Source organism: Corvus hawaiiensis, chromosome 1, assembly GCF_020740725.1.
Source record: "Corvus hawaiiensis isolate bCorHaw1 chromosome 1, bCorHaw1.pri.cur, whole genome shotgun sequence".
Lineage (NCBI taxonomy): Eukaryota > Metazoa > Chordata > Aves > Passeriformes > Corvidae > Corvus > Corvus hawaiiensis.
This window is the reverse complement of record NC_063213.1, coordinates 50,588,605-50,732,783: the sequence shown is the minus strand read 5'-3', so window position 1 is coordinate 50,732,783 and position 144,179 is coordinate 50,588,605. Positions and strand designations below refer to the sequence as shown.

Here is a 144,179-nt window from a genome sequence, read left to right as displayed (position 1 = left end):
TCATCTTGAATAAGTAGCTGGATAACAATTTAAGAATAGATAGATGTTTGGCATTTGGGAAAAATTCTTCTGTCATGAAATGATTGAACGAGACTATAATGTCTGTTAAAATAAAAAAATAATAAATCTGTGAGTCTGCTGGACTGATATGCCTAGAAGCAATGTAATTTCAGTTCTCTCCCTGCTAACTCCTTTATTTATCATCTCTCCTTTTATGCTTAAAAGAAGCACCTTTAAGATCAGAGAATTTAAGTATAAATGGTCTCTGGTCTCATCATTTTAATATTTTCACAGTCACAAAACTGAATTTGAAACAACTAGGTCATTAATGCAATGGGGTTTTTTAACTGTGCTATCATGTGGATCACTTAAAATTTAATTTAAAAGTATATATCTCTTTTACATATGGCAAATTTTAAAGTGAATTCTTGCAAGTAACTTTGAGGAAAAATCATTGCATTTTGTCGATAAAATTTAGGATTCAGTAAGTCAAGTCAGGCAGCAGCAGTGATTTTCAAACAGTTCTTAATGACCAAGAACTCTGCCAAGAACTTCATGATGAATCTTTTGGAATTAAAATGCAAAATAGGATGAGATAAAAATAAAGTCAAAGAGAGCTTGTGTGAGACCTTATCAGGCAAGATTTTTCATTACTCTCCTCTTCTGTAATTTTTACTTTGGTTGCAAATGGATTGTAAAAGTTAATGATTTAAGAACAGCAGAATCCCATGGTGGAATCTTGCCCAGTGTTTAAATATAGCTTGAAAGATTAAGAACAGGTGATTCATGGCACTATGTGTTGAAAGGTAGACTAATTACTAATTTTCTGATACATTCTATAAGAATTTGTGGATAAATGTGCCAGACTCTATTGGTTCTGTGGAAAAAATGAAACCATATGTAATTTATACCATTATTCTGACTTGATCATCACTAATGAAAAGAAAAAAAATGGTGATGTCTCACTAGCTTGTAAAACTTCTCAAACATACACTTCTTCTGAAATGTAGAGCTTGAGAATTGTTAAATAAGAACCTGGCTTGGACCAATAAGCACCATCTGTTAAACGGTCATATAAGATTTTTATATCCAGAAAGATTGTTTCAATGTTAAATTTCATGGATAGACTTTTTAAAACCAAATAATCTCCCTTTTTTTAAGTATTGTGACTGGTTAAAATGTGTGCATTTTCATAGAGAGCCAGACAATACAGTTTTTTAGCAGTGTTTATTTTTTGTAAAAAAAAAAAAAGAAACCAATGAATTTGAAAGGAAGTCATATTTGTCTTTTGATTGCACACTTTTTAAACAAAAATAATACAGGGTGAAGAATGAAAAATACAGTTTTTATGCTGCTATGTCAAAATAACACCTAAGTCTATGACTGTTCAAAATTAAAATATATATACCAAGAATGCTAAAATGTCTATTTTACATTATCTACAAAATGTATGTTCTAATCCAGCCCCAAATCATAGGAAAATACTTTGATACATATGAAAAGCTATAAACATAAGGAAATTTTGAAGGGATATAACACACATAAAAGCTCATTAAATAATTACAACAACAAATAAATAGTTTGTTCAGCTTTACTTTTTGATTGCTGCCATGCATATTTTAATTTTTGGTATACTGAGATAAGAGAAAGGTGAGCATGCAAAGCACTTTTTTTTAGAATTAATCTGAAAGCAGATACAAGGTGGTGTATTTTTAAGCTGTTGTCAGAAGATCATAAAACATGATATAAAAGGCAATAGATGTGATAACTGTTCTCAGGAAAACACACAACAAAGCATCATTTTACAAAATTGACTTCAGTGAATACTCTTGGCAAATTTTCTTTTCTTCCATGGCTGGAGAAAATGTAAAAGTTTATAGTGTGGTTTTAGAAGGCTTGTATTATTCCCCATCTTGAGCATTTGGAAAATCACCCAAAAGGTCCATATGCTGAGAATGCCCCTTTTGATTTTGGTCAAAGCAGTAAGCATGGAGTGTCAACTGAGAACACAGCAATGGCAGACTTGTCTTTAAGCAGTCAGAATGGTAAAGCAAATGGTTACAGGTGAGTTCAATTTTGGCACAAGGAGAGAGAGATGAGAGAGCAGAGAATGTCTGACTTCTAACTTGTACTATGCTTGCTGGATTTACTGGCTCTTTTCCTTTCTTTGTGGTGCTGGATGGGTTTTGCTTGAGAGGTTCCCTCGAAGTTGTGGCTGGACTCATTGTGCTGCCTGGTGTATCGCTTGCACTTGCAGGCCGTGACCACAGTTATTTTGTAGGTTCTTATACTTCCATCCTGGCACTGAAGCTGGATCCTCTGAGTGCGAGTTTTGTCATTGACACACCTCCACTCTTGCGAGCTCCGCCTGCTCCAGTACTTGGTTCCGTAACCTCCTCCAATCCAGTTGGGGAGCAGTGGCAAAGGGAGGCATTCACCAGCACACACCAGTTCCTTCAGGGGATTAATGCTGGTGCACTGGCCATCTGAGATGTACTTGGTAGATCTCAGTTCTCGACAACCAACTTGAACACGATCTGCAGAATGCACAGAACAAGAAACATTGATATTCAGAATGGAGTGATTTCCTTAACCAGTCATTTTCACATTAATCAGGTATGTTTTGCAGAAGTTAAAGTAGGCTGTAATCTTTACAGGGCATCTCTACTGTTGTGTCCCCCATCACAAGGGCCTCAAGTGCTGATGGTATCTCTGGATAATACCACAGCATAAAAAAATCCTAATGACATGCACTTCAGCAGTTGTGGTAGAAGAGGCAATTTTATTCTCTATCCTTCTTCTCAGGGACATACCTTTTAGAAGAGGAAAAAATGCCCCAAGGGAAGAAATGTTTCCTGCTTGTTCTTAGTCTAGGGAATCTGCTCTGTGATATTTATAACAATCATGTTGGATCATTAGCAAGGGGGAAAACAGTGCTTTGGAAACAGTTGAAGTGTTTTAAAATGAATTTCAAATAGTGTGTTTCTTCTCATTCCATGGTTACAGTGGACTGAGTCTCCCATGAACTCTGCAGCTCCAAGCAGACACTGCAGAAGTGGTAACAGCTGAAGTTACCACAGAATAGGGTTCTGTCTATGAATGATTAGCAGTAACAATTTCAGAGGGGTCGTTTTGCCCTCAAGAGAACACCATCTTTGTAACTGTAGTAGTGTGTATATTATATGTAACATAGAGGATCCTGCAAATTCTCTCTGGCAGCTGACAGACTCAACATGCAGAGCTTCTCATACAGGCATGTTTGTACCCGTCTATATGTGCAGCTCTGCACCCTGCAATAAACACAAGTGTTTATTTCAGTAATTACACTTTGAAATAAACGCCCACAGTGTGCTTAATTTTAATAAGCAATCTTTACTGGCTGTGCTCTCCCTCTTTCCGAAGGACAATTACGGCACAGATTCTACACACAATGCAATTAACTAACGCTTTTAAAATAGAAGTAATTACTAGAAACATTTCAGAGTGAATCATAAAAGGCTTTGAAGGTACATCTACATATCACAGCTACGGGCTGCTTCTGTTTCTACTTGGATTTTTGGAAGCAAGTTCTGAACTGAGGCACTGCGTTAAGATTGCTTCACCCTGTCCTCTGTGTCTCAGGGTGGGCAGGCAGAGGGACTGTAAATCTGCAGGCTGATCCTAGGGACTATTGACAGGGCTGCTCTAATGCCTGCTTTGCAGAAAAGATTGAAACCTGCCTTCTGGCAGCTGCACTCAGGAATGCACCTGGAAGCAGCTGGTCACAGCTCTAAGTTTGTCTTTCCTTCTGTTTTTCTGTCTTCCCTGGCTCAGCTTTTCACCAGTGACAGCTCAGTGACAATGAATACCTACTGGGCTGTTCCAGTAATCTCATAATGATGAGATGTTTCCTGTGCATTTAAACCCTTAGCATTCATAGAAGCTGACACACCTGGCTTAGCTGAAAGGTACCGGTGTCACTTGTTACCTTCACTTTCTAGGGATGACTCTATTTTTATCAAGTTGCTGTGGGTTGATGTGCGTGTGTTTCTCTATTTGGATTTCTTTCATTTTAAGAAGGGGCAGGGAGGGAACAGATAAAGTCAGCAGGTTTCCAGATCTGCACGTATCTGACATATATACATAAAACTCAGAAGGGAAAGACTGGATATAAAAAAGGCAAGTTAGAGCAGAGATCATAGGTAAATTACGAGCTGATTTGTTTACTTTTGCTGGAGGTGTTAAGCGGGTAAGTGCTAAAGCAGGAAGTAAAACTAAACAGCGGGAACAAAATTCAGAGTTTTTTATTGCACTTGAAAAGTAGCCCAGACACCTCCCCTGCCCGCAGTTGGAGGTGAGTTAAAAAAGAGAGCGCTCTGGAAATGCCTCTCTCTCCTTTTCCTTTATCTCGCTTCCCTGCCGGATAACCCATAAACCCTGCATTCCTGGATGAACCTCCCTCAGGAAGTAACCTGCCCGAGAGAGCCGGTCCTACAGGACTTCCCAGCACGGGGGTGGGAGGGCGGCTGGCTCGGGGGCCGCCCGGCGAGGCAGATCCCGGCCGGGAACCAGCAGCATCTCCCCGTGGCCCGGCTTCCCCCAGGCGCCGGTTCTCTGGAGCGCCGCGCTCGGGCAGGGGGGTGGGGGGGCCGGGGCGCTGCCACGGGATGCGCAGCTCCGAGGGGCTCCGCTCCCGCTCCCGGGGCCGGGCCAGGCGGGGCTGACGCCCAGGGCTGCGGTGGAAGTGCCGCCGGTGGGATACTCACTGTTACGGTCGGATCCAGTGCTGGTGTAGTGCCTGCCTCCGTTCCTAGCTTGATTCAATGTACTGTTGCTGCTTGGGCTCGCCGCAGCGGGTTTAACAACGTGGGAATAAAGTATCTCTGTGGCATCGTTCTTGAAAGCCAAGGAGCTTCTCGTGAAGATGCAAGCCAGGAGAAAGCCATAGAAGTGAATGGCAGGGAGAAGCATGGCTGGTTCAGTCTCTGTCTGACAGAGCTGGATGAAATCTTTTCCTTCTGCTTCTTCTGTGTAACTGAAATTGCTCTTGAAGCTTTCCTTTATATATTCAGAGAGGTTTGGCATTCATTCAGGTGTAAAGTTGTGGATAGCTTCAGAATGAGAACCCACAAAAGGGGTGGGGTCCCTACATGAGCTGCGAAGACCTTTCACCAATAGGAGAGAAGCCTGCAGTAAAGGAGGAGTTAGATGCACTAATTGCAGGATTCCTATTTGGGGCTTTAGAGGGTATCAGAAAACTCTTAGGCACCAGCACGCAGCAGCATTCGGGCTGAGACCTAGAGACTGCCGGCTCTACCCTACCATTCCCTATGGTCCTGCGTGCCTGGCACTTTCGCGTGATGTGACTAACACGGCGTCAGAACGAGTCTCTCCTGCCCCTTCTATGCAAAGTTAGGTACCCTCTTCTCAAACTGAGCTGATAGGATGCATCTATAAGGATGCAAAAATTTATAGAACTTACAGAAGACTGCTAGTTACACAAATACTGTCTGCAATATGCCAAGATAATTTAAAAATATATTGTGAATAATTTAAATCTGCCTCTAGATGCTTTAAATTATGCAGCTTTGATCAACAGGGAGTACTGCAAGAGAAAGTACTTGATTTAGGGGAATATTCTCTCCCTGGTGTGCAGAGTTATAAGTATGTATTTCTGTATCACCACACATAAAAAGTATCTCCTCTAGGCTCCTTAGTACAAACATATCCATATTCGTAGCCTCTCACCATGTTCATTCACCAAAGTAGCCTTTTTTAGTTTTGTACATTGCCTAGAGCATTCTTATATTTTAATGTATTATTTCATGTGATAAAGGAAACAAAGAGAACACATGCAAATCTTTTTTCAAAATTTCAGGAAAATAATCCTTACTTTGACATACTATTTTATTGTGTCACACACTTACTTGATTTTACATAAAATTACATGGCCCAGATACACACACCAGTGTAAACTGGGATTTACCACTAGGCCAATGCTTGTCTGCATCATGGTGAATGCTCTATAGATTTTCAATATAAATAAAACAGCGATCAACACTGAAGACTCTAGTGTTCTAACTAGAAACTAACCTTTTTCCTGAGAAAAATTACAGCCTTGCAGAAGGCCATACTATGTAAAGGTTAGACTCTAATCTCACATTCTCTGTAACTGAGTTGATATCTAAAGTCACACTGGATTTTATTGCTGTAATAAAATCAGAAGTGGAACACAGGTTAGTTACATCTACTGCCAGGATCAAAATCTCATTCATTCAGGGAAGACACCTTTGTTTCACCCTAGTCACAAGCAGACATTTGTCTATATCAGCAACACTTTCCTCTTGGATCACTAAGAAAGTTATCCTGGATTTCAGCAGGAGTAAGGACAGATCCACAGTGAGTGCCACACTGATAGCTTTTGCTTAAAAGACGCAGGAAAAACAGGAGTGTTGCAAGGTGAAGTGAGTTTTACTGGCAGAGCTGTGTGTGGGGAAGTTGAGTTGATTGCCTGCATCTATTATGACTAGCCCAACCCAGTTCTGGAATAACAAGAATGTTGCAAGGCAGAGTGAGATCTTTCAGAGGAGTAATGTATGGAGGAGTGGGATCGCTGCTAGCCCCTTACAAAGCTCCAAGTTCCACTCTCATGGAACATCTAATCTAACCACAGAAGCAAAGACAGGCATTTTACCTTCCCTTAAAAAAAAAAAAAAAAAATTCTTAAGCAAATGATCAAAAAAGATATGTACATTACAGGTCATTAATATTTGAGCTTTTTTTTTTTCAACAGCAGTGAACCTTGTTGATGTTCAAGTCCTACTTCATTTTTTCTCATATTCACAGATCATACAGATCTTTACACATCTCACCTTCCCTGCAGGATAGTCTCTGTGCTGAACTGAGCCACTGTAATTAAAAGCATGGAACCAATTTTTCAGTTATCCACAGTACCTGTGTATACCAGTCAGGAGACCTCTTCCTAGTAGAGAGATTTCCCCACATTAGACAAGACTTAAGAAAGTCAGAAGTTTCCTTGTGAGCTATTTTCTTTGAAATAAGGCATATAATCTTCTCACAGGGAAAATGAATGGGACTTTGGAGTCGTTATAGGGCTGGGTCTACAAGGAGCTTGCTAGGCCTCAACCTTTTCAGGTTTCAATGAAAGTTAATGATCATCCTTTCAAATTTAGTCTACACGAAACCATTAAGTTTGTCACGTACATCTCTTGGTCTTGTCACTTGGAGAAGGAAGACCTCAAGAAAAGCTCCTTACAGCCTTTGTAAAGGAAAAGGTTGGCCCTGAATTTGCCGTAGGAAAGATAATACAGATTACCTCATTTGTTTTTTTCTGAGCACTAGACACAGAGTAGACATTATTTTATTTTCACTTTTATTTTCCACTTGTTACAAATATTATATGAAAATATTGTGATTTCAGTTTCTTGGTCAGTACTGTCAGCCTCCCTGCTTTGACAGGTAAGCAGGCTTCTGAGGAGTTTGTCAGTTAATTTGATTTATACTTTCTTTATCAAACCTAGAGATTGCAGTCTTTCACTTTTTCTGAGTCTCCCTGAGAGAGATTGGAAGTTGCTTGAAGGAATTCTGATCAGACAAATTTGGTTATTCTTTCTCAGTGAACTTCAGAATCAAAAGGTGTTTCTTGCTTAGCTCAGAATGAGTTCCCAGACTTAAAATATATTTTGCTATCATTAGTTAGATGTTGTGATAAGTTCTCAAAGGTGAAGGCTCTAATCCTTGTAGCCTCCAAAATAGACTTATACAATGTATAGTCTGTTCTCATTCTAGTCAAATTCGATGTCTTGTGTAGAACATTGCTCTGCTTAATCTGTAATATTGGCCATAAGGAATACATTACACAAGGTCTTTGAAGTCTGTACTGGCTTCCTTTTTGCCTCCGGGCATAACTCAGGATGTTCTTATTGATCTATAAAACTCTATGTGCTTTGAGTCCTAGGCAATAAATTCTCTCTCCTTTATCTTCCATTATGATGCTTAAGATCAGCCAGGGCATACTGACTATACCTGAGTGTCTGGAGAGGTTGAATGCTCAGTATGAAGGGTCCAGGAGTCTGGATTTCTCTACTCCCAAGGATACACGAGAGCTTTGTTCTGCTTCTTGGCATGGTGTAAAGGCCCTTGTTTAGTCAGATGCTTGAAAAGTGACTGTGGAGAAGGCACAGGGCAGAAACCCATTAACTAGATTAATTTAAATATTTGTACATGTACCCAGGAATAAAGTGCTACATATAACTGCATGCTTTTTTCAACTTAACTGCTCCTCCTATCTTAACAGCCTTGCTTCTGAGTGAACCTTAAACACAGTGGTAAAGCCATCCATCACTCTTCAGAGAGAATGGCATCCAGAGTTATCTGCACCTTAAATCTTGCATTTTCCATTTTCTGTGATGGAAAAACCACACTCTCTCAATGGATGTGGAATAATATAAGGCACACGTTCCGTAAAGATCCCAAAAGAGAATTCCCTTCTTTGTGGTCATTTATAAGTCTGTCAGGATCCCATTCTCCATGTTTCTTAGACACTCTAATGATGTCCAAAGGGCAAAGTTTTGTGCAGAGTGCACACACCTGTCTAGCAGCACAAAACAGCCACAGGGAATAGAAGAGTATGCACTGACAAGTACAAATGACTTCCAGAGAGCCTTGCGAACCACATGATCACTGAACATGCACAAAAAAAAGAAGGAATTCTCAAGTTTTCATAAAACATAGGCCTGCTCTGTTTTAATAATGACAGAAAAAGGCCACAAGTAGAATGAAGGCATCATGGAAAGAAAGGTTCAAAATTTGGGTTTGTATTTTTATTGTTAGTTCCAAGAAGAAGACCATTAGAGCACTGCACTTCTATCTTGTTCCAAAGCCAGATACTTTGAGAGTAAGCACAGGCTCAGATAAATGACTGCAAAAAATAAATTGACATTTATTACTTTGCACCTTAAAACAGAAATGACTGTCAGGCTATTTTCTGTTAAGCAATAAGTATATTAGTAATGTACTTCAAAGGTGCATAAAACGTGATTTGGAGCTTGATAAGAGAACTTGTCTGAAAGTGAGGTAAAATGGTAATAAACGCAACTGTTGAGAACTTGTAAGCTGTTGTGCAACAAGTTAGCATAGTTTTAAAGCTCATACAGAAAACTTGTTCAAGAACCAAGATACCCTCCCATGCTGCAAATTCTAAAACCAAAGATTTTTTGAATACTGAGGTTTTTATGTACTGGCACTTTTTCATTTTTTAGCAAATTACACTTGAGAGATTCAATGGAAAACATAACATATATTCTCATTAATAAGAATGACTAATTAGTTCTGATTTCGGTCTTCTTCATCTCCCGTAGATGCCATATTACAGTTTTATTTTTTTCTACTCGCTCTTATACATAACACAGACGGAATAATTTAGGTCAAACTGTGGCTTCAAAGGAGGTAATTTATCACTTTTATCAAAAAAGACATTAAATAGACTGAAAAGGGAGAAATATCTTTTTTTGTTTTTTTAAGTTCTAGGAAAATTTACAGTAGAGTGAAGAACTCTTCTTGAACATTTGCAGTAAGATTTTAAGACAAATTTGAAGACAATGTGGCTTATCATCCAAAATGTATTTTATGATTTCTGCATGCGTTGAAGAAGAAAGAGTAACAAAACATTTTACAAATGAAAAAAAAAAAAAAAGAATAACAGCCTGTCCATTTGTGATAACATTTTCAGAAACTCTTAGATGACACTGAAATGTTACACTTCTATTTTAAGGAAATTTAGGGCAGGAAAGATGGATTTTTTTTTTTAACTACACATAGACACTGAAGTCAACTGGACTTTGGTATCTACATACTTTGTAAAGTGTTGCCCTAAGGAGTGAAAGTCCTATTGATTTTCAGTGAGCAAGTCACTTAAATGCTTTTGAAAATTTTACCCTCAGGTTAAAATTCTGAAACTCCTACTCAAATAGGCAAAGTCCCATCAGCAGTCCCCAGTTGCAAATAAAACAGAAACTGAGTAAAGGTTTTGAAGTCTGACTTGTTTCTTTATGTGTAATTAACTGAACTCTTAATATATCACTATGTTTCAGTAAACTGCTTTGTGTTTCTAATTATGTGGTCTGAACTGATTACAGTGTATTTAAAAAATGCACACTACTACAAACCAGCTAAGAAAATCTGGCACCATGTCAGGATTTCCTAGGCAAACACTTGCCAAACCTGTTGTTAGATCCAAAGTCATAATTTAAAAGCAAGCCTACAAGGTATCTGGAAGAAGATCCCTCTTTCCTTCCTTCTGCTCCATCTCCCACTCCCTTTACAAGGAAATCACTTTACGTTATCAAAACAGAACAGTTACTGACATTTGTCTCCTGGTAGGAAACTTATCCCTGCTAGTTCAGATTTTTGATTTGACTAGTGCACATTCTTTCTAAAGAAAAAAGTTGCCTTCACCAAGAATGATAGTGTCCAAATTCTTCAATCAGATAAACATGCACAACTCCCTGCTGAAATTAAGGAAGTTCCTGAGGGCAAAACCTGGCCCCAAATTAGAATTTTAATAACTGTAATACTGTGTAATCCTTTCCCTGCCAAGAGACAGAAATGGCCCATCCTGCACAACAAATTCACAGATTTACCACACACTCAGTATCAGGGCTTCACTTTTAACCCATGAACCACAATGTAATTGATCAACGTGTATAGAGCTTATTTTGTTAAAATTAATCCGTCCAATATTATGATGCATGTGTACAGTTCTGAGAAGTTCTTATTTGCACATGTGGGATCTCCTATAATCCAGCAAATGTTTTCACATTATCACCCCAGACACAGTTTTAAACAAATCTGTCTCTGTCTCAAAGGATCTATCTTGATGTGTTGGTTTTTACTCTCGGCTATGGAGAGTATTTCCTTCCTACCAGAAGTTAGTTTCAGTCATCTAATTCTCTTTTAAGTCCCAAACTGTTTCATGCAATAAAGGAATGAATCAGTCTAAATGAAATTAAGACACAGAACCAAGTATCATCTGACTACACAGACACTACAGCCCATTCCAGACTTCCTTTCCAGCAATTTTAATTACCTTGAATTCACATGTAAAAAGAAAACATAACAGGAAGAGCTGATTGTGAGCTCAGTGGAATGCTCTAGAATTTCTTTTAGAATTACATTTTTACTGAACTAAAGCTTAGTAAAACTTACTCTGACTACAATACAACCTTAACTAATAGGGTGGCAAAATCCACACAGAGAGTCAAGTTTCCAAAATTCTAAGGCTAAGTGCCTAATAGTTTTTAGGCATTTTTACAGTGAGAACATTTTGTTGTTGCAGTTGAGTCATGTCACTCACAAATATAGTACAGAGAAACACATGCGCAGTCTGTTTGGTGAAGAGTGTGAAAAATGTTATTGACATGAAGTTGAGAGGTGGGAATGAATATTCAGTACATTCCACCCATTCCCCAGGTTCTATGTAAAATTTAATATCAAAACACTTCAGGGAAGAACAAGAACAGCAATTCTTTGCAGCCATAAATGTCAAGATTTCAAAATCTTTTCTTCAATCCAAGTCAGAAAAAAATCTTCACATTCTGAAACTCCTTACAGAAGAAACTTCAGAGAAAGAAAAAAATCTAACCAGATGTTACTATTTTCATTTTTCCTTTGATTAATCTTGACTTTTAATAGTGGCAGTTCAACAGCAGTAGGATAATCCCTGCCTTAGGTTTTAAAGGATTATTTATCTCATTTTATCTAAGCTTAGAAGTTACTTAGTATGCCTTCATGGTAATAAGTAATTATTAGCTGTATTTGCTTAATCACAGAATTTTAAGCAAAACAATCTTCTAGCCTGAAGTGCAGTGGGATTTCAGTTTTCATCTAATGCTCTATATATCTATATGATCACAACAGATTAGCACTTTGAATTAAAATGTAGTTAAAGTTATATGGTTACAAAACAACGAGGCTGCTGTCAGCAGAGATAATCAGCAATGATTATTTTAAAATTACTACTTCTCTGAAGACTAAACTTTGTCCATACTGCTCAAAACTGGCCATAACAGTACCTCTTGTCACTGTTGCACCTCACATCGCTGTCCAGGAACTAAATAGGCTCAGCAACAAATGCATGTTACCCAATACTCAAAACCTTGCCACTGTTTATGCCTGTAACCTTCAGGCAATGAAGACATTCTTTTTCCAATGCAAAGCATGGTTGTTGTGAGCGACATTTATTTTGGGACTTCAGTCTTTAGTCTTTGGAATGACAAACTGGTTTAGATGACTTATAAACAGTATTCAAGAGAGGAAATGAAAGAACATTCTGTTTGTTCACTTGGCCTTTCTGCAATTCTTCAAAGCTTTTCAAAGAGTTGCTTTTCTAAAATGTATCCTAGCATGGAAACGTTAGACAAATAAAGCTTTCATAACTGTCAACATCTGAGTTTGTTTTTCAGGAGGAATATTTCCAATAAATTTTCACTCTGAAGAAAACCAGAGTAGTGTCCTTCCTTCTTGGAGTTTTCATCTAAAATGTAGCTCTCATCTCACATATTCATGCCTGCCTGATTAGAACAACGAAACAATTTTTACTGTAAATGGAAAATCCTGCAGGTGAAAATCCCTGGCCTGATTCTTCCGTGATGGTAACCAGACTGGCCTCCTGAAAGTCTTGGAGATGTCTATTTCCTTTGTAGAGCTGGATATATCAAGCCACCTCGGTATGAACAGCCAGTAAGAGACGGTATTTTGTTTAATTTTTGTTTTTCTCATTACATGCTACCTTTGCTACCTCTTAGGAGGGTAGGATGATGAAATCTTGTCTTCCAGCCTCCCTTCAGAGTTTTGCATCACAGATGCTCATTTCCATCCACCTCTTGCACAGCTGAATGGAATTAGCGCCCCATGCCGACTCCCTCCTTTTCTTTTTCTATTGCAAACTCTGGCAAGCTGTTGGATCATGAGAGGTGTGATAACAACAATTCCCGTGTCTGCCCCCCTGGCTCCTCTGTGCGGGAAGCACATTTAGCAACCAAGAGAGGAGACAGAGGACTGGGAGCGTATCTCTCCAGAGATTTTTTTGCACTATTGAATTTTCAAGGAAGGAAAAGCATTTGAAGTACCTATAAAAGCTGCATACTTGCACAATGTCAAGAAAGAGCCAGTAGATCAGGAAGGTCCAGGAGGCAATCTGGGGACAAATGTTATAAATTTGGAATTCTGAGGAGATTCTCTTAACTAGTAGGTGGCAATGCATTTTGCACCCATTTATACAAAATAATTTGTGAAAAAGAATTTTACAAATTTCTAGGATTCATGAAAGTACCTTTTGCTGTAGAGCTCCTCACAACAGTGAAGCACCATATCTATGATAGCTTTCTTACTTTACGCAAATCATATAAAGGAAAACTAGTTAAAAATTGCTTCTATATGTTTAAGAAGTTATAGCATAATTTTTTTATTTTATAGGTGTAGAGGATGTCAGTAAATGTTATAGCTCAAATGCCTACCTGAAATGTGAAGTTTTGCCCACTCTAGCTGATACAAAGTTTCACATCTGCTTCTTACTTGAACTGTTCCACATTTACAAATGTAGCCTCTTATAAATTGTGCATAGAATAGATCTCTTTTGTTCCTTCTAACAAATAATATAGAGAACAGAAAAGAGGATCTCTTACGCAGAATAAAGTGTTTTGTTCTGGTCAACCCAATCCATAATTCTTGTCAACATAGTATCAGTATAAGGTCTATTAAAAAAAGAAACCCTAAAACTGAAGTGCTGGAGCCAATTCATTCATTAATGACTTTCTCTGTTTTAAAGTGAGGAAAGTTGATGTTTTATTACTATTAATTCAGTCAACAAGTATAAACAAAAATGAAAGGATATGATGGTTACTAAGGACAGAGGAATGTATGGCAATGAATTTTATTGTACATTCTAGAAAACACCTTCAAAAATAAACTGTTTAAGTTAGGTAATTTGTTTTCTAAACTGTCACAAGGAAGAGCCACGCATGCTTTTTGCTTCAGCATTAGGGATCCAATCTGAACCTTGCTGAAGTCAATGGAAATCCTTCAATCATCTCACAGGGAGTTGTGTTTAGAGCCTCCATGCAGTAAAACACTCACCAAGAGAGGAGCTGGCCAAGTTCTGATAATCTGTGTTCCGAGCGTGCACTTTAAAATAACCCAAAACATCTTTCCAGTAGGTGGCACATGAGATTTCAGAGTCTACAATGTAAATACAGCAATGGCATGTCACCACCAGCCCAGAAAGCTCTTACATAACCAGTTTGAACTCAAAGGCCAATATGAATTTTAACTGTCTATAGGCAGCAATCAGTATGGTCTTTTTACTGGCTTTTGCTTAGTTAGCATTAGATTCACATTTCCATGTTAAAAAGAAACATCATATTTATGAATGGCATGGTTATAAAAATTTTGATTTATCCAGCTTGTTAAAATAGTTTACATCTTTTCAGTGTTTCCATTACTTAATGTTTATTACTAGTGTCAGCGCACTTGTGCTAATTATGTGATGGCAGTCCTTCCCAAGCACTCATTCCAAACATCTGAGGGAGGATTTTTTTCATTCTTCCTGATAGAAGTGTAGTCTGCTTTGAGGCCATTAGTGAATGTATCATATCCTTCCCCCCAATCTGCATTTCTTCCTATGGACATTCAACACTGAGGCTCCAATTTGAACCTCATGCCACATGCAGTAATGCCACTATAAAAAATCTGGGACTGTCCTTGAAAGAGAGGCTTGGGAATCCTCCCATTCCCATTTGGGTCCTTTTTGTATTACTAACTGTTCCTTATTTTGATACAATAGGTAATGTAGCAGTGACTTAATACCACGTCACCATTTAAGACTTATCACACTTTGTGAGACTACAATACCTGAAAGAACTTGAAAATATCTTAATTATCCCACACAGAAAGATTAAAGGAAGAAGACAGGCCCAGGAATACAGAGGGTGCTTAATATAATCATACTTCAGGATTACTCTTGGTTATTAAGGTCCTTTTTGGCTAGAGGTGTTGCAGAGGATTGAAGTCATTCATTGTTTGCCTTATTACCTTCAGCAAAACATCCGAGGAGCAGGAACACTGAGTTTGCTCTCCAAATCTAACCTTCAGCTTTGTGGCACACATAATCTTTGCATGGTAAAAGTTCAGACTGTATCTTGAACCTTAATTGGTTTGGGCTCCAGCATCAAAAGATGGCGGTGTACTTGAAAATATCTCATTAATCTAATCACATTATTTTGGGACCATTACAATGCTTTTTATGTCCAGGATTTGCATCTCTACTGTCAGGCATGTGTGGATCTTGAGAAATATTCTCAAGACCTAACTCTCCCATAATTCACACCACAGAACCTTAAACTAATACCGAGGCGTTATTTAGACGAGTGCCAGGAGGTGAAAAAACTCTCACTACACTCAGAAACACTGATTATACTCAGTGGCTTTGTGTGGGCCAGGCTTTTGTTCAGGCAGCCTGCCTGGCCTGCGCCCAGGCAAAATCAATCATAGTAATGGTTCATCAGCTAGTACTGGGGAGGTTGGTTTTCTTTGTAACAGTGTAAATTATTTAAAACCAAGCTGTGAGTGGGCTATGTACGAAAGTAGAGATGGAAAAATTGTGGGACGTGTGGCTTAGGGTGCCCATATGTGCAGTCAAACCCACTTTTCAGTTTGTAGTCTAGACATGGCCTTATGGCTCGGATTTGGCAATACTGAACCTCACGGAGATGAAAGTAGGGTTTAATACCCTAAGGCAGATAGATTGGAATGTGGAGAAAACCTAATAATGCAGGTTACTTTAATGTCTGCAGTATGACTGTGGTCAATCCCTCTCTTTTAAATGGGGAGGGGGAATTTCATGTCATCAAAATTTGGCAGGTACAATTCAAGACAAATAGTTTGAATCTCTAGCGAGTGTGGTTTGGAAATAAAATTAAAGTTTCTAATAAATTCCTGTAAATTTTCTTTCCGAATGTTCAGCTAAACACAGCTTCTCTCTTGGAAGCAGCTGTAATAATAAAATATTTTACATTTATAAAGTGCTTTTCATCCCAAAAAGTCCCAACAGACTTTGCAAACTGCATTCAATCAAAATCACCTAAATATGACTGAAGCGCATGGCGAGCAACAACTAGACATGGAGGCACAACGCATACCTTGGACCACAGGAGCTTCAGCCATGAACACTAGACTAAAATTCCACCACCATTGAAAGAATAATACAGTTTTTATTTACATGAAATGGCCAGGACCCTGGATTTTTCAAAATACTCAGTTGATTGTAAACTTTACCAGTCCACTAAGTACCTGGGAAGGTAGAAGCAGTGAAATTATTTGGTTGGGATTTGGATACTACAAGTCTGTGTGTCTTAAAACTAATGCTTAGAGTGTTAGGCTTTCCTTGACAGATATATCTGGATATAAATGTTTTGCATGCAGATGAGACAGTTGTCAGGTACAAAGCCTTAGTGAGGCTGCAGACAAGCAAAAGCCCTTTCTTACAGGAGACTGAACTGAACGTTGCTAGTATTCATTTGCCAGATTGGTATGCTCTGCTAGAAATAAAAAATACTAGACATAGCAGAAACTTAGAAAGAAAAGAAGTACTTCATGCAAGCAACTGATATAGGAAGTAATACTGGGTGAATGTATATATTAGAATCAGGAGCTTTTTCGTGAGAGTGGAATTAAAATGAAGGATATAGTGAGTGCTCTTTTTGTTCACTTACAGATGTGGCATTGTATTTTGGCATCAAGCATGTTGGAAGATGGAAAAATGCTTGACACAAGTCAGGACTGAAAGGTCTGCTTCTTTAGAAGCAGGAACTCTCACACAGTTCAACTGCAATTGTGCATAAGCAAGGCAGGATCTAGCTTGCTGAAGAGTAGCTTGAAATGCTGAAATGCATTAGTTAAGACTAGAAAAGTAAAGGATTTAGTAAATGGCATTAGAAATACTAAATTAAATTGAAACTTCTCTTTTGCGTATTGAGGCAAAAGTCTCAAGAAACTAAAAATGTATTTCACCCAAAGAAACAGATTTTTGGTTTATATGCTCCATGCTACTTACTCCTGCGAAAGGGCCAGTCCTTATCCAAGCACTTTATGTAAATTATCAATAGAACACTTATGGACAAAACACAACGCATATGGTACAGATGATAAACACGTATATAAAACATTTTAAAACGTACATTTTCTTCTTCCCTTTCAAATTGTAAACTATAATCTACATACTTTCTTTTTTCTTTCTTTCTTTTTGTTTTTTTTTTTAATGAGATTTTGGAAGAATGTTCTTAAAATTGGACCAACTTCATTTTAAAAGAAAGTCATGATTACAATTGATGTTGCTTTTTGGGACCTATTATTCATTGAAACTTTTTTTAGCTTTCCACACATGGTGTACTGGCCAAGCTGTGTATGTTGTTCTGTGCCACAAACTGTAAAGTCTTTAACAGTATAGCTTTTCTTTCAGGGATAACTCTTTAGAAAAACAGAAGAAAAGTACTCTTTTTTAAAGTGTATGGAATGCAAACTTTTCTTGTTTCTGAGTTTGTGTTTGTAGGAGAAACATAAAAAAAGGAAAATTGATGTTGGATTAGGTCTTTAAAAGAGCCAAAGGAAATCAGCTGTCCACTTTAATTTGTTCTCAAGGATGGTTTCTTTTCTATCAGCTGGACATTTATCTGAAAAAGACAGTCACTAAAGTAAAGCACTATTTTTCATTAGAGTACAAGAATATGAGACTATGAAAGCCACAAAAATATATGTAAATTATTAATTCTAAAGGCTACAGATATGGCAAAATACTTGGCCTACACATGAAAAGTATTCAAATGTTATTTGTTACTCTTTTTAAAATGGAAGTGTAAACAGAGCATAGATCCAATTTTACTTCATTTCTCAAGGCTTTTTTAAGATTGGAGGGCCAGGGGAGATTGCCAGGTGATTTTATAAAATACATCCCAGTTCTTCTGTACCAAACTTCATTACCTGTATTTGACTAAAGCATGTGTTTCAGAAAGACACTGAAATGTGAAGGAAGACCCCTTCAGAGATGTGTAGTCCATCCCTTCTGCTAATTTGAATGTTCTCCCTTGTTATTAAGAATATATATCTTATCTGTAGCCTGAAGGTTTGGGATTTCATTTTTTGGCCACGAAGAATTCCTGGCTATATTACCTAGAACTTCCCCTTGTAAAGGTACAGGCAGTGCCTTTACAGTGATCTCAGCGATCTCTAAGTCTTCTTTTATTTCTCTCATTTATCACTGTTCAGTCTCTCAAACAATGCCAAGCTACTCAGCTGAACACAAAGGAGTTATTTTTGTCTCTAAGAATATGGTATGAGGCCTGCTATACACAGAGTACAAAACATCAAGGCATTCATGACAAAAACCTAATATAAGAACAGTGCCATCAAATTCTGAGCAGTGTTAGAGTGAAGAATACCTTGATAAAAACAGTTACATCTGTCTCTACGTTTTATAAGCTTTGCTTCATTATGCAAATAGGTACCTCTAGAAAATGAATTAGTTGAGGTGGACCCCCCTTGCCTCTCTTTGGGTTCTTTAAAAGATCATATAACAAGAACTCGGCCTGTTTCAGGCTGGTTGCTAATTTTTCACTGGGTGCTGGTAATTTGTACCTCTGCACAGTCCAGTTATGCATTCTTTCTAGAATCATCTTGCAGTAGAAATTCCAGATTCATTAGACTGAAATGTACTAGTTTATGAATTAGTTATACAGACATTATCTTCGATTCTAAAGCTGTGCACAAATTGGGAAGTTGGTGCTTTCGTGGACATAAAACAAACGTGTTCCTAGAACTTGTGGGATGAAGGTTGGTGTCATTTGATGTGAATTGGGAGGAAGGTTACATGTTCAGGCGAGTACTGTGGTTTCAGACCAAAATTTCCATCCCCTAGAGGTATTTCTTCTGTATTTCATCAGGCAAACTCATGAATCTGCAGAAGGCCTTAGCAATTATACTGATGCCCCACATACCAGCGGAGTGCGACAGTCCAGGTGCACACCAAGGAATAAAGGCAGTGAATGCTGACATTTTAAACCATGTAAGGGTACATATAATTGCTCCTCATGTTTCATAAGTGCTATAGAAGTCACTGAGAAGTAAAAAAACCCCTTCTACTAATAAACAAGGATCTAACACAAAGATAGGAAACTAATTAGAAAATCAGAGACAGAATATAGTGAATAAAAGGATGGAGCATACTATTAAATAGGGTGCCAAGTAGCTGCACATCAACACTAATCACTTTATACCAAATTAGGAGCTCTACCTCAACCATTTCATAGAAATCTTATGACTTAAATCCAAAAGAAGTGTGAGTTCTTGGGCCTTTCTTCTTTTTTTTTTCTTTCTTTCTTTTCATGTAACTATTATTTATTTGTCATTCTGGGCCAGTTCTCTACATAGGAGGTCACGCCCCACAAATCATGCTGCTTGAGAAATGGCTAAAAGATGGACGAGGCCAAGGCATAGAGCTGTGCTGGGGGAATGTCTGTTGGGAAAACTGCACAGGGCAGGAGCAGAGGGAGGCCATGAAACAGTGAATCCACCTCCTGAGCCATGATAACTCCAGAACCTACCTCCCTCCTCATCCAAAGCAGAAGCTGGAGAGTACACCAGGAAAAGAAACACTGATGCTCTTCAAAGTTAACTAAATCAATCACAACTGTGAGTGTGGGATCTACATGGTATGGAGTCAACCTTTTTTTTAATCATGACTATGTATCTACTTGTCCAACAGAGAAATTGCCTTTGGCAAAAGTTTAGTTTAGTGTCATATACATAATGAACCACACACTACAAGAACCATAGATTCTATTTTTATTTTCTATTTGGTTTTTCCTGACTTACTGTTTTGCTAGTAGGGAATTTAAAGTGATATGGTATTCTTTCATAAACACAACCAGATTGCACTCAAATATACACCTACATCCCCATTCAGCACAAAACCTTAAATTCTCATCTTGTGGTTTTCTGTGAAATCTTTTCAGTCTGTCACATTTCCTTTCCCTATTGTTACTACAGGCTCCATGGGGTACCACAAGTGAAGATTCACCAGAATACTCTATTGTAAGATCTTTCTTTTGTGCTGGCTTTTGTCCTGGCAGGAGATAAACCATCTCCTTCACTCTGTCTGGGACACAGATGGGTATGGGCAACATTCTTCCACTATTGAGTCATTAATCAAAAGGATCTATTTTTCCCCTTTTTAGTGGCCTTCCTTTTTCAAAATTTTGTCATTGAGTAGACTGTTAAATATTTTATATTTATATAAGCCTGATCTTTTCCTAAACCAGCTTGAATTGATTAACTTAGTGTCAATATTCTCTAAACCATGCAGAATTTCTTCAGTTCTAATAAAATATGGACACTTGAGATCTTCCTGACTCCACTGCTTGTTGAAAGATGAAAATGGGCAAAATGTAATGCAGCAATAAAGAGCACTGTTTACCATGGGTTTTTTTCCAGATGTGGCAGTGTGATAAACTGTAAAATTTGTCCTTGAGCATTCAAGTATCAAAAAATGTTTGTGATTTTCAAGAATCTGCTGTTGGTATTTGTGAAATAGGCACACAACTGTTCCTTATTCCTTCAGGTGGGTCCTAAGGGCTATGCTGTGGGCCATCCATAAGGCCCACACGTACTTAAAACAAATGTTTATATTTGCAAGAAAATACAGGATCTTGTACTATAAAATTTGGTTTTGCTCAGATATCTTACAGTTTCATAGCCATATTTAGTCTCATGCTAAAGGTAAGAAGCAGTATTCTGATGAAAATCCTTCACAAGTATGTCCTCTAAGTACCTCAGACTATCAAAGACTTTTGTGCTTAAAGTATTGAAATGTAACTAATTGCAAATGTTTATGATACCCACGACAGCATTTAACCACTGACATTTTGGCCTGTGCTTCTGCAATATTTATCATGCTTTTATCCACATCATAAAACAATCTCAAAGCATAGAAACCAGGTAGCTTCTAGACAAGATTGATCTAGAAGATATGCTCCAAAAGCACACCTAATGTTCTCCAGCCACACGTCCAGGCTATCTATCTATCTATCTATCCATCTATCTATCTATCTACCTATCTATCTATCTATCTAACTATCCCAGAAACACCTTCCCAAATCCTGTGTGATGTGGCTGTTAAGTTCTCAGAACTGACTCATGCCATAAATGCTTTCCCATTAGCCTGCACTACTTACTAAAGTAGACATCATTCACGTGGCTCACCTCAACCTATCTGCAGAGCAGAGATTACCTAGATGGGCTTTGTGAATCTGACTGGAAATTTAAGCCCATCCAGCAAAGTGAACTGCAAAATGGAAACACAACTGGGGCAGGCTCTTCTATGCTCGAGGATTCATTGCATGTACCTGAGGTATGTAATGTAGTAGCTAAATAAAAAGCCCTGGATCAAAACTTTTCTCCTTAGTCAGAGTCCAGAACAATTAATTTCTAGAATATGCTTTTTTTTTGCCCCCATGGTGTAATAGGATGAATGTTTTGAGATATTTCCTTAGAAGCAGGGTATTCTACTGAATTTCCCAGCAGCAAAAAAAAAAACTTTGAAGAAGAATTTTGAAGACAGCATTATTGACAATGTATGTTATACATTTGCCTGAAAAATGCATTTTGTCTGTTATGTTTGTATTTCTCATGAAGCATGCAAAGAGAGAGATAGGGTGTCTTTTTTGATACAAGAAAAAAATGGAGACAGAATCTCATCTGTGTATAATTATAGCTGATGTGCTGAAAATTTGCAGATCTATTGTGAGCTCATCCTCAGCAAAACCTCACACAATCCCCCCCTTTTTGTGCCAACAAATGAGTTAAATAGCTTGGACTTTTCCACATTGCAGCAGTGTTGGGAAACATTACCAACACCACTATGTTTCTAAAGAGGTGTAATACATTTCTGTATGCTGGTTTTTAGGTTAAGTTTGGCTGTAAATTTGTAAGCACATGCAACCATGTAGTACTTTCCCATTATATGATACAATAAAGAATCTTAAAATACACAAGCTATATATTTAAAACAAAGTAACCACAAATTCTTACAATTCAGAAAGCAGCAGTATTCCTGTAAAGGGAGGACATAATTTACTGAATTTATTTTTACTAGGCAAGCCCAATTTTTACTTTTATGAGGTCAAGATAAGTAACATGGATGTCCTAAGTTATTTTAACAACAAACTGCACTATTCAAGCTTTACATTCACTTTTAGGATTAGTAATGCCTATCAGATTGTTCCTTGCATTTACCTAAAGCTCTCAATTTAATTTTAAGAATGTAAGAAAGGTTTTATTGGTTCAGACCAATGGTCTATCCAGCCAACTTTTCTGTCTTCAGAAGTAGCAATAGGAAAAGCTATTCAGTGATTAACAACCCCAGCTCTTCTCAGAGGCCCATTCCTCTTTCTTTTGCCATGATACACCACTGTTGCGTCAGGGTAGCCAGAGGTACATCCTCACCCTATTGTGGTATTTTCCATCCATTTGTCTAATTCCTTTTGGAACCTCTCGATGCCCTGAAATCCCCCGTGATGGCAAGTGCCAGAAGTACACTACTCTGTGTCTAAATAAATGCATTTTTTAGATTTGGTTCAGGCTGATATTCTACAATTTTCAAGTTGTCAAATTATAGGATAGAATGAACAGAAATTTTACTTCTACCTTATCCAGAATTCTCATTATGTCATCACTTCTCTTCCCCGCCTTTTCCTTTCACTGCTGAAGACTCCCAATCTTTTTAGTCTCTCCACATAAGGTAGCTGCTGAATTCCATATTCATTTAAGTTCCCCTTAGAACACATGTTTGATACAAAATGCCAAGACATTTTTTAATTTTTTTAGAGCTTCTCATCAACTTTGAGATTCAACTGCTATACTGGTTAAAAGAAAACTGAAGCTTTTCATATTATCAATCTGATAGTCACTTTTCTAGTAAGACAGGTAACTTTTTCCTATTGTTTATGCAGAGAGGCCCAAAAATTACTTCTGGAGAATACACTTTGAATTTCCTCCTTATTAATTTCCAACAACTATTTTGTATGTAATGCTTTTCATTAACTTAAAAGCTAATATTTAAACAGTACCTAATTTTTGCTATTGCAGGCTATTTAGCTGTGCTTCAGCTAAATACTTACACTTTCCTCCAGTGTGCTATTTGCTTAGTCCTTTAGTGCATTTATCTATATCTACTGCTCTTTTAATTATGTTAGGCTCTCCTGGAATGTCTTTAAAGTGTTGCTCAAAGACTGAATCATGTATATTCGTTGCCTTCTCTGACACTCAGTATTTCTTCTGCTCTAGTAACTTCAACTGAATACTTTTCACTTTCATTTGAGGGGTGTTTTTTCCACCTCATCTGCTAGAAATTTAATTTTGCATTAGTAACAGGTATTATGTACAAGCACAGAAGCTTATGGCCACAGGTAGTTATCTTTTTTTCCTCCCAGGAGTAAAATACAAGCATTGTGCTTGCTGTTAGTGATTTATAGAACACAAAGGCCTCATTCATTCTCATTTCAAGGTCATCGCTGTGTGATCTTCTTTGAACAACTTGCAGATAAGCATCAAGAAGTCCTCATGAATAACAATGACTAAACTGTCAAGGCAGTAATAGTGTGATTGAAGAGAGCATCCTCTAAATGCAACATATAGTAAGGAATGTGGAGAAAACTTCCATGCCTTACAGTTGTGATAAAATGGCAAGTCCCATTTTTAATATAATGGTGAACTGGAATACTGATTGTAATCAAGTCTTAAACAAATGGGTTATTAGCCAAGAAGAGAGGGGGGTTGCATTTTGGATAAAGCAGAGGGATGTGCGGGAAGCTTGGAGAAAAGAGTATCTTTCTCTGGCTCCTTTGTTCCTCTGTGGGAGGCCACTTTATAGCATTCAAGGAAATGCCCTGATGGTGCTGCTGAGCTTCATATGAGCACATTGACAGGATGCACAGTTTGGCACAATTGCCTATTTCTGATCTGAATTACAAATAGCAGTGGTGGCAAAGATCCAAACTGACCTATACTGGTGGAATAATTCAAGTAATTATTCAGGAAACTGTAGTGCAAACACATTTAGTTCTTTACTTTCCTGTGGGGTTCAAAATGCTGCAAAAATCTCATGGTATGCTACACAATCGTGAGTTCCATGCTGCACATGTAGATTAATAATGTGGTGAGGTATTTCATGAGACTGAGACAAGAAGAGACACACAACAAGGTTCTAAGGAGTGATAAACTGGGTTTATTTAATTCCTGGATAAGTTTCATAGAAGTAGGACACGTGTGAAAATTGGATGGTAAAGATTCCCATGCCCAGATCAACTAGGAATGTCATGTATACTAATTAAGCAAACAGAAACAAGAAAATAGTTTCTATGTATTTTTGAGGTGCATACAATTCACAATAAGACAGGTTTCCAGTCTCAGTGCCAGATAAGCATAGTCAAAAAAGATAATTGATTGGTTTTATGCACCATTGCACAGTGTCTAAAGGCATTCATAATCTATGGCTGATTGCATTTTGAATATTGCCAAAATGAATACAATCCCCTCACTGTTGGACAAGATCACAATATTTGACAATTGAGAACTTTGAATAATACATGGTCCCATCACGTCTTTTCTATAAAATTAAGACTCTTTTATGTCTGAAATCAAAACCAGTCCAAATAGTTAGGATTTTGACAGCATTTTTCAATTAAAATTGCTTATTTGTATAAGTTGTGCCTTTGTCATATAAATATACATTCTCACAGTATGAACTTGGATACTATTCAACTTTCAGTTTTTCTTAAATGTTCTTATAGTAAGCTGTCTGCCCTCTCAAAATGAGGTATAAAGGGAGTTCTCAGTTTGCGAGACTGAGAGAACAAAACAATGTTCCCATTTTAAAATTCTGTCTCAAAAGTTAGTGTCAAGTGTGGAGACATATTTCAAGAAGAGTGACCACATTCACTTTGCCATAGCACAAGCTGGGGAAAGGGTATGTTCTCTCTCTGAAAAACATCCTGCTTCTCAGTCAAAATTTGGAATACAAAGCTATTTTATTCCAGGTATTTAAACATTTCTGAGGGAACATGTGAACAATCACTATAACCTGTGAGTGTCCCAGTCAAGCAAGAATGCTGAATTGCTTTTAACATACCAACTTTCAGGCACTTCAAATAATTATTCTCAGGTTCAAACTTCACTGCATGCATTCAAGTATTTCTAAAGTTTTAAAAATAATTTTATTAAAATATCCTTCAATCCACTTCCTTCCCCCTCTCCCCCCCCTCCCCCCCTTCTAATTGCAGAGAGCTCTGCTATTTGGGCATCAAGTTGAGAGTCAGTAGTTCTTAATTTTGTTTTCATCACTACTATTTTGTGCTTTGAATTTTGCACTGATAAAAATAAATTCTTTAGTATAAAGCTTTGGGATTTATTGATGAAAATATTGATTCACAGAAACCAATGAGATTAATTTTGGTTGCTGGCTCCCAAAAAAAGCTCTAAGTTATCTAGATAGCCTGGAAGAAACTTGAGACCTAAAACCACACCAAAACCCTAAGTGGAGTAGGTTTGGAATAAGTTCACCATTGCAGTATATCCAGTGAACAAGCAGCTACATTTTGCTCATGGAAGTCTTGAACTGGAATTCCTGCCACAAGTCTGAGAGAGGAGCAATCTGAGGTGCTCTATACACATTGGACTTGGGGCATAAATGACCTTCTTGGAAGAAAGTACAGACAGAAGGACTGATGGACCTGGCATGTTGTGCTGATGCTGGAGAGCCTCTGGGGAGTCCCTTTGGATACTGATGCCTCTGCCCAAAACTTACCTCTGAATGTTCTCCTCATTCTTTACAGGCAGAGGAAGAGGGAACTGGGGTGCTTTGGGCACCTAGCAGATGTCAGAGCTGCAAGTTGCATTTTCTGTTGGCTAGCTTAGCATACAATCTGCACAGCAAACTGATTTCAATTAATTCCCTTCTAGACAGCTAATTTTTCCAGCATGGCAAGTTCACTCAAAATTATGAATTTCTGTAAGTTAGAGGGTTTTCAGGAGTCAGGCACAGTAATACTAAGTTTTATAACTCATATGTTTCCCTTCTATGTAAGTCTTCTGCTTGTGAGTATTGCGTAAAATTTTCAAAAGATTACATTTCATAATGGGATTATTAAGACAGGGACACTAATTTCTGGTATGTTTGATCTTATCTTTTATCTCTATTACTTAATTTTTTTCTTTCTTCTTGTCTACCATTTCTCCAATACCCTTGTGATACAAAACGGCATGGGCTATACAACATAAGTGATAATAGATTGCTGATGAAAATGCATTGCTGAGAGTCAGGGTATAATGAGAAGCTGCACAATTAGGAACTTTAAAGCCCAACAGTGAAGTTCTGAAGGCCACCAGAGCACTGAAGATAGAGGTGTCACACCATGGTGCTGTCAGGAAGGCTGCAAAAGCACTTGTCCACGCTGGCTGTTCTGCGAGGGCCGTGAGGTCTGACTGCCTCGATGAGGTGGACAAGGATGCTTTGAGGTTATGGAACACCATTTTGGAATTTTACTGTGGAAAGTCTCAGGTGCCAGTTCCAAATATTAATTTATATCACTTTTCAAGTTCTGTGAGAATTCTGCAGAACTGCTTTCTACCTTTGTTGACACTGTTTCCAAAACATTAATTGGGACTCCTTTGGTTCTTTTAGGCAGTATGGGAGAAGATCAGAGAAAATTGTTCAGGATGTACTGTCTAATTTTAGCACACACATTGTATGCTAGAGTTGTTTATGTATGTGGTTAGGTTAGCACAGCAATAGAGAAGGGGGGAAAAAAAGCCCAAACCAACAAAAAACCCAAAACCAGAAAGTCAGTTGCAATGAATGGCAGTTCAGCTTGTTCTTATTTGTGGTGGAATTTTTTGCTGGTAATTATTTTGGAAAAAACCCAGTCTTTAACTATAATCCCAAGTAGTCTGGAGTTAAATACTCAGCACTGCTTACTAGTGACCTAACATTAGCACTAAAAAGCCTAAGTGTTACTGGCAGTTATTAATGTTCTAATAGTATATGGTTTAGTCTGTTCTGAGAGTTAAGATGATACTGTATAGAAAGCTTGCAGATATATATCCAACTCAAATTCCCAACAATGCACTGACAGACACAGGTAATCTTGTAGAAAACTGTCACAGTGCAGACTTTGCAATATTTTATTCCTGCCCTTGTTAAAGAAAGTATTTTAAAAATGTGAAATGCTTTTTTTTCAAAGGAGCATTTTTGAAATCTGGAAGTTCTTCTATTACAATTCTCCTTTCCATTCTGAAGTTACATGTTTCCTGGATCTCTAGGGCTTTCTAAAAATGTTCAGTTTTAACAAAACAGTATATTTGGTTAGCTTTTTTAAGGTAAAAATCTTATCACTTGAATGAGCTAAAGTAACAAAAGCCAGTGCTGTGTCTGTGTCTTTGTGTGTGTGTGTGTGTGACTAGAATTTTTTTTTATTGCATGAGACATATACTTTTTCATGGAAAATTATTCCTAATCCTCAATCCACACAAAACAAGGAGCTCCCTTGTATCAATAACCTTTAACTAACAGCAAATCTTCTGTTCCCTCAAGGCAATCAGGTAGCTCTGACACTTGCAGCTACTGTAAACAGTCACCTAAGAAGAAATCAAACTAGAGGGAGCCTGGGGAAATATAAATACAGTAAATGGATTAAAAATACTTCAGCTGGTGCTTAGAGATTGCATAATCATGAAGTACTACATTTTCTAATAAAACAAACCACTAGGGCTCACTAAAAGTTAGCCTGCCGTGGGGTTGGAGCAATTACCAGATACACTTAGAAGAGGAGGTGTAGTATGGATTAAAGCCATGTTCATACACCAAAATATTTGAAAGTATAACAGTTGTCTAAGATGACAATTCCTTTTAAGGTCTGCTGGCATACTTTACAGAACACATCTCGCACATTTTTTAAAAAAACGTAGATCTTTCTGTAGAAGTGGAAATGGGCTCTAGCCATATGTGATTTTATAACTTGTGCTGGTCTTTTTAAAAAGAAATCACATTCATGCTGACAGACAAAAAGTAAAATTCTCAAAAGTACCAGTGTACTTAGAATTCCAATTGTCTAAATGTTCTTTATAATTCATGTTTTTTCAGCAATTCCTTTATGTTTAACAAATTTCTAAAGAGTGCATATTGGATTCAAATTGTGTTCTGCTACAAAGACTGTTACTTGCTCAAGTTCCTTACCACTTTTACAGAAATACTCTCAAGTATTTTTCTCCCCAGTACAGTTTTGTGAACTTGAACATGTATCTTTGTTAGTCATGGGCCTAAATAATGCCAATACATATCAGTATACATACCATACCCCTACATATCATTGAACAAAATCACTGTGAAAAATGAGAATATGGGCAAAAGAAAATTTTAATCTAAATTAATTAAACTGTTCCTCTGTGACAGGGAAATTATCACGCCTACTAGCTGTAGAAAAACCTCTGAATGAGTAACAATTATGTAGTTTGTGAAAATCTTGAAGTTCATGAAGCTGCTCTTCAAGCATCTCCTCCAGTGTTTCACCACTCAATGTTACCTGCTCCCTTCTTCTCCAACATGAAGTCAAGAAAGAAGAAACAAAATCAGAAACAGTTGTGAAACATAATTATGGTATTTTCATTCTGCTGCTAATTGACAAAAATATAACAAATTTATGAATGTGATTACATGAACGTAAGCGGAAAACAGTGGACTTGATCTAGAAGATCTGTTCCAAGTCTAGATCCTATTTTCTGTGCAGGACAGTACTGCAATGGTGACTTTTGCCATGTACAAAAATTTAAGAGACAACTGAGAATTAATCCATTAATTGCCTTTGATGCACTGCTATGGTTTCCAGATGTCATTTGACCCTAACTCTTTTACTAGGTTTAGCTAATTTTTAGTACCTTTAGCCTAGGTACAAGTATATGCAAGAATTGTAGAATGAGAACAGTAGTAGTAACATAGTGTGTAAGTAATTCATTCACACAGTTTAGGTCAGTAGAGCTTTGAGAGACTAAACAACAGTTACAGGATCTCAAAATATCAAATCAGTGAGACAGATGAGTCAGAGTTTTTCCCAAGGCAGAAGGCGTGAAGAAACAATTTCAGTGCCAGGTAGCCAAGAGACATAATGTAACTCATATTTAGATTAAGATGCATGATCAGTATTATATAAATAAAGACTTTTTTAATAATTCGGATAATAATTACAGGAGTTCTGGTATTAAGATTGCACTCCTTTTCCCCTGAATGAATGTACATGCAAGTTCTTACATGGACAAATTCAAACTCTTCTTCAGACTTTAGTTTTATTTTGTATTGCATATAATCATTTCCATCTATTTAATATTACAGTATGAATTCAGCACAGGGCATGTATTTTCCATGTTAAATCTTCAGGGCATTAACTGACCAATTAAGTTATTACACTTCTTGTTATTGGGAATGCCTATGCTCTCTGAACACATTCTCTGAACCCTCCTGGCTCCACAGAGAGTGCTTAGGGGTCAGCAATGGACACAGACCCTTCAATACCCAAGGAAATTCATTTAGAACTGCTTTTGTGCATCTCTGTGTGGCACAGTCTTGCACCATATAAACACGGTCTCATTGCCAACATTTTAAGAAGACAGAATACTGGAAGTTTACATTGAAAATTACATTGGCAGAGGTCACTATTAAATATTATTTGAAAATTAAAAGTTAAGGGCTTTTTTTCCATGCCTGCAGGTTACAAAACAGCTCACTGACAAAGAATTCTCTGAACTAACAGGGGCACTGCTATCAGTCATCAGTAAGAAGAGTATTGACTTCTCCTTGTAGAGAGCTTTGCAGAGATTCTTCTAGAAAACAGTTATTTCTTAAAGGTGAAGGTAGTCAACTTTGTTAGGAAGCAATATTTAAAGTTTTAAATGTGCATAATATGTTCTTATGAAAAACACCAATGTTAGTATATATATATATTTTAGAATAGCTATAAACCATTTTGGAAGTGCACATACAACATTTTGAAAGATTAGGATGAAATTTCTGAGACTAGAGTAACAGGATCATTTGCCATAAGGATGTTGTTTACAGAATGTTGTTTACATACCCATAAAAGAGCTGCAACAGACAGTAATTTCTTTTCTGGCTGTTGATCAGACTTGGAAGCCAAACTGCAGGAACATTCCAGCATGCAAAATGGCCAGGGAACAAAGTTAAGAGGGTATGTTGAAATGAAAGATACATCCAAATTGTGCTGATAGAAAAATAAGACAGAGTATTAATAAATATGTTGGACCTCCTCTCCAGCAGACCTGTCACATTAGTGGTGGTGGTCTTTATTCTCCAGGGTAGTATTCAGTTACCAAGTCAGAGTGAAGCTGGATTCAAACGAGGTGGTTGATCCACACGATGCAGTCTGCTGGGACAATTTCGCCATAGGTTGCATCTGGACTGTTTTATCTTCTTTCCTTATTGTGTATAATATATTAATTTATATTACACATAATACTAGAAAAATTAAATAATGTTTTTCAGGCAGCAGCCTAACCATTCCAGTTAATCACTACCTTCAAACTGAAAACAGTCTGACCTGTTTAGATATAGGCTCAAGTTTTTATTATTTATTGGAAAAAAAAAAACCCTCCCAAAATTCTGCTCCTGAACCTGCTAAAGGGTCACTGGGATGTCATTGGTGCCATCAGCAAGATTAATAGCATGAGTGAGAGAAGTGATTCAAATTCCTGAATGCTTTAGACAGTGCTGAGTATTTGAAACATCTGCACAGGGCTTGCAGCTACTGGACCTACGAGAGAACTGTACTTCTCTGGAGCAATAGCTGGAATGCAGGTGGGATATCCCACTGATCTTTCCTCAGGCTTCTGGCTTTCACCAGATAAACACTGATAACATATTTCCGGTTGCAAGAAGAAAAAAAGGAAATATGCATTTATCTACAATATTTTGCATTTCACTTTCCAGGTGAAATGTACTTAATAACCTCGAAAACAAGTTAATTATACTAATTTTTATGTATCATTAGTATAAAACAGGCAATTTAAAATTTGTCCCAGATAATACTTTTGTTCTTTGATGGATGTTCTGTAAGCAGCAGAACTGCACAAAGATGTGAGATGGAAAATAATTCTGTAGTTAGATCTACTTTCTTGGGGGGTTGGACTAGATGACCTCCAGAAATCCCTTCCAACATAAATTAGTTGAGTCTATAACATGTTTTTAAAAATACCCTTGTGGAAAAGCCTTTGATGAGAAGTATTTAATCATAGAAGATAGTAAAGAACTGTGCGGTCACCATACTGATATGGTGTATATAATATCAATTTCTCAAAAAAAAGGGGGATGAGTGCCATCTTACTGCTTTGTTTTTCACAGTTACATATTTTTTCTTTTTACACTGAATAAATGTGCTCTAAAAATGCAGGTCTTCTCAGGGAGAGGCATTGAAACACTCAACATTAAATTGAGGTCAATAAGATACAAAGGTGAGAATAATATGCAAGTAAGTTTAAGCTGTTGGTATGAAAATAGATCATACTTAAAATATCTGGGACATTGCATTAAAAAAAGATTACTTATATAATATATTAGAAAATGCAGACCTTCAAAATGATAATTTTAGAAATTATAGGGGACTTGAAAACCAGAAATTGACTAAAAACCCTGAAAAATAAAGAACAGTTCTACTATCATAGGCAAAGAATAACTGAATTCTGAAGATTATATAAACTTTGGTGATTAAAAATATCACATACTAGGCATTGGTTTTAGTATATTTCATCTTTCCAATGGCTTTCCATTCAGCCATTGAACAACAGGTTAAGTTACAAAGAGCTGTTGTTCTATTGGTTTTTCAATAAAGCCCTGTCAAAATCACTGGGAAGTAAAAAGTAGCAGAATGATTTAGCACATCAAGTCCAAGTGTCAGTTGCTAGACTGTGATAAAACTTTTCCACAGAAGAGTTTTTCTCAGAGAGGGTGAAGAATGTGGGCAACTGAACAAGAGAGAATCCAACAGAGACAGATTACATTTTAAATCAGGTTTAATCTGAATTTTATTGTCCCTAGCAAATCCATGTTTCTATATGTGGTCTCTAAAGTAATACAATGATAATCTCCTATACCCTTGGTATGTGGCTGAAGCATGGACATACCAGGAGGCCTCTGAAGTAGGGAAGAAAAGATGTCACTTCCCAAGGCATCTCTAGCCTGATGATTTACAAAATTAGTAACCTCCTGTTCTGCCCTATCACCTTTGTCAGTAAAAGTAGGTCTGTCTGTGCTTTCCCCTATTTCTATGTTCTGTTATCACATACTATAAGGTCATGTCTTGTTGCAACTGCTTATCCATGCATAACCACATTAAGCATTTTTACTACATAAATATGAGAAGTTTTTGAAAAAATATGTGTAGCAAGTCAGTCATTATTCTGAGTAAACCAAAGGACAAATGATCATTCATTCACTTATGGACAGCAATCCAGGAATAGTAACAAATAGGTGATAGGCTATGTATTTTGGAAAAAACCCAATATGAACCCAGTGTAAAATTTGGTGACAGTTCAGTCTGAATAAAAAAGTACTCATTTTCTGCCCAAGTTTCTTTAAACTTAGTGGGATGTTAAGAGTCAACTTGCAAATGCATAAAAAAATAGATATTAACTTTGCTGAATTTTAGACAGTCTCTATTTAGTCATCCGGATTAAGTCTGTAGCTACCAGTTGTTGATAGATACAAGCACCTCAAAACCCCAAAACATATCAAAAAAACCCCTCATCCCACATACATCACACCTCTGTGAAGAAATACAACAAAATACCCTCCAGAGGCTCGCTCTCTCTCTCTCACTCTTTTCCCATACTTTATTACTGGATTTTCCTATCCTATCATGTTAATTAGACTAGTTGATAAGTCACTTTTATTATTAAAGGTGACTTTAATAACCACCTTGCCTTTCATAATTCTAAACTGGTAGCTCTATTTTCTTGATTGAAAACACTGAACTTGAATATAGAATGAAAAATGTACAGATCTCTGTACCAGTTTCTTCTCCATTACAGTTCATCTTTTCATGATTTTAAATACCCTAGAGATATTTTTAGAAGTTAAATAAGGGATTAAAGGAATGTCTCTTGTCAGTTTCATACCTTTAAGATGTCTAGTTTTCTTATTTGAGGTTTCTATTTGTTTAAAAGCTACCTAGCTGAAATGGAAGCCACCCACATAATTTTTTCCAAGAAAATTAGATATTTGCAATATAATACTTTGTACTGTAGCTCCATTCCTCCATCATACACACTACATCTAGCTTCAGTGGTCTGAACAAGCAAAGGCATGCACATAATTAATTCCATGAGGGACAGCTTATTCATATATTTGCACACACAACTCTTGTTCTTTGTATATCAGTTACACATAATTTACAACGACTATTTCTGCTAACTTGAGTACTCTGCATAAATTAAATTCTAAATAAAGCTCCAAGTTTTCAGACGTATTTTTGTTGTAGCTTGATCAAACATTTTCTATTGTTCTACTTGCACATGAGTGCGTGCACACACACACACTGGAAATGGCTTTTTCTATTCTTTAGCTTGTGCTATGCAGTAAAATGGTTATAAAAATAGCAACATGGCAACAGTTGCTTGCACATGTGGATGTCATAAACATTTTGTGTTCCTTTACAGCCCAACTCAATCCAAGGCACTGTCGCAGCAGTGGGCCCACTCCAGGAGCCGGCACGGGAGAGGGGCTCTCAGGCACCAAGGTGATTTGCAAGTTGCAAGGGAGTAATACATACGGTGTGAATTAGCTGTAAATTAAACGCACAAGTGTTTTCTTTATAAATGACATATATTTCAGAGGAATTTCTTTTCAGAAAGGGTGATTAGACATTGGAATGGACTGCCTAGGGGAAGTGGTGGAGTCTCAGTCTCTGAAGGTTTTTAAGGAAAGACAGGGTGCGGCACTTAGTGCCGTGGTCTAGTGGGCATGGTGAGTTTTGGTCATACATTGGACTCAGTGATCTCAGAAATCTCTTCCAACCTAATTAATTCGGTGATTCTGTGATACACATACGTGGACATAGGATCTGTGCTTAAAAATAAAGAAACCATAGGAATATAGTTTTTTTAAAAAAAGCAAGCAAGCACACTTCTTCTGTGTTGAGAACGAATATGATCCAGGAGACATCCCAGAGACATCAGAGGTCTCTCCCAGCTCCCCTTAGCCACTGCCCACCGGGGTCTCCTGCTGACCCACCCAGCACCCCTCCCTGAGTCCTGGCTCCCAGTGTGGGCACCCCTCGCTCGCCATCAAACTCCGTCCCCAGCATGAAGCCCTGTCTCGATTCACACCCAGGCTGGGGCTCCCATTTCAGTGTTACTCCATTTCTACTGCACCCGGGTCCGGGACCCTCAGTTCAGGAAGGACATTGAGGTGCTGGAGCATGTCCGCAGAAGGGCAAGTGTGATGGCGAAGGGTCTGGAGCCCAAGTCCTGTAATGAGTGGCTGAGCGAGCGGCGGGTGTTTAGCCTGGAGTAAAGGAGGCTCAGGGGTGACCTTACTGCTCCCTACACTGCCTGACAGGAGGGCGTACCAGGTGAGTCTCTTCTCCCACGCAACCAGCAACAGCACCAGAGGACATAGTGTCAAGCTGTGCCACAGGAAGAAATAGTTTCTTCACAAAAAGGGTGTTTAGACGTTGGAATGGCCTGCCCGGGGAAGCGGTGGAGTCACTGCCCCTGGAAATGTTTAAGGAAACACTAGATGTGGCACTCAGTGGCATGGTCTAGTTGAGGTGGTGGTGATCAGTCATAGGTTGGACTTGACGATCTCAGAGGTATTTTCCCAAACTGATTCCCTGATTCTAGAGGCACGCTGGAGGTCCTGGCCCAACAGCCCGGCCCGCGCCTCGCGACCGTCCCCCGCGGCCGCCCACAGCGGGTCTCTAAGATGGCGGCGGCCGCCACCGCCGGCGGGCAGGTGAGCGCGCGGGCCTCGCCCCCCGGCCCGCCCCGGCCGCGCCGCTCCCCGCTCGGAGCGGCGGCACCCCCCGCCAGGGCTCCTCGTACCCGGACGGCCCCAGCGCCCTCGGCCTCGCCCTCTCGCTGTGCTGTGCTGTGCTAGGGAGGGCTCGGCAGCGCCACCGCACCCCGAGGCGCGGCGCGCTCTGTCCTCCCGCGGCGGCGGAAGGCGCTCGGCTCCTCCACACGGCCCCGGGGCGGCAGCGAGCGGCTTGGATCCTCCGAGAGAGCCGGGGCAGCCTTTCCTAGGCAGCGGCTGAGCACACGTGGGCCCCGCTGGGGCCGCGCGGTGCGGCGGCGGAGAGCCGGGGCTGACAGGGAAGGGGGGCTCCAGGGTGGGGAGAGCATGAGATCCCGCATAATGGAGGGTGCGAAATACAAGTATTTGAGCACAGCCTTCCTGAGTGTGGAACGCGACACCCGGGATTGGTGCTCTCTGCAGTAGGTGTGTGCTCCCCGTTGTCACATCCGCACTCCCCATTGGTGTGTCCCGCAGTGCCGGAGACTTACAGCGGCACGCTTGGGGTGTCTCACAGCTGCTTTTCTCCAGAGACCACTTGGTGTTCCATGGGCAGATTTTGCACGCGTAGAAAGACAACTATGGCCGTTTGTCCCAAATCTTTCCCCTACAGCTGCACTTGACAGCTGGCCATACCGAGTTCTGGGCAAATGGCAGCGTCCCACAGCCGCTGTGTGGAACAAGCAGCCCTGTGAGTGCCTGGCTGCCTCTGGTCAGAGTGACACAGGTCCCACACATTTGCAAGTTATTTTGTGTATGTTTAGTACACCCAGAACACGCTGGAGTGGTTGTGCAGCCAATACAGGCCACTCTTGACATGCCTGTCCGTGCTTCCAAGCCATTTTGTACGTGTAAAGTTGTATCAATTTTGTGTTTTAAACAATAGTGATCATAATGATAGCTCATCTGTTAAACCCATTTTTTCTGACACACATTTTAGTTTTTATCAGCCACTAGTAAGAGAGATCCATAATTCTTATGTTGGTGGATTTTGTTGGTCTTGCAAGTTATGACACATCGCTAATATACTCTGAAAATAAAAATTGTCTGCATTTTTCAATGTTAAATGTACAAGCAGAGTTTTCTAGATGCGTAGCTTTAAAATGTCATGTGCACAGTTTTAAAGTAAAACTGCATAAAATAAAGTCGCAACTGTAATGCAAACTAAGCAGTTGCCTTGTTCATCACGAGTACTGGGTTAGCTGACCTGAGTGAGAAGCCCATTGTCCAGTTAATGTACATTAATTTCTCATTTCATGTCTACCAACCATGATTCTCCACAGGAAAAAAAAAATAGTGTAAGTGTAGCCTAATCACTGGAGTATTTTTGTCAATATTAAATAGAGACTGGCATTTTTTACCTCTTTATCTCTCTTAGACTATGCTAACAGTTTGCAAGGTGCTGTGATACATATATTAATTTTGGTGTGCACATTAAACTCTAAGTTCACCTATGTTACATTGTAATGAATCCATAGTGGTGTAGTACATTATACTGACAAACGTCCTGTATACTGTCAGGCAATAGAAAACCAGCTGAAGATCTGTGGCTATAAGAGAAACATGGATGTCGTAGCACTGTATCTGGCTAGACAGTAAGTAAAATGTTTCTTGTTTTGACTTTTACTAAAGTTGAGCACACAGTAAATAGTAACCTTTCATAGTGCTTTCTGTATCAGGACCTCTCTGAACATTATGTATATGTGAAATGCTAGTAAATCATAGTCTTACGTAGTCCATACACATTGTGAATGAAGAAATGGTGAGGATACACCGACACATAGCAGAACTGTGCTCACAGCTAACAGCCTCATCCTTAGATACACAGTCTGTCTCCAGCAACCCAGAGTTGCTTGAGGGTCTGTGAGTTCACAGAGTTATACATGAATTTCTGCCATGGGGAGCAGAGGAGTGAGCCTTGATGGGCCGATCTCTGCCTGTTCTAACAGGCTTGTAAGGCTGGGTGGAAGGAGTATCAAGAAGGCAAACAAAAAAACACAGGACCTGCCCAGTCTAAGAACTGCCAAATTTCTGACCTCCCTGAAGAAATCTGTTACTGCAATGGCAAAACTCAGTGGTACCACCTTTGAAATGACCTGCATCTCTACTGCTAAGAACTGAAGGGAGGGCAGGGCAATATGAAGTGAATATAAGCACAAGAACGGTTATTTTGGGCTGATGAGAGAGCTGATCTCCTCTGAGAGTTTTATGAAACAGCTTGAGATGTGGGGCAGATGAGGAGAAGAAGATGTGCTAAGTGAAGGAAGGCAAAGCTTTCATGAACCTGTGGGTGATCTAGGTTGATAGAGGTGTATGCTGTAGTATGAACATGCTGAGAGGCTGCCATAGAGGGATGGATACATGACAGGACATACTTCAAAGTTTTGGGAAAGCGTGCTTTGAATTTCTGGCCAGGGCACAATTCCAAGTGTTGCATACCTGTCTGCAGCCTCACAACTGCATCCACTGCTCACATGGTTGATAGCATACAGAAAGAACTAATGTAGTTTAATAATTCAGGGACAAGGTTTTCAAGGTCTCTTGGTCCAAATGAGTGAAAAAAAAGAAAGGTGTTAAGGGATTTCAGTGTTGTCTAGTCTGTTTTTGATGGAAACCATATGGTCTTGAAAATCTAAATGTGCTCACTAGTATGTTTGAATTTCTTATCCCATCTCCTGATTTACACCAAGAAAGTATTTGATAATTTGTGATGTAAAACATATAGTTACTGTCAAATTTTTTAAGATATGCATTTTAGAAAGAAGAAAATGTGTAAAATTTAAGTTGAAATAATGAGATAATTAAAAGGTGCATATATACATACTTTCTAAACAATACAATTATTATACTGCATATGTAAAGAATTAAGTCTGTGTATACAGTCTTAATTGGCATATTTTCTGTTCTTAAATGCTTGAATGTGTGCCCTCACTGGCTTTGAAATATTTTTTTTGCTATAGAATAAAAAGAAATGTTCACATGGTAGATACAGAAGTGATCTGTCTGCCCATGAAACCATTTTGATAAAGATGATGCAAGATGGATTCTCTGATGATTGGATAGAAGTGAACTCCTTTTATTCTGTATCAGTTTATATAAACTTGAACCTCATCCAAGCTCAGTATCAGATCATGCCTCCTTTACTGTTGGTTTGACATATTTTTCTGCTAGCTGAAATAAGAAAATGGAAACAAATAATTATAGTCAATCATATGAGAGAGAATGAGTTACTATTAAAGGGACATGAAACAATGTATTTTGGACACTGAAAGCTGTCCTCCCAGGGAAACTGATTAACTTAGCAGTAGGTAGAAAGAGAGTGCTGCGGGCCAAAAAGGATCAGTTTATAAAAGACATACAAAGTCTGGAAGGCATCTAGAAAAGGACAGGCTCTTTTAAAATGTTGGAGGAATTAAGCTCTACCTGGGGCAAATTAGATGCCTTAATATAAAAAAAGCGCCACAAACAACAAACCAGATTGAGGCTTGGAGATAGTGAAGATGAGGCTGTTACTAGACAGGGAGTAAAGCCAATTAAATATAAATCTGTAAACTAGTTGTAGAGTGGCAGTGACCAAGAATGTCAGAAATTTTGTCTTTGCTACCTGAAATGTAGTTCAGGGGTGCACAGGAGAATCAGATAGGAGCTCTGTGTGTCCTGTCAACAGCCATCTGCTTGTCCCTGCTACTTGCAGTGGTGTCTTTTTCTGTTAGTTGTGATAATAGACACATTAAGTTAGTTTTTATGGCTTATCTGAGAAAGCCAAATAAACAATTTAACAAAGTAACAACATGAGAGATAATCTGATTTTCAGTAATACAAGGGACTAAAAGTATAGCACCTCAACTTTGTAGGGTTTGCTCTTGACTGACTTTCATTTCCAAATGCAAGATGAGAAAAGGCATCCACCCACCCTCCCTTTGTCTGTACCTGGAGGGTGTGTTGGGAAAAAAAACCCCAACAAATAAAATGACAACATGGAAAGATAGAGACCAGGTTTCAAAGTTGGAAAACAAACATGACTTTAGCCTGATGATATGAGGTTAGTTTTTTTCAGTCCTGTTACTGTCTGAAACACTGGCCTTAGTCTTGCAACACATTAAAATCCACAAGGAAATTTTTATTATGGCAATTAAAAATTGTCAAGTAAAGGTAATCTATAATTTTTCTAGGGGAAATTAAGAACAGTTATTTAAAGCAATGAAAAATAAAGAAGAGCAATTAGTTAAAATTCCTTGGCACCTCACTAATATTTTGTGGTCAGTAGGTAATTTTTTATTTATAGTACACTAGCAAACTCAAAGTGCTAGATACACAATTAAAAAAATAAAACCGTACTAGCACATGGGAGATCATTTCAGCCTCAGTGGATGCAGTGGATGTGCTAAGTTTCTATGAGAACAGGACAGGAGTGGAAAAAGGGCAAAATATTTCACAATATGCACTAATATAAAAAATAATAAAAAATGCACATTGACATGTTTGATGTCTGTCTTCTGTTGGCTTCTCTGGCACTCTGGCTGGACAATCCCCACTGCACCTTCAAAGCAGTTTTCCTTTTAGCTTCATGTCCCCAGGGTGCCAAACTTCTCCTCCTGTGTTCTGAGCAGGATTTCTACAAACTGCAAAGTACATGTGACTCAGACTCATAACTTATGCTGTTATGGAAAAGCAATTAATGTATCACTTATTTTGTTCCTGTTTCTTTACCACCTGCTGCCTCGTTATGCTTGCAGGTGTGCAGAGTGCTTACACTGTCTCTGCCATCTTGTTCTTTTTGTCTTTATCTGCTATAAATTCTAGGGAAGTGTGCCTTTCTAGTTCTTGTATAATATTATTTATGAAAAATTAAAATATTTATAAAATTACTAAGCACTACTGATGTTAAATTTGTTACTCTTTTTTTTTTTCCACCAGAGGACTAAGGAGTATCCCAAGTCTATCAGAGTTTCCCAGATTAAGGTATTTGTGGATTAACAACAATAAGGTAATAAAATATTTCTTTAAAGAGCAGAACAATGCATCTATACTCTCTGACTTTTTTTTTTTTCTAACACAGTATTATGTAATTGTCAAACTCATCAATTACTTTTAATTTCCAGGATAATTTAACTGTCAAATATAACAGATTTGAAGAAACCTTGTTTTTTTTAAATTACAGAGTATAAGCTAATGTATTTTCCTTTAGATTCACATCAGATTTATCAGTTCTGTGTATTTAAGAAGCAGAGGTTCTGTGCTAATTCCTCAGTTCCCAGTGTAGCTAGAGTGGGCAGTTCTTGGAACAGACCGAGGGGTGATGTGACTGTAGGACAGGAGTGGATTGCAGGAAATGCATGGCTCTTCTTTGCCCTTGCAGACATGCACAGTTTATTTCCTGGCAGGCTGATGGTCGAGGTGAGGTTGCTTTTTGATGTCATGCACACAAGAGTGACATAAAACTCTGTGAAATGAGCTTCTCCCTGTGCACAGGAAGCAGCAGTGCAGTTCTAGGGATGATGGGGTATCTGCTGCCCTTACACATTGTGTCACCTAAACTCGGTGTATTTAAGAGATTTCCAGACAAATGGGTAGAGTGTGACATTGGGCCACATTAATTTCTCTTGTTTCCCATGCAGTGTAAGGTCCTAAATCAGTTACACAAACCACGTGCCTCACTTTCTCCATCTGTGCAAATCTGGATCCTAGTGTTTTTCATATCCTCTATGGGTTTTAAGACAGTGCTCTGTCAAAATGTCCAGACAATACAGTTTCCAGTCAATTGTAAGCACATTTTGTCTGACACAAAATCATGTACTAGACAGTAGAATTGTCTGATTTAGAAATCTACATATTCATAGCCAACCATTACTAAATGGTTGAACTGAATCCAAACCCTCACCATTAGTCAATGGTAATAAAAAGCAAGAAAACTAATAAAACCCCATAAATATTTTTTACTGTACAGTAGTTTACATGACTTTCACAGTGAACCCAAATTCTTAAATCACCAGAATTGCTTGCTCAGGTAAGTAAGTAGATCTGTGAGCAGCAGAAAAAATAAATTTACATTCCATGTCACTTCAGAGCACATGTATATCTGCTGCCCCAGGCTAGCATCAGTTATATGGCATCTTATGTCCAATTCATCAAAAGATCTCTATCCAACTATTTTCAAAAAAAGCAAAAGTATAGATATATTAAAATATTGAACTAAAATCACAGGTATAATAAGGCTTTTCCTTGTATAGATAAAGGACATTAAAGAAAAAGAAGAAATGGCCTGATGACTAAGCAGAACTGATCTTGCTGATCAAAAAGGTTAAATAAATTGGATTTTTGATCACTTTCCTACCTAAGCAGTAACAAAGAACATTCTTTTGTTGTTCTGTGTAACTTGTGTGGAGAAGTCACTCAGTGGCTTTTCATAGGAAAACCTTACTTAAATGCCTCAATAGGAGGAGCATATTTTTCTGTACTCAGTAATTTTATCAAAAAAAAAAAAAAAAGAGCAAACTTCAGATGATCCTGAAAACAAAACTTGCCAAAGATAGGGAAAACCACTGTACCAGGGAGTGGGAAAATTTCTGTCTTAATGCTCTTCCTTCCAGCTTTCAGATACTGTTAATGCATAGAGCAAAGCACATTTATTTTGGAGTCAGTGGCAAAATTCAAGGACTGAAATAATTCCTTCCCTAACAAATTACTTCCCATGACAGAATTCAAAGAGTCAGGAATATCATTCTGTTTGTTGCTCTTGCATTTAAACCGTGGGATAAAAACTTCCGCACCGTTAGTGGTCCCAGTTCTCCGCAATTATAAAGGTCAGCTTGTTATCCCACTGCAGACGCTTTACCTTGCACTGGAGTCAAGCAGTACTGGAATTGAGCTTCTCCAAGCAAGAAGGTGTGATTCCATAGGGACTGAAGATAGCTCTTTATTGGGAATACACCTCTACACATACTTACTTTTTTTTCTGTAACTCTAATTGATTCTCTAAATATGATTAGATGACATTTCTGAAAAATTAGGACAAATTTGTGCTCTTTAAGCCTGCTAGTGAAAAAATAATTCAAAAGCAAGAGGCTTGGTTTATTCCAATTATATATTTTAGGAATATTTTTAAACCAACATAGAATTATTGTGCTCTACAAGGGTCTTCTCACAATAAAAATTATTTCAAATGTGGATAGAAGGAAAAGAGAATGTGGAGACCAGGGAATTTCAGAGAAATGTCCTTCCAAATACAAATGTTAAATCTGTATTTCAAAAAATTAGATAAGGCTGTACTGCTTGTATTTGATGTGTAATTAGTATTTCTAATGAAGGTTGAACTGTCAAGAGAATCCTTAAACCAAGAGTCTTAAACAGAAATATAAGAAACTACTTGCGGTTAAACAGTTTTCAAGAGGCCACATTTATAATTCTCTGACACTGTATTTAGACTGACATATAACACTTTGCCTAACTCTGATTTCAGATCCAAGATTTAACCTTCTTGGTCAAAAACTATTGCTTGACTGAACTCTATCTCAACAATAATGAGCTGACAGATATAGCAGGTACCAATCTTCCATTTTTAGATTGTTGAGCAGAGGCCTATACTTTCTTTTCTCTGTATTGGCATTCAAATTCATAAAACTGGATGACAGGCCAGTAACTTATTGGTTGAAAGCTCCCATGTATGCATAATTAGAGTGTGTTAATTATTAGATATTTAATTTTTCCAGCATACTTGAGTGGCAATAAGGTGATATGTTTATTCTGGTATAAGGGATGAAATGTCATTTACTTTATGTCAGGCAATTGTGAAAAAATTTTTGATCTTACATGACCATGTTTAATATTGAGAATTCATAACCAGAAGTATTTTGCAAAGTTACTGCCAAACTTGGTTCATTGTAAAAATGCATCTGTCTTATACTTCTGTTTCAGTTTTGCTTACCCTTGTAGATTGAAATGGCTTTACCAGACTTGTGAATTTGTGAATGAACAGACCAAAGCATAATAGATTTCTAAATATTTTAGACATTTTAAATGGTAACATTTTATTTTTCTCTGTCTCTGTAAAATGCTGGGATGAGAAATGATCTTGATTAGTTTCTGTGAAATTTTGAGCTAACTTTATCTTTGAAAGACATAAGCATGGATACAAGAGACAATACAGATGATAAAATATGGGTAAAGAGAAGGGTATCATTAGTAGAGAAATGTGGATAAAATACTGTATATAATTTGGAAAATGAGATGTCTAATCCTGATGTGTGATGATGTGAACATATAGTCTGGGTCGCAACAATATTTTGTAATGGCTTTTTAATACATCAGTAATTACTTGGAACTGAACTATTTTCTAAGGAATTCACTATTTATTATTTGTGAGGCAAAGGCGGTATTAGGGATATACTATTGTTTGTGAGGAAGAGGTAATATTAGGTCAAAGGTAAAAGGAAGTGAATTAATCAAATATTATAGGGATATAGGAGGAAGGAAGGGAGGCAGAAGAGAGGTTGCAGTTGCGGCTGATTTGTTGATGCAAGGGTGATGTGGACAAATGGAAAGAATTGAAATGAAAAAAAAGTTAGGCATGTGTTTAAAGGATGTGACTAGAAAGGTGAAAAGAACATTGAAATCTCTAATTTATTGTTTTAATTAATATCTCATGCAATGTGTTACCAAAAGACAGGCATAGATAGATAACTAAAATATCAAATTTGGTGTACAGCATAGCAAAATAATGTTCTAGTAAAGGCAGAGGTGGTGAGAATCATTAATTATTTTTCATTTTATTTCAGGTGCTCTGAAACACTTACGTTCATTGCAGATTCTGTTTCTTCACAACAACAAGTTAAAAAAACTTGGCAAAACAGTGAAGGAATTGAAAGGAATGATAAGCTTGCAGACTCTAAGTAATATCTTCCTTTTATTTTGCAGAACAGCAAGTAGTAGCTTTCTAGTTTCTTATCAGGATATTTCTTGTCTGTTTCCGCTCATTTGCTAATAGCTTTTGAGGCTAATTATCAATTTAAACCAAATTTGACAGAATAAAGAGATGTCTAAGACATGAAAATTCCACAAAGAGTACCTCAACTGAGGAAAAACTGCTAAGTGAGTTCAGAAGTGAACTTTTTGGCTGCTGGCTAGCCAGTATCTTGGATGAGTAGCTTGGAGGGTGTCTAAGCAGTTTACAGCTGCCTCTTTGTAATGGAATACAGGAGTACAGTGAGATTATCGTAGAGGTGAAAGGAGTTGAAAAATGGGTGTTATTGCTGTGGGGAGTGTGAGTGATAGGTTATAGAACCCAAATTCCTGCCTCATTAATTCTCTTGCTTATAGAACTTCCTATCTGCATCTTTTTGGCAGACTGTATTTCTAGAGCCTAAGAATAAATACACTTTAGGTATTATTCATAACAATGTCTGTTAAGGAGCATACACTAGCTGGAAATGGAAATTTCAAATGAAGTTATACAAGACACTGTTGGCACCACTAAGTTGCAATGTAAGAAGTAGCCTCCAGGGAAGGTAGGATATATGCTATTAAGATATTGAAAGTGAAAGTATAAGCAGTCTTTTTCCATGATTCCTAAAGGAATGTCAACATATGCCATGCCAGATGCTTGCAAAGAAGAAGACAGGAAACAAGTTTTGTGCCTTAGTGACATGGTTAAGGAGGTGAATGTCAGAATGTCACCAGGCCATAACACCTCCTTAAGCATTCAGAAAACTGAATGTCTGATTGTGGGAAAGGAAAATATGAATGGAAAAGCAAACTTTTAATTGAGCTTGACTTTGGGCCAAAACTAAAAAAACAAATCAAGTGTTTAGGAAGACAACATGCCAGCCAAACTACTGATATTTTTTTCATTATATGCAAGATAGAAAAATTAGTCCATATAAGAATTCAGTCGTTTGAAGTGATTAGGCAGAGTATGGAAAGACATCCTATGTATGAATGGTGCAGTCACTTGATTTTAATGTTAGCTCTACAAATTAATAAGGAGCTTCAAGAAACACAGGAAGTTTGTTGTACTTGTTGCAACCATCTGTGGGAAATACCTAGCAGATAGTTAAAGTGCTGCTGAGTTATTATGAATGGCAGTTACAAAGGCACGGTGAAAATTGGATGCAAATTGGACTGGCCACCACCATAGAAAAGGAAATGTTTGAAAGAGCAATCAAACAATATATATAATATACTGATCTACCCTAATTAAAAAAAAAAAATGTTGTTTAGTTCAAAGATTTGTACAATACTATAGTAACCAGTGGAAGAAGCTTAACAACCTTAATAACCATAATTTTAAAGTCATTCTTTCTTGACCTTTGCAGTCATGAAAAAAATTGTCAGTGTGTTTGCTCCAAGGGGATTTCATAATAATGAGTTCTCGAATTAACAGGTCTCTATTGGTTTAATAAAATGCCCTGTCATATTTGAACTAAATTAAATCAGTAAATGACCAAAATAAATGTTAAAAGTCATATCCTATACATCATATTACTATATAATTTATCTGCCTTCTTGCAATATTAATAAATAATAAATGGGTGCAGAATTTGCACTGTGTAGCTTTGAAAAGGGCTGTGCACATAACTCACTTTTATAAAACAAAACCAGTGAGACTTCTCACTGTTATGAGGTAGATCTTTTTTATTGCCAAACAATCTGATTTTAAAAAAACCCCGCTTGCTAACCTTCAACAGAGCTCCTGGATGCTTAACAGCATTTTATTGTTTTGTAGCTCTTGGGGACAATAGAACTATTAAAACACACTATTATTGTTCACTTCAGGAGTAGCATCCAGCTGCCAAAATGTTGCCAAAATTTCTCTTCCTGAAGGCTCTCTCATGATTTTAGCCACTGCCCTGCACTGGATGTGTAGCATAACAACCATCCTTCATCAGGTGTCTAGGGAAGACACTCAGCTTCAAAAGATTTACTGCACATGCTGCTCACAACTGCAGCCTTTTGGGAGATTCAGAGTGTTTCTTTATGGGCTCACCTTGTGCTCACATCTCCCTTTTGGAATCCAAGATTTTTGTTACGTACTCTGTAAATTGCCTCAACTGATTTATTGTCCACAGCTGATAACATCCTGCTGCTATACCTCAGAAAACTCTCTTGTTCACTCTGTTTCTGCCCCATGTGGCAGAGGCACACTGTTTTCCTACACTCCAGATAGAGAAAACAGACAAAACTGCGGAGGAAGAAAGCATTATCCTAATTTGTAGAACTAAAATTGCATGACCTTGACAAGAAAGTAGATAGCTCAGCCAGGAATTGATCCCAGATGTTTTGTAAAACAAAACCATCTTGATCTGTACAATGGTTGAATTTATTGTAAAAATAAGTAGTAGAAAAATTCACGTTCTCTAAAACAAACCTACAAATCAGTGTTGTTGAGCAGGGACGTAGTCCAAGCAGCATCTAGATTCACAAGTGTTTAATATCAGACCTGGTTTGTGCCTTGGAAAAATCTCTCTTGAATCATTATTCTATTCCACTACCAAACATAGCTGCTCTTAGAGATCTTTCTGAAACATTTTTCTCTTTGGAATGCTGTAGTATATTTTCTTGACTCAAAACAGACTTATCAGATACATACGTAATATTCTTTCTGATTAACACTTTCTAGGAAAAAATAGATATATATTCCTTTGTTCAGTAAAAATAGAACTTTTGCTGCCACCATGTGGGTTTCTTACTAATTTTAAGTACATTGATTTAAAAAAAATTATTAAAGAATTAAAATTAAAAGTTTTCCTCTGCATACATGGGACAGGTGTTTTCTATGTAGGAAAATACATAGACAGGTTTATTCCAGCCCTGTTACTTCTCCAAAATATCTGCTAAATCCCATCAAGCACTGAGCTCTCTCAGCAGCCATACTTGTCCTGAACAACATGAAATTGCATCCTGTAGTTTACAAATCTGTGTGGAGTGTTTTCAGGCTTTTTTCTTCTACTGTCTCTTATTCAGTAATACCATCTTCCTCTGCCTAACTGCTAAAATGATATTATAACAGAATTTTTTTACCCTAGAGCAAGTCCTAGCCACAGGCTCTCCCCAGAAAAACAGATTACTGTTGACTGTAGCAGAAGTTGTAAAAATTATTAATTTTTTTTTTCCCCCACTCTGATCTCAAGGTGACAGCCTCCTGATTTTTTTTACTGTCTTAGAAGAACAGTATTTGTATAAGGACATAAATAGCATTATTATATTTTTTATTTAGAAAAGAAGACCCACCCCACAACACTTGTTTGTTTATTAGCTGATCTGTGAATGAACCAGTTTCTATTTTAATCAGCCTCAGATATCACTGTCACTGAACCAACTGATTTGGCATGTGAGCTAGGCTAATGTTCCACACCTGGCAAAGCAGCAGCACAGGACTGATACCTGTCTCTGTGTTGCAAAGGTTTGGTTATACAGGTAATGTGAACCTGAACATGAACATTTTAGCCAAGTTGCTAATGGGCTTTTGAAGCTCGATATCTCAAGCCTCAAGGAAAGCTAGTGGGACACAGGGTGTCCGGAATTTAGGCCCTATGAAACATTTTTCTCTTAAGTTTCGTGAGTTCTCAAACTCATCATCTGTCAAAACATCAGAAGGCTTTGTATTTACATTTTATATTGTGTCTGTGGGATACAGCCTTTTATCAGCTCTGATAAAGTCTTAGGTGTCCTAAAGCTCATCTGATATTAATAACTCCATCCTCCTACAAATGTTGTGTCTTACGTTTAAGCTGTCACACCTAAAAGATCATTGTTATTTAAAATAGGTACTACCTAACAATATGTGAGAAAATCAAAGGGAAACCCTTCAGTGTTTTTTCTGTAGATCTTAAAAAATCAAAAAATACTTCAAAGGTTTGGAGTGCATGATGGCACCTTTACTCAGTTCTTGCCTGTGGTATTTTCCATACTCTGCAGTAAGTCAGTTCCTGCAGTCCATGTTTAGGTGAGTAATGAGACTGCTTTGTTTACCCAGAGTAAGAACAATTTGAATTTTATGTTTCGTACAAAATCTTTTGCTCCTAGTGACCTTTAATTTTCCTGCCTTGCAAAGTGCTTCTTTCACTGGGTTTGGTTTTTTGTGACATTGTTTTTTTCTGCATACATTTTGCAGACTTATTCCAAAACCCTCTGGCATATGATCCAGACTACCGGCTTTATGTGATATACTTCCTTCCTTCAGTTCAGCTCCTTGACAGGAAATGTAAGGGTTGCTTTCCTCTCTCACAAAGCATTGGCCGTTGCTTTTGATTTTAACCAGTTTGAAAAAATAGGTGAAATTATCTTAGCGGTTCTTTTACATGCATTTGTTGATAGAGAAAAATGACTAATGAACAAGATACTCGTATTTTGCAAGATTTGTCAAGCAAAAAGAGTTTGCATAGCATAAACACTTTGTTAAATGCTTTTGATTTCTTTTTCTTTTTAAATTGTTTAGGTTTTTCTTGTATCTTGGTCTATTTGGGCAAAGATAAAAGCCTGTGCTTAGAAACATGTACCTACCTCTGTGCATTCAGACTAGTATATATTAACATGGGTTATAAGCGTGCTTATTTAGGTATGGATAATATCCTGAGCTATCTATGTGTTTCTGTACATTTAAATATGTATATGAGCGTTTCTTGGTAAGGTAAATGCAGACTAAGCTTTCAAGTATAATAAATATTCACAAGTCATCAAGAGATCTTTCACAGCTTGTCTGCAGATTGTAAATTCTACAGAAAAGAAAATTTTCTTAAGAATAGCCAGATTTTAAATCAGTGAAGCCATAAACATGCCACAATGTACTCAGAAAATCAGCTTTGGTGATTTTTGTCTCTGGTGTTTGGAGAACTGTGTGACTGGCACGACTGAAAATTACTGGAGAGCACTGAGAAAATAGCTGATTCCTACTCAGCTCTAGCTTATAAGAGAGTAGCAAGGAAAAATCAGTGCCTTCTTGAAAAGGGACTGAGCAAGGCAGATGCAGGATATCTGCAGGTGCTGGGACTCTGTGCAGCTGTCGTGAAGGAAAGCTGATGGATGGGCCCCAGCAGGTGCCAGGGCTTGATGAGGAGTTGCTGGATCTCACCAGGTGCCCATTTGCTCACACAGTCATTTTGCACTGGTACCTCCACTCTCCTGAGTATTTGCTCTTGTGTTAAGAGTTGTGCTTAACACAGCTGTCAGGCTGTGTTACTGAATATCACTTTTTGACTGGGAAATGATGACTGAAGCTTAATATGCTGAAAAATACGTGTTGCATTTACATGTCTAGAAACACTTCCATAAAACTTCCTGGACTTCATCTCCTAAATACAGTTCTACTGTAGTCAGTCCTGGATTAAGACTTGAAGCAGTAATTTGTGTCAAGCTGTATCCTGGACTTTCTATTTAGTGAACTATTTCTCTAAAACATTACAAAGCTTCTTCACCATCTGTAGAACATTACCAGAACATAGTCCTGGCTGTCTCCTTTACACAAGACATGTGCTCATGTTCTCTTACCTTCAGGCATGACTACTGCAGTTCCTTCCTAATTGGTCCCCTAGACACCATGACTCCAAAACTTCCCTGAACTGAAAATGCTTCTGCCAGTTACTTGTTCTAAAAGTTTAGCTCACTTCTGTTCCATAGCTGAAGTACTAGATTAGTATAGAGTTCATATATTTGAACCAACCATCCCCAATTTGATTTAACAGCCTCAAACTATTTGTTTAAAAATTAAAATTATTTCTTTTAAAGTGCGGAACAGGAAGAATTTAAGCTTTTCTTTTGATTGCACTCCTAGGGTTTTCTCTGTAATTGACCAATGGGAATTGAACTGGCCTTAAACCAGGACTTGTATTTACTATTCATAATCTCAGCATAATCAAAATCTTTACTGACTTCTGCAGTAGGTCTCATTTAAGCAACACGAAAAGTCTTGCTTTCTAGCAAGAAACTGCGCTCAGAAGAAAATATTTTATTGTACAGGGCTTCACTCTAAAGCCTTAGAAAATACCACTCCATGTTCCCATTTTGAATTGCTCTGAAATTGTGTCATTAACATCACTATTGTTAAAAAACTACGCAGAAAATACATGAATAACCTTTTGTATGCAGCCTTTTCAATTGATAAAAGAAAATTAAATTTTTTATATCCCTTTTAACAGCAGTTACACAAAGAGAAAGGGAGTCAGCACTTCATCTCTATAACCCCAAAAGGGCTTGGGTCATGCAGTCAATAGCTTTTGGGAAGAGAGTAGATACATCCCTGGTGACTACGGTGAGATCTAGCAGATGCACTCAACCAGCCAGAAGACCAATAATGCCCTCAGGTATTTACAATACTGGAAGGAAAAGAATACATTTTTAGGTGATTTGAATTAGAAACATTTTTTTCATTCATCTGATAAAATGTTATTGGTTTTAGTAATAAAATATAAATGCATCAAGAACTCAGCTAGTTTGCTTCATGAAGTAAGTAGTTGTAGCAGCAGCAGGCAACAAATGAATCCTTCCACTTGAGAGCATTGTGGCAGATAATTTCTAATCAAACACTGTAGTTACATTATTGTCTTTAAAGACAGCTAAACAAAATTTTTTGTCAGTATGAGTCTTGTGTTTAGTTTTACCTTTATTTAAAACATCTCAATAACTTCTGACTCTCAGCATCGTAGAGTTTTGATGCCCTCTAGTGCTTTTACAAGATAATCTCTTGAAAATATTTTCTTCTAGTGTTTTACATGTTACGTATCTTGCCTGGTTTTGTAAGCAGATTCCTCTTTATACTTTCCAAGCTGAGAATATTTTAATGATGTCTTATAATGGCATATAAAGCAGTTTTTAGAGTTCTTAAAACATTCAGATCTGGAAGCAAGAAAGCAGGTGAATACCACCTGGAACCACGAGACTTGTATCACAATCTAGAACAAACTTTGAAATTCCACCAATCTTGTCATCATTTTTTATGTTTTAAAGATAAGAAAACCACCATTGTGCATAGATGACTGAAATAGTAGTATTTTAAATAGTGTAGAGGGAAGTTTGGAAAGTAATCAAATACCTGCCAGTTTTTTTAAATGTATATATCACAATAGTAAAACTGAAAGCACTGTATTTAACAATGATTTTGAAGAGGTTGGGAAAAGGAGGATAGTTTAAGCATATTTAATAATTTTTTTTGCTGATGATGATCAAAGTGGGCTGACAGCTGTCTTTAGCTCTGCCCTGCAATCATGCACATATACAGTGGCATCATTATCTGTGAAAGAAAACATGGCTGTGTATGTCTACAGGAAATAAAACACAAGAAACTTAAAAACACTTAATGAAAATAAAATACAAGAAACTTAAGACTACATACACTTAAAACTCAACAAATACTTGCTTCCACAGTAATTTAATATTATCTTAAATATTTCAAATCATGTGCTAGTTTTCAATTAATTTGAACAAGCAATTTAAGATCAGGATAGTAATCAATCCTCAGCTATTCAAATTGGTGTACAGCCATTAACGTCGTAATTTGAACTTTCTGTTATAGGTTGTGAATTTGGAAATAACACAAATAAGTAAGTACTGTTTTGGCTTTCTTCTTCCTTTTACATCTCTGAAGCATTTAATCTCCTCTTGCCATGCTTAAAAAATACCCTAACTAGAGAAAATGTCCAGTAAAAATGAGCTTTTGAAATAGTTTCAGGTCTTTGTATTTAATATAGCTGCAACTCTACACTAGGTTTGATGTCTAAAATTTAGTATTGAAAGGTATTCCACATTTGGAAATTGGTACATAAAAATGCCATTTATTTGTAAGATCAAATACTGATCACTAGAAAAAGCATGCTCAAAGTATTAAGAGCATCAGAATAGCTGTTCTGTATTATGTCCCAGAAAACATTCTCCTGACTGGCTGTTCAAAAATACACTCTCTGGAAAATATTATGACTTGTAGAATGAAACGTTTTTAGTCTGTACATGATGTTATTTTTATTCTGTTCAGTTTCAAAATCATAGAAATAAATGTAAAACTTTTATTTCTGTGTCTAGATTGAGACAGAAGAAAGGTTGCATTTTAATGTGACATTTTAGATGCACACTTTTTAATAAATCTACAAACTTTAGGTATCAGGCTTGCTTTATTTTCTAGCTTTACACATGAAAAGATTTGAAAAATGCATTAAAGGAAATAATAAAACCCTACATGTGATATCCTTTAACAGTACTCGGAACACAGGTCTTTAAAATCAAGCTAATTTCTGTTGAAAAATTAATTCTTACCTGCCTTCAGTGGAGTTACCTGTCCTCATTGATAGAATGGATGTGCAGCTGCCTCGAGTCTTACTTACGGAAATGCTGAGGCTTTGCAAGGTGCCTTTTCGTGACAAAGAGCATTATACTCAGTGGAGATAGTCCTGTGGCTTATATGAGGTGTGTCACTACAGGGACGTCTTTAAGAAAGGAGTTCTTACAAGATAGTTTTAATATTGTATCTGAGTTGGAAGGTTTTGGTTCCTTGTCAATCCTGCTTTGACACTGTGAGTCTTGCTTTTCTCTCCCAGACTGCAGCTGTGGCAGGATACATGAACACAAGCTCACAGGGATCTGGATTCAGAGCTTGGAGAATGGATATTTGCCTGAGGGCTAGTTAAGAGATCCACAGTGAAATAAATGTGCATTTAAATTAATGGGTATAAAATCACTTGAATCATGTCCATTGAATTAGAGCATTAAAAGTATACAATTATAACTTTTGTGGGGGAAAACACTGAAAACAAAAACATTTATAAGTCTACTATAAATGTATTTAAAATAATTTATAGCATGATTTTTTCAAATAGAATCCTATGACTCTGACCTATTCTCATTTTGTTTTGCTGTCTTAAATTTGGTAGAAGAAAACCTTCTGTAAATTTAAAATTTTTAAGTCCTCCCTCTTAGCGTCATCGTGACTGCTACTTTCACTTTCTACACAGTGTGTGTTGTAAATTAGTCCTGAAGTGGTTTGGAAATGTTCAGGTAATGGACTTGCTTTGTTCTTTTTGCAGAGTACCATTTGAGGACCCCAAAGATGCGGTTTTAGCACGGGCAACTACAAGATCTCTAATGGAATTTTCAGCTGTGGATTGGAACAAAGTAGCCACCTGTCAAGAAAGACGGCTTAAAAACAAAGCAGAAGAGCCCCTTGAGAAGCTGACAGTCCAGTTTAGATGAGAAAAAACCAATTTCTCTCACTAGTGTTAACCCCGTAAGTAGGTTAACATCTCAATAAAACAAGTACACAACAACTGCCTCTAATTAAGTGAATTTCCAGAAAAAAATTGTTATTTTTTATACTACATATGTAGTATAGAGAGTGAAGAAATTAAGATAACAAATGATAAATAGTAGCAATGTTATAAAAAAAGTTGCTTGAAATGCAATTTACTGTAATTTTGTTATCAGAAAGTACTAAACTGCACACTGATTTTTAAGAAACTAAGGATAAATACTTTTATTTCTTATAATACATTTCCTCACGTATTTCTCCTTCCATTCCATCAAAGGCCTAAAGTCAATGATGCTTTCTAAACATATCAAAGGCCTTCTTTCAGGTTGTAGCTTGTCTTCTGAGTTCCTTCCTTCTCTCCTAAGTTAGCACAGAGCCACAGGACAGTCTACCTTGGCAGGGATCTCTGGAGCTTGTACAGTCCAACCTTCCTGTTGAAAGCAGGTTGGAGATGAGGTTGTCTGGTGGCCTGTCAGGGAACCAGATTTCCAGTGAGCAAGGTACCACCACTGGGAGGATGAAAGAAGGATTTGTGCTGGGGATTTTAGCACTCTTCCAAAACCCTGACTCTTTTGCCCTGAAGGGCTGGCATTTTCAGAGAACCCTTGAAGAGCAACACATCCCTGTGAGCCCCAAATGCTATGTGTGGAACAGGGAAGCAGCAGCACTTCTGCATTCCCAGAGCTCAGAGTGGAGGGTGACTACAGCATCTGAGTTCCAAGCAGGCAACTCGCTTGCCAGCTGTCATGAAGTTAAACTTGTATACTCAAGCTACAGGAGGCCCCTGCATGTCACATGAGAATGTCACCATGTTTCAGACACAGGAAACAGAATTGCCACATAGCTCCTTTCTTTTAAAAAATTTCCCTTTATTCTTCACAATCTACTAATCCTTGAAATTAAAACACAGGTACATTCCCTGCACAGGTGCATTTATGTATTCTCACTCTTACAGTTTTCAGAATATTAAACAAAAACCTTCAACATATTAAACAGTAAAAAAATTAATAGCATTTTCCCTCTGTTTTGAGGATGGTCCTTGCTCCTCTAATCAGAAGAACACTGCCATGTTTAAAATACCAGTGATTCAGCCAACAATAAGACAGTCTCCAATTTTGCCATCCTTATGCAGCAAGTGATAGTGTCAGTTGTGGCATTCCCACTGATTTCATGAGACACAGAAATAAATCTGAGTGAAAAGCAAAGTTGAGGGAAGCTGTTTTCTAGATCTGGTATTTAGTTGAAAGCTGAAGTGAAATCCCTGTTGTATCAATGCACACATGAATTTTCTCATCTAATTCACTGTGACCAGTTCAGCATGAAAAATATTAAGCATTTTTATGTTTATGAAATAATTCATAAGCAACATCCCAGTGTGCTCTAAGGCATCTTTACCTGAAAAATGATTTAGAATGCATTATTCTTGTCAGTCAAAATATTTTGAGTGATTCTGGTCTTCCCTTCATTAGACTTTGGAATATTTCTGACCAAACCAATAGTGAAATACACATTTCACCATCAGCTTGAGACACCTGAAACAGCAGTTTCGTTTACTAAAATTAGACACTATTGTTGTGCTCTCACTAGTGAAAAATATTTACAGTAATGTCATGAAAAGTTGAGAGTTCAGATGAGTATCTTCAGAAACTTAATTGCTACTGAATTCCTTCAGATAAAGCTTCATAAAGTGCTGGAAAAAAAAGCAATTTAACAGCTGGCCTTCCAGTGCTTTTAACTACAGGTCTATATATTTGCAGAAAAAAGTATTTAAATTACAATTAAAACAAGTTTTAAGTTAGGAAAACATGAATAATCCAAACCAATGCTCTTCATTTTTCACTAAGTGGTTCATTAACCACAGATACTCAGAGTTTCACTAGGCTTATTGTTGGTATACATACAGATGGATCTATGCCACTCTAGTTTTTAGCAGATAATAAATACCTATCTTGACAATTTACAACAAACGTGGAGTATTTATAGACAAAGTAGCCAATATTCTATCTCTTGATGAACAGAGACATTCTGTCTTCTAAAGAAAGTCTTGCATAAGCCATGCTTTAGAACTCAGACATGGTCAGCATAAAAAATTCTTTAGTACCCTTGAGAACTCTCAGTCCCTTCCTACCCTCTTCTTACTCCTCAGAATCTTGAATTTTTTGAAGATCAACGTCATCTAAGGCAGTCTCACTTTCCAGTGGACTTTCAGGTTGCAGGGCTAGTGCCTCCATCTCTTTGGTAAATTCAGGTTCTTCTGTTCCATCGGTAGGATGATTTGGATCCACTTCTTTTGTAGGATCTGGACCAGGATCTGACTGTTGTTCACTTGTAGAACTACCCTCTACTAGTTGCATTTCATCTAAACAAAAGAAAAATCACACAATTAATAAACACTGAACTCATTTGGAAGCAAACATTTTTATTACTAAAGAACAATAAACACTAGGATACTTTGCATCAATTACAGAAGTGATTAATGCAGAGAATCTTCATTGAAAAAACCCAAGACACTAAAGCTTTGTTTAAGTTGGTATAAAGTTACTGTGGAGCTAACCCTATACAAAGCTCTCATTAATACATCTTCCATTTTGCCAGACTTCTTTATAATAAAGAGAGGAGCAAAGTAGGACACAACAGTTATTTTAATGTTCAATTCAAATACGCTTTATTGACACCGTTCTTATCATCAGCTTTTCAGAGAATGGCTGCAGGTCAGTTAAACACAGAGTACAGGTGGGGTTTGTTTTCAATCAAAAAGCCATGTACACAACTACATAGGAAGCATTTCTGCATAAAACAGACTGAAGAAATTATATGCTTAAAAACAATGAACTTTGGTTGAAGTGAGTCACCCTAAAATTTATAACTTGACTGCTTGGAATAGAATCAGCTATTGCACCTTTACTCTTCAAGCAATGTTTTCTGAGAAAAAAAAAGTTATTTAACAACTTTTTTACCCTGATTCTACTAAGTAGGGCTTGCATGCTAGCAATTCTGAAAAGAAGGAGAGGAAAGCCTAATTGGGAGCAAAAGTAGTTAAATCTTGGTTTCTTTTTCTCTGTTGTGATTGACAGTCAGCCAAAAATTGTCACAGCTAGCCACAACTGCCAAAGCCCTGCCAAGGTCCTACTTGGCTGTGAGCTAACAGCCTTCAGCAAAGGCTGAAGTGTGGACTTCCTTGACACTCACCCTTGCACAGTGGAAACGCTTAAACTTTTGGGTTTGCATGTAGTTGCAGCTGTTGCATTTATTTTTTTTTAATCATTAATTTCCTGAGGTACAGGATTTGCAGGGGGTATTACTAACTTTCTGAAACAAAACTGCTGTTGATATGAAATGCTCGGATACAACACCATTCACAAGGTGATCTGAAGCTCAGGTGACTTCAGTGTCTTGCTAACAGTGCATAATCTTACAAGGTCTAGAGGGTGCTGGCCATGTACCTGAAAAAGTCAATGAAGATGAACATGTAGATAGTGGAGTAGAAATGTAACAAAAAATGTTAGCTTCCCTTTTTAGATAAGGAGGGAAAAGAGTCATCTACCAGGATTCTGCCTCTCCCTCTGAAAAGCACAGCACCTGGCCACTGACTCCTTCAGTAAATATCAGCCTGCAAGGGTGTGTGTTTGGCATCAGTGTGAGGCATCACTGCTCACAGCTCCTTTAGTTTTGTTGTACTGGTATGCAATACCAGGGATTTCTAATATCTTTGCCTTCAACTTCCACACTCATCCTAATCCCATGCAACAGCAGCTCTTGTAACAGGATCAACATAGGAAACTGTTTAAAAATTCAATTATTACTAATGTATTACTGATTTATATCCTGTTATTTTGAGTACAGCTCTAGCGAACAACATTACCCTTGTAAGGCAACCATGATTTGTGCAGTGCACTTCTACAATCCTTAAAACAAAGGAAGGGAAATCCAGTAAGTTGTGAAAGAGAAAAAGTGATTTCATCCCCAACTTTCCCATTATTTCACTTGGAGAAACAGTGCATTAGAGTAAGTTAAGGGAAGGGGTGATACAGTGTTTTTTCTGTTACTACATTTTAATTACTTGTTTCTTGAAGGGAGAAAACCACCATGAGCAGTTTAAAGACTACTGCTTGCTTTCCTCACATTCGAAGCACACAACACAATTAACTTGATACTCTGATTATGAAGAGGAAGTATTATGGGACACTTAACATCTACATTAACCTTTACAACTACAAGGAGCAGGCTGCTTGCTTATTATCCAACTTGTCCTAACACCTCCAACAAAATGTAGAGCAGCATGAAACTTCTGCATGAACTTGATTAAAGGTCTGAATTTTGAAACAGTGCAGTGTAAATCAGAATGCTTTCATTGTAGAAACATGCGTAACTGCAGCATTAAAAACCATGTTTGGAAAATGTGTGGCATTTTTAAATTGAAAGGCCAGAATCCCAACAAACTCAGCTTTGCTGTTACATTTCATCAAAGATTTTTCTCCCAACCTCAGCTGTTACAGTTTTAAGACCTTTTAAATTGCTCCTTGTGATGAAGTTAACACAGCATTAGTTTCAGCAAGGGAAAAACAGATCCTAACCTTTCTTTTGCTTCTTTTCTTGTTTCCTTTTCTCTTTGGCAGCTTCTAGTTCTTGTTTCTCATGAATTTCCTTCAGGGTCTTGCAGACTTTCTTGTGGGTAAACCAGTGTATTTTCTGGCAGTTCTGGTCACAGTACATCACCTGAAAGTTAGCAGAGTTATCAATTCATTTTCATGTACTAAAAAAATAGAACATTTCCTCGCATTTCTTAATGCACCAAGTTAAATGTCTATGTATAGTATTTAATGGTACTTTTAAGCAATTTGCAAGGTCATATGGAGTGATTCTATATAAGAATCTGTAAAGAGCAGTTTTTTATTAATTCTAAACATACAGAAATTTTACTCCTTCTCCATTCTTAAGCATACACACTTGGATTTCCCAGTACTCCTACTTGTGAATTTCAGGCATCTTTCCCAGAAGTAGACAGCTTAAATGTTTTCAGGGCAGGCATGCATGCCATTCCTCCTAAGTCTACACAGTAAACAGGGAAGCATTCAAAATCCTCAGAACCTCAGTGGCAATATTTTTCTGATTCTTACCATCTTACATACTGAACATCTTTTGTCTGCTCCCTTTCCCCCACAAGTTGTACAGAATTCAGCATCCACAAAACCCACTTGGCCAGTAATAGCTTGTGTAAGTACAGAAAAAGCTGTGGGGTCAGAGCCCTGAAAGACAAGAGGTGGTAATGAGATTAAAACCCAGCACTGTGGCAGAGAGGGACACACAAGGGAAGACCAGAAGTAATTAACACAAGCGTCAGCCTCACTGAAGCTGTTGTAGCAGCAAGAACATAAAACCAAATCACAGAACTTCAACTAACGTGCACAACTTAACATTTAAATCTTTAGATAAACTTTCGTTTAAGAAGTTAAGTCCTAAGCTTCTGTAGAATTTCTTCTGTAAGTTATTACTAAACTCCATGTTCTTTACATCTGTAGATCCTATGCAGCAGATTTTTGCAGCTCAGTCTCTGTGCTGGCATACACAAAAACGTTTCATTTGTCACTGTTGTGCTCAGTGCATGCAGATGCTACAGACCAGATCATCACAACTTGAAATTTTCAATTATTTGCATATTACTATTTAGATGTTATTTGCAGCATTATTCCCATGCAATGCAAGCAGTAAGGTTTAGGTAACCATACATTAAAACTATTCTTTTGGGCAATGATGTAAAAGAAAAAAATGCCAAGCTGTTCTGGATGTAAGTAATTCCTTAAACTGTTAGACTACCATGGAATATATACAATCATAACTACTACGACAACACTGAGATGCCCAGACTGAATCCAAATAATTGTGCAATGACAAAGGTCAAAGGCTTCCAGATCAATAAAAATCATAGCATCTCCTCCTTTCTAGTTCTGCACAATGGACAGAATCCAATGGAATAACTGTCACTTCTTTAAAGGCAGGAAAGACTGCAAGCTCTCCTAAGAAAAAAGCAACAGGAAGGAAAATGTTTACTCTAAAGCAAATTGTAATGCATCACAACGGCTTGTTTTCACACTGTGTTTATCTTCCTGGCTTAGACAAACAGTAGAGGCTGCACTAAGCCTCAGGGCATTTTAGCAGACCTGGAGCCACTTAAGACAGAGGCTATTTTTAATTGACTCAGAATAATCCAAACACGTCACAAGATTGTTCCACTTCCCCAGTGTTTGCGCGTACAACATCTCACTCTAAGAGACCAGAGAGAACATGCTTAAAAAAGAATAGCAACTCTCGTGAAAAATTTATTATGAAGCAATAAACAGTCCTAAAATGAAGAGTGTGTTAGCAAAGACATAAGAGGATAACTGAGGTTAGATTTGTAACCTGTAATTTTGGTTTCCTAATTTAGGTATACATTTTGCTGCACACTGCATCATCTTGCCTCTCTCTCTCTGTGATAAAAGGAACCTCATAGAATGTTTTTCCTTTTTCTACCATCATGTATCACCAACTTTTTGTGTACAATAGAACAAATGAATGCATTAAATCTAGGAAATTATTCAGTCTTAAACTGAATTTAGACATTGTGAAAACAGTGCAAATTAAGCTTCATTTTTGTCTGAATCTACCATTTCAAAAAGTGAACTGGCATAGAAAAACTGAACAGACATCCCAGAGGAGGAAAGGAAAGCTCAGAGACAAGAAAAAAACTGCTTCAGTTTTCTTTAAAAGCTGAGGTGTTTAAGCATTTGTTATGAGCACATGAAAAAAATACTAGTTGAAGTATTTTAGAGCATTTTCCTGCAGTATGTAAAATCTAGCTCCAGTTAGCCAGAGTTCAGGGACATCAAAAACCTTTGCTTAATGTAATATGCTGCAGAAGCTGAGGACAGAAAGATGGCTCAATCTGAATTTATTATGCAAGTTACTTAGAAAGGATTTTCTTGACAGGAAAAACTTACTATTTCAACGGGAGCAATACTTCTCACAAGCTGCTGGAGCAATGTAGCTTCACAGTAAGGAAACTTCCGGATACTTTCTCTAATTAGCTTCTCTTGATACACAGGGAAACCATCTTTATCTCTCCCTTTCAAGAGACTAAATTTTTTAAAACACATGTAAAATAAGAAATCACATAGTAAATATTAAAGAACAAACACATACAGCATGCTGTACTCTGTCTTCTTTCAGACTATAGAGAAGAATTCATAATAATTTGGCAACTTTGTATGTCAAGGTATGTTTAAGATGCAAATGAAAGCATTTTTATTCTAATGCACAACCATTATGAAATACACAATAAATAAATGTATGCTCTGAAACCATGACTTACTAATTCTACCACAGAGAAAAATAATCATCCATAGGTGGACTATCCACTGTCTACATCTGACTAAAATATCAAAATGCTTTGTGCTGTTTAAAAATTATCACTGTAACAATAAACACTGATAAATGAACAATACCTTAATATACAAATTCCACTTTATTATGTTTAATAACATGTTATAGTCCTTATACTCTTTGGCTGCTATTTTTTTATATGGATCACTGACGAACTATTTGATTTCACTATGTGAAAGCCGACTTCATAATTTATTTTCAGTCTCACAGAAGATTTCAGTAAAAATCCACAGGCCTACAGGGAATGTGATCCTTCTAAAAGCCAGGTACTTACTTTGATATTTAAGATCAGGCAGCTGGGTTTGTTACTCAGTAGATTCTGAATACCTGTCTAAGAGATTTAAGAGTCTAAGTCTCACCCAGAGTCTGTGGGATTTGCAGTTCTCACTTGCTTAAGTGTTTTTGAAAAAAAATCTCAACCTGTATGACTGCTGGAGAGCAAAATGGCACAAGAAGTGTTCCCATATGAACCATTTTGACATGGAGAAATTCTTTTTTCAAGCCTATCACTCCCCTTTTTTTCCATCACACACTGCTGTCTGCTGCTTCATAGGGTATATGTGAATGCCAAGTTCTAACCAGTTCCAGCAGAGAGCTGAAATTCTAGGAGTGTTTCCTTTGTGCCCAGGAAAGGACAGTGTCACTTCAGGCACAGAGAAAAGGGAGTCAGTGCCACCCTGAAGTAAATGCAGCTAGGGTTATTTAGCAATTTATTTGTCATGGCCTTTATCCAAGGCAATCCAATTTATTCCTGCAGTTGTCTTTTCCCTGGTACCTGTAACAGTAGGGCATACGTGTGCTTTCAGACCTCTCTGTAGAAATACACACCTTTTGATAAACCCATCTAGTTTATCCTCTCGCTCTTTTAAAAATGTAATGCATTTCTGGAAGATGCAACTGATATAGTGCATTTTCATAGCAAGAACTTCATTCATGTCTTTCTGCTTCATGCATTTCTCACAAATGAGATCCAGAACCCTGTAACATTTCTGCAGTGCTTCTACTTCGGCCAACAGAGGGTTCTCTTTCACCAGCAACACGATCTAGGAGAAAGATTGAAGAAAATGTAATCCAGTTAAGACTTCTGCATAAGCATTAAAGCTTATATAGCTCATTGTAGCTAAATTTCAGTGGAGTTTCTAATATTCTTCTACTTCCTTCTTATGTAGTCTTCCCTTTCTTTTTCTAGTCATTATTTAGCATTATTATTCAGTATACTGGAATTCACAGTTCCCATACAAGAAAATATTTTAAATTAAGACTGGTATTGAAAATAGTAAGTTTGTTTGGTTGGGTTTTTTTTAGAATAAGAACCTGAAGAATCAAAACCACTTCTAAAGAAAATTATAGAAACTACCATACACTATCCTAAAATCTCTTTCCTTTTGAACACCTAAAATAAACTGGACTTGTATGATTTAAGCAGTTTCACAGAACACATCAACCTCACATAATCCTGGAGTACTTTGTGAAATGAAATGTTCTAAGAGGAAACTCTATGTTCTACTCACTCAATTAGCCACTGGTGCACTACTGTCTGTGTACACTGCAGATACCTGGCTGGAAACTGTTGACAAATTCTGGACTTTGACTGGCAAGCCCAAGGAGTGTGTATTTGAATTTAGGTGTATTCATTTCTCTGAACTACACTGGAGGAGCAAACCATAAAAGACATTATTGTCAGCAATATCTTGGGAAGTAAAAATAAACATTCTCTTGCACATACTTTCAGAAACAGCAGCAGTGATAGATGTTACTGTGGCAAACCAGTGATGAAGGTAGGAAGATACATGCTGAGAAAAGCATTGAGAGAACAATGAGATTTTGTTAAGATAGGAAATTGTTCTGTGTTCCCACTTCAAGAGGGGCTGGGAAATAAAGCCAAAAAGACAGCTATTTATGGTTACTGATATAAGAAGTAAGAATCTCTCCACTTAAAGGTGTTAGCTCAAGATTCTGGTGTATACAAACACTGAAATAACTTAATTTTTTAATCACATCTAAATGTTGAGCCTGATTCTTCCTCATTTTTAGAAGTAGCTGAATTAGTAAATAATGCTTTTGATTTTTGGTTGAACTTGCAGAAGAGCTGAATGCTTCTTGACACAAAGAAACAGCTCCCATGCCAACAAACACATACAATTTACATACTACTCCACCTTAACAGGATGCATGTTGGTAGTAGTAATAATTTTATGCAGAGGCCCAGCTAATTTGACTGGCAGTTTTGGTTCTTTGTCTAAGCCTTGTGGTTTAGTATAGTAGTCCAGCCTTTCACGTGGAAAGAAGTTGTTGATGACAGTCACACAGTCATGTTGACCTAAAGGCACAGAAGAAAAAAATCACCAGTGAAATAATAACCAAAAAAAACCTAAACCCAAATCTAATATAGGCAATACAAGTGAGAATTACCCACATGCAAAGGAGCTTTGCATGATATACTTTGCACTGCAAACAGGCAACTCTTGTCATTCTCTTGTGTGTAGCTTTAATCTTTAGTAAGTGTTATTAACTTACTGACTCCCAGCAGGGAATGCCCTCATGAAAACTCATTTTGAATATTCTGTCCCCTTCCTGCATCCTCTTTCCCTGGTAAGCCACAACTAAGAGAATAACTATTTCTCCCCCAAGTTATACTATACTAGTAGTCTCCTACTGGTGTTACAATTTTTCAAGATGAGATTTTTCCACTTTGTACTTCTAAAATTAATGACATTTGCATTGAGACTCTGAATTTTCAGACTTGAAGCAGATATTAGTATATTGACCTAAGGTGGGAGAAGTTAGAAGAACAGAACATGCTTAAAGTTTACCAAAAATAAAAGGGCTATGATGAAAGTAACAAGATGAGAAAAGTTACACCCTCTTCTTGTTTTCCATATCTGACAATATAATGGATTACTTGACTAAAGGGAAAGTAAAACTTATCTTCTCTAGTTCAGGACCACATTCTTTAAATTGATTGATTTGTCTTGGCACTAATCCTATAATCAGAAGAAGACACAGCCAACCAAATTCCAGCATTTAAAATCCTCCACTGTTTTAGAAGAGACAGTTCTGAGCTAATAGAGCACAGTGTAAGACAAATGACAGGGGAAGAAGTATCCTCACTTCCCACACACAGGCAGATGAATTAATGTTGATTGGATGAAGAATAAAAAAAGAACAGGAATAGATTCTAATGTTCAAACTTTTACAGAGTAGTGTATCTCAGTATGCCTGAAAATATTTATGCTACCTTGGTGATGTGATGAGATTTTAAACAAGAATTCTCAAAAATTATGTTGGAGATAATATTCCCCATTCACTTAACTCCATACAGCATCACATTGAAAAAGACTCTCCAAATCCAAAGGATAATTATTAGGAATAGACTTCTCTGATACATTAAGTCAATAGTTAAGGTTTTGCTGCTCAAACCTCAAGTGAGCAATGTCAACCTTTTCTTCTATAAAACAGCAGAATGAGATAAAATGGAAATTGAAACTTAGCACTAAATCACTATTCAAGGAAGTAAATCTAAATGGCAAGGTAGGCTTGAATCCAGACCACCTAAAGGACTTCAAAGGGAGTTCTCAGGCATTTAAACACCATGAGAGAGTTGTGTTTGAAAGGAACTACAGGTCCACATTTTCGGTTTTTGGGAAGCAATAGCTGTGCCACTGAAAATGACTCCACTTAACCTCGTAATGTTTTATCAATTCTCCTTGCTAGAAATAGAGAAAAAGTGGAATATTAATCCAGGAACCTAGTACTGCCAAGGTGGGCAAAAAATTTAAAAAGGGCTTATTAAAACAAACAAAAAAAGACAAGAAAAAGAAACACAACAACAGCAAAAAAGCCTGTTGCATGTTTTGCCAGGGATAACTCCACATGCTGGAATGACAAATCTCTATCTTACTCTAGTGAAGTTCAGGTCAGTAAGTAGTGACTACCTCAGAACAGGTTCCAAGACTTCTCCCTCTCCCAAAAGCAGGGGGGAAGGGTGGGTGGTGGCTCACTGCCAGCACACAGCTGCAAAGCTCAGCTGAGTTCCTGCCTCCTGGCACTACAGTTGTTCTTTCCCACAAAGGAAGCTCCAATCAGCACTTGGTGCTGCACTTCGGACACCTCCAATGTAACCAACTTCCTCTATTTTCAAAGTGGTGACATTGCAAAAACTTACACACTTCAACAGCAGCACCTGTTCTCACAGGTAAGATCATCTGTGGTTTTAGGAAATCAAACATGGGAATAGAACACAAATTGACACTTACATGAGGAGATGTGGAAAACAAAGCTTAGCAATGTGTCAGTTCAGAACAAGTCATTAAATAATGTTTCTCCAACAAAAAGCATCAGAATCTAAAACTTTACTTCTTTAGGAGTTTAGGAAATGAAATAATTTTCGTCTTACCCACAAAAGCAGCCATCTGAGCTGCTGTCCTTCCCACAGAGTTGACAACATCAGTTTCTGCTCCAGCCTCTAACATCATCCAGGTGATTTCTTTATTTCCTGAATTTGCAGGAAAGATATGGGGAATGAGCAAGGACAAATCAGAACTTGTAATTCTCTATGTTTCAGAAAAAGATGTACTGAATTTCTCAAAAACCAGGAACAACACTGAGGAAAATCAATGTTCTTAATGTTGTTATTTTAAGAATGGATTAAGAGAAAGGCACATGTTTATTTTGAGTTCCAGAGGATGTAACTCTGCTCTCTGTAATGCACATTCAGCTTCCCATGGAGATTATGGGAGTCATACTCATGTAGCTACACTAGAGCCTGGTCCCTCTGGACAGCAGTATAGAAGGAAATTCTACTCATCTAGTTTGACAGTTCAACTATATTTGCTATTCTAAGAAAAACACGTTCAGGACTATGATGTAGCAGGAACACAGTGAACAGAACAGATTGTTCCTTTCTCCACAGTGGGAACTGGGTGTTCAGACTGGGCTACATACCAAGTAAAATGAAGCTAAAATTTGACGGGAAGATTAGATGACTTAATTGGTGCCCTTCAGAGACTAAAAAAGGACACTTGTCACCACTCCTGCTGGTTCTGCTTTCAAAGGTATTATTACTTTATCAGTTTTTGTGCAGATGCTAAGTACAGAAAAGTGAATACAAAAAGGGGATGGTGGATGAAAATTAATGTTTAAAAACAAAGTCACTGCATCAGTAGTGCTCATGTACCTTTTGTGCTCACAGATAAGACACTAAAGTCAACATTCAGAAGCATTCACACCCAGGATGACAGGTTAAAAGCTCAGCTGTGAGAAAATGGTAAAAATCCAGCATTTTCCATAAAGCAGCAGTCATTTAAAAGCCTCTAAGAGTTTGTTATCATCTATCTGCTGCAGCTGTGATATTGCTCAATACCACAGAATACTGAAATTTCCCTAATCTTTTTACCTAAGTTTTACCTGAAAAACAATCTGATGCTCTAGTTGAGGTTCATATACACACATAAGCCTTTTTTTATATACTTATGATGAAAGAAGACAGTTTAAACTCTACCTTCTAAGAAACCTGACTTCCCTAGAATCTCATTTTTTGGGAAGACATAAGTGGCCTAATAAAGAAGATACTTAAAATAACCTAATATTCCCAAATATAATCTTTTCCCCAGAAGGAACAATTATTTTAATGTAGTGTCTTTTTTTCACTCAAGGAAATTACTGCTCCTGCCATCAGGGAAAAAGAATGGCAAGAGGAAAGCTGCAAACCACCACTTGAGACAGGAGAAGATATATACAGCTATAAGCACTCTGATTAAGAGTGAAAATTAATGTAGGAAAACATGTTTTTAACACTTACTAAATACATTTTTTAAAGTCCACAAGATAGTTGGGAAAATAGTGTAGGAGAAAGACAAAATTTGGAAAGTACTGGATTGAGAAGTCTCAAATATTACTAAAAGCTACTGATTTGCAGTACTAAAAAGGCAGTCTGGTGCAGCATAATTTTCAGTGTAACACAGTCTGAGTACATAGAATGTACCCCACTGCACAAGAAAACATTCCCAGGAAAGTGAATGTCGAGATCTCTAACAAACAGGATGAAGAAGGTACAGGACAAGTAGACTGTATGCCTGAAAATGCTGAACAAAATCAATTTTTGTATGAGCCTGAACAGTAGCTCTCCTCTTCCACTGCCCACAGGATTCTACTGGTCATGATGTAGTTGCATGGTTCATATAAATACCAGCAAACCTGAATAATAAAAGCATGTCAATACTTCCTTTTACATTATTAATTTATGGCAAATTGTACCCATTGATGTCATAAAAATCAATGATCTGAATTTAGTAGGAAGTTACCTGAAAGTCCAGCAAACATCAAGGCAGTGTATCCATGCTCATGTTCATTGCAGTTTACATCAGCTCCATGTCTCAAGAACAACCTGCACATGTCCACCTTCCCCTTGTAAGCTGCGTGCATCAGAGGGGTCATGCCATGCTACCAGAAGAAAGGAGAAGCAAGTAGAATGTTACATCTCTTGATCTTCATACCACTGATCATTTTTACTTGGCCATACACATTCAATGTAACTACCAAAGCCTCAGGTAATATCTTATTTACAAAACACCTCACAGAATCCTTGTGAAAAAATATGGTTACTAACATGCAGCAGATTCCTGTTTCCAAGTCACTTTTCTGATTATGCTGTGCTATCGATTTGAAAACAGAGCAATGTATGAAAAACATTCACAGCCAATTTATCATTGTCCTTTTCCATAAGACATTAGTGTTAAAGACAACTAATGTTTCTGCTAGTTGGAAAAGCTTCATTTTGAAAACTTCTTAGCTTCCTACGTTATTCTTTTCTCCCCTGCTGTAGCTTATATGATAAGAAGCAACAAAATTAGAAATAGGCTGTTGTTTTAAACATTACAAAGATTTGCAGTCTCTGAAACCCATCTTGCTCATTTTTAGTCATGATTACTGGTAACTTTGCCATCCGCCTCTCTCCCACTTCTCCACTCTTTTGGCATTGGGTCCATGATCAGCCAGAGCTCTGAAAGCCCTTGTAAAGACACACAGCTCTCGTTAGACTTTAACAGTCACAGCCTCAAGCCCTGCTGGTTTGATCAACTGCCCCAGCACAAAAAGGATTCGCTTCAGCATGGGAGGACTGAGGTGTAGCTATAAATGTAAAGCTGGGCAAACCCCAGAGGAAATTTTCAGAACTAGGGTGAACTGTCAGTGCAGGCTCTCTCCCTCTTCAAGGGCAGGGAGAAGCATGTTGCTGTTTGAGAAAACTGCATGACACTCCAATTTTAGAATTTAGTATGCTTCTTCCAATATGCTGTTTATTTTCACTTAACATCAGGTCAGGATTCATGTTATCAGCCAAGACACTTTAACTGCCCAAGAACACCCTCCAACACTGCATACCAGGGAGTGTGCTTTAGTTTGTCCCTGAAGGAAATGAAAATGGCATTCTGTTCCTTTCTTTGCCAGTCAAGGCTGTGTGCCTGAGTACACTCATGTACACCATTACTGCAGCTCTGTAGATGCCTGGTAATGCGATACCCAGAAATAATGTAATTGTCAGTTTGAGCCCTAATATATTTCTTGTTTCAATTTATGACAGAGTGAAACCCAAGTAAGTTTAATTTACCAGCATAATTTAGAAAAAAATTCTAAAGGTGAGGGAAATGGAAAAAGTTAAAATTAGAATAATTTTAAGGCATTATATTGTCATCATTTTCCATCCTAACTGAAAATAATAAAAAGTGCTTACTTGATGCATTATATTTTAGTAACCCACATATTTTGGTAAACTGCATTACAAACTGCCATTAAAGAAACAAAATACCCAAAGAGATCACTTCATGAATATGAAACAGACTGGTTTTGCTAGGTTTCATTTGGGGTGCCACTAATGTGAAATAAAGACTTTCTTTCCTACTATATAAAATGTGCGTTATTGTATTACATTTCATTATGTTACGTCAAAAGCAATTTTACAGGCCAATTCCAGTCTGGAGTCACAGTAGGGATTTGTCTTCTTTAGCAGCACAGAAAGGTACTGCAGTAAGAGAATACAAACACAGCACGGTTTTCCATGGGAGAAAGAATTTTTAGAAAACAATGACTTTTAAGTTTGGTTATATCTTGAAAGCCAGTTGTTTCAAATAAGATCTGAAGGTTATATGACAAAGGAAAGAATTGGGTTTGTTTTATCCTCTCCTCCCAGAAAACTGTTTTTAAAATCCTTTGATTAAATTTTGGAAGTGTCAGGCTGTGGTGTGAATCAAAAAAACATATCAGGCAGAAAAATACGTGGACAGTTGCTATAAAATTGGATTTAAAGTCACATTAATATCAGTTTCTCACATTCACACCAAACAAAAGAGGGTTTCACACAAGTTTATCTGGAAATGCTTGGTATCCTGTATTATGTCCCTACACTGAAACTGGCTTGACTGCAAATACTTTTCTCAGCTTGAATGTCGAAGACAGGTCCAGCAACAGTCTGTTTCCTCACAGATGACATTTGAATTGTCAATACAACATACTTAAAAGACGAAACTTGCAGATGGTTTATTAAGCATACAGATGAAACAAATTTTTGTTCCAATATGAAAAATCAGATGAAGGATCCATTTTCTAGATGTTACCATGCAACATTCTTCTGACCAAAAAAATCGAGCCTTTTAACCTTATTCTCTAGGACAAAAATGAATCCTTCCCAGTTTCTAGTTTGTTTTGCAGGGATGTTACAAGGTAACATCTCTTCTCTCGTGCTGCAAGTATTCCCTGTATGTCTCACCATACAAGCTGAATAGAGTTTGCAGTGCCTCTAGAAATTACCTGGCTCTTCCCTTGACTGGGCTCTCCAGCTCACCAACCAACAAAGCCTCCCTGGCATAACAGGGCTCTTGGCACAGCCAACCTGGCCATTACAGACCATCCTTCCCAGTTCCTTATGTTGAAAATAACCCGAAAGCAGACTGAGGAATGGGCTTCCAAGAGCTATGTCGACCTAATGCTGCCATGGTGGGGAAGCCAATTCATGAAAAAACCCCAAACAACGAACTGTGGGGTCAGTGGGCTGAAGCAGCTAACAAGGGAAGAAAAGGATGTGTAGGGAGGTGGGAGGGGCAGGCAGATGAGTACTAAAACCAGGGAGGGTCTGGACTCCACCACCAGACACAGAGGAAGAAGAAAGCAGGTCAGTCTATCTCCCTTCAGCACCCAGCTGAGGTGTGCTTGAACAGGAGGAATAAAAACAAATTTATAAAGATAATAAACTAGAAAAGAACCTTCTGCCTCCTAGGAACTACAAAGGAAGTTTCCAACAAAACTCTTGCTCAACCTTCATCAACCAGAGGAATAGGGAAACACAGAATAGCCAGGGAACAAGAAATGGGACAAACAAAACAAAAATACGTAAACTATCTCCCACTCCAGTCACATGTGCATATTTGGCACAAAATCTCTCCATTTTGTGAGCATTTAAACACTCATGCTGTGTAAGAACACAGACATCACATGTATTTTTAAAAAAACATTGTTTTGTGGATAACACAATGACAATTCACTACTGAAGTAGTCACATAAACCTGTGTTACTCAAGTGAAAAGTGCAATCCAAGTGCTCCCAACATTCCCATGCTCACTTCACCCTTCTTCTCAACCACAGAACCTTGTTAAGATGTGGCATACAGGCTGGATCACACTGTAGCAGTCCCTCAGCAGGTGCTGGGGTACACTAAGACACTGCACATGTGAGTATCAGCTATTTAAATAGAGTGGCAAAAGTAGAAAAAAAGGAAAGGGAAAGGGCTGTCAAAACCCTAGCTGAAAAGCTGCTGTAGACACTTGTATGCCAGCAATATCAAAGCATTCATCTCTCCCAGCTCATTTTCCAATGAGGAACCCAGCCCCACATTAACACAGAAAGAGTGTCTTATTTTACCCTTTAGCTTCAGGCAACTATACCAGTTCTATTCAATTCAGAAAATTATAAACAAAACACGCAACTGTAGGTTTGGCTTTTATTTGAGACAGTATTTGGGACATTACTAAAAATGACGTAAAAAGAGCAGGTGCTACAAGGCAGAAACACTTGTTGATGTTTATCTTCAAAATCAACTATCTGGTACTGAATGCTGCTAGTCTAAAAATACAACTTCACTCTTCACTGGATGAAAGCCTTTAGAAATTTCACCCTTCAAGCTTTTGAGTAAGATTGCTCTTACACATCTTAAACTTCCTAAAGAAGGATTTGGAAGGAGGTCAACAGTTACATGCACAAATAGTTTTCACTGTAGCTAAGTATGGACTAATTAGAATATGAAATACTGTTCAGTAAGTGTTGATCACAGCTATAGTTCTTCTCCTTTATAGTCATCCTACTCAGCTGTTGGTTTCACATATGTAACACATTAGATTCCTCTGATGATATTTCAGTTCATCTGCAGTGATGAAAAGTTAAAGCCTACATCAATCAGTAACCTGAATCGAAACCAGATAATTCTTAACAGCAGTGAAACTTTCTTTGGTTTGTGTATTTTGAAGTACTGTGCAAAAAATATCAAAAGACAAAACTCTTCCTCCTCAATAAAGGCCAAGGATCTGGCCATTTTCTGCTAGCATAGGATGTTCATACCAGAATAGAAAGACAGATTACCTGAAGAATCCTCCACTGAACATACTCAGTATGAGTGAAGCTACACACACCTCAGCTATGAATAAGCAGGCTGCTGCTGTAATTCCCAGGAAGTTTTGGTTCTGCAGCACAGAGAAGGGGACTGGTTTTAAAGGATGTATTACAGAACTGAACAGCTGAATTACCAAACTAGAGGAAAAAAGTAATGCTGCTAATGCCAGATGATAGTTCTTCATGTAAGAAGATTATGAACAACCTTACAGTTATTTTAAATACAGAAAAATTATGTACTTTTCAGGTCAAGTCTGTTGGCCTGGTCTGCAGAAAATAGGGGTTGTAGTTCTACAGTACTCCTTCACAACCTTAACTACCAACACGATCAGAGGAAACTTCCACAGTTGGAAAGCCCATGTGCATCCTTGATCCTGCCTTTCTATAAAAAACTGAAATGTTTTAGCCCTACACTGTAGATGGAGTTCAAGTTGGCAAATTGCCAACAAGAAGTCACAGTATTTACAAGCTCTGAACTCTCTGGGGAAAGGAAAGTCCTGAACACTTTCTCCCATACTAGGTTTCCAAATTAGCAACCACTCCATTTATAATGGAACAAAAAATTACTAAACAGTGTGCATTTAAATGAAATATATTTGTATTTCTTTTACATCCATTTCTACATCCCATCTATTTGTCCTAATGCTTTAGGACACCTGAATCTAAATGTCCCTGAAGTTTTTAAGTGGCCAAACTGTTAAAAGACCAGTTTTGTAGAAAGGCCATTGCATTTCTTTGTTTTCATAAAGACAGTGATTAAGCCTAAATATCCTTCCTTTCTTCATCTACCTAAATCCACAAAGACACAACAACAAAACAATTTATTTGGTCAGAAAGGATGCTGAGAAAAAACAAGACTGTATCTGCTGGATATCTCCAACCTTTTGGAAGATGGGCATCTGGGAGACTCATTTGAGTGAAGGGATCTTACACTACAGTGACACTCCCAGCAGAGCTCTGCAGACACAAGGAGGCGAAGGGTGTGAGAGACTCTTGGAATAAGGGCAGGAAAAGCAAGCAGACTTAGAGGAGTACTTTTTTAGTTTTAAATACATGTACCAACAGCAGAAGCAATGCTGAAATACTGCATCCAGCTCGCGTTCACATTTTTGAAGAAAGAAGCTGAAACAACTGGAAAGCATTTGGAAAAGAGCCACTATTACAGTTCATTTGCTGCAGAAACGTAACTTTAGGCAAGATACTTAAAAGGTCACTGCATCTGGAAGACATTAAAATGTGACTTAGTCCTTGTCTAAAGGTACATGGAGAAAGGACAGCTGATTGTCAGTAGTTTTTAATCTACAAGAAAGCGGATCCAAGCAGTTAGAATATATGGTCAAACCAAAAATGAAAGGAACAGATTATGTGTTTATTTTTTAAAATTAGGAGGTGTACTATGTAACAGCCTGCTTCTGAATGCTGTAGGTTCTTCAGCCTGTGGAAATTGTCAAATTGTGATTGCATGCTTGCTATACCACAGCTAGAAGAGAGAATTGCATTAAGCCTGTGCTCATTCTGTGGATTGTCTCATGTAAAAAAGTCTTTAAGGATGGAAATCAGTTCCTAACTGAATTGAGCTTCCATTTCAATACCTAAGCATTCCATCTTCAGGGCTTCTTTACTTCTTAACATTAATAAAATAAGTAACAGTAATAATATAAATGTGAATAGGATAAGCAACTAAGGCTACAGAGAAAAAAAATAAGACCTGATGCATTGAAAGCAGTCACCAGTTGTGGCAACAATGAATAACAGATGAAGCTGATGTTTAACTGGGATTTCACACACTCTTACTTATGTATAGATACTAGAATAACACATTGGAACAAAAATGGGTTATAATAGAAAAATTCTAAAGCTGACATGGCTGATGGCTTTAAGAATCCTAAACAAATCTGAACACTCTGCTGTTTAATATGCATGATTACACACCATTCTTGGGGATAAAAAGGAGTCAGCAAGAAGTTCATTGCATAAACTTTTTAAGCTTTATGGGCCTTGTGTGTATTTAGTCAGATGTGAGCCTTAGACAAATACTGTTAATACTATTTCTTCTACAACAATAGCCTGAGGCATAACTCAGATATAGTTTCTTTGAATAAGCCATATCCTCTCAACACTAAATCCTGCATGTTGCACTAACACTGCAGCAAAGGTGCAGTCATTCAGCACAACTTCAGCAATTACACTTAAGGAAAACCTTTTGATGTCCATACAATAAAGCACATTTGCAAACATATTATACCTTGGGTTCTTAAAGTTCACTGTAAAGCTTAGTTTGACTAGTTTTACAGAAACTTGTTGAAATCAATACACTAGAAATTCAGGTTTAGCATTTAACTTATTTAAAAACAATCAGAAAATGGATCTGTTAGCAGAAAAATAAAAGACTACTGATATTCCATGAAGTGGTGAATTTCCTCCATTCAGCATTCCTGAGACCACATCTACAATATACCCTGTTCAATTTTGAGCCTTCCAGTGCAACAAAGACATGGATAAATTGCAACAAAATCAATGGAGTACCACCACTACATAGTAGGAACCTGAGCACTTGCACAGTGAAGAGAGGCTGCAGCAGCTGGGCTTACTCAGCCTGGAGGAGAGATGGCTTTGGCGGGACCCAACAGCAACCTGCCCGAGCTGACAGGGAGATCACTGAAAAGACAAACTCTTCACTTATGGTGGCAGGAGGGCAAGAGACATTGAGCCTAAGCTGAGGTTCAGACATAAGTGAAACACTTTTCCACCAAAATCACAGTAAGAGAGTAGAAGAAGTTGCCCAGAAATATTGTGCAGTCTCCATCCTTAGAGATTTACAAGGCCAGACAGGTCAAAACTCAGAGCAATCTCATCTGACCCTGGAGCTGAAGCTGCTTTGAGCCAGAGGATGAACTAGACACATTCCAAGAATTTCCCAGTGATTCCTATGAAATTATAAAGCTGTGAAAAAAACCCACAAATTAACATTTAAATTGATAAATTACACATGGATTTAACATGCATGCTTTAGAAAACATTGTAAAAAGAAAAAGAATAGGAAACATGGAGCAAACAAGGCTCCTTTCTCCGTGAACTTATTCCCATCTTCAGATAGCACTTCAGGATTTAATCTTCTACATGTCTACCATACCCACCTCTATAAAAGGCTGTGGTTCCATTTCTGATCTAGCTACTCACCCTCCAAGCATGTTTATGGTTTGGCAAAGACAGGGCTTTGGGCAATGAGACCCAAGCACGGGATGGGGACAGGTGTTGTGTCTGCCACAGAGGGACTAAGGAGAGGGACTATTGCTTGTGAAGGTGACAAGCAGTCAGGGAACATCCCCATGTGTTTTGCTGCAGTGTTTATCTTATCTTAGAGACAAAGCTCATGCTGGAACTTAAGAGAAAATACAGTGTAGTACTTTGAGTAACATTAAAATTCCTTAAAAAAACAGTAAGAACTCTTCAAAGGTTCACTATTCATCTGCAGGCTGGAAATAGCTTGAGAATAACTCTGATTTTCAGGGCTATAGCAATTGCTGTTAGAGAAATGTTATTTAACAACACGAAGGCCTTCAGACCTAATATTTTCCTTATTAAACTCAGCATAATGCTTGTACAGTTTTGCAGTACCTCATCCAGGCAATTGACACGGACATTCTTGTTCCCCAGTAGCCTTCCAGCCTCCTCGGTGTTTCCTTTGATTAAATATAAAAAGACACAGAGAGAAAAGGGGGGTGAGAAACAGAATAAACTGAGAATCTGGAGGAAAACGGTCACTTCCCTTTCTCATTAGAATCAAAATCTTTGTATGCTAACTGCTTGAGATGTAGTTTAACCACCAAGAAATCAATTGCACTTGGAGAAGAGGCTTAGGAATGAACAGTGTTATGTTCTAGAAGCTAAAAGCCTAGAACTCACAACATCAAAGAGTAGTTGGAAAGCATGAACTACAAGTAAATATCCATTTTTTGTGAAGTAACTGATCTACACACACAAGAATGGGACACTCATATGTCTGACCATAAACAGCACATGAACAGTTCTGAATGTGTATAATGATACTGGTAACACATTTTGTACTTTATCTCTTTTGGAGCATCTTTTGTCTAGAAGAGCTGTCTACATTCTCACAAAAGCAAATTACCTCATTTCAAAGACTTTTTGGTCTGAATGAAACATGCTTTATCATTTACTCACATCATTTTTCCTGTTTCAATTTGAAATTTGCAACATATCACATTCTCAGAAGTTAAATGAGTTTGCATTTGGTAATAGACAATAGAGGTAGAAAGGAAGGACCCAGGTAGCTTGATCATTCACATTTCTAGAAATTGCCAAATGCATAAGTAGACTGAAGTCTGAAAAAAAAATGTGCCAGGAAAAACAGGCAACACCTTTGTATTTTTCAATTCCCTACCAAAATCCTTTTGGCTAAGCCATAGTTCTAAGAACCTGATTCAAAGTCCATTGGAGGACTACCCAAATATTGCCAGTGCAGCTTCTACAGGCACAAATAAATAGAAATACAAGAACACTCAAAGAGTCTGAGTTTGGAGAACATTTATTGCAAATTAACAGAAACTTCTAATCACCGATTTGATCATAAGCAAAGTTCTTTCAGAAGTGATGTGCTTAACAAAAATAAGTGCTGCATTCCTTATTTTAATGATTTTCATATTTATCTTCATACTTTCAGAAGGAGGTGGTCATCCAGCAATTTTTCAGCAAAACAGCTCTTGCAACTTCAGGTTTGGCTAAAAATCCCGTTACAAATACTAGAAATAATTTCTTTTCAAAAGGCTTTTTGATCTGGCTTAACTACATGTAGCGGGTTCAGTTTGTAATCGGGTGGAAACACCAATTTAGTGTAGTGGTTTGGTCCAAAATACTCATTACTGTTTACCTTCTGTGAGATAAGAATTAGGAGAAAAGCAAAGCAGGCACAAAACTTGAAAGAATATAAAGAAGTTTATTAACAGACCTAAAAGAAGGGGAAAAAAAAAAAATAAAATCATACCACACCTTCAGAACACTTCTCCTCCCCCCACCTTCCTCCCTTGTCCCACTGACAATGTAAAAGACAACCCTTGAGATGTTCAGTCTGTTTACCACTTCCATAATAACCTTGCTCAGTCCATTTAGGAAGAGGAGTCTCTCTTGCTTACGCTATGGAGGCATCTCCACAAGAAATTCTCTCATGGCTTCAAGCATCACAACGAGCCAGCTGCCCGGGTTGGTTCTCTGCTCGCATGTGGGAGTCCCTTCCCCCGACTTGCAGCTTTTCCCACAACTGCTTTTGAGGGTCCAATCTTGAGCTACTGGGATACCATTTTAAGGTTGAGCTGTTCAGAAACAAAAGTTCTCTTCACCCATCTCTGGGAGCATTTCATCTCTAAGAACAGAGGCCCTCCCCCTGTCCCTGGGAGCAAAGGGTCCTCCTCATCTTCATCTCTAGGACTATCTCTGGGAGTATCTCTAGGAACTGAGGTCTTCTGATTCGGAGCAAGAGTCCTCATCACTTCCATCTCTCCCTGTTCAAACTTCTCATCAAATTACAGCTGCTTCCACATTTGCTTATTCCAGCACAGGTGCTTTTGCTCACAAGTACAGTTTGAACGCTCCACCCCCCATGCCTTCATGAAATTACAGCAGGTACTCTGATATATCATAGTCTATCACCACCATTGCTTTACAACAGAATTTCAGCTTTAAGCATGTCCTCTTTCTCCTCCCTCAGGTTTTCAGCTCTTCACAGCACTAAAAGGGTCTTGCAGCTGGAATTTCGCTTATCGCTGCTGGTCACATGATCTTTGCTGGGCAGCGGTGCAGCTTCAGCTGAATCTTCGGCCGCACTGGAGGGGGGGCCGTGCTGTCTGCACGTAGCAGGGCTGTGGGGGGCCGCGGGTGGAACAGGGCTGCACGGCTCCAGGATGGCCGTGGCCCGGCCTGGCCTGAGCAGGACCTGGCCCGGGCCCTGAGGGCCCCGTACGGGCCCTGCAGCCACCTGTCCCAGCGCCGGAAACGAGACAGAGCTCCCCCAGGCTTTGTCCATTCTTAAATGTTCACCACAGAGGCGGTCAAAATTTTAAGTGGCTTAAAAAATTGTCCATATTCAAACTGGGCAGCTGATAGGTTCTGTCAGGTCATAGAACATCACTTCCAGGACTATGCTTGCTAACCCATGACACTACACTACAGGAGCTTTTACCATTTTTCTTTTAATTGATTAATTTAGGGAAAAAACAACAATCACCTGAGTCATCTCACACACTTGATAAAGACCCCTGACTGACAGTCAGGGAACCATCAACTAACTTACTCCCCCAGACACACATGTATTCTAAACTTTAGAAGCTTCTTAAGAACTGGATTGATTTTCAGAAGAACATCCCAGCCAAAGAACAAACATCAGTAAGGTGATCTTCAATTAAATTTTAATACAAGCAAAGTTGCATTTACAAATTTTAGAGTTCTGCATGACAAAGCATTGAAGGATTTTCAAACAAGACACTAAACTGATGGAAGTCAGACTTCTAGAATTGGCCAGAGCTAAAAGTTGGAGCCAGGCTCTTCATAGTGGTGCACAGTAGGAAGCCAAGAGATAACAGGCAGAAGTTGAAACAAAAGCAAGCTTTAGACTTGATACGAGGAAAAACATTTTCACGATGAACCCAGTAAGGCAAAGAGGTTGCTCAGAGACACTGTGCTGCCTTCCTCCTTGGAAGTTTTCAAGACCTGATGGGATAAAGCCCTAAGCAATCACATTTGACCTCAAGCTGATGTGTTTTGAGCAGGAGGTTGGCCTAGAGACCTCCTGAGGCCCCTTCCAATCAGAATTATCCCATGAACCTAATCAGAAGCCTCAGGTTAAGTTAGACAGAGGTGCAAGATGAAGGTCTGAAACTCTTATTAAACTGAGTCAATCAAACTGATTCTGGTCCACAATAAATTCACTGTTGACTGTCCTACACTTGTGTCTCTGACACACAGGAACATTTTAATACAACTGAGAGTGAAGCACCAAGTAAAATTTTCATGAGTTCAAATTGCCTGAAAACTACATACAGAAATGCATGGAACACGTGAAGTGTTTTTAGTTTGCCTTCAACTAATTAACGTTGCTTATGATTTTCAAAATACCAGTTGGAGGAAAACTATTTAGTTGGGGCTATGAAATTCACGTTGTTGGACCAGGAAACCCTAATGACAGAAAGTTCCCCCTGCAACAAGCATGTGTGCCACATAGTGTGATAAAACGGTGATATTTACATGAAACGCAAAGTCAGAGAAACACAGAATGGGTCAGGTTAGAAGGGACCACAGTAGTCTGGTTATCTGGTCCAACCTCCCTGCTCAAGCAGTGTCATCCTAGAGCACATAGAACAGAATTGCATCCAGACAGTTCCTGAATATCTCCAGTGAGGGGAGACTTCACAACTTCTCTGGACAATCTGTTCTAGTGCTCAGTCACCTGCACAGTAAAGAAGTTCTTCCTCTTATACAGGTGGAATTTCCTGTGCATCAGTTTCTGTCCACTGCCTTGTGTCCTATTGCTTGGCACCACCAGGAAGAGCCTGGCTGCATCATCTTGACACCCTTCCTTCAGATAGACATTGATCCCCTCTCCTCTCTCTAAGAAGACAGTATAAGATAGTATGAGGGATAGTAAAATATGACAGTGTAAGGGATAAGAGGTGCACAACACCCCAAAACAGAGAATAACGTGTCTGCAAAGACGTACTGGGCTGGCAACAGCACATGGGGAAAACCATACAGCACGTTAGAAGATTGGATTACCCCCAAGAAAACTTCCCTTTTTTTTTTTTTCTTTTTTTTGGCAGAGAACATTAACACCAATAATTAGGCAAATGTCAACAGACGTTACTAGTAAGACGTAAACTTTCCTTAGCAGAGTTAGACCCGCCCAGTTGAGCTTCCCCAGCCCAACTGCAGCGCACCGCGCCCCCCGCTGCACTCTCTGAGTGACGCGGGCCTGCCTGAGAGGGACCTAAACCCAGGGAACAGCCACTCTGCCCGGCAGAGAGAAGAGCGACGGGTCCGAAGGGGGGCGGGAAGGCAGGCGGCCCTCAGCGCCGTGACCCGAGAAGCGCGGCCGGGGACGAGGGGAGCCCGCGGCGACCGACCGGTAACGGCGCCTCACCGGCCGCCCCCAACGTGCGGGGACACAAAATCCCTCCCTGCGCACGGCCAGCGGGGCCCGTGGGAGCTGAGGCCCGGGGCCGCGAGCGGCGAGGGCCGGGAGGGCTCACCTGTGGCGATCACTGCCAGCAAGTCCTTCTCCTCCGCGCTCAGGTCGCCTTTCCTGGGGGGAGTCATCGCGCCCCCCGCGCACGGTAAGCCGGGATCAGCCCGGGACGGCGCCCGCAGCACCCCGGCCCGAGGCACCGCCCCCGCCCCGCTCCTCACGGCGCCTTCCGCCCTCAGCCCCGCCCTGCCGGGGCCGGCTGAGGGGCGAACCATTCCTGCCCAGGGATGGGGGTCACTACGTGTCGGTCTTTCCCCCTTTGCCAGCTTCCTGTGCGGTGCTGCCGGACAGAAGGAGCCTGTCCGTTCTTGTCGGTATTTTCAAGTTGAGAAATACGTTCCTCTTTTCTTTTGTTTCCCCTTTTTGGCTTCTCTGCGGCTCCTTCGTTCCTCCCCCCCCGGGGAGGTGCCGGGAGTGGTGCGGGCGGGCGGAGGAGCCCGTGTGTCAATGTGTCCGTCCTTCGCTCCTCCATTGTCTCCCGCCGTCGCCGTTGCTGTCGCGCTCGCTCGCCCTCCCCGCCCCGGACCGCGCAACCACCCGACAGGTGCGGCCGGGACGGGAGAGCGCCGGGCGGAAGCTGTGCCGGAGCCCCGCCGGAGCCCCGCGGCGGCGCTGCCCAGGCGACCGCGGCTGCTGTGGGGCAGCTCCGGGCGGGCGGGCGGGCGCGGCGGCCATGGCGGGGCAGGGCGGGCGGCGGCGTCACAGCCCCGGTGTCGGTGCTGGACCCCGGCTTTGGAAATGCCGCCGTTCTCGGGTTTGCGGAGCACCGGCGGCGCTGGGTCCGCTGCGGGAGGGCGGCGGTGCGGACTCTTGTGCACGCCGGCCCTTCCTTCTGTGCACTTGCTTTCTTGCCTTTTTATGGCATCGGTTGGTTGGGTGGTTGGGCTTTTTGTTGTTTGTTTTTTTTTTCCAGGCAGGAAGAGCGGTTTATTTGGCTAAAGCGGCCGAATGGAGCCGTGGTTGTGCCACGGCATCGTGTCTCCAGGAGGAAGCGGGCGTTGATGGATCGGGGGGGAAGTAACGCGCTCGGGGTGTTCAGAGCGGTGCCTTTTGTTGGCGCCTTTCTAAAATTAAACTGTTGGTGGAAGAATAGTCTTTGTTACAGATCCAACTTTCCACTATTCCAGCGGAAGCTCGGTAGGCACAGGGACGATCCTGCAGATTCCCACCAAGGGACAGACTGAGGTTTAATATCCTTGATTTTTGCCTGTACCAGAGAAAAGAGCAGGACTCTGGTACTTGGTGCTTTTACCCTCCTTTGCCCTACTCTTCAATGTATATTTTTATTCCTTCTTTTAAGGAACCCATTTTTCCCCTGTAACTAATTTTTGAAGGCATAGCTTTATAAGCAAGCCGAACTTTTTCTTTCCTTAGTACTTGTAGCTCCTCTCAATCTTTACATATTGAAATTTCTCTTTCTAGTACTAATCTTGTTCTCTGTTTTGATATCTGTTGATGACTTGTTGAGTGACTTTCAGAAATGGTGAAGTCTCACTCATAGAAGAGCATGCTCTCTGAATATAGTGTATCTTCATAACTATTTGGGTAAAAAATCCAAAATATGATACAATTGTGTTTTAACAAAACAGCCAAACTGTGTATGTTTCCATGGTTTTAAAAATTATGGAAATACAGGGGCGTACCACCATTTAGTTTTACTTGCATCAACAAGTGTAAATAAAAGAGATTGGTTTGGAGTTCAGATTATAACAGATTCCCTTGACTTCTTTTGTGGGAAACCAAAAATGCCTTGAAGGAAACACTGTTGAAGCACAAGTGCTTTTAATATTCTGATCCAGAAAAATATCCCCATGTAGTGCTAACAGAAGTATGTCACTGGCTCAACCATGAACGCTGAAATTAGGGTTTAAGTGGTCTTTTGTTGGTTCACTGCAGGGTGTGAATTTTACCTGCTGTGAACAAATTTTGTGATACTACAATGCCCCGATAATCTCTGTGGCACTGTTAAATAACGAGAGCCTTCACGCTTCCTTTTGCATTCGAAAAAAACCACCCAGAACCTGTCGTGCATTCAGCATACAAAAGTATGCATATTACATTCCTTTTATTTAATATGAGAATGTCAGTATTGCCATCGCACCCTAGATCACAGAGTGAACAGTCAAACACAATTTTTCCTTGGCAGCCTCACTGGATCTTACTTGGTGACTAAGGCTACAGGAGTGCTCCATCTGCAAGGGTAATAAAATACTTTCAGTGCTAGTTAAAACATGCTTCTTGCTCTTACCTGGCTTCTGTATGACCTTCAATCCTGTCATATGCAGACATTTCACAATCTTCAGTTTATGCTTGTGAGATCATGATGAAGTGTAATTGCCTCCATTTTACGAACATAATTTGAAGCATGGAGGCAACAGGTGGTTTTTTTTCAAGGCAGTGTAGGGAGTCAGTGTCAGGGCAGGGAACTGGAATATGAAAATGTAGGTTCTGTGCCTTTGTGTCTTGCCCCTTAATGCATTTTCTTTTATCTGCTGCATCTGTTTGTTTCACATATTTAAGATGTGGGTATTACTGCTTGGTAATTAATAATTTACATTTTGGGTATTACAGTGGGAGAAGGAAATGTTAACCTGACTGTGATTCAGAACATTTTTTAGATTTTAAATTATATGTGTACATATTAAGAATTCCTTATTTCCTCATCAGGTGATACATCTGATACTTGTAATTTGTGAAGCAGGAACCAGTGGTGACATTTTTCCCCAGCAGTTTGCTGGTTTTAGTGCCTGGAGGTATGCTTGTGGGGATTTGTGATAGCTACTGTTACCAATGTATAGGTGATCCTAAGTGCCTGTGTGCAATTGTCAAGAGTAAGATTCATGCAAGAAAATAACAAGGATTTCTTTAATTAAGTAATATTCATTTTGGGAGAATGTACAGAGCAATAAGCTTTTTCTTGGGTCAAGTTTGGGGAGAAGAGACTGCTCTATGCCTTGGAGAGTGCACCATGAAACTCTCAGTCTTTGGACGTGGAAGAGAGGGAAAGGAAATGCTGAACTGGTTTCACTGTTTTCTCTCGAATGACCTGCCTTCACTTCTGTCTTGGAGGGTTGCCTGAATTCTGGCCATGTACTCTGCAGAGGTCAAAGTTTCTGTAGTCTCTTTCAGTGCCTGGGCTTGGCACGGTCAGAAACCTGTTTGACCCAGTACATTTTATCCAGGGGAAAATAAAATAATAGGTCAAACAAGTACGCATACTTCTATGACATATTTCCTAGCTCCCATCTCACTGGTTCACAGCTAGGGATTTCTTCAGCAAAAAGTGGTGTCTTTGTCTTTATATTTGAAGGCCTAAGGTAGCTGGTAGGCTTTTTGAATTTAAGTAAATTGTGTGTATGCAGCGTCCCATGATTATAACTTTCCTGACTGCTTGAAAGAGGACCTCTTCTTTCCTGTTTTTAAACCTGCTACTTCATGGTTTTGTTCAATCCCCAGCTCCCAGTTTTGGGAGCCAGTGAGGAATTGGTTCCTGTTCAACCTTGACATGCAGTCATGCCTTAACAGACCTGTGGTGTCCCCTGCCATTGTCTTTTTGCCAAGCTGAAGTCTTAGGTGTATTGAGTCATTCCAATGTAAAATCCATTTCATATGGTTGCCAAGAGTGTTTTTGTAGACTAGCTCTGTCTTCCTGCATGCCCTGGGCAATAGGAAATCTCCTTCAAGTGGAGCTGAGCCTTGCGGACAGACCCCCGCTGGGTTTTGGTCCTGCTGTCTCCAATCCTTATAATTATATCCTGGCCAAAGTTAAGAGGATCTAATAGGATTATTCATTTAGATCAATTCAAGTTCATGCAAGTTCAAGGGGTTTTTATTGCTAGAAACATCCTCTGTTTTTTCCTCTTGGATCTCACAAATAGTAATCTGTGGATAAGTTACTTCCGCCACCCCCCCCACCCCCCCACCGGCCCAGTTGATTGGCATTGTATAACTCTGATTTCTTTAGTGGTTTTATTTTATTTTAAGTGAGACATTTTTTCAACTTTCATCTGTTTCTGGATCTCAGGGCAGCCACTTGATCTTTGTTATGATCTGTCAACATTGCTAAGCCTGTTTTGTACCAGAGGGTAGACTATAAGACCACAAAAGAATAACTGAAACTGGCGAGCACTGATACGTGTTTGAACACAAGTGGTGTATCCACAATAGCCACACACAAGGTACTCTACAGCTGAGATGCTACTCTGAAACCTGGATAGAGATCTCCACCTACTACCAATGTGAGACCTTGCACAAAGCTAGGTTTTCTCTATACTTTGAACTTTAGGAGCAAATCCCAGGACTTGACTCTAGCTGTATCCAAAGTCAGGCAAGATGAGGCTTAACGCCTGCTTCATCTTCTCTTGAATCCTGACTTGAAGGAATTTTATGTGTATGGGACAGCAGGACACGAAAGTATTCTCCAAAGGATTGTCTGATCCAGACTATTGGATGAGCACGGTTGAGGTGAGCTCATCCAAAAGTGTTCTCCAGCAAGAAATGCAGGTCAGAGCAGTGTGAAGGTACCAGTTTGGGAGCTGAACATCCATAAGGTACTCCTGTCTGGGCTTAGTAGTCTGATTTAACTTGAGTGTTGGTGGTTTGCTCCAAGACTTGATCTGATTGAGCAGAGCCAGCCTTGGTGGTTTTGCACCTAAAATATATACAGAATAACAGCCACCTGTAGAATTTTCTTTAAAGAAAAGTGATCACAAGTTTATTTGTATAGGTTGCAAAGCTCATTTTTGAGCATATGCTTTTATTTTTATGTCTTTAACTGCTGTTCATGCCAGGGCAACCAGAATCTTCCCATAGTGGGGCGAGGAATAACAGTGAAAAGAAGAAATTTTGAGGTGTTCAGGTACTGTGATGATGATCATGGGCAGTGTAAGTGCCTTAGATGAATGTGCATTTGTGCTACCTGATTAAAAGCTTCCTTTGAAAAGGTCAGCATTGCTTTCACAACAAAATCGGATATCTGCGCCCCTTTCTCCCTTTATATACCCAGCGCAGGAAAAAAAGAAATTGTTCTTTTGGAGGTCGAGTTCATATTCTCTTAATTGTTTGTTCTAGATGGTTCTAGTATGAGCAACTTGCTCAGACAATACATATTTCGGGTTTTTTTTGTGTGAAGCTCTAGGTCACTGTGGTTTTATTGAATTAAAAGAAATCTAAGCTTTAAACAAATTGTTTCATGCCTATGAATTCCATGTAGGTAGGTACTTCCATATTTGGAAGAGATGGCATGCAAGTAGCTTTTTGCTGTTAAAGGCTGAGGTGTGTTTAGTGACAGCAGAGCAATGTGTGTCAGGGTGTGCCTCAGCACCTTTGCAAGATTAAGCTCTTTCCCACTTAAGCTTTGCTAGTGGTAGCAATACCCCAGTAATGCATTAGCACAGCTTTTCTTAAGAGTTGATTTGCAATGGCTTTTCAGATGGCTGTTTCTAAAATAAATTCAAAATTTCAGAGGTATAAAGCAAATAAAATTACATAAAGCTGCAGGGGAAATATATCTGTGTGTAGAAGGAGATTGAAAAACTACAGCACATAGAGAATTTGTACTGCTTTTGGAGATTCATGAGTGCAATACTGGGAAAAATAGTGTTAGCAGCATTTAGTGAGTGACAGTCAAACCTTTTTTTGGTGAAGAATGGTGGAGGCACTTGGGTTAAACATTTAATTAGATCTAATTAGTGAGTAATTTTTTTAACCTCCAGACAGGATTATTTAAACTCTGCTTACAGTCATGTGCAGATACATATACCTGTTTGTAGGCTTAAGGTTATTGCTTAAGGCAGAGGAATTAGATCATGCATTGAATGGATGTGTGCTCTTAGATTCAGATGGCTTTAGGAGACATCATCTTTTATTCCCCAGCTTATTTTCTGTCCTCATTCCTCCTGTGCAAATTCAAGAATTCCTGTGTCTGTGTTGCTCATAAGGCAGTAGGCTGTCACCCACATCTGTCTCTCTGCCTGCGTGTACTGGTGAAGTAATTCCATTTTGATATTTCATGAGCAATAAATCACCTGTGAACTGCCATGGTTGCCCATTAGACTAGATTTGATTTCTGAAATGGTTTCTTTTTCCATGGGATCCACTACTGATTAAACATGAATCTTCTCCTCAATTGCAACAGTACTTACATGTTAATTTAAAATAGTAATTATCTGTTCAAAGATAAATAAAATACTCAAGGATCACTCCGAGGTAATGCTGGTGTGTGAGAGGAAAATTGACAAACGGAAAAAACCTATTTTTTCTCCCTAGAGAGAAGTCTATGGAGTGCCGTAATACCCTGCCATGCCTGAAAACCCTTTTGAACTTGCCATACCATAATTCTTAAATGTAGCTGTAGATCTTGTAAGAGACTGCAAAAGTAAAAACAAAAAGCAAAATGGAGTCCAGTACCCACGTGCAGTGGTGTGGTGGCCATATTTACTGCACCGTAGTACTCTTCACCATTCTTGCATACTGTACAGCTGAGAGCAGAATGAAACACTTGAACTTCAGGGTTTAACATCTTTGGTCTTCTGTAAAATGTGGTTGTATAGTGCAAGCACAATACAGGGGACTCCTATGTTTGTAACAATTTGCTGGTAAACCTTCCAACTTGGATCGCTGTTTGTGATGGGGATGGTTAAGTGCAAGTGGCAGCTCATGTAGATCAGATTGCAGGACTGTTCTCACTCCATCTTTAGATACGTTTTTGTTGCTAAGCTGGTTTTAATAAAGTAAAAAGCCTTCCTCACACATGCCATATAAAACAAATAACCAATATGGAGTTACATATTTTGGTTTTTAAATTCCAGCAAGTCAGGAAAATACTTCCAGGAAGTAAATCGGTAGTAATTCCTACTTTGTCTATGAGAGCTTTTAGTTGCTATGTGTCTAAGAGCTTTTGAAATTAGAAATGTGGTTTTTTTCTACTACAGAAACTTCAGAGTGAATTTTAAAATTCACGGAGTCCTTCATACATAGGCATATTTTGGCGTTCTATATAAGGATTTGCTCTGCAAAATCTGAGCTATTCTTAGGTTGGATGGAGAAGTTTTGTGTAGAGATCACTTACAGTTTTTGCAGACTCATGGTGGCAGACAAAGATTACTGCTTTTATTCAGCCTGTAAGACGATGGATTACATCTAGTGAGAATTAGGACTGAGGACAGACAGGTCAAGCAAAGGAAATGCCAGACACAGTCTGGGACAGAGGTTAGCCAGGGACATTGGAAGGAAGCATCTTCTGTGATGTCTTGAATCTCAACGAGTTACACCCTTCTACAGTTTTCTCAACTACTGCAGGCAGAACAATTAAATATGGCTTTGGGGTTGTACTTCCTTGTAATAACTACTGTCTCATGTGTTTTCATTAGATGTGTTTTCATGCAGAAAAGAAGTCTAAGCAGTTCAGTGGTTTGTAATTTGCAAGCTCAAGTGATCCTTTGATTTTAGGTTTTGTTTCCATAAATAAAATCCTCTAGTTGTCTAGAAATGTTTTTAAGAGAGAAGATACATTCAGCATTCAAGTTATACATTAGTCATTTTTTCTTCTGATGAGACACGGGTGAAATCTTGGGAAGATACTACTGAGCATTAGCAGGTACAGGGCTTGTAATTTATTTTCACTACCATTTCATGCCTTGAGCAATAGAAAATTAGAAAAATAAAGTATGTTACTTCTTTTAAATGCTTGAGGAGAAGCCAGCCCTTTAGAAGAGGGGATGGTGAGTTTCTTTTCAATCTACAACCTTTGTATGCGCCAATATTGATGTGAATTTGGTTTGAGTCTGGTTGCTTTTTTTTTCCATGTCTCTGCACCTTTCTGAAGCCTGTGTTGTTAAGTCTCTTTTGTCTTAGGTCTGCTTTGACTATTTTCTTAATGTGTGGTTTCTTGTGACTAGACCTGAGGATCTCAAAACCATCAGCCAGTGCTATGGAAGCCCAGTGTTGTGCTGTTGAACACCATATTCTGCCAAGATGCTCGTGGGTTTCTTTCCCTACATTTTGTGTGAAAAGAGGCCCCAGTCAGTGTTCCCCCAGGGCCATGCGAAGCTTTGGCTCTGCCCTTAAAATTTATCATCCTGCCCATCAGTCTCAGTTCCCTTCCCAGCACAAGGAAACACCTACTTCTTCACTCATGTGAAACCTCATGCATGAGGCCTTTTGCCAGGTTTTAACTTTGTTTGTCTTGTTTTGTGGGGCCTTGTTAAAAGGCTTCTTGAATTAGAAAAAGTAAAGGAAGCTTGTAATTCTCTAGAAGAGCCAAGAGAAAGACTTTATTTTGTCAATTGTTTTATTCCTGTTAAAATGTTTATTGGTGTATGCTGAAAAGTGTCTTTTTCCCAATGTGCCCTGCCTTCAGTATGTCAATTTGCGTTGCTGTTGTGCCTCCAAGATTCCAAGATTATGATGACAGTGGACTGGTTGGTGATTTACACTGCTAAATCATCAAGGCTTCAGACTGTCAGGCCTCTCCTGTGAGGATTCTTGAACTTCTATCTGTGAGCAATTCCCAGCTCACTGAAGCCAAATGTGTCAAACCAAAGCATTTCATGGATAGCCTGTTTGATGCCAGGATTAATTTAGTATCTTAGTGCCCTCCCTAAGCTGTATTTTGTTGAAGTTTAGGAAGGCCTCATTGTGTCCCCATTTTCCTTTGTCCTGTCAGTTTAAACAATTGTTGACCTTTTTAGTAGGTATCAGCACTGCAAAAGCAGTGTTACGGTGTGAGGAGACAACATAAAGTCTTTTAGAGCTCAGGGAGAGCAAAGTGTTGGTGACTGGGGACAAGGACTGAAGGCCATGTTCCCCATTTATTATTTTCAACATACTTGTTACATTTTTTTTTGTAATCCCACAATAAATTAATTTATGTTGAAAACTAGGCTACGAAATTACTGAATAAAGTACTTTAATTCATGCTCCTTACAATTGGTTAATAAAGGCTCATATCAACATATTCTTATCTGAAATACCAACTTTATTTTTGAACCATTGTCAAGAATAGCAAAAAAATACCAGTTATTGCAAAGCCCCCAGTTGAGAGCTATGTTGAATATCTGCTCTCTTCTGTTTTAGATTTGAAAAAAAATTAATTTAGGTTGTCACTTCTCCTACCTTTGCATTTTTATCCTCCCTTAGCAAAGAACATATGCTAGCTTTTCTAGTTATTCAGCTCTACAGGGTGTATCAAATTCTCTAGGCAGAGCAACATTTGAGGTGGGGTACAAATGTGTTGGTTTGCATGGCCTTCAGCAGTCAGTTCACTGACTTGGAGAGTTTGGCTGTATCCATGACTGAACAGCTCTACATTCTAGGATTTAGCTAGGTTAACTGGCATGTCCTTCTGAAGCCTCAGAGGGACCAGCCAAGCCTTTCATTGTGGCTTCCAGAAAGAAAAAAATCCTTTAGCTGTCTCATTAGTAAACCTTTTAAATTCTTCATAGTTTGCATCTTCATAGGAAGTGAGTTGTAGAAATCTAACATAGCTTTTACTGGTGTTGTCGCTCTCTTGTACATATGTATGTATGCAGACACCTATAGATACACATCCCGTGGAATCCTTATTAGGTTATCTGCAGAAGCAGGTTGCTGGTACTGGTCTTTCCAGTGCATCAATAATGATGCTGTAAACAAGAAAATAGTTTTCCCTGTTAATAGTGTCAAATATCATTGTGCCAAGCTGATATAGGCCAAACAACCACAGAGTGGATGCATGCTTTCTCTGAAGGAAACAAGGCTATCTGGCATAGTGATGCTTTATGCCCTTTAAAAAAGATACTAAACATATTCTGGTTAGAAATCCATAACTCCTGCAGTAATGCTTGGCTTCAGAAACTGGGTTGGGAGTGGGTGGATGGCTGTGGTCTGATGCTGAAACTATGCTCTCAGCATATTTGTGGTACGCTGGATTTTGAAACTTCTCAGCCAGTAATGAAAGTTCTGTGAATTATTTCAGAAAGATAAACAAGCAGGTCTACTGAATTATCTATAGAACTGAATAGTGTACAAATCCTAATTGCCTTATTGTTAATTTTGGGTGGGTAACTAAATTCTTAACTCTGCCTGAGATGTTTATATCACTCAGCTATAGACTTTCACACAGATGGCCAATCTGCAGGTGTGAAGTTTGATCTGATTCAGATACCTAAAAAGTGCCTTAAATCTGAAGCTGTGAAGCTGTTCACCCACCTCACTCTTAAGATGGGCAAGCAGGATATTTTAGATAAGCTATTTTCTGGGAATGTTTATGTTTCTCCTTATGGTGAAAATAGGCAAGAATTGCAGGGTCAGACTTAGGTGTCATCATTCATTTTTAAAGGCAGGTGAAACACACCCAATTTTTGGGTTCTGACAGTTGGCTGTTTAGTCAAGAAAAGTCGATAGGGGTTTTGGCTTATCTGATTGCCTTCTAAAATGATCGACAATGAAACAGGGAGTGGTCCTCACAACCAATAGTATCAATTAAATTGCTGGGGTTTGCATTGAACTGAGCTGACTGACAGCTCTCTGTGCTTCCATTACCAGTGCGTGAGCACAAAGCACTGCAGTGTATTCAGCACTGCCTGCTGCCTCTGTGGTGGAGTGGGGTAAAATATTATGTACCTGCTCTGGTCTACATCTGGGTGAAACAGATGTCTCAGTAACTTCTACTAGCTTCTTGTAATGTGATTAAGCTGTTAGGAGATTATGCTAATACTGGAAAATAGATACAAATTAGTGACACAACAGGCTAGTTGCTCTATTTCTTTTCTACCTTGGGTGATTTATATTGTTGCTTTATTTGACTTCCTTTTGTGGCAATGTTTCTTCCTTCTGAGATTTTGGCCACCTGTATATATAAATGTATTTTTGACAACCAAGTTTTCATCTGATTGCAATTATGATCAAAATTGCATATAATTACCACTTTTTGAGAAGCAAAACTTTAAAAGCATTCATAAAGCCATTGCAGTGCACTATCATTATAGATAGACTGAATTATTTGGATTCAGTTTGATGTATTTCAAAGTCTCCTGAATATGGATTACCAACAGAGACATATTCTTGGTTTTATACATTTATATTTTCAGGTAAGTCTTGCATTTAGTGTCATTTATCTTTAGATATAGCATGGAAGAAGATTAAGAAACGCAAACTTGAGCTGTCAAAATTGAGAGAAGATGCAGTGCTTTGAGAATTTTCAGGACTGTGTCTGTGTATGATATTCCAAAGTACAGGAAACTTTGCCAGATGTGATTGCTTGGCATTTGAACTTTTGGTTACCAAACCAAAGCTGATCTCGCAGTTCTGATGTGTGAATAGTGTTGGAGTCCAATACTCTCTGACCAGCATCTTGTAGATACTCCATATGTGGAGGGTATGATGTTTAGTATCTAATTTCCTCACCTGAAGATAGTTGATGTTACATGGGATTTCTCATCTAGCAGAGTAGTACAAATTATCCTGAAAATGTCATACCATTTTAAATTACGCATAACAAAGCAGTTGCAATACACAGTTCAGTCACAATACCAATGTGATTCCCATTACCAGTCTTGACAGTATTCTTGGTGGGAGTCCCCAGTTTTTGGGAAGAAATAGGTAGCTTGAATGACAATATGTCTCAAAGACTTCTTGTTTTCATCACTGAAGAGAACTGGTTTGAATGTTTTCCCTCATCTTACGAGAAGAAACCTAAAGTCCTCCTGCAAAATTAGTAATACAACAAGTTGAGCCAGGATAGTCCTCTTGGGATTTTTGTTTACTTCTCCTAACCTGACCTTACTCAGGTGCCACCCAGCTCTCAGTGCTGTTGTAATACTCTAAAGTGGAGTGTGCTGTCATGGGTGAGTAATGCTTGTCTTGTGTGTTTGTGGATGTAAGAGATAGCCTTCTCATATCAAAGCTTGGTTTACTGGGAGAAATTTGCCTTAGGTCTATAGTCTCATCTCTGGAAGTGGCTTGTAGTGTTGGTATGTGAGAAAAGAAACAGAGAAGAAAAAAAATTAGGTTGAGGGAGGAGAATGTGGTGGCATAAAAATATAGATAGAAGGGAGTGCTATATTTCTTTCTTTTATGTCCTGTCAAACTCGCAGCAATTTTCAAGTGTAGAAGCTTGTATCATTCATGTGTTTAATAGCCCTTGGCTATTAAATAACTCTTCTTCCAAGAATTAATCTAAGAGCTTTCAGGTTTCCACATAGAGGTGAAGAAATGCTGTTCTGAAGTAAGGCTGAGAGTGCTGGTATGGGAGCTGCCAAGCAGCAAGTGACTGCTCAGTCTGTAATAGTTATTTTCTGACTCACCTAGTGTAACAGTTGATTGTGTAGGCACCCCGTTTGTGGCCTTTAGGGTTTTTTTTTCCTTCAACAAGTAACTTGGATGTGAATCAGTATCTATTGCCATAGAATTATCTTAGCTTGATCTGAGAGGAATTGTACCCATCATTGCCTAGAAAATAACTGTGTGCATGTTGAAGCAGCCCAAGCATTGACTGCTTCTATTCCCCGCTCCAGGAATTTATTTACCAAAACTAGTATGTTCTGTCAAAATGTTCACCTGCTCAGAGGAGGAAGAAGCAGCCGCAGGGAATATGGGACTGCTTTTGGGATGCAGAGTGACACAAGTCAGTTGCAGACTCCTTTTTTTGTTCAACTGAATACTGCTAACAGCAGAATCGGTGCTAGCTGGTATGTTTGGAATGCTAGATCTGGTGCACAGCCTTGTGTTTTCACTGCTGGCCCTTTGTACCAGAAAGATCAGAATTCAGATGTCTGGAAGCTGATTCACTTCCCTCAGGTAAAAAACCGTGTGTTCATCTTGGTGAACTTCTTGCACATGCTTTGAAGAAATAATTAGGGAGTTCTGAATTGAAACTTGCTTCAAAATGCTTAAAGCAGTTGTTCTGTTAAAATCAAGGCCTTCACCGGTTGCAGGTGTGTAGGAGGTGCTGGCTATTAATACATCCCTCTCCCATTACTGTATTTAATTCATGAAATAATAAACTGTTAGCAACTGGGGGGCATTGCTTTCTGGAGAATGCACAGATTTTATTTATTTATTTTTAACCTTAGCCCCTTAGTTTATTGGTTTTCAAGTGCTGCAGTGCTTTGTCCTGGATACACTAGTGATGTCCAGTGCTTTTGCTGCTTCTCAGAGCTTTAAGGTAGCAAGAAGAATGGAAGATGCACATCTTCTGATTTTATTGTTGATACTGAAATTGCATGTGTAGGGTTAACATTGTAAAAACTTTCAGTGGGCTGATACCTTAAAGAAAAACAGAAGCAGGGTGGAGTTCAACAGGGGAGTGGTACTCTACATGAGAAAGCTGATCTTCCTGCCTTCATTACTGTACTGTTATTGGGTTGTCTTGTGTCTTACAAGCTTCATTCCTGGGAATGAAGCCTCTCTGGTATTTTTTTTAACACTTTTTTTTTCCAAATACCTGTATGTATTGGTTTATTAGAGACCTGGTTCAAGAGAACCCTATAAAGTAACTCCATTAATGATTTCTTGCAAATGTGCTGTAAAGGGTGGCTACAGCAATTCTCCCCCAAACAATAATGAAGGATTGAGCTAAATTGCTGCAGTACCTTTACAGTCGTGTTTTTGCAGAATTTCAGCTACACCATTTTTCCTGTAACAAAATCATCTCTATGGCAATTGCTAAGACAGTTGTGTTTTTCAGGATGATCAGGACATCCAATGTCTCCAAATTCAAGAACCCTGTTTTAGCATTTACACAGTCCATTGAAAGTGGTGTCTTGTGTAAGGAAAAAACTTTGTTAGCTTTGGAAGAATTCTGTCTTCCACTTGTTTTTTCAGTTCACCTGACCCCGATCTCTGCCTGATCCTTTTTATCCCCTTCTTTTTCTAAGAGGTTTTCCTGTTGGCAAGGTATGCAAGCTTGGAGTTGGATGACTAGCTATTACCTTAAAATGAATGTTAATTGGATATGAATTGATCTGTAGCAACACACCATCTCCATTATTTCAGCCTACTCCAGTTAAGAGTACAGCACCTAAGAGAGCTCTCAACAGTGAGAAAAATTCCTGCTAATACCTTGTTCTTAAAGAATTACATCTAATTCCTCCTCTTTAGTTGCTGGAACAAATGTTGTTATTGAAAGACAACATTTTGTGTGTGTCAACCTGAGTGTGTGATGTAATTTTCTTGACTTGTATTTCTACCTGTCAATTATTAAGAATTTTTTACTCTTTTTTTTTTCTTTTTTTCACTGACTGTGCCATGACTCATGCATTTTTTATATGGTTCCTGATGACACAACAGAGAAGTCCATTATCTCGGTGCTTCAGTTTACAGTTCTCTTGACATTGTGAAGTGCATTGAAAGTGCTTCAGTAGTGTTACGCATCTGAGCCACTTCTGTAGAAATTCTTGGTTAGTGACCTAAGAAATACCCACTCTCCTGAAATAAGTGCAGTGAGGTGGATCTCTAATGCAGTGTGTGGTTGTACATTCATTGGTGGCAGTGGGAACTGGGGTTTTTCTGACTGTTTTTCAAGAAACATCATCTTGTGCATCCCAGTTTAGCTGTTAGGTGATGTGATTTATGGTGCAGACTTCAGTGAGTCTGTCCTCTCTTTTTTTTTGGGTTTAGCATCATAGAATTGTTCGTGTTGGAGAAAATCTGTAACATTATTGAGTCCAACCATTAACCCAGCACGGCCACCACTAAACCACGTCCTTAAGTGCCGTCTGCATGTCTACCAAGTCCATCTACAAATGATTTAAATACTTCCAGGGATAGTGACTTTACCACTTCCCTGGGCAGTCTATTCCAATGTTTCACAATGCTGTAAGTGAAGAAAATTTTCCTACTACCCAGTCTAAACCTCTCCTGATGTAACATGAGGCCATTTCCTCTTGTCTTGCTGCTGATTACTTGGAAGAGACCAGCCCCACCTGGTTACGGCCTCCTTTCAGGTGGCTTCAAAGGGTGGCTTCCCTTCCCCCTCCTTCTTCTCCAGGATAACTTCACAGGCTGCATGCCCAATTCATACCTGGAGAATCTTGCACGAGCACAGGTTTTTATTATTTATTTAATGTATGGTAAGTTTCATTTTCTTCAGGTATTCAATTCTACTTGCTGCAGAATTAAATCAATTCCACTTGTTTCATCTCTTTATTTTCTCTCTCCCACTAGGCATGCTAATAAAGGACAAGTACTTTTATTGAAGTAGATATATTTTTTACTGTGGACCAGCACTGTTCTGTGATTAAACATTTAAAAAAATTTAAGTGCCTTGAGAGCTTCTAGAAGGCTCTTTTGGGAAAGACAGGTCATGTGGATCAGCAATATTCGTATTTCATGTAAACATTAAAACCTCATGTTGACTGTATTTACCCTGCACATCCTTACGTTACTGTTTTGTCCCTGCGTGTTGCCCTTGAGGCTGTAAAATCAGGAAAGGGATTTGAATGTGTCAAGAGCCTGGCTCTGGCTTTACTGTTCCTAATGAATGGCCCCTTTGGGTTAAAGGTTTCATAAGCATTGTAACTGTGCTGGTGCCTCTGTGGGCAAGTCTGCAAGATAAACCTGGTTGCCAGTACTGGGCTTCCTGGTGATTTGTGCCGTAGTTGAATTTACAGGCCTCCAGCTTATTAGTCACTTCTTAAAAGAATACCTATGTTTTAGGAACAAAGGGCGCAGTGTCTCGGTGGAAAGTGGGAAGCCTGATGAGGATTTGGTGAGAACCAGTGGCTGCATTGCATCTGCTCTTGTTTTCTTTTCCCCTTACATTCCTCTGTTCCTCTCTACTGGTAATGATTTGTAAGTTTTCCACCTGCAGATTTTGTTAGTTCATAATTTAGCTGTCTGCTGCCTTTCCAGAGAGCTGAGACAGCTGCTGGTTGCATGCTGACATGTTTCCTCTCTGGCAAAAGTGCAAGGGCAGCTCTTCCTCTGTGCTGCTCAAGTTCTGTAATTTGCATTTAATATAACTTCTTGGCTTGCTGCTGAAAGAAGTGGAAAACCCTCTTTACCCTAAGTCTGGAACTGTAACTGTGAGAGAACAAAAACACCCAATAACATTGCTGGATAAAAAAGACCCAGTAAAGCCTTTTAATGTCCTGGATATTCTTTGGGGTGAAAAAAAAGATTGCCCTTGATGTGTGGGTTGGGATGTTTCCTTCATAGTAACTCTATCCATCTATGCTTCTATTTTATTTGCCTTTGAGATGAATGCCCCTGTCTTACATGGTATCTCAGCAAGAGAAGGAGATGGAAATAATTCCTGCCAAGCATCTGTTCCTGTGAAAGCTGGTGGTGCTGTGTTGGTGGTATTCTGGCTGCTCTCTCCATCGCCCTGTCAGTCAAACGCTGTCGGCGCCAGTCCCCGCAGCAGCAGCAGCATCCTGTGGAGCAGTGCTGCCGACCCCACCTCCTCCAGTGGGCTGCCCAAAGGGTCACTGCCTGCCCTGTGGGCTGTATTTAGTGCCCTGCACACACACAGCCATAAAATCTTGATAGTTTTTATTAAAACCTTCTTTTTCTTACGTTGTCTGGCATTGATTCCCTTCTCTCTGTAACTAGGGCAGTGAAGTTTCGCTGCTGTGAAGCAACTGTTCACAGATTCATCTGAGCATGTTAATGTTTGAAGAATCTCAGATGATTCTGTTATTTTGGTTAAAAGTGTAAAATGATGCTTAGAAAAATAGTGTTGCTTTGAATAAAGGTTTTCAGTATTTTTTTTTCAATTTAAGCAATATGGTTTCAAGAACAAATGGTAGAAGTTTCAGCCTTACCAAGGCTTTAAATAATTCAGGAGTTAATCATCATAAGAATTTCCCTGTGGTATGGATAAAAGACTGCGTTTTTCTAACTTATTAAGCAAGTTCATACTTGCTGAAGCGGTGAAGTAACTTTTACTTCATCTGTTGCAGGTTTTATAAATTAATTTTCTTAATTAATGCTGGATTTATTAATTCAAACTCTTACAGTTTTTATTAATTGTGTGAGAAGGATTGGTTGATTAGAGGAACTGCTGTATAATATATGTCTGGATATCTACAACTGTAGATGTCCCTTAGTTTTAACTGTTTAGGGTCTTTAGCAAGAAAATGAGGAGCAGCTATAAAGAAAGCTTAGCTCTAGGACTTCAAGCAGTCTCAGGAGAATATGCCAACTCACCGGTTTATGAATTTTTAAAGTATGGATCTGTTTTATACAAGCCTGTTAACAAGACTGGGAGTGGAATTTGGTAAACTTCAAAGTCATGCATTTTTTAAATTTTTCTGATGAATTTTGTAGTTGCAAGTTAGTAATTAGCAGGCTTAGACATTTTGTGGTTTATATGGAAAATGAACCCATTGTGGAGTGTGGTGCTAGGTTCTGTACTGCTCTGACATCTGCTTGAGTATTGAGCAGTAAATCGAGAATAATGCCATTGCTGAGTCTCTCCCATCTTCTGGTGAAGAGTGGAGTCTGTGAAAGGAGTGAGCTGTCATTTCCATACCTCTCGCTTGCTTTCCTGTGAAAATTCATGAATCCTGGAGGATGCTGGGCTGCAAGGTACAAGTTTGACTGGTGGTTTGGGTTTTCTTTTGGAGGCTATTTCCTTCTTACCCAGACCTGTCTTAAGATCCTTACTCCGCCGAAACCATTACGACTTCTCTAGCAGCTGTTCCAGAAATTTGCCATTGGCTTTGAGCTGCCCAGGTCCTGTACCTTTCAAAATGGAGAATGTATATAACAGTTGAAGGTCGTATGTGATTTCAGAGTTTTACAGCTACCTGACACCTGAGAGGCTGTCAAATGTGCTGTGCAAGTTTATATGCTGCCACCCTGAATTTACAACCTTCAGCCACCGCTTTTGTGCTGTTGTTAGTTTCTTCTTGATAAAAAAAAACCAGTTTTTGCATTGCATTCACTTTTGTACATTTTAAACTGTTATCCAGGCACCTCTTGTGATAGCAACAGCACTTTAAAATCTCATTTTCAGGAGCTGATTCCATTCTGGATTGTTGTATAGATCACTGGGTTGGTTTTACTCAGTCTCAAGATAGTTTCTTAATGAAAGATCCTGGGCACGGCTTGAGGCAGTACCTTATAAAGCCAGACCCTCACTCGAGCAGATTAAAGCACAGTACATTTAAAGCTAAATATAGAAGAAGGCATATCCTGTGTTCCTAGTAATTAACTATTCAAGAGTCTCTTCTGTTGAACTGAACTTCTAGTCATTAAATCTGCTACAAGTTGTGAGTCCTGCTTTAACTGTTTTTTTTAAAAGTTTTTTTCCCAGCTGTCTTAAAGGACATCTTTTATGTTCACAGGGAACAGTTAAAATCCACAGTTGAGCTTCAGGTGCATGCAAGCTTTTTTGCAGCTTAAAAGTACACTGCATCAAAGGAAAGAAGTCTGGTGTGAGAAAATTAGCGTATGCGTTTCTGTCTTTTATAGAAACTGGGAAACTGTACCAGTGTGCTGGATTGAAGGCTTTTGTGTGTTCCTTAAGGAAGTGGCACTGTCAACCCCAGCCTGATGGCTTGTTTGTGCTCTGGAAGAGCTGTGGAAAGCAGATTAATTCTTACAGTTCTTACCTGATGTGTGGCTCACTTGACCCTTTCTTTGCAAACCTCATGGGCTTCTCTTGCAATCTCTTGAAATGAACATTTTTAGACTCAAAACAAGGTGTAAGGTCTCCAGGCAAAACAAGAACAAATCAAAAATACCTGAGTGAATGTTATAGATCATTCTCTTTACAAATAACTGAAGGTCAGAAAGACAAAGCAGATGACTATGTCAAATCTAGCCAGTCACTGGCTAGAGGCTAGGCTCTTGCTTATCCCTGTAGACTGCTAGATTATCTGCCTAATTAACTTGTAAAGCACCTTCTGTTCCTTTAACACCAAGCTGTCTCGTCAGGGGAAAGAGCCTTAGGAGCTTTGCTGTGAAGGCACTTTTGGATCCTACAGCACTTTGAAAAAGCCCATGATACCATGGTTTGCCATGTTTAACTCTCTTTGCAGATGAGCAAATAGTTTTTCCAGAAGGCTGTTTAGTGTTGCAGTTGTTTCAAAAAGCTCCTTGGTCTGTTACAACTGCAGCTTTAAATCTCAGTGATGATGAGTGTGAATCTCAGTTGAATTGCTTGTTGCATATTTGTGTTTTTATGACTTACAGGAAGCAAACCCTGTCTTGACTCTGAACTTTACTGGCTATTTCCAGTTCATGTGCCCGCATGCGCAGTTTTTGACTGTGGATAAGTGGTAAACCTAGACTAGAAAGCAGTGGTTTGCCAAGTAAAACATTTGAAATGTTGCAAAAGTGGCCAGCTAGGGATGCTGCCACTAGAAGTCTGGTGAATGTGAATGTACTGTATAGCTGGAGCATTGTTAGGAGAGTTAAGTGAACTTCCAGTAGTAGAGAAGGCACTGCTTGGATAGTAACATGTGGTTGATGGCTTCTTTCTCAGCCATGGGGCTTGAATTTATTTTCATTTGTGGTAGGAAGCATGTTGGCAAATCTGTGTACTTCTAAACTAGACCTGCAGAGTCCACAATGAGGAAATACAAATAATACAGATTTTTGTAAAACTAAAGTTATTAGCAGAACATGCTCAAAGTCTTGCATGAGAAGGCCTTATTTTGGACAAGCAAATAATATGTAACAGTGACCTAATGGCCTGCAGGGTGTGAAGTAGGCGGCCTCCAAGTCTCAGGGCTGGCACATGCTGTGGGCAGGAGAGGGGGATGACCTGTGGTGATTCCTGCATGCTTCAAAGCTTCCTCTTACTTGCTGCTGTTTGCATTCACCTCTTGGTTTAGCTACTCTTTGGGTAAGCTGCATTTTGTGTGGTGCAACTGATTATATCCAAAGCTTAAAAATAGTTGGGGTTTTTTTTGATAAAATGGCATTAATATAGTATCACTTCCCAATTTTTTTGCCATCATGTGTTGAGATTTGCTGTAAAGTAATACAAGCCCAGTATTTTTTGCTGTTGTATGATGTGCCAGGTAGGTTCTTCACTCTGTATTTATGCACAAAGTTGATGGGGCAAGGGATTTGTTTATCTTCTATTATTTTGACGACACCCACATGCTTTTCAGAACAAAAAGTTACTAAGATACAGTGATGCTTGTAAGAAACATTTGATTAGAATTTGATGGTTAAAGCAGTGTCTTTGTGGTTAGACCACAAAGCTTTGTCTGGAGCTGGACAGCATATAACCCTGGGCATCTGTCTGCCTGGTGAACATGCCAGGGGGTGAGACCTGTGCCATGCTGAGCCTCACCAGGATGGTTCCCAGTCCTCTGCTTTAGTGGCTTTTGTGTCCCCAGCATCCCCATGAGCTGTGTGGGCTCTGCCCCAGGAGTAAGGGCAGCGACTTCATTGCCATTTGGTTTTGAACCTTCACTGTTTTTTACAGAGACGCCAACAGCCAGGTTTTAAGAGAAACACATCTCATTGAAGTTATCCTTGGATTGCATTGCTCTTCATCTTAAAGATAATATGAATTACTCTTTGAATATGTGTTAAGAACTTTCTTTACCTTTCACATGTTGGGGTTTTGCTACACCGAGTCTTTATTTTGCCTTTAGATTAAACTGTTGTCCGTAAATGCTAGAGTACAAATATTTTTCCCTTTTTTTCTTTCTCCAGAAATTTTATGAATAAGAATCAGAAGCCGGTGCTAACAGGCCAGCGGTTCAAAACTAGGAAGAGGGGTAGGTTGCATTACATTTTTTGCTTTATTTTCCTCTTTGTTAAAATGACTAGAAATAGAGCAGGTGGAATAGTTGAAAGTTCATCTAAAGGGTTTTTCTCCCCTTCTTTTCAGCCATGTTAAGATTGAAGATGTTACTGTTAACTAAGCTCTATGAATTATTTTATTTTCACTATATATCCTAGGACCTTATTTAAAATTCAGGTTTAATTAGCTATGAAGTCTTGTGGAAGCTTCAGTTAAAGATTAGATGCTAAATGAATTTATAGTATATTTACATCTGATGAAGAAAACTTGCTAGATTTTTGGTTTGGGTGTTTCTTAAAATGTCCTTTTCAACTAAGAAAGCAAAATATGAGCTTTTATTTAAAAGTTGTGTAAAGAAAATTGTCTGGGCTTTTTTGTTTTGGTTTTCATTTTTATTTCTTTGACTCAAATCAATGCCATGCCTGTAAGTGAACCTTTCATATCAAAAAAGGAATTTTCTCACCTTCCTTCTCCATGAGATGGTCAGATCATCTCACTGGCCCTGCTTTTGGGTCAGAAGGAGGTCAGAAACTCCCTTTTCCACAAAAATTTATTTCTCCTGTGTTGGTGTAGTCTTTTTTTTAATTGTTAAAGTAAAACAATTATGTGAGTTATATTGTACTCATTGTGATACTGATTTTCTGTAAACATGACCAGCAGTTTGTTTCATTAAGTACAGTACAGCATCAATTTTTAAGGAAAGCTGAGTGGTGCTGATTGTACTGACCAGCCAGGTATTCTAGCACAGCAGGTGCTCACTCATACTAAGAATCCATTTGTTGTGGTTTAGGTGGCTGGGATGAATGCCCAACAGTTTGAGGCAGAGAGACAAAATATATGTAATTAATTATTTTATTCCCTTCCTGCTCCCCCACCAAAAAAACAAAAACAGAAGTCTCATTTGTAAAAAGAAGGATCTGATTTTTTGCTGGTATAATAGTAGATTATTACAGCAGGCACAGGTGGGGTTCCTATCTGTCATGACACAGACTTTTCCCATCTTGACTTTCCTGTTTCTGATCAAAAGTTAACACCTTGTCTAAATGTCTTGTGACAGAAAGTGTAAATAAGAGCATCTTCTTAGTGTGGATGAGAGAAATAAAAAGAGTTGGTAAACTTTCTCAGAAAATTTCAAATTCTATCACAAGTCTGAAGAGCTGAATGATCAGTGTCTAGAGATCTAGAATGATCACGAAGCTTAGATAGGAATTGCAAAATAGTTTGTTTTCAGTCATGTTAAAAAGCAGTGCCATCTTTCTCTTGTCTTTCCTCCCTTGCACCCAGCACTCCTTCAATTTGTTTCACTGGTACAGTCTCTTCAATGCAAAATGTCTTTCCTATGGTGCACATGCAGCGTTTGTAAGGATAACTAATTAAAAAAGAAACCAGTATTGTTTGTAGTTAAATGTCATGGTGCTCCAGTAATTAGTGGGATTAACTTTCTATCAGCATGGTTGAGAGCGTTGTGCAGTGGGAGCTATACACTGCATTAACTCACAACCATATAAACACAGCCAGAGGAGTGGAATTAACAATCCCTAAAGAAATCTGTCTGTCAGATCAGCCAGTAAAAGCACTCAGACATGCACACTGCTGGATTGATCCCCCATGTATTTTTCAGTCTAGGTCAGTCAGTTATGGTTATATATGTTATTTGATAAACTTGTCTTAGAAAATGTTCTGTCTCTCTCATAGAGACTTTCACGTTATGTTTTCCACTGGGTTTGGCATAGTCTGTCCTAATACAGATTTGGTCTTTGACTCCTATTTAATACAAGCAATAATTAGAATAAGTAAAGATATTTGATTTGTAATTCTTGTCCATCCCTTGGATTTCTGTTTGCAGTGATTGGAAGTAGCCCTAAATAACTCATTGACTACATGGAAGAAGGAAATGACATGGAGGGTGGTCTGAAAGATTGGTTGGGATTTTTCTTTTGAGAGAGGTTACTTAAATGGGATTGTGGATATTAAGTGGCTTTAATATAGAAATTTTAGCATGCAAACGTTTCTGTACTCAAAAGCATAAAATCTCTTCTTCAAATGTGGTCATCCTGATTGCCTTAATATTTTAATATCCTGCTTAGAAATTTGTAGATACTTTTCTTTCTAGAGGCGGAGTGCCTGAGGAAGAGAAATGGCTTCCAAGTATGTTTATTCCCTTATGTTTCCATATACTTTTGTATCACAGCAGTGTCACAGGCTGTTTGTTATGTCTTTGCCTTAAGACTAAAAGATACTATTAGGGTTTTTTTATTCTGAGTTTCAGTATATGAGGGAGTCCTGAAATGTCACCCATGTAGGACAGAGTGCAGTAGCTGTGGTTTGACCGTGACATTTCAGTTTTCAGAGACTGTTCTATGGTAACAGGCAGGCATGTAGGGGGTCTGAAACATGCATTTGCTGGGGACAGTGAGCCGCTTGTTTTTACCCATTTGTGTCCCATGATACTCCTTTTTCCCTTCTGCAGATCCCTGGAGCTCTGCCGTCTCCGTGAGGTGTGGCACTGCTGTCAGGCATCTAATAAAATTAATTGCCTGTATGAACTCTTATCACTGGTCAGCTAGCTGCAACTAATCATGGGTTGTGAACAATTTCTGAGGTTTCAGAGAGCAAAAAAGAATAATACAGTGCTTTTTAATTTAAAGTTTGAAAGTGCGCTTAATGTCTAAAATATCTTTGAGAGAGAGGACCATGAAGGAGGAGCTGGTAAATCTCACTCTTTCTAGTTATATTGATTAACCAAGTGAAAGGAATAAGCCTTGCCTGCAGCATATATAGTGGCAGACATTCAAATCACTTTAGAAAGATTTGAAGGAAGAAAAATGATGCTGTTAAGGGAATAACATTCCAAGGGAAGGAAGCATCTCATAGTTCCTATCACTCTAGGCAAATAAAATAGTTTTTGGTATGATCTCTGTACCTTTTGAATATTCCTTTTTCAGTGAGGGTCAGCAGTAGTTGGTGTCTGGCCAGTACTTGTGTTTATGGAGCAGATACATGGGATGTGGACTGCATTGACTGAATGCATGCATGCAAAGGAATGTCTTTGTGTCTTCTGAAATGGAAGAGGGAAAATTGGAGTAGTAAAAATGCCAGTAGGTAGTAAGGCAAATTTATGTATCCAGACAGTTGACAAATACCTACAGGACAAAAAGCTTCCCAAAGCATTAACAGGATCAAATAATGCACATTGAAGTAAGTTGACAGGCAATACCTGATACCTAGGTTCATTCCCATGGTATACATAATATAGGGTTAATAAAAGTTAAAAAAACAGTGCAAAATAAGCTAAGCGAAATGCTGCATAGTACTTGCAGGAAGAAAATTATCTAATAAAAAGTCAATATTAACACCTCTACGTTACCTTGTTTGGCCCCACTTCTTACTTCATGTTATCTTTTTTATTCCACAGAATTACAGTTGTGGGCCTTCTGATGAAGAGATAAAATTAATTCTTAAGGACAGGGCTATGAATGTACTTTGTGATTTTCTTAGAAGCAAAAGATAGGAAATACGGATTTGGGAACATGATGAAAATGAAAAGCTGTGTATAGCACTGCTGCAGTGGATATTGTGTGCATCACATCTGCAAGCTACACGTGCCTCTGCTAGCCCAGGATTGGAGCTGTGCTTGTTTAGTAATTTTGCACTTGACAGCTCAACAGAGTGTCACCCCTTGTTGATGATGGCTTCTTACTCACCCTCTTGTACTACATCAGCATATTCCTCTTCAGTAAATTAGCTTGGTAGGAAAATGTTTCAATAAAATTAAAAATCGTTTTTCATGCAATGAATTCACCTCCTGTTCCTGTGTAAATTTTTAGATTGTGATAGACAAGAAAATAGTAGGGTACTACAGATGAGAAGCGGACTTCTGGGGCAGGGGAAGAATCTATTTAAAAGAGCTAAGAAATATTAATCATGGTATTTGTGTTTGCACTGAGGACTGTGTACCCATGATACCAAGCATATAATACCTTCCAGTTTAGATGTGAACATCTTAAATTTTTAGGCAAAATACCTTTGAAAAAGTAAAACAGATTTTTTTTTTAACTCTTAAGACAAAAATCTGTCTTCTCGCTGGTTGATGTCTTCAAGCATTTTTTTTTTAGCCTTCAAATAATGCATACTTATTTGGCAATCCCAAAGAGAATAATTATACTCAGATGCTTGTCTATGGGTGGAACTGTGTTTCTTGTGCACAGATAAAACTGCCTGAAGTACACATACTGAAGTACTTTTTTCAGTAAAAGACTGGCTTGTTTGTGGATTGGTTGGCTGTTTTGTTCCTTGTTTTGGGTTGGTTTTTGTACGTCAAGTTTGAGGAGAGCTGCAACTGAGTATTTGGTAACAGGTCTGGTGGCTTGGATAGGATTCCAGTAGTGTGCTTCTCTATAGGCATTTGCTCAGAGCAAAGGCACATTCTTCAATCCCCCTTTCAACCCTCTGGTTTGTCCGTGATGGCCGTGCCCTGCAGATAGGAGGGGTGGTTCCTCAGAACACAGACTCTGGGTTTTCATCACAGCTGAAGTCGGCGTAACACAGCTGGGAGCCCAAACGTCTCCAAGGTCTGGTGCGAAGTACAAGCCTGGGAAGAAATCATTTGCAGTCCAGACAAGGGGCATATTGAGTAGTGTATTGGGTTGTGGAAGCGTGGTAGTGGAGAATCTAGTTTGTCATTATAGTTGTGTGCATCACTTCAGGATGATCCAGAGCTGGGAGCAGATAGTTTCCTGAGCATATATATGGGTGTCCGTGGAGTTGTCTCAGTTTTGGTCTGAGGAGGTCAGGTTTGAGGGATGGGGAAGCAATCCTGTGGAGATGGGTAGTAGACACAGTAAGTCACTAAAAGCTAGGCATAGCAGAGGATTTCTGGAAAATAAGGGGATTCTGCCGTTTTCCAGTGCTTAGTGCTTGAGAGACAGCCCTTGAACTGCAGCTGGCAGGCTCCTTGGAAGGACAAGTTGACTAGTCACCTGAGCTTCCCAGTGGCCTGGGACACTGAGTGGAAGGGACTGCTTTATGCCTTCCAGGTGCAATTGCTATGGAGGAAGGGCATGCATTGGAAGTGGAGGAGAATGTGCAAATGAGGTGCTGAAGATAGTAGAATGAGTGCACCCTGGGTACATGCAGCAGAGGAGAGAGAAAACTTTTCTGTATGAGAACTAGAAAAGCTATCAAAAGTAGGAATTTTCTGTGAAATAGTTATTTAATTGCCATTAAAGTACCGTGGCAGGAGGGAAGACATTAGGGAAGAGAGGCTGTTAAGAAGCAAGGCCTCTTGTTAAAGGCCTGGGATGAAAAGCTGCACTATGAGTAGCAGGGAACAGAAGCCTGCAGCCAGAGGATGCAAAAAGGCCAGAACCTCTTGTCACAAAAAGCCTGCAAGAGTTGCAGCTGGCATGTTTCAGACTGGATTAGCACATGTTTAGACAGAAATTTAACCAGTCCTCATTTATCTTAATAAATAAAAATCTCTGGATTGTTCCTCTGGATATGATATTTTTGGTTTTTCAAGAACTTGTATCAATGTTTGTGTAGGCAGGTGATAACAAACCTGGGTTTTGGGTGCCCAGAACAGCTTGCAATTTTGTTTTTGAAGTTCAGTTATTTTAACAGTAACAGCCATTTCGTTTGTGCCCTTATATAAAGCCAGGGCCTGTTTTCTTAAGAAACTTCAAGTGGCCATGGTAAGCTGTTAACTTTGTGTGCAAAAAGGCAGCAGGAGGTGTGGGTAAACCTAGGTAAGAGTTATCTGGAGGTTGCAACTATGTCTGTTGTGTCTAATGACCTTGACACAGGGACATTGTCTGGGGGTCAGGCTGTGCCTTAATTGAATTCAGCAAGGGACAGCTGTAGAAAATGCAGTGTCAGTGCTGTGTTTCTGTGTTCCTAATGCTGCTTAGGTCTGTGAATATAAAAGAAAAATTCTTGTTACATTGCATTGCCTTGTCTTAAATGTTTATTCAAAAACTAGTTTTATTAATACCTCAATCTCCTTTTTTCCTGAAGACTTGTTTTTTTGAAACATTTTAGCTATGTGACCATGCTTGCTAGAAGAAAAATAGCAAGAGATGAAAACCAAAATGTTCATACAATGACATTATGTACACATAGCTTGGCATTGCCTTTGTTCTGCTCTCAGATTTAGCAGTGCACAGTGCTACACACATGGGATAGTATCTTCAGCAAGAGAAGAGTATGAATTTTGAAAACAATTTCAATAGTTGCTTTTCCTCTATTTATTTATTCCCATATGTTTGTGTGTGTTTTGGTTTGCAGAATTTCTGCAGAACTGCAGAGTTTCCAGAAATGATACAGGCCAAACAAACTTTTGATGTGTTGACCAGAATGAGAAGAATATATTAGGTGCCACGGTCCTTTCAATTGCTGACTGATACAGGATTTTAATGAGTTTAAAAATTGACACTGTCTCTCTCCTTCTTCTTTCTCTCTGTTTCAGATGAAAAGGAGAAATTTGAACCCACAGTCTTCAGGGATACAATTGTCCAAGGCCTCAATGAAGCTGGGAATGACCTGGAGGCTATAGCCAAGTTTCTGGATGCAGCAGGCTCACGACTTGATTATCGCCGCTATGCTGACACACTCTTTGATATTTTGGTAGCTGGCAGCATGTTAGGTAACCTGCAGAGTATCTGACAGAGAATTTTGGCGATCAGTCTTGCTTGCTTCTTTTAAGATGCTGTCATCCTCTACAGTGGAAATTATAACCTGTATTACAATTTCACTGCTTGCATCTCATATCATAGCACTGTTTGTTGTTTGTCGTGCAGTAACACCTCGGTACTTGCTGGATACTGCTCTGAGAAGCCTTCAGTCTGAGCTAAACCAGCATATAATGGCAATAGCAAAGGGAATGAGAGAGATGCTAACTAGGGGAAACAGAGGGATTTATTAGCATAAAAAGGTATAATACAGACTCCAGGTTAAGCGCTGCTGCAAATCTTGCTTTGTAGATGTTGCAACAAAAACTAGCTGAGAGAAGTGAAGGATAATGAGGTGTGCTTTGTGGATGTTCATGGGGACAGTTCTACAAGGCATCAGTGGCAGCTTTTGGCAAAAACACGCTTTTCACTTTCCTCTTCATTTTTGAGTAAGTTAGCTCCTTTTACTGGTCATGTTGCTTTGATTCCTGCTTCCTGCTCTTTGGTGAGAAGAAATGATGTTTTTGTAAGACTTGAGGTAATGCAGGAAACAACAGCTAAAGTAAGAGTTAAAATAATATGTAAGGGTTGTGCTCCAACCCGTACTTATTTGATCACTCTCAGTGCTCTCAAGACCAGCTGAGATTCCTTAGGGTGAACTGAATCACTCAGTCCTGTGAGGACTGTGTGATCTATGGTGCAGCATATCAGCCAAGTGTCCCTTCTGTCAGGTACCACCACAGATTAGCAAAGCTTGGTCTGTCTCTCCCTCTCTCCTCTCCCTTGTTTCTCCCTCTCCCCTGCTAACTCTTTCCTTGGCCTTTTGCCTCAGTGATATTAACATAAGACTTATTAGACTTATTAAATATTACATTCTTTAAAGTAAGAAATCATTCCTTGCCTTTTTTTTTTCTCCTTTCTTATAGCTCCTGGAGGCACACGCATAGATGACAATGACAAGACCAAGATGACCAACCACTGTGTATTTTTTGCAGATGAAGATCATGATGCCATCCGAAATTATGCTCAGGTCAGTAAAAGCATAGCTGATTACTGTTTTCCATTTATGTGTCAAAAGAGATTACAGAAGAACATCTGCAGACTGTCTAGGCTGCAGTAGGCTAGCTACAGACCAATTGAAAATCCAGTTAATCATTAATCTGCCCTAACCTATACATTTTAGGTAAGAAAATAGGATGGCTAAAATAATCTGATCAGAGTTGGCTATGCTTTGTTTACAAAAAGCAGTCTTGCTTATCACAGTCTGCCATTGGTTGAGTCTACTTCTAGACACCACCCTTATTATTTTTGTTGACCTTTTCTGTGTGCAGACTGGAATATGACCACATTTTGAGAAACACATGAACTGTATCAGAAGTCCAGCTTTTATAAGCAATGGTGTGGCCAGCAGGATCAGGACAGTGTTCATTTCCCTGTACTCAGCAGTAGTGAGGCCACACCTTGAATCCTGTGTTCAGTTTTGGGGCCCTCACTACAAGAAAGACACTGAGGTGTGCTGGAGGGTGTCCAGAGGAGGGCAGTGGAGCTGGAGAAGGTCTGGAGCACAAGTCCTGTGAGCAGCAGCTATGGGAGCTGGGGGTGTTTAGCCCGGAGGAAAGGAGGCTCAGGGGGTACCTTATTGCTCTCTACAACTGCCTGACAGGAGGCTGCAGCCACGTAGGAGTCGGTCCCTTCTCCCACGTAACAAGTGACAGGATAAGAGGAGATGGCCTCAAGTTGTGCCTGTTGAGGTTTAGGTGGATATTAGGAAAAATTTATTTACTGGAAGAGTTGTCAAACATTGTAGTAGACTGCCTAGGGAAATGGTGGAGTCACCATTCTTGGAGATATTTAAGACATCTGTAGATATGGTAGCCTAGGGACATGGTTTAGTGGCACTTGGCACTGCTGGGTTAACAGTTGGACTCTATGGTCTTAAAGGTATTTTCCAACCTAAACAATTCTATGAAGTATATGAATGACAAAAAATATAAAGCTCACGCCTCCAACCTTTAGTTGCATAACTAGTTAGGAGTTGGGCATATATTTCAAGAGCTTTCATTTCTTCTATGTATGTGATGTATAATTTCTTCCTGCAGGAATATGGCTTGCATAAATAGGCCTATGTGAAATTATTACAAAAAACCCATGAACTCTAACACATTCTTGAAAAGAAGCTAACTTTGCATAACTCATTAATGGAAGATAATAATTATACGAGAAAGTACAGTAAGAATTCTATGGAAAGTTCAAAGCCACCATGCAATTCTGGATACCAGTAGGATTGCATAAAAATGCAATACCCTTGCAACTCCCATATGTCAAAACTGTATTGTTAATTAAGCATGTATTTATCTTTTTAAATCGCTACTTATTATTAGAGTGCTGAAGACAGCAGCTAAAAGCATAGAAGCTGCTGTCCCTGCTAAGGTGTCTAGGGTGATAAGTTGCTGGAAAGGTGCATAGTTGATTTAAAGAGTGCTGGCATCAAAATATGCATTGGTAAAAAATGTTTGCTTAATAGCAGAAAGCTCCTTTAGAAAATATCTTTAATAATCTAAATTAGTGAAATATACTTATTTCTGGAAAGGGAGTCAATACTTCTTGTGTGTCAGCTTTATCATCTCTTAAAAACAGGGTATTCTGCTTCAGGAAAATCTCTGTTATTGGTAAAGGCATTGATTCTGTCTTCTTGAATTTTAATATTTTAATAATCTTTTGAACAAAAATTGACAGAGCCAGTCGTCCAAGGAGCAATTTAAAGTAAAAGATTGCATATTGAAAGATGGAAAGGAAGGCTTCGCTTCAGGATTTGAAGGAGTGGAATTTTCAATGTATTCTCTGCACTTCAAACCAAAATAAATCAACATTTTGTAATTAATGCCTGAAGAGATGTGTCCTTTTATTGACCTTGCCATTTTTTTTCATGCATAATGAAAAATAGAGTTCTTACTGTATTATGAAAATGTGGCGTTAGTCTAAAATAGTATTTAGACCTTTTCCTATCTAGAAGATACCTAGAAGGTAATTTCTTACTCTGTCTCCCAAATGAACCAGTAGCGTGGCTGGTTTTTTTGTGGATTTAGTCACAGAAAAAATTAAAAGTGAAAAGTCTTCAAGTGAAAAGACTGAAGTTAGTATTGATATTTTAGCAGATTATTTGCATATGAAGTCATACTTCTGTAATTTACAGAGACTTAAAAAAATACACGGAATTCTTTTTGGAATTAACAAGAAGCTTACATTTTCATCTTCTTTTCTTAGGATTCTGTGTGTCTCTACCTCTCATCACGGCCACAACTTGGTTTTTCCAGTTTTTCTGAGCCAAAATACTAGCGGTTAGGATGTTTGGATGTATTTTATATTCTGGAAAGTGAATTGAAGCTTTCTAAACCTAATTTTCCTTCCTCCCCCATCCAGTGTGGCAAAAATGTCAGTTGTTCCCCACATAAACCTTTTTACCTGTGACAGTGAGTCATATGCTGTGTGCCTTTGTACAGCAGTGCAAGCGGTGATTTGTTTATTTTATTTCTTACCTCTTCCTTCTTCACCTTGAGTGAACTCTGCACCTGGGCTGCTTCTGCTTTCATAATCTGTGGTCGCATGATGGGAAAGAAATGGTCAAAACTGGAGAACAAGTGGTTCCAAAATCATAATTGTTGTAGAAGCTTTGGCAAATGTTCTTCCTCTTTCTCTGACAGTAGTGTGTTTTGTTGTAAACATTTCTGTTCGTTGATTTGCCAAGATATTGCATCTACTGAAGCATGCTGACTGCCCCACTGCATCAGCCTACAGCTGAGAGCTTCTCCAGGGGTGCATTATTAGGGGAAGGGTGCCGAGTTACACTCCTCCTCCTCCTCCTCCTCTGCCTTGCTTTTATCTATGGATAGGGTGAAAAGTAGAGTAGGGAAAAAAAATTTGAGAAATATGAAAAGATTCAAACTGCTATAAATTCTCCAATTCAAGCATTGCTCTATGAAGCAAGAATCACAAAATTGAGAGAAGGGTGTTTTGTGCTCTCTGTGAGGCAGACAACACTACAAAAATACCATTCTTGAAGCTGCTTATTTCCCTTTGCTTTTTTTTTGTAAAGAAAGATGGCTGCAATTGTTACACTTCTTAAGTTAATCTGTGTTTATCTTTAGGTCTTCAATAAACTTATCAGGAGATACAAATATCTGGAGAAAGCATTTGAAGATGAAATCAAAAAGGTAATGTTGATGGCAGTCTTTACTGGAATGCTAATGTTTTTTACTCTGTATCTAGTATAATTGTACATGTATGAATGTGGTGCTGTTAGGTATTTTATTTAGCTCTACTGGAAAAGAGGATAGAATCTACAGGAGGCAGCTTTATTCTGCAAGTTCAGCTCTGTGGGAATACTGCAGGAAGCGCTTGATGTAGAGTATTTCTGAATTAATGATTCCTTTGGTTGCTCTGATCACACTCACCTTCTTATTCCAGACTTTTTTGTGCAGAACTATGATATGCTTTGGGATATACCTCTTAATGAGAAGTGGTATTACGGTCCTGCAAATAGAACATCTCTCTGTGGTTTTTTTCAAAAAATAAATGCAAATCTGATATACAGAATGTCTCTTGATGTATGAGTATTAAATCACTCCTGCACTGTGGAATGAATCCTAACCACAAGTGGTTTTGTATTTGAGGCCACAGATAATGTGTAAGAGAAAGTCTTCACCGGTGGCAGAGTGCTCAGGATTTGCCTGTTAGACTGTAGTGGCTATTTGTGGATACTGTTTTGTTTTGTGATACTGAATTCTAAGGAGACAGGAGAAGCCAGGGTAAAAATGTTTGAAAAACAAAATACACATTTATTTTGTCTATTTTGAGTTCCTAGTAACAGATATAAACATCTTTTTCTAACGACCTGAATAAGTAATAAACACTGTACTGTCCTGTAACTTAACAGGCATACTGATACTGGTAAAACCTGTCTGTGACTAAAGTATCATGTTTGTTAAACATAAAAGTGTGTTTCCTTCTTATTTAAACATTAGAAAGGTTGCTGCAAGGGTCAAATGAGGGCACATTTGGAGCTTGATACCTCACCACCGCTTCTTGTAGCTGAATTAATTTGGCTCTGATTTATACATTCTTGCTCATACAGGAAATTATTTTTACACTTGTGGCCAGCATGCCTATCAACTGATGCTGATTACTCAGTACATCATTCTAAAGACCTAAATTTACCTCTATCCCCACACAAATCTAATGTTCCTGCTGTTAATTACTATAATCACTGACATGAGAAGCGCTGACTCACAGCATTCAAGTTTCAGAGCGTGCTCAGCATATTAAGCAAATGCCATGTCAATTCAAGCTGCCTCCGCTCATTTCGGTAACGTGCTTGGCTTTGCATCCTCTTAAGTTTCCAAAAATTCACTTTGCACTCTTAGTGACAGGATGAGACTGGTTAACACCTAATAATTTTAACTCTTAGTTAAGGAACAAGTGCCTCTGATACAAAGTTTAACCACATGCCAGCTTGAGAGAACGCTGTCATTTGAGGTGCGGTGTGACTAGAGCCAAGCTACTCATTGAAAGCCATTGGAAACATCTTAGCCATGCCAACATGGGATCAGAGCAGGCTTGTTCATCTTGCAGACTGCAAACCTCAATTTTATGTACATGCTTTTGGATAGTTTTCAGTGTCAGACTACATCTTGTATGACAAATCATGAGATGAAGTTTGCACAGTGGTCCTAGGCCGTGGGGAAATCTTTCCATCTGCCCTTCCATTGTCACCCATGGTGCTGGTATGAATCTTGGTGTGGCTTCTGGGGATGCCAGGTATATCCTCTTCCTCAGTTAATCCAGTTTATTAGAGACTTAGAAACTAGGAAGGTGGTTGTGAGGGTGTTTGTGACTGTGTATTGCACCTCCACTGCCACTGCCCTTAAAACCCCTGAGGATTACTTGAAGGTGCCTTTTGCTTACCTTCTCCCTCCCCCTGCTTGTGTGAACCCACAAAGTGGCTGTTTCTCACTTAGGAGGCTGCAGGGTTTTTAACTACTTAATCCTTTAATCCCTGCGTGCTGTAACTGATACAGGAGTGGCTGCCCGTGGAGGGCCAGAGGATAGATACATTTGTATTTCCAGAAGGTGTTACTGCCATAGTCAGTGGTTAGGTATGTATGAGAATGACTCGTCGATGTTTTCATGGGTCACTGTCCCAGCAGTGAAAGTGATGTTTCTGGCAGACTCATTAGGCAGATAGAGCACTTGGGGGAAAATCAGCTCTTCTCACAGAAAAAGGCATGCCAAAAAAAACAAAGCAATACCAGCAGTTTCATGCTAAAGAAGCAGATGGTGTCAGTGGGATTTTTCTTTCAAGAGAGATTGTCTTAGATAGCAGTATTTCCACAAGTATTTGCTTTTTGTCATCTAGATCACACCTTTGTCATTGGGACATTATTTTCTACCATCTTTCCCCTTTTTCTCTGCTTCTAGCTTTCAGTTGTTTTATTTCTTAACTCTCTCTCCTCAAAATTTCCAGTTACTCATTTTTCTAATGGCGTAAGCAAAACCATATATCTAAAGTTTTACATCTAAATTATTTTGTGCAAGCAATTTAAACAGAAGACAAAGATGTTTAGATGCACTGCACACTTGCTGTGTTTGGTGTGGGCAGCTTAAGTTCATATGAGCATGGCCCAGTGTACTGGCATAGGCCCATGACATGTTGCAATAATTTCAGTAAAATTTTAAGTTCCAAACCTGTGTTCATCTTTCTCTACATACGTATTTCTGAGGATGAAGAATGCAGTTACTATCTGTCTCTTTAGTGTGTTTGCATGTTTAAGTGATTTTCTATATCAACTTTTTAATATCGAAATTGGGATACAGATAAATTTATTTTTTGTCTTAACAGTGGTAAATATTACTGAGTCATGAGAGGACGTCTCAAGTACTGGGAGATGTTGTGACGTCTGTTATTTGTGTTCCTGTTTTCCTGATCAAAGAACCATAAATTAAGCTAGGAACTAGGAAATAAGAGGACAATAACATTCTGAGATCAAATGGGGAGTAAGAAGAAATGTTTTAAGTCAGCTTAAAGTCAAGACTCAGCAGATATCTGTTGCTCTATTAGCTGCCTTCCCCACTGCTGACAATTCAGTGCTGTCTGCAGATGTGACAGACTGTCAGCAGCAGACCAGTTCAGATAATGAGGACATAAAAAGATGCCGCACTCCCTGTGTGGGTAGAGTTCCTTGATTTTCACCATTCAAGATTTCCAGATCACAGGAGGTGATGAGAAGCCCTTGTTTTTCTTGTGTGCTTTTTAATGTTGCATGCATGTGTTTACTTGTGTATATCTTCTATGCCCAGAATTTGTGCTTAAAAGACTTTAACGACAAAAATAGTGTGGAACATCCCATTAGGTCTGGTCTTGTGCTTATTAGGTATTCTGAATTTCTGTTTAAATAGTTGGGAGTTCTTATAGATATCATAGAAATACAAAATTGTGAGCCAGAGCTACCCTTTTCATTCCTGGAATCAGTTTGTGTCTAACAAAAGCAGTAATGTCTGTGCTTGGCTAACAGCAGGGAAGTATCAGCTTGGAGAACGTTCCGTGGGTGGTTGGGAACTACTCTGAAGTGTCTTGGACATTTTGTGACTTCCTTGCTGAGGTTTTTAATTGTGATGATAAAAGGAGAGTGCTTAAATTAATCAGCAGTAAAAATCTGAAACAGCATCTTTGAACTGAATCTTTTGTTCTTTTTCATGTTTTTAAAATGGGTTTATAAAAGATTTTTGGGTTTTCCTATCACCCAGTCTCCCCCTAAATATTATTTCACAATATCTGGAAAGTATAGAATAGTATCCTTAAACAGCAGAAAAGGACAAGTTTGAGCTTCTTTTGAAAAATATTAGTAAAACAAAAATTAGGCTAGTAGCATCAACAGTGCTTTAAGTAGCGAGGGGTATGTATAAGATGAGGGTTCTCTTCAAAACATGCTGCAGGGAAGTGCAGTTCAAGAACACCAGAAACCACATTCATGCTAAGAGACTTGCAAGGAGAGCGTTTCAGAGGAAGGGCAAGAAGACGAGGCTTCAAACTCCATAGACGTGTGATTTCAGACCTCCTAAAACATTTGAACAAATACAGATTTCTCAAAATTAGAGTTGATAAATTTTTTGGTGTCCTTCTCATAGAATCCATCTCCATCTTGGACTGCAGCTTTAAGTTCGGCTTTGCAGCTATCTTGCTTTCCTGGCTCAAATTTGACATGAATATGTATAACTGTTCATGATCTACACATTACTGATAAAACCTAATGGAGGTTACAGCTCAGAAGTATGTCAGAACCTGGTCTGTCACATTAAAGTGGTCGGTGTGACCACTTTCTAATCAAAATCCTCATCTATCACTTATATAGAAGCAAAAGAAAAAAGACTTAAGTGGGGTACACAGGAATCTGAAGCTGTTTCCTCTTTATTATCAGTCTCAGTACTTCCAGTAAAGAGGTCTAATTCTGATTTTTTTTTTCTTGTGCAGATCTCATTTTAGTGTACAGTATTATTGATAAAGCTTTTATAAAGAAAGCTTTAAATCCACAGGCTTCCAGTTTACCCTAGGGTTATATTAAAATTCTGTAAAAATGTTCTGGGTCTTCCATATAATGTGACCCTGGAGTTCCTCTGCCTGCACCATTATACACACCAGTTAGTTGCTGCATTTGGAAATAAAGCACACCATTTGTTTCTCATTCATATATTTAGAAATAATAATTCCGTTCTTCTGCATCCCAAATTTTCATACATTTTGTGGTTGGGTCACAATTTGCTGAAATAAAATTACACCTTGAGATTTTGTAGTTTCATAATTGTTCTTCTAAGCTAAAAGTGCATCTTGCAGTATTTGGCTGAAGCCCACTGAAAAAAATTCCGAGTGATTTGTCTGTGGCTGAGTCATTCAGGCCTGTGTAAGCTGTAATTTAAAGCCAATGTTATTACGTAAGTACTACCGTATGAATGAGGTTTTTTTCAGTTCTGTTCACTGATGCAGAGCAGAACTATTCATAAAATACTGCATGAGATTTAATAATTTCATTAGTTACCTGGATTTTTAAAACATCACTGCATTCAGAAAGCTTTACAGTTGTTGATAAGCTGCTTAGATATCTCGGAGATCTCTCACTGACCATGGTAACAAGCAAGGACAGGGACATGTGTAACATTCTGTCCCTTGGTATGGGTAGAATCTGGTAATTAAGAAACACCCTTAATGTGAAAACCTGGTGAGAATTTTCTATCAAAACAAGCTGTGTCGCTTTAATTGCATCTATTGCTCATTTAGAAAAGAAAAAAGGGTGTCCTTACAGCAGAAGGTCATGACACCCTTTTGGAGGGGTGCCATTTCTTCTTTCTTGTGAAGAAGAATATGAGAATTCTTTTTAACTCCAGAAATTTGTATCTGCAGTACTTTTTTTTTTTCCCCTTCTTCTGTGGTGATGGTAGATTTGTAAGCAAACATCTGATGGAATCAGCAGCTTTTTGCATTGAATGAAGCTGTCCTTTATTGTCTCACCTCTTTTTTCCCATCACCTATATTGTGATCACTAACAACACATTAAGAAAACATTATTGTTAACAGTAATGCCATTGACAAAATCTGATTTTGCATGACTTTTTTTTCTGATGTAAAGGAAAAAGGGCATCATTTACTTCATCAGTATGCTCTCAAGTCAATAATTTTAATATATGAAATTAAGATTTTAAAAATAGACTTAATTGCCATTTTTAGAATTAAAAGGTGTATATGTAGTTCTGATCTTCCAAGATGAGATTTGTAATTTTTTCTCAAGCTATTTGTTTTCTCTTGTAATTAGTACTGAGAATGGCAAGGTCTTAAATCAGCCTGTGTGCCTGTCTATCCTTTGTCAGCTTTATCAAGAACTTCTGAACTTGAAATATATTTCTTATTTTAGCCAGTAAAAAATCTGTTGTAATTGTGATGTGTTCCCTTCCCTAAAAGAAAAACAGGAGACTTTCCCATCCTTTTATTGTTTGCATGAGCAGTAGTTTTTGAAAGCTAGAAATCAAATTGCAACTCTGTGTGGCTTAGCTGGAAGTCTGAAGATTTGAATAGGCAGGATCCTGTCTGCGATCCTGTAATTTCTGTGTGTCTCAAGCCTGTGGCAAGTACTTTTATCTTTGCATATACATACATGTATTTGGAGAAGACAGGTCTTTTATATCTAAGGCCATATTCCCCACAGAATCATAGAATGATTTGTGTTGGAAGGGACTTTAAAGACCATCTAGCTCCAAACCCCCTGCCATGGGAAGGGACACCAGGTGGCTCAGAGCTCCATCCAATCTGGCCTTGAACACTGCCAGGGGTAGAATATCCACAACTTCTCTGGGCAGCCTATCCCAAAGCCTTGCCATCCTCACAATAAAGGATTTCTTTCTAATACCTAATCTAAACCTGCTTTCTTTCAGTTTGAAGCCATTCGCCCTTCTCCAGTCAGTACCTACTCTTGTAAATAGTCTCTATCTTTTTTGTAGGCTCCCTTCAGGTACTGGCTTGTGTTCTTAGAGAAAGTGAAATTACAAGGGGTCAGTGAAATGACACTGTCATGCTTCTGGATAGATTTTGATGTGATTGCTCTAAGTTGTAGTGAGACTTCTCAAGAAATAAGAAATTAAACTGTTAATATTGATTTCTACCTGTTGTCTACGTATGCCTCAAATGTATTTTTTTTCCTTGTCTGGCCCACAGCTCCTGTTGTTTCTTAAAGCCTTTACTGAGACGGAGCAGACAAAACTGGCAATGCTTTCTGGCATCCTGCTAGCCAATGGGACTCTTCCTGCTACAATTTTAACAAGCCTCTTCACTGACAACATAGTCAAAGAAGGTAATTTTCCGTATCTTTTTTCTTATCTTAGCTCTTTCATAGGAGATGTATTTTATTGCAACATATTATATATGTTGCAGTAAAATGAAAGTTGGAAACTTGTGACTGTACAACAGAAATCAGTATTTTAAAGCAGAAGCATTTACGGACAGCAGTGCCCAACATACTTTGTGAAATCTAGTAAGAGGCCAGTCAGACAGAAGAAAGCCACAAAACAAAAACAAACCCCAAAAGATTTAGGGTTTTTTGGAAGTCATACTTGTGTATGCAGAATTGTAGAATGTATGTATTATTGTGGCACTATAAAAGTGTGATGCATATGTATTCCTGAGATACATGTGCTGGCATTCCTTCAAGTGTTGCTAATACCTCGTGGGTGAGAAGTGGGACAGAGATCCCATGCAGGCCAATGGGATACTGCAGAAGAAAACTAAATGAATCCCTCATTTTGCCTTCACACCAGTAGTGATCAGTGACTGATACAATTTCTCATGAATCTGTGTTTATTATATGATGAATAAATTAGTTCTTTCAGCCTTAAGCCTTTTTGAGATTACTTTCTTAAGGATTTTTGTTATATATTTATAGCCATTTACCTTGGAGTCCTGATTTTCCAACTGCTTGCTTAACTATTTCTTTCTCTGGTAGTTCTGGCATGACTATCCTGGCATGATTGCAAATGTACTGGTAGTGTTGAGCAGTTTCATGACTTTTTTTGGTTTTGTTAAAGAGTTATATATTAGCTAAAATGTATTCTAATTTTCATTTTAAAAAAGCTATTCTAACTTCATGTTCTCGTTTGCAGCCATTGCTAACCATTACATTTGTTTTTTAAGTGCTGCAGAAATAAAAGCCACAGCTGCAGCTTTGCTCTGTCATCACTCACAGCTTTTGGAATCAGAATTAAACAAGGATAAATCTCAAACAAAAGCACTAATCCATGTTTTTAGGGTGATTGTCTGCAATGTGCTTAAATTAAAGTCTTCCTAGTTATGGGAAGACAAGAAGCATCAGAAAACCCAAATTTTTAAAAATCATGTAAATTGTTATATCTTACATTTAGCATTTTAAGAATACAATTCTTATTTGCATTATGAACTTATGTTTCTAGGAGCCCTAAACTTTTGTCAGAGCTTACATATACTTTTGGTTCTTGGTTTATATATACTAAAAATGCATCCGTAACAGCATTTGAGGAAAGATTGTTCAGTGTCCCGGAGTAGATATTTTATGCAAGAATAATTAAAGATGCAAAGATAGTTGAGAAATGGGGAATGGAGCAAGGCAAAACAAGTAGATCATACATGAATAAACTCAAAGCTTTCTTTGATTTATAAAAAAACAATGCTGCAGGCAGGTGAGTTTAAAATACACAGGGAAACAATTAGGTGAGCTGAGGGAGTTGTCGATCAGCATGGAACTTGTAACATTGGGTAGGAAATGGCTGAAAATGAGATGAGGGTAGATTGTGTGGACAGGAGATTACTCTGAATTTTATATATACATGGAAAACAAAACTGTCTTTCGTGGATTGCTGACATACTTGTAGTAGAGGCAGAGAAAGGTCTAGGTGGTGGTGGAATCTTGTCAGGGTTAAGTGTACCCTTCTTGTCCCCTGTGCTGGCAAAGTAGTGCAAATGCAAAGAGCACCTAATGGGGTTAGTCAGTAAAATAAATGGCTGAAATTACTTACTGCAAATAAGAGGGAAAAAAACAAAGCAAACAAAAAGAGAAGAGTTATTTAAAGGAAAAGAGTGGCAGCATGTGCATAGAGTATAGGAACAAGCCAGTGATAAATTTGGACTTTAAATGAGAAGTTTGAAAATATGTGGGTAGTGAAGCTCTAGAACAGCCTCCCTCTGTCATGGTGTAATCCCAGCCAGCAGTCAAGCCCCACACAGCCACTCACTCACTCCCACACCAGCAGGATCAAGGAGAGAATGAGAAGGGTAAAAGCTGGAGAACTCGTGGGTTGAGATAATGACAGTTTAATGGGGAAAGCAAAAGTCGCACACACAAGGAAAGCAAAACAAGGAATTAGTTCATGGACAGGTGTTCAGCCATCACCAGGAGAGCAGGGCCCCATCACACATAATGGGTACTTAGGAAGACAACAGCCATCACTTAAAGTGTTCCCCCCTTCATGCTTTTTCCCCCCACTTCATGTACTAAGTGTGATGTCATACGGTCTGGAATATCCCTGTGGTCAGTTGGGGTCACCTGTCCTGGCTGTGTCTCCTCCCACCTTGCTTGCCAGCATGGCAGTTGGAAAAGCAGAAAAGGTCTTGGTTCTTTGTAAGCCCTGCTCAGCAATAACAAAAACATATCTGTATTATCAACCCTGTGTTCAGCATAAATCCAAAATACAGCCCCATACAGCCACTGTGAAAAAAAATGACTCTACCCCAGCTAAAACCAGCACACCTTCTAATACTGATACTGGCATAAAACTTACTTGTTTTAAGCTAAAACTAGAAAAAGTGTTTAGAATCTGTGTATTGGGACAATGCTTGGTGACCATTCCATTCAATTTTGAGCACATAAGCACATGGATATGCTGAAGTGTGTTTGCAGGCGGAAGTTATGCCTAAGTCACCTACTGGTTGACCTGGCTTTGTGAGTCTTGATTAGTCAGCTTGCAGCAGTTAGGATTGCAGCATCATGTCCAACATGTAAACAAGCCCAAAGAAGTATTTGCAGGCCTCTCTTGGTATAGCATTGTACATCCCTGGTTCCATACAGTACTTCTCTAAGGATTGTGTCTTACGACTAAGCTCCTGAAATAAGTTTGCCAAAACTGCCGTAACAGTCAAGATCTGTAAAGACTGTCAATGAGCTTTACAGTGGTCTGGGAATAGTCTCTTCTGTTCTTGTTTGGTGACTCATTTAGTCAAAGTATTCTAGAAATAAAAATAAGGAGTATCTATCTATAAAGTGGCTAGGAGTGATGAAGCTCCTTCTCACCAGTCGGTTCCCTCTAGCTCTAAGAGCTTCTGGGCTATCTGGGGGTGAGACAGAGAACTCCAGTGGCCAGCTGTAGCATAGGACCGTGCTTTTCAATATGCATTACCATTATCAGTGCCTTCAGTAGCCCTGATGTTGGTATGAGTGTAGTATGGAGAAACATAACTGACCAACAGGCGACTTTCCTCAAGGGTGAGCTGCAGCTCTGAGACCTTTCAGCTTCCTTCAGCTCCCTGCACTTGCTGCTTGCAGTGGAGAATCTGGAGCAGTTGTGGTGGTGGTGCAGCTCTAGGAAATAGGAGGTGTGGGTTTAATGGTTTATTAACTCCTCTGGGAAATCCACAGCTAGTGGAGGTAGAGTTCGTTTGATTTAATACACACAATACTAAGTTGTGCCTCGAGGAAAGAATTTTTTCACTTTAAAATAATATTTGTGCCTGGTACTACTGGCTACTAAATGCCTCTTAAGAGGATATAGTACAGTCAGTCACCTTGAAGTTGCAAATTTATTTAACCTTATTCCAGGATTTGCTAAAAAACATTTGAGGATACATTTTTTAGTTCTTATTCCGGATTCCTGATTCCTTTATTGTTTCGTGCCTTTGTTTCCTATTGATTTAATGCATTATTTTTCCTTTTGCATTGTTCTCAGTCTGTGAATTGTGAATGTAGGAAAAATAATTGCAAAGAAAATCTTCGAACAACTGAATGGAGATGGGCAATACCAAATGAAAAGATTTTCAAACAATCTAGCATAATTCAGAAAACTACTTTTGCATTAAAGAAAAAAATACATGTTTCGGCTCTACGTGTTTGGTTCTGTTGTCATAAATGTATTTTCATTCCATGGTCTTGTAACTTTTTTGTAACCTTGTACTTCTTACAGTCAACTCTAATTCATGTTGAAAATTGCTGAAACGTGTTTTGTGCTTTTCTGTAACAGGGATTGCAGCCTCCTTCGCTGTAAAGCTTTTTAAAGCATGGATGGCAGAGAAAGATGCCAATTCCGTTACCTCTGCTTTAAGAAAAGCCAACCTCGATAAGAGATTACTAGTAAGTACAGTATATTTTCAATAATCCTTATCTCTCCCAGGGAAAAAGAAGGAAATGAAATACAGATGGTAGTTTGCTGTAAGCATGTTAACTCCCCCTCCGACGCTGTTAGCATTTCTAAAATGTTTTGAAACACAGCAATATTGTTATGGCTGTAGCATTGATACAGGTTCAGGAATATTAACAATCACATGTTTTTGCATTCTGTCTCTTATTTTTCCTATAGTCAGATGCCTTCTGAGAGACTATATATATGGGGCTTGGGAATTAAGTAAATGGGGTTTTTTCCTAACCACTGCTAACAAAACATACCAGCAAATGGGCATGAGAAGTTCTATTTCTTAAAACGTTTTCCTTTTGTAAATAATATATAAACTATAAGTAGTTATGATTAGAATGTAAGTTTCTGAAGTGTTTAGTGTAGTGAATGAGTAGTAAGCAACTTTCTGCAGCAGTAGCCGTCTAGGTAGCATAAATGGTCCTGCAGTGGTGACAGCAGACGTAGTAGGTGCGGTGCAGGAAGGCTTTCAGCCTTAGGACTCAAAACCTGTGTTCTGAATTTGTAGCAAGGTATTCAGAGAATATATGAATATGTAGCAATTTCATGTGCCTTTTTTTCCCAGTGTCTTTCTGAAGATCATTTGGGGTTTTCTAGTCGTCAGAAAGATTGCTGCTGTGATAATCCAGTCAAATACACATCCTGTGTCACACTGCCTGGAGACTCAGCAGTGTTTTCTGTTTCTACCTCAATAATATATAATTAAGCAAGTATCTTTCAAAAGTGAAGCAGCCTCCCACGCTCCTCCATCTCTTCAATTTGTACTTGATTTTAAGTGTCCAAGTCGTAAATAATTTGCCATTAGGCTGGGAAATGGGCTGTTTATGGGGGGCGGGGCGGGGGGGGGAAGAAAACTGCATCTTATTTGTATTTCAAGCTTGACTGACTTAAACTTTCAGCTGTTGGCTCTCATTACTCTGCTCTATTAAACAACTGTAAAGTATCAGATGATGTGGCCTAGCAAAGATGCCTTCATGAAAATTTCTTCTTAATCTCATTAGTCAGTAAGTAAACAGATGGAGAGTCTCTAGCTTCTTTGTTAAAAAAAAGTGCTGTCCATCCCACAGATCATTGTTAAGACACCAAGAATGGATGGTAAGCAAATGCCATTGAATGCTTTCCAAGATGGGGCATTTGCTATAGTAATTTTTAAGAATAATTTTAACTTTTCTAAGTAGCTGGACTTTCATAAATTGACAGTGTCTTTAAATTAGAAATGCCCACAGGAGTTAATGTTAACTGTACATAGTGGATTTTGTGATTTTTGTTAAATGATGCATTAATGGTAGGCCAGGGTGCCTGGGCCACTTATGTATTCTTGAATGTATTTTTATTAAGAGATAAATGTATACATGTGCTGGGAGGGCATGATAAATGTGCTTTGCCTGTAGTGGCTTTGCCATCTATTCCTTTCTACTTTCCCTACAAGACTCTTGGAATCTAGAAAAAGTGTTTTGAGCAATGTGTGAGGACTGTTTTGAGCAATGTGTTCAGCTCATGGCTATTCATAAGTACATGCACTTCACATGGAGTGGGTGCTAGCTTATTTCCATAACTGGACATCATTTTTTCCCTCCACTACAGTGAAACACTGCTATATCAATGAACTGTTGACTTTTCCAGTGTGGATACAAGCAGTGTTTTAAGTGAAGTGACAGGTTATTCCCACTGTTTATTCTTAAAAAATGTTCTTTCCATTCTGTCAAGAGTCAAAGTTGGTTATTTAACAGAGAGCATTCCTGTCTTTTTAGGAACTATTTCCAGCCAACCGGCAGAATGTGGACCATTTTGCCAAGTATTTTACTGAAGCAGGTCTAAAAGAACTCTCAGATTTCCTCAGAGTTCAGCAGTCACTGGGGACTCGTAAAGAACTTCAAAAAGAACTACAAGAACGTCTGTCTCAGGAATGCCCAATTAAGGAGGTAAAAGTGGTTTTTTACAACTTTTTGTTTATATAATCACAATCAAAGGCTTAAATCAAGATTTGGTAGAGAGCAACAGATTTCTTCTGTTTTTTGCTCTGTGTTTAAGACTAAAGCAACCAAATATCATCTGGATTTACAAGTGCAGATGTCTGTGGGGTGTGGGGGGGTTTCCTTCATTTATGCTTGAGAATGTATTTCCTTTAATTGCATAAAGTGTTAGGTTGGAGGGGAGGGACAAAACCTGTAGTCAAGTTATAGTAATGTCTCTAAATAAAAACATGCCAAATACTTCCTTTTTATTATTCTTGTTCTAATTCTGTTTCTTAATACTTCTACACTGTGGTGTTAGTTGTAAATGACTACAAGTATTTGGAAAGTCAGCATAGTTTCTGGTTCATTGGAAATCTCATCTCCCTTTTTTCCTTCTCCAGGTAGTGCTTTATGTGAAAGAGGAAATGAAAAGAAATGAGCTGCCAGAGCCAGCAGTGATTGGTCTCCTGTGGACCTGTGTCATGAATGCTGTGGAATGGAACAAGAAGGAAGAGCTGGTTGCAGAGCAGGCCCTCAAACATCTAAAGGTGTGTGCATGGGTGAAAAGGAATAGGAAGCTGTGAATTCACAGAATAAATTCTTTGGCTGTCAAGTTTTTACCTGTTTAAATCCAGGAGATTTAAATTTTTGAAGGCTGATGCTGAGCATACTAAGTGTTTTGTATAGTCTGACATCAGGCAAATGGATGCAAAACTGAGATAGTTCAGATCATTGAGTGCCCTGAGCCCCACAGTGCAGAGAGCCAGGGCAAGCCAAGGTGGTCCCAGCCTGAGCACCTCCCCCTTGTGCTTTCCCAGGGTGCCGGGTCCTGAGAGGCTCCTTGCACTGGGGACAGGGCTAAGCAACTGCTGGGACTCAGCCTGTTCAGACCTGACTAGTAAATCTGACTAGTAAGCCTGCAGGAACTGCCTTTGCAATGTCTTTGCCAGAAGCAAAGGCATTTTGGGAGCATGGTGGGGCGGCACCTGCGCTGGCTTTGCAGAGAGCTGGTTAGATCCAGGCAGGATGTGAGGCCAGAATCTGTGGATCGGTTATTGCCGATGTCGGCTGTGGGAGCTGGATATTCAGCTGTCACTGTTATTCCCCAGAGAGCGGCGAGTCACCACACAAGTCCAGGTTGCAAAGTATGGCCAAAGGGACCTCGTTTAATCACCCATAACCTTTATAGCATGGTTCACAACAGAGAAATTACATGATTGGCCTATTGACCCACCACCTGCCGAGGTGATAGGTTGAGCAGTAAGACACCCATTTCCAAATATTATTCTCACAAGACTGAAAACAATTCCACTGTGTCACAACAACCTGCAGGTGCAGAAATGGTTTACATTCTTACAAACTGTTGTCCATACAGTTCTCATGAGAATGAAAGCTTTCACAGAGAAGCTGTGAGAAGCTGGATTTCTCTAACTGCTTTCTTACGAGAAAGCAAAGTTTCACAGGAAAGTTCCTCTGCTAGCCCTTGCGAGCATCCACACTCAGCAACTTGTCAAGTGATACGCCAGGAGCTGGCTTGGGACTGTGTGTACATACAGTGTGGCTACTCTCTGATCCAGCTACTGTCCTTGAGGATGAGGGAACTGAATACATAGAAAGACAGGCTGCAATACTGCAGTACCACCATTGCATGTTGGTACAAAACTCTCAAGACCTTGGGATAGAAAAGAAACCCCAAACCAGTGCAGAGGCATCAAATCACTGCCATCATTGGTATTCCTGAAGTAATTGTGCAGTGCAAGACACTGGATCTGAGACCAGAGGCAGAGGCTTTTCAGCAGACTTAGTCCTTTGAAACAGGTAACTTATGACTAGAAGAATACTAACTCATAGCCAGGGCTTCAAAGGTTTGCCTTGGAACAGAAGCAGTCTGGGCTTTATTTTTTATGGTAAAATAGATCTTTCTTCATGTTGGATGTCTCTCCATGGTTGGGTGTTCCCATGTTGGTTTAGCTCCTACTGCTGCTGTCCTTTTGTCTGAATTCCGTTTCCCAGTCGGTAATCCTAGAAATGCAGTTGCTTGGGATATTGTGTAGTCTTTGATGGTAAGACTGAATGCCTTCAAGTTTTCTCAAGTGGCTCAAATAGCAGTAGAAAGACAAGATAGTTTCCAGAGGGGGGCGAGACATTGTTTTTCTTGTTCTTTTGATGTAAAATTTGATTATCTCTCTTTGAGTTGTAACAAAGTATCCACTTAGATTTATTGTCTAGTACTGCAGGGCAAATTAACAAACACTTTATTGAATATTTGAACACTGGGAAAAGAGAAACATAGCTGGCTTTGTACAAATACTGTTGACTGGATGTTTAGTCCTATGTATCTCACTGATCCAAGCCATCAGCTATATATGTATCCCCATTGAAATTAGGTAAGGCATTTTGCCTATATAAGATAGGCATCTTTCTAGCTACATACACTTTCTAAAAGAGCACAAATTTGTATGGCGTATTTACTATTTGCACTTAGAGGTAAGATTTTAATAGAAGCAATAGAAATAGAAAATTAGACTTTGATAGCTGCTTCTTTACAGTTCAGTGCTCAAAAATGAAACAGCATTTTTCCCATCCTTCCTCTTTGGACAGGTGGAGACAGATCTTGGATCCTTCTCTTTGGGCTCTCAGCTACCTCAGTGTATGAGCCAACTCCAGAAACTGGATTAGCAGTGTTAGGGTGATAGAGAGCTTAGTTCTGTGCCCTCCTATGTCTCAGTGTGCCAGGAAACAGTCAGGGAGTTGCTTTGACCTGGTGGTGTGATTGGGATGTGTATAAATACATAATTGATGTGTGATGTGTCACATGGTGGGATTTATTCTTGTATGGCTCTAGCTGGCAGGTAACTTTCACAAAGCACTTTGCCAGAGCTTTGACACCTGAGTACCGGTCTCTAACTTACCAGATTCTTTCAGTAAGTTGTACACAAGGCACCCCTGGAAAGACGTGTCAAAATACAGAGTATCGACCTAGTTTACAGATCTTAAAAAGGATGGGTGGCTACCTAATGACAAGGCTGAGGCAGGCAGCCATGAACCAGAATACTCGGGCAGTGCAGTAAAAGTCATGTGTGCCATCCATATGGCAGGACCAGCAGGAGCTGACCTCAGGAGGAGACAGGGCAAGCTGTTCAACCCTGAATCTCACAGAATAAGCTCCTCATCGTCCCAGTAACCTCACTGTGACACTGGGGCTTAGTGCCTAGGCCACCTCCAATGCAGAGGAGAGATGTTCTCCATGGGTGGGGAGAATCTTCCGGACAATTCTCACTGGAGGCAAGGCTCCGGAGAGCTTCACAGCAGTGTGGGTGCTGACCCCCTGCTCCCTAACATGATGCAAATGGAAAATAATGCCACTTGCTCAGCCACCTTTCAGAAGAAGGTTCCTTAGTCAGTTAGACATTTGTGAAACTCATAACTGTGTGCCTGTACCAGTTGAGAAGTGAGGGAGGAATGTGAAGGGAATAGAGTCAGATGTGGCAAAATGAAGATAATTTACTTCCAAACTGAAAACCTAGGATTTTTGTTAGAAGTTACTTAATGTTTGTAGACAGCAGCACAGCAGCACTTCACAAACATATGGATGGGGGTGAGTTCTGCTGAGGCTGTTAAATAAACCAACTGCACTGTATATTGCCCTGCCTCCCTGCAACTTGCCTAGATACCAGCTCCATGCTACAAGGGCTAAAAAAGGAAAAAGAGCTACTCACAGCCTGCACAGGTTTTTCAGTGCTCTTACCAAAGCACTGACATTGTTTCTAAAGATGTGGCTACACCTGCCAGAAGTGGAAAAACTTGGCCTCTGGTGTTAGCTATACCTAGCCATTTTAAGGGAGTTTCTTCCAAAAGTGCTAAGTAGCATCAGCCTGCTGAGCTGCTCGTTGCTATTGTGGTTTTGTGCTCTCTTTTTCTGAAATAGCTGATAATTATTCTAAAACACGTTTTGGGACAACCTTTCAAATTTCAGTTGATTTTCATGTATTTTGGTAGTTATTTCCATGGATCATATTGGGTAAAACCATCAGGGTTTAGCCCCTTGCAGAGAGATGCTGAGGTGCATGTACTTTTAAACATGCCCTTCAGTGCTGTGGGTGATGGGTGGTTTGTCACCTGACCAAGACCAGCAGCAGCCCTGGTCACTCAGACCAGAACTCTGTGATATCAGGCCATTGCAAATGCAGCTGGAGAATGCCAAACTGGGGGTTACTGAAAACTAGGAAGAAAGGCTGAGCTGTTTAGTGTAAGAGCAGATGAAATAGTAACATACAATGTATATTTGGCTAGGGTTTCTGAAGATCAAAGGTAATTTGACTTCATCTCTGAAAAATGCTCTTAATATTAGCTTAAATTTAAGATGGCAGTCTTAGCTGGACTCATCACAGGCTAAGATGACAGGAAATTTGAGAGATATGGACATAAACACTAGCTTTTAAGGAAAGATATGGTCCTTCAGTGTAATTTTTAGTTTCAAGATCTGAAATAGGAGGGGAAAATTGCATAACAATAAGTTTTTGCTTTGTTTTTATTATATTAATAAACTCCAGGAAAAGATAATGAAATGTACCACTACTGTCTGTCTGAGTAACATTAGCAGTTAATACTGTGCTTGGAAAATGTTGCTGTTTACCAGAGAAAAGGGTGTCATGGTACTCTTGATCGTGGTAATGAGAAAAAATAAGGACAGCTGATCACAGTTAACTTGGAATAATTTACTTTATTTCAGTTTCCTGGGACTTCTAAAACCCCTGTGAAGCTAGAGATATTTTTTTCATGTACTTCATCCTGGGATGTCTTACATTATGAACATCTGTAAAGTATCACTCCTGAATGAACAGAATGCTGCCATGTGAAATGTATGACAGCAGTACTGCTGAATTGTGGGCTTTATAAATTTATTTTACAGAATTCAGTAACTAAGTGGTACTGAATTTTAGTTTACAGCATGCAGGACATGCTACAAAAAATCATGGATATTTGTGTATATGCATTGTATGTGTTTAAGAAAATGCAGGATGCAAGTAAATCTAAGGTTTCAGTGAAACATCTTCAGGGATGAAATTCATGATGTTTGTTCTAAAAAGTTTATTTTTATTTTAAGAGTACTGACATGCATTTTGTTTTTTACCCTCTCTTCCTTTCAGCAATATGCCCCCCTCCTTGCTGTGTTCAGCACTCAAGGCCAGTCAGAGTTGATCCTTCTCCAGAAGGTACAGGAGTACTGTTATGACAACATCCACTTCATGAAAGCCTTTCAGAAGATAGTGGTACTCTTTTATAAAGGTAAATGTGTATAATCCACTGTTGTATTCTGTTCTTGGATTCTCAGTGCCAGCCACTCACCTATGATGTTTCACCAGGTAGTGCATATGAGAAGGCTGTATTGCCATTGAAATCTGGAAAACTTTGTGCTTTGATAGTTCAAAGGAGCGTATGACTGCAGAGAAAGCCAAAACAATCCCTTCTCTCCCTCTGTTGCTTTCATCCCATGTTCAAGAAGCGTGAGCAGGATCAAGTACTGTCCATTCAGTTCAAGTGCAGTTTAGTCCTTGTAGAAAACCAGTTCTAGGGAGACATTTCTATAAATTTCTGGCAGATTTCAAAAGTATATCAGAGCTTGGTTTTAAGAAGCCTTGAAAGTGCAAACCCTCTTAGCAGGAAGATTTTTGAGGGGTTTGGAGTTGGGGTTTTTTTGACTCACTCCCTGCCAGAAGGAGCTTTCCTTATTCTTCTTTCCCTGCCAGTTTTTTGCAGGTGCTGTAGTTTTGATGGATTTCATTTTTATTATTGTGAAATTGACTTCTTCACAAGTTTATTCTGATCAGGTTGTCATAGAGACTAATGGTCTTGCACTGCATGTGATGGGTGGGTGCGAAACAGTTTGTTGTGACGTTCTTGCTATAAATAGTTAGAGGAGAAAAATCAGCAGGAGTAGAAACCTAATGTTGATCTTTGTTCACCCAGTTGAGTCCAGGTACATGTTCAAGGCAAATGAGTTCCAGCTGTTAAAATAATTTCATGGTTTCAGAAGGCAGAAGGAAGTGAATTGTGGATTTATTTCTATCCTTCTGTCAGTATAGTGTGGCCTCAATGATAAATGAAAAGCAATGCACCTTGTCCTTCTGCCCTCAAATTCTACAATTTGTAAATACTATTAATGACTGTAGAAAAGCTTGAAGCTGCAAGCTGCAGCAATCACTTGATTCAATTTTCTTTGGAAAAGAACATTTGCTTCGGACATGATGAATGAGAGGCGTAATTGCTGTGCACTCAGAGTGTAAGTGATGGTTAAACCAGAAATAGTCTTGTGTAGGATTGACTTCAGAATTTTTGTAGATTCATTCCTGTATTAGCCTGCAAGAGCAACCCTGACTTTCCGAAGCATTTAAAAATTAAAAAGAAAATAAATCACTGAATTGTATATTAACATACTTGAAGAAGAACCCAGTTCCCATCTACTCTGCTCACCCCACATGCTCTTGTTCTGACTCTGGAGATTACTTGGGCAGGCTTGTTCGGAGGGCTGAGAAGACTTCAGCCTCAGCACTACAGGTGCCACAGTTCTGTTCAGGATTGACATGATGTCTAGAGGAGTGTTTGGAACTACCATATGGCCTGTCCAATATGTGCTGTGCCTGTATTCCTGCTTGGAATATCTGGGACAGGCGTGCTGCAGCACATGCCTCTCTGCTGTCTGATGCAGTCAGGCGGCAGCACAGCTGCCAGCCCTTCCTGGCCCCGTTTAGGCTGAAGCTGGATCTGCCCTGTTTGACAGACCTGCTGCCTGCTGGCACTGCTCGCCTGACCTTGCAGCCACTGCCACAGGGCCCTTCTGGGTGCTGGACACAGAGAGCATCAGCTCCATCTGGTTTTGGCAGCTTTGGAGTTAAACAGTGTCCATTAGGTGAGGACATGGTATTTTGTCAACCAGGGGAGATTGTGGGAGCACTAGGCCTTCAATTCCTGTTTCTTCCACATGACTCTATTGAGCTTTAGTGTCTCATGGTGTGGCTTGTGCAGTGCCATGCTGCCTGCCTCTTCTTTGCTTCAGTGCTGGTAGATTTCATCCTCTCCTTCCCCCAGTTCATATCTATCCACTAAAAATGAGCCATCAAGTCTTTTTAGAGATGTATACTTTATTTAAATAACTTGTCAAAGACCGCATATCTTCTGTTTCCTCACAGCCAAGGAAAAAAGCCCCCTAAAGCTGTTACTGGCTGTGCCAGTGGTGAGGGAACAGCAGACACCCTTGTTCCCCTTTCTGTTGTTCTTAAGTGTAACATGCACAAGATCCAGAGAGGTTTCAGGGTCCCTAATGAACTTCATCTAGTGACAAATAAAGGTATCTTGAGTATCTGTGAATGGGCAGACAGAAATGCAGCTTTGTACCAGCATGAATGTGGACAGTTTGTTGCTTGTTACTCATTGTGAGGGAGTTCTTCCTGGGCATAAAAATAGTCAGCAGTGATGATAGGCACCTAATGCCAGTCACACTTTGACTAATTTAGTTCTATGACTACTCTCATCAGCATGTCCAACATCTTGCATCTAAATGCTTTCCATGTTTCCATCATAAAATAGCCCTTGGATTACTTTCCTGTGAATTACCTGGAAATACTGAAACATGTTGACAGCTGGGGCTCATTAGCACCTAGAAGATCTTGAAAGCCTGTGGTGTTGATTTTTTAATTTATTATTCTGTCTCTAAACAAGAAGGAGCATCCACTTTTTCCCCAATGTAAATCCAAGCCCTATTTTCCCTTACGTAGCAGCAGCTTCTTACCACCTTGCAGGTGTAATTTTCAAAAGCAGTTCTGTAGTTGGTTAAAGCTTGTTGACATCATTATTATTATTGTTGTTGTTGTTGTTATTGTTATTATTATTATTATTACTCTACTCTTGTGTTTCTGAGACAGTATAGAGAAAAGTAAGCTGTCCAGTTCTGTACTGACCCCTGGGTATGATGTTACTTCTCTGGTTTTCACTTAAAGCCAGTACAATTGTTAATCTGCCAGCTGCATTTTGACCAAGATCTAAAAGTCAGTTGCAGAATAAGAATTGCTGAATTCTTGAGTGGCACTCAGTTAGTTTGCCAGTCTCCTTGCTTACATTGTAAGGTGTATGTTGTTTGTTCGTTCCTTCTGTATTGCAGTCTGTCCCTTAACTGTTGGTAAAATAAGCACTATTAGTACTGGATTACATGCTATATATCATATTCACCTGTTGATCCCCTTTGTTTTGTGTCCATCCTTGAAATTTCAAATATGAAATCTTGACACCATTGAAATTAAAAATCATTCCTTTCATGAGGATCAGAATTTCACCCTTTGAACAGCAAACACAAAGCCTCTGTGTATTTTTTCATTAGAATTCAAGACAGCATTTACAAAATACAAAAAGAAATAACTGATCACAAGTACACGTGAAGTAGGGCTCTGGTTTGAGGCATAATTAGGCTTCAGAGATACTCTTTTGCAGTACAGAGATACAGTAACCAAATGATGCAGACTGACCGAGGTTCTCAAACTCAGCAGGAATACTGCACTTAGAAGAATGGAATCTTCAAGTTCCACTTCATACAGGGGTTTCATTTTTTGATGGATCACAATTCTTCATTATTCAAGTACTTTTTTTCGGTACTCGATGCAAAATTTTCCTGGGAAAAGCCCAGAACAAACCAGAAAGGCCTTAACTGTACTGTGGGTGACATTCCTTGCATTGAAAGAACCCTTGCCTGAAGGCTCTGTTCTCCCAGCTGAGTTAGCTGCAATAGAGTTGAATTTTGCAGATTGATTGACTGTGTTGGCAGCTGCCAGGGTGTGCTTTTCCCTCTACTGCCCATGGCTGTGTGGTTTAAGTTAAAAGCAGAAATTCATTTGAACTGGGTGATTGAGTGCAAAGCTGAGACCTGAACTTCAAGTAACTTTCCAGTTAACCCTGAAGAAAAGAGACTGGGCTGTTCAGTCTCTCTGCTCTGCAGCTTCTCCCTTTCATGAGGGACGTCCCTGGAGGCTCTGGCTGTGGGTGGTTTGAGTGGCAGTTGGCTGCACCTGCAGGAAAAGCAGCTCTCTGGGGCTGACATCACCTGGGAGTGCAGTGGAAATGATGTGCACACGCCCACAAACCACAGTGTTCAGCTTCAGCCGTTAAAATATATCTGTAATCAACTTTAATGAGGAATAACTATATATATACAAAATGAGTCATTCTCTTCATCCTCCTTCCATTTTCCCTTCCCACTGCTTCAAAGCAACTTTAGAGGTATGACTAACTACACCCTATCCTGCATGATTGTTGAATTGAGCATCTTTGTGCTGATGGGGGAATGTCATCCCTTATGAGCACTGGAGGCATGAATGTATTACACATAATATTTCTTAGAAATGAAAGGAGCGCTGCAGTTGTCCTTTTTGTAGTTCAGGGCATTTTGTTCTTCTCTGTTGGGTTAGGAGGTTTATTGCCATGGAGTTAAATACAGGCAAATTTTTCATCTTCCACTCTTGTGAATGTTTTAATCTTTGAGGGACACAGAGAGATTACATACTGCTTTTATCAGATTGGGGTTTTGGGAAGGGAGGGAGAAATTGCACTTTCCTCTTTGGCAACAAAACCATTGAGCTTACAGGCTGCAAATCAAAAAAGCAGACTTAAGTCCTATTTCTTTTGAACTGAGCTATGGGGCTACCTGGAGGTGCTTTCTTGTACAGTATCATAATGTGACCTGTAATACAGCAGTGGGCTTCAGCACTTTCTTCTATACAGCAGCTTCATACTTGTGAATGCCCACAGTGCCCCAGAGCTTGAGCTGGGGACGGGGTTGCTCTACTTGGGTTTTTTTGGTTGTTGTTTTTTTTTCTGAAATCTCTCCTGATTTTCTTTGCTGATCTCTATGTGTCATACCCTGAGTAATTTTGCAGATGTAGTGTGAGACTCTGAAGTGAATGTAATCTTTTCACATGCACTTCTACATTAAACTGCAGGCTCATGAGTCCATGTGAAATATTTTCAGGTTTGCTAAATTAAAATCCAGATTCATTAAGTACTGTAATGCCTTTGAGCTGCTCTTAGGGACTACCAGCAAGAATTCAATGCAACACGTTTGAAACCTCTTTCTTGTCTCCAGTGTTTCTGTAACATTGGAGAAAAAGTTCATTGTGGCAGGTTGTGATTTCAGGAAGACTGTGGCTTTGTGTGCCACTCGTAGGTTCACTGAGGACAATTTGTATTTACAGAAAAAAGCCTAGAGCCAGCTCAGTCCTGTTTTCCCTGCATTTTCTCAGCATTACTGTCAGCTGCAGAAAACTGCAGAAGACGTTTTATTTTGGAAAAGTGCCTGAGAGACAAGGTAATTTCCAGTCACACACACTTAGTAAATTCCTAATTTTCAGGGAGATTTCATATTCAGTTACTGTTTAATGTCTTGGAATAGTTTTAAGTTCAAACGTATCCCTGGTTGCTTCCATCTGTTTATTATTCAACAGCATATGTGAAATGTGCCTCCTCTGTCTCATTTGATCAGATGCTTGGGGTTTTAGTGTCATTTATTTCAGTTTGTCTTCTTCCCTTCCCTGCCACATCTGCTCTAACTTTAGGCTGAAGCAGAAGGTGATGGTTGGGGTCGGTGCTTTGGCAAGCAAATACCCAGTGGGTGGGACAGCACCGAGAAGCTCAGGGAAGCAGTGAAGTACATAAATGTGTTGATTTTGTAGAGCAGGGAGGGTAGTTTGTTTAAAGACAAAAAGAATAGAAATTTTAATGAGGTGTAGAAAGCTGTCTTTAGTCTTTTTATAGAACAAATACAGTTTGATTTTTTTGTTGTTGATGTTGTTGTTTGTTCTTGCCTCTTGCATTACGTAACTGCCAAAATACCATCGTGGGTTCCAGATTTTGCCTCCACAGCCATCAATTACTGAGATACTTGGCTTGGCTGGATCACAGGAGCTTTGTCCGGGGGCTAGAGGTCTGTTGCTAGACCTAAATTTGCGTATGTTGGTAACAATAAGTGTCCTTGCTATTTATCAGTATTTCTTTATTCTGAATTGCACTCAGCCTCACGTCCTCACTGACAGCTATTTTGTTCCTGATGCTTGACATAAAAATGTTAGCTGTGCTGTCCATGCAAGCCAATCCCTTAAAACGGGTGGTCTGAATAGTGACCTTAAAACTTACTAGTTAAAAACAATATAAAACCTTTAGGGGAAAATGATTGCAAAAAATCCCTACTGGCTGTCTCTTAAGTGTTCAGTCAGGAGGTATCTGTCACTTTAGATTTCTAGAACCATGCATTCTGTGATACAACAGCAAGAAAAAGCATGGCAGTTCTTATTGTGGTAACTTCCAAGCTGTGCAAGCTGATAATTATATTTCTTTTTATCCAGCCATCTTATGTGGTGTATTTAAAACAGATGAATAGAGAACTCTTCTTGATGGAAGCACAATATTTGATACTTTATTTTAATCCTAATACATTACATGTTTTATTGCATCTGGAACCCATTATATGTATCGAATATTCTGCATTTGTAGCCTAATATAGATCATGCAAAGCTTGTTCCACTACAATCATATTAACTTTATGCTGCCTTTTAAAAATCTTTCTCCTCTCATGTTCAAAATCTGCTAATCTCTAAAAAGTAAATTTTATTTTTTACAAACACTGATCTGTATTTCAGCTGATGTTCTGAGTGAAGAAGCTATCCTCAAGTGGTATAAAGAAGCACATGTTGCTAAAGGCAAAAGTGTTTTTCTTGACCAGATGAAGAAATTTGTGGAGTGGCTGCAAAACGCTGAAGAAGGTATGGGTTCATTTGAAGAGCTATGGTAGTCTCTTTGCAAAACAAAATTTTTTTTTTTCCACTGTTGTACCAGGATATGAAGTATTCAGGACTTGAAATACAAAACAGCAGGCATAACTGTCCCCGTTGTTTCCGGGCATGCCTAAGCCTAACAACGCTGCTTTTTTAGTGATTATGGTGTCCCTGTGAAGTCTTTTTTTCATTGGGTACCATTTGTCTATAGATAAGCTCTTTTAGCTTCTGCAGGGAGGAACTCTGCACTGATGACAGCGTAAAGTACCTTGGTGCAAGCACATGCAGCCAAAGTTTTCTGTCTCAGTGCCTTTTCTGCTATTATCATGTTTAATGGCACATAGCATGAGCTTGCCTGTGCCCTTGCTCTTGAAACTGGGTTTAGGTGAATGGTCAGGCTAAGATTATGTGGTCTCTATTTGCTGCTTTAAAATGGTTATTTAGAAGGGGAACTAGTTTCTTTAGTCCTTAACTTGGTTTTCCTCACGTTCTTCATAGGAAAATACTTGTACTGAATAAGCAAATTATCTTCTTTTTGCCTGGAAAAAGAATTCCTCATCAGTTGGGAAGATAAATCTATGTGTAATAGATAGGGATAAAATTATTAGTGTTCTTTTGCATCTGTTTAATAAAATAAGTTTTATAAACTTGGAGGGAACATGTAGTAATGACAAGGAACAGATAAAACTTAGCAGCAATTCACATGTTCAGGTAGTAGCATAAAAATGGCAGCTGCTTTCACACTTGAGATTTTGGGTGGGCAAGCTTGGTCTAATAAAGCTTTTTTTTTTCCCCTTTTAATTTTCTGCTTGTATGCCTCCGCTGCTCTTTATTTTTATCCTTTCCTGCATGTCCCCTCTGCCAGGTGTCCTTAATTACAATGTCCAGTACAAACAGAGACAAAATGTTTCTGTAAGAAAACGCAGACCGTGTTTGCTCTCAGAAATCCGACCTACAGTGTAATATTTGTTGGCAGTGAGCCCTTTCCTGTCAGGTGAACACAGAAATACAATACCATGCAAAGTAGCTTTAGGTTACAAAACCAGCATGTGTATTCCTGCTTTTAAGTTACTTCTACTTCTTCTGCTTCTGTTACTAAATGAACTTTATCTTACACTATAAAAATCATTTAAAAATTTGGTTTGTACAGGTTTCATACCTCCTGTAGGGTAACACTACTTTCTAGATAGGCTGGATGGTGATGTCGATTGATATTTGCAGAGCAAATAGTTTTAAGGGTGCTTCCTGGATGAGAGCAGTACAGGCTACTCTTAGAGATTAGAAGAGTGAGCAACTAATGCTGAGCCTTTATTAAACTCAGCTCAGGTACACATTGTGTGGCTCTGTAGATGAGGACCAGAATCACTCATAGCAACGTGGTGAAGATTTTAGTGACAGATGTGTAAGTGAAGAGCTCCACCATGGAGGACAGCAGAGCAAACCTTCATCTCCTGAAGCTGTGTGTTTCCTTCCTGTTTGCTCTGTTTTATCTGCCAACCTTTCCTAGGAACTACTAGGTGTGGGGAAAAGTTCATTTTCATTTTGGAAGGATATCCTGTTATTTTTAAAGAATTACTCATGTCAGTGTCCTTGTGCAACCTACATGAAGTGTTTTACTTTCTTCTCTTCTAGAGTCGGAGTCTGAAGGGGAGGAGAACTGAGGTGGTTCCACAAAGCACAGTCTCAATCTAGGTTAATGCCAAATGCGCTTGGGAATGCCGTACTGTTCAAGCAAAGAGGCTTTACTTCAGTGTCATACAGAAAACTATAGACTAGACTTTCCTTTTGTTTAGAAGAATAAAGGTTTTTAATGGAGCCCTGAGGCATTAGATGCTTTACTTGGGACTCTACCTCTGGCTCATTGTACACTAACTTAGGCAAAGACATTCAGAAAGGAGCCATATAGAAAAAGTGAAATGAAATACTTATGGACTCCTTTTTATTAACGGTCTTTTTCAGGTACTATGGTATATGAACACTCCAATTTCTGTTTATAGAACTGTTTGGTCTGTGTTTGTAGCTCAATATTGGCTTGTGTATGTGATTTGACACCACCACATTTTTTTGAATAAATGGCTTTTATATCTTAGTTTTGTGATATTAGTGTGTATGTAAACTTCTGGCTTGCCAAAGTTTTTATGATTTTTTCAAGTAAAAAATACACAAGAATGTCAACAGACCATTTTCATACTTCTTCCCCAAAAAATCAGTGTTTGTAGTTAAGTGGTGTAGGGATCACCGTCAAATCTTTATTCCCATCCTTACATACAGCTTTGGACAGATTACCCATATTCCATAGCAAATGTTGATTCATTCTGTTGCTTAATTTAAAGAAAATGTACAGGAACAAATCTGTGGAGTCCCAATTGTTCAGGTACAATTTATGCAAATTATATATAGATTAATGTGCTCTGCTCAGTTCAAACTACACTCAGTTATTAGTGATTGCTGGATTTTGAAAGAGAAACCATCTCATTTTAGAAGTATTAGCTTTGAAACATGCATGACTAGAAGTCATTACATGTGAAATCTGAAATTTATTTACATCAGGTTTAGAAAAGACAGACTTGTGTTCTTGCAGGGAAAAGCATGACAGGGCATAGTCAACTAATGAAGTGGTATATTTTGCCATTAGAAACCAATAAGCTAACAGATAGTACCGATTTTTCTGAGGGAAAGTCAACACTTCATACAAAGCATTGATCATGTGAGTGTAAGTGTCGTGTCTCAATATGTATCTAGCTTTACTGTAAACAGCAGTTAGCAAGTGGAGATCAAGTGCTGTTGAATGCCAGCTTTCCATCTAGTACAGCATTTATTTTTCTAACAGGTATCGATCTTTAGAAGGGGAAATACGTCATGGTGATGTTTCCAGTAACTTTGAGAAGACCAGAGATAGTAATATTAAAAAGCGGAACTGATGCGTTAGCTGCATACTTTCCTTTTTGGTCCTTGTTACTACAGAAAATAAATTTGCTGGGCATGAGAACACATGCACAAAACTGCAGCTGTGACGTGGTGGTATTGAGTCATTGATATGCAGCCACTATTGCTAAAAACATCTTACATTCAAAATTGCCATTTTCTGAGGTACTAATGAATATTTAGTTTGGTGTACATAAACCCACTTTTCTGTATAATCTTAAACTTAGTCTGATTTCAAAGGTGCTAATCTCGAGTAATTTGCAGAGATCACAATACCACTTCCCTGCAGCGAGACTGCCAGGGAGAGAGAGCCAGGCACGGCTGGCTGCGAGCTGGCTGGGCCATCTGCTGGAGACAGAAATCATCGGCTGCAAGAGGCACTGTGAGGCCACAGGTGGCAAATCTGGGGTGCCTGCTGCAACTGTGCCCCCAGCATACTGCAGGTACAAGCACAGCTGAGTGGAACCACTGCACTGAAGTTCAGGTGCCTCCAATACAGGCACCCCAGTTGCACCCGATAATTGTTTCAGGTCCCTGCCAAGTTGAGATGTTCTGTGATTGCTGACATAGTTGTCCCAGCTCCATTTATAGACATGGTGTTGGAGAGAAATGGGTGTTTTTAGCACAGGGCTGCTGGCCAAGTTGAGACTTGTGATTTGGAGCAGGGTGAGGAGTTGCACGCAGGCTGACAGGAGTTGTTCACTTTTCAGTCACACAATGCCCAAAGCCCTACATCTTTTGTGTTCATATCATGCCTAATGTGTAGCTCCTGGGAGCCCCTCTCAGCTTGCCCTTCCCCAGCAAAATTATTAGGTGCTAACAGTTTCTGAATCTAGTTTTCAGGAATTTTTCCCACTTAATCTCTGATACCAGTTCAGATGGGAACGTACATGTGTTTTTTCATCCAGCATTTCACATATGTGCTGGTAACTGAACTAGATAGGGGCACAAATACAGATAGATCTGGTTTGCATCAGACTGAACATCAGTACAAAAGCATGTAATGATAAGGTTTTTCAAGAAACCTGTAGATGAGAAGCTGGGCAGAGCTTTTGATGTGACTCCCTTCAGGCAAAGTGCCCTTCCCTGGAAGCCTTCACAGAGTCTGCTTTTCAGTCAAAAATGTTCCTAACCCAAGGCATTTCTTCAACACAACTCTTGAATTAGTGTTTCTCTGCTAGAGAATCAAAGCTACAGTCAGCACCAAATATATATTTTTAAATACGGAATCAGTTGTCTTGTAAAAATAAAAATAAAAGTATACTTCATAGAAAATGTGCTTCACATAATATATTGCATTCAATTTTGAAACTGCAATCTTAATGTCAGAACTGTACATCTTTTACTTGACAATAAATTGAAATAGGGTGCACCTTAAAATGGGGATTCCTAAATTTGAAGGTGATTCTTCGATTCTGGCCTCTCCCTTCTGAAATCATGCTGAGGTTTTAACTAAGAAAGCCAGTTATGTTGCTTTAAAACAGTCCTCTGGTGTGCAAGTGCTCTCCAGGAGAGAGACTGCATCATCCTTGGAATGCAACAGTGGGGTTTTGCAGTGAGGTTGGTTAAAGCGCTGGTTGTGAATCTGAAAGGGGCTGACACAGTTCTTATTTCTTCCGGCTCCAACTACTTAATTGCATTGGAGGCTTGTCTAACTATGTCAAGCCCTATGCAAAGGGGGCTTCCACCCCTTTGCAGTCAGTAATCCCACAGATCACAAACCACCATTGAGCTGACACTCCCTGCACTGTTTTCAGCAGCAATCCTGCTTCACCCTTACTATGCTTTGGCCGATAGAGATTTATCTCCAAGAAGGTGGTGACCTGCTGTGCCAGCATCGCCCTTTTCTGCCTGGCCAGCACATCCCAAACCCAGCAGCCAGACCCGTGCCAAAATGAGTGATGGAAAACTCCCGGACCTCATCCCTAGGGCAGCTGCAGGCTGGCTGAGCAAGGAAGGCATTTAACACCCAGAGAAACCAGCATCTGCCAGGTGAGACTGCTGCGAGATCCCAGGGTCCACTCCATGACCACACCTGGGAGAGGGAGGGATATGTAGGTGGTTTTGTGTGTGTGCACATTAGGATTTTTCCACAAAAATGGCTGTTGAAGCAATGTAGAGCCATTTTCTCAAGTCTTTAAAAGCCCTCCCCCTCCCCAGTCTATTTAGTGACGAGGTAGTGTTAAACAATGCCTCATAAACGGGTAGGTGTGGGAGTCGTGTTTTCCTTCGGTGCTGCCATAATCCACAGTTTAAGAGGCAGAGCTCTGATAGAACAAACACCCATGAACTGAGCGAGCAGCACTGAGGGACTGATGGACGGGGGAGTGTTGCAGGCCCTTCCTCCCCAGTCCAGGTAACACTTGGGCTGAGGGTGTCTGGTGCAGCTCTTCGTGGGGCTCCCGCTCCCAGCACAGCTCTCCAGGGGTGGTGCCTGGGTCAGGGCGCTGACAAGCAGCTTTGGTATTGCATTAGCAAAAGAAACGAGCTTCTTTGTGTCTGTATTTGAGCAGCACAGCTTTGTTTCAGGGCAGCTTGTGCATTTCAGCAATGACAGGCCAGCACTTCAAGGGAAGTAAAGGGCAAGCAAAGGGGGCCTGATCCCTTATGGTCACTAATGTAAGGGTGTAGGGTTGCTGAACTCTGGTTTCTACTTTGAACCTCTTCCTCAGAAGGTGGCCCACCAGAACCAGTGGGTTCAGCCTAGTTGCAGGTGGAGGGCACACGGTGAATCAGTCTTGCCAAGTCTGTCTAAACAGCATTTGGAGTATAAATCCCGTTGCTCCCAAGCATGCCCTTACTGAGGCACTGGTAAACTGCCTGGTAGTTCTAACAGGTCCTTTCTGGCATCTCAAAGGCTTTGCTTTAAGCTCCTGTCATGTTCATGGACAAGAATAACTACCTTTAAAATCACATTTGCACTTAAAAACGGTGATTATCTAAAATAAGTCTTGTGGGCTGAGACAAACCAGTCCTTTCTCAAAAAGAGCCACAAATAACATTACATGGGTTAATTGCAGCAACCATTCAGCTCTCACTGAGCTGTGCTGGTTATTAAGAACCAAAATTAGGACAAATTACATAAGTATGTATTTTCCAAAAAAAGCCACATCTTTTGATTTTGAAGGGGGGAAAAAAGCAAGGGTTGACTTCTTCCTCTTTTCCACCAGGCTTTTGGTTTGTTTTTGCTATGATATTTTAAGCAAAAGTTAATTCTTGCTCCTTACCAGCCACATGGGCCTTTATAGCTTCATGTAAACGAAAACATATTCCAGGAGGGGAAGTTATGCCAACACCTGCAGAAGACACGATTCAGGCAGGCGAGCACTCCTGGGCTGTCCATGTAACCTTTATTTGGTCCATGTCACAGGGCCACTGCACTGGTGTCCTGGATGACCAAAATAGCTCACTTGCTGTTTTTTCTGGGCAGGAATCTGATTAACACCATGGTGACAGCCTCAGTTTCCTCCCACGGAGGCCTGGGAGCTCACATCACCCCACACACTAGCAAGGGGTTCAGGTGCTTGACCCCATCAGGGTCTCTCCAGTTTACCAGTGTTATTCCCTGATGAGAAAGAAGTCCTGAGCTTACAAGACTTCAGGAACTTCAGTAGGAGCTGTGCAGGTCAGAGTCTCACCTCACCACTGCTCCCTGCTGCCCTGGGGCCCCAGAGGCCATGCTGGGAGAGCAGTGTCCTTAGTACTCATCGGAGGAGATCCGGATTAGGGGAGTGAAGGGTACATGCTTGTTTTCCTGCTGCCTCTCCCACACGGATGCAGGATGTTGGTCTCAGTTGTCAGCAAGCAGCACCCCATGGATGCCTCTGTTTTGCAGACATACAGGACATGTCCCCCACCCATGGGAGAGGCATTGCTGGACTGTATGTGCCGAGATCCATCATCTTCTCCCAGTCAGCATGAGGGAAGAGGCCAGTGCTAGAGCTGCTAACATGACACAGCTGCAGACTGACAGGTGACATTTTGGTACTTGGATCTCTTGCTCCTATGGCTGCCAGAAACTCAATTGCCTCAGTCCAAGTGTCTCATTTAAGAGTTCAATGTTAAAAACTGCTCACTGCGTCCTACACTCACCACAGCTCTTCTACTGATGGTGTTACAAGATTCCAGTGTTGGCTTCCATGGTATTCAGCACCCTTCACCCCACAGGACTGCAGGGAAACTGCAAACCACTCTGGAATGTCACCAGCAGGGAGAAACACACCCTGAACACTGAATTTCTTTGATTTAGGAACAAACAATAAAAAAAAAATTATTCAATCCACAGTGAAAAAAATACTGTATCATGACAACTTCATAACAAGAAGATACATTTGTGTTGCAGTCTCTCAACGTTGCATCAGTTGCCTGAGGTTTTTCTGTTTATTTTTCCCTGATGAAATGGGCTAACATAACACTCTCCATATCATTACTACTTATTGCTGGGATATTTGCATAGCACTGACAGCCATAAATTATGCCAGAAGAAATAAGAAAACAGTATTGTTGATGTATCCCAGGATATGAACAAAATAAGGTTTTTAGCCAGACCTACATTATTAAACCCACTAGGTCTAGCTGGAAAAAATCAATAAGCTTTCAACTACATCAGTCCTTCCCCAGGTCCAAAATAGAGCAGCCTTGAAAAAAAAAAAAGCTACTGAGAACAACTGATCTAAAATTTTGTTAGATTTGTATCAGTAAGACCACCCAAGAGAAAACAGATGGTATCTGTGATACTGAAGGAGATGCTAAAGGGAAATGAGAAGGCAGATAATTTATAGTTTGTGGAGTAAGTAGGACAGTCAGTGAAAGAAAAGGTTAAAAATTGTCACAGAATCTCTCTCTTTTATTGATGACCTAGAGAAGGTGAATTTATCACGAGGCTTGCTGCCCATCCCTACATCAACTCTATTCCTTTCAGTCCCTACGATCCAGGCCCTTGGGATGACAGCAATGCAAAGACATCTTCTGAAAGAGACATCTGAGGAGATGACACTCTTACTTCCACAACCAGAAATTTTTCTGGTGTCAAGATCTTCTGCATTTTGCTTTAAGGCATCAGTGAATCCAGAAAACTGAACCTGTAAAGCTGTTCCAGAAGAACTCATTAATGCTGATTTCTAATCAAAGGGTATCTTGTCCTCTACCCCGGCTGAGAAAGTCCTGAATTCTCTCTCCCATCACAAACCACACATAATTCAATAAATCCAACATGGAAATGTCTTCTGTTCCCAGACAGATCACCTCTTACTTACTGTGGTTTCTCACCTTCCTCAACCTCACAGGTTGGCCCAGATTTCCAGAAAGACTGGGAAAACATTTTGTCACACTCGGCTAAACTTCTGGACCTGCAATCAGAGCCATCTGCTCTCCCACACTGCTGAAGGGCCTGTGCAGACACATCTCCCGCAGCCCCTCGCTTGGAGGAAGGAAAGGGGAT

At 39.1% G+C, this 144,179-nt stretch overlaps 4 protein-coding genes across 6 annotated transcripts; 2 read left to right on the top strand and 2 right to left on the bottom strand.

Moving 5' to 3' along the window:
- Positions 1-1,208: 1,208 nt before the first annotated feature.
- SOSTDC1 (sclerostin domain containing 1) lies at positions 1,209-5,169 on the bottom strand. Its single transcript, XM_048304291.1, has 2 exons — positions 4,746-5,169; positions 1,209-2,537 (listed from the first exon to the last, which is right to left on the bottom strand). Exons 1-2 carry the CDS (start codon positions 5,062-5,064, stop codon positions 2,122-2,124), a joined length of 735 nt encoding a protein of 244 aa, XP_048160248.1. The 5' UTR covers positions 5,065-5,169; the 3' UTR covers positions 1,209-2,121.
- Positions 5,170-31,547: 26,378 nt separating this feature from the next.
- On the top strand, positions 31,548-53,511 carry LRRC72 (leucine rich repeat containing 72). Its single transcript, XM_048321305.1, has 10 exons — positions 31,548-31,614; positions 33,817-33,896; positions 36,695-36,768; positions 40,091-40,160; positions 42,633-42,714; positions 43,948-44,061; positions 48,282-48,371; positions 50,302-50,466; positions 51,675-51,702; positions 53,176-53,511. Exons 1-10 carry the CDS (start codon positions 31,548-31,550, stop codon positions 53,339-53,341), a joined length of 936 nt encoding a protein of 311 aa, XP_048177262.1. The 3' UTR covers positions 53,342-53,511.
- Positions 53,512-54,244: 733 nt separating this feature from the next.
- Positions 54,245-79,952, bottom strand: ANKMY2 (ankyrin repeat and MYND domain containing 2). Of its 2 annotated transcripts, XM_048304247.1 has the most exons (10): positions 79,727-79,952; positions 75,087-75,151; positions 67,118-67,256; positions 65,212-65,310; positions 62,975-63,135; positions 61,644-61,858; positions 60,374-60,509; positions 58,514-58,642; positions 57,971-58,112; positions 54,245-55,755 (listed from the first exon to the last, which is right to left on the bottom strand). In XM_048304247.1, the coding sequence occupies exons 1-10, from the start codon at positions 79,935-79,937 to the stop codon at positions 55,532-55,534; spliced, it is 1,521 nt and encodes a 506-aa protein (XP_048160204.1). In that variant the 5' UTR covers positions 79,938-79,952; the 3' UTR covers positions 54,245-55,531. The 2 variants fall into 2 exon arrangements, with proteins under 2 accessions (XP_048160204.1, XP_048160214.1); XM_048304257.1 differs by lacking the exon at positions 75,087-75,151 and having other exon boundaries at positions 79,727-79,746.
- Positions 79,787-137,903, top strand: BZW2 (basic leucine zipper and W2 domains 2). Of its 2 annotated transcripts, none has more exons than XM_048304269.1 (12): positions 79,787-79,810; positions 100,324-100,388; positions 106,881-107,057; positions 108,009-108,112; positions 111,228-111,293; positions 117,836-117,971; positions 121,879-121,988; positions 123,798-123,968; positions 124,403-124,549; positions 129,152-129,290; positions 135,680-135,802; positions 137,447-137,903. In XM_048304269.1, exons 2-12 carry the CDS (start codon positions 100,331-100,333, stop codon positions 137,473-137,475), a joined length of 1,260 nt encoding a protein of 419 aa, XP_048160226.1. In that variant the 5' UTR covers positions 79,787-79,810; positions 100,324-100,330; the 3' UTR covers positions 137,476-137,903. The 2 variants fall into 2 exon arrangements, with proteins under 2 accessions (XP_048160226.1, XP_048160235.1); XM_048304278.1 differs by lacking the exon at positions 79,787-79,810 and adding an exon at positions 80,146-80,266.
- The last annotated feature ends 6,276 nt before the right edge of the window (positions 137,904-144,179 follow it).

Bases quoted from the DNA above. Each gene is read 5' to 3' on its own strand.
- SOSTDC1 (XM_048304291.1), bottom strand. From the start codon at position 5,064: ATGCCAAACCTCTCTGAATATATAAAGGAAAGCTTCAAGAGCAATTTC. The intron at 2,538-4,745 runs GTGAGTATCCCA...TGCATTCTGCAG, and splicing joins CACTGGATCCGACCGTAACA to ATCGTGTTCAAGTTGGTTGT.
- BZW2 (XM_048304269.1), top strand. From the start codon at position 100,331: ATGAATAAGAATCAGAAGCCGGTGCTAACAGGCCAGCGGTTCAAAACT. The intron at 107,058-108,008 runs GTAACCTGCAGA...CCTTTCTTATAG, and splicing joins GGTAGCTGGCAGCATGTTAG to CTCCTGGAGGCACACGCATA. The intron at 123,969-124,402 runs GTAAAAGTGGTT...TTCCTTCTCCAG, and splicing joins AGGAATGCCCAATTAAGGAG to GTAGTGCTTTATGTGAAAGA.
- LRRC72 (XM_048321305.1), top strand. From the start codon at position 31,548: ATGCAGGTCTTCTCAGGGAGAGGCATTGAAACACTCAACATTAAATTG. The intron at 48,372-50,301 runs GTAAGGGTTGCT...CCCTTTTAACAG, and splicing joins TCAGCTCCTTGACAGGAAAT to CAGTTACACAAAGAGAAAGG. The intron at 50,467-51,674 runs GTATTTACAATA...TTTCTGTTATAG, and splicing joins AAGACCAATAATGCCCTCAG to GTTGTGAATTTGGAAATAAC.
- ANKMY2 (XM_048304247.1), bottom strand. From the start codon at position 79,937: ATGGTTCGCCCCTCAGCCGGCCCCGGCAGGGCGGGGCTGAGGGCGGAA. The intron at 65,311-67,117 runs GTAACTTCCTAC...CTGCAAATTCAG, and splicing joins GATGTTTGCTGGACTTTCAG to GAAATAAAGAAATCACCTGG. The intron at 63,136-65,211 runs GTAAGACGAAAA...CTGTGCCTTTAG, and splicing joins TCAGATGGCTGCTTTTGTGG to GTCAACATGACTGTGTGACT.